Source organism: Brassica napus, chromosome C5 (genome assembly GCF_020379485.1).
Source record: "Brassica napus cultivar Da-Ae chromosome C5, Da-Ae, whole genome shotgun sequence".
NCBI lineage: Eukaryota > Viridiplantae > Streptophyta > Magnoliopsida > Brassicales > Brassicaceae > Brassica > Brassica napus.
In genome coordinates, this window is record NC_063448.1 from 55,740,693 (window position 1) to 55,866,063 (window position 125,371).

The 125,371-nt window shown below is 33.7% G+C and overlaps 28 protein-coding genes and 1 long non-coding RNA gene across 32 annotated transcripts; 17 read left to right on the forward strand and 12 right to left on the reverse strand.

Annotated features, from left to right (window-relative positions):
- Positions 1 to 13,599: 13,599 nt before the first annotated feature.
- LOC106435946 (expansin-A13) lies at positions 13,600 to 15,393 on the forward strand. The gene is made up of 2 exons (XM_013876887.3): positions 13,600 to 14,157; positions 14,929 to 15,393. The coding sequence occupies exons 1-2, from the start codon at positions 13,682 to 13,684 to the stop codon at positions 15,239 to 15,241; spliced, it is 789 nt and encodes a 262-aa protein (XP_013732341.2). The 5' UTR covers positions 13,600 to 13,681; the 3' UTR covers positions 15,242 to 15,393.
- LOC106435945 (protein ALTERED XYLOGLUCAN 9) lies at positions 15,384 to 16,917 on the reverse strand. Its single transcript, XM_013876886.3, has one exon. It carries the CDS (start codon positions 16,653 to 16,655, stop codon positions 15,561 to 15,563), a length of 1,095 nt encoding a protein of 364 aa, XP_013732340.2. The 5' UTR covers positions 16,656 to 16,917; the 3' UTR covers positions 15,384 to 15,560.
- A 2,391-nt stretch (positions 16,918 to 19,308) lies between these two features.
- Positions 19,309 to 22,407, forward strand: LOC106435931 (NAC domain-containing protein 45-like). Its single transcript, XM_048758258.1, has 6 exons — positions 19,309 to 19,897; positions 20,501 to 20,781; positions 20,897 to 21,169; positions 21,276 to 21,530; positions 21,624 to 21,690; positions 21,780 to 22,407. The coding sequence occupies exons 1-6, from the start codon at positions 19,582 to 19,584 to the stop codon at positions 22,181 to 22,183; spliced, it is 1,596 nt and encodes a 531-aa protein (XP_048614215.1). The 5' UTR covers positions 19,309 to 19,581; the 3' UTR covers positions 22,184 to 22,407.
- A 206-nt stretch (positions 22,408 to 22,613) lies between these two features.
- On the reverse strand, positions 22,614 to 23,745 carry LOC106435928 (glutathione S-transferase F11). The gene is made up of 3 exons (XM_013876867.3): positions 23,452 to 23,745; positions 23,312 to 23,360; positions 22,614 to 23,201 (listed from the first exon to the last, which is right to left on the reverse strand). The coding sequence occupies exons 1-3, from the start codon at positions 23,596 to 23,598 to the stop codon at positions 22,765 to 22,767; spliced, it is 633 nt and encodes a 210-aa protein (XP_013732321.2). The 5' UTR covers positions 23,599 to 23,745; the 3' UTR covers positions 22,614 to 22,764.
- Positions 23,746 to 24,568: 823 nt separating this feature from the next.
- On the reverse strand, positions 24,569 to 26,331 carry LOC106435940. The gene is made up of 2 exons (XM_022706529.2): positions 25,297 to 26,331; positions 24,569 to 25,209 (listed from the first exon to the last, which is right to left on the reverse strand). Exons 1-2 carry the CDS (start codon positions 25,446 to 25,448, stop codon positions 24,906 to 24,908), a joined length of 456 nt encoding a protein of 151 aa, XP_022562250.2. The 5' UTR covers positions 25,449 to 26,331; the 3' UTR covers positions 24,569 to 24,905.
- Positions 26,332 to 26,469: 138 nt separating this feature from the next.
- LOC125587546 lies at positions 26,470 to 31,291 on the reverse strand. The gene is made up of 2 exons (XM_048758263.1): positions 30,652 to 31,291; positions 26,470 to 26,518 (listed from the first exon to the last, which is right to left on the reverse strand). Exon 1 carries the CDS (start codon positions 31,199 to 31,201, stop codon positions 30,809 to 30,811), a length of 393 nt encoding a protein of 130 aa, XP_048614220.1. The 5' UTR covers positions 31,202 to 31,291; the 3' UTR covers positions 26,470 to 26,518; positions 30,652 to 30,808.
- LOC111207177 lies at positions 26,525 to 27,970 on the forward strand. Its single transcript, XR_002659425.2, has 2 exons — positions 26,525 to 26,893; positions 27,741 to 27,970. It is a non-coding gene; the product is annotated as an uncharacterized LOC111207177 (long non-coding RNA).
- A 93-nt stretch (positions 31,292 to 31,384) lies between the features above and the next one.
- Positions 31,385 to 33,311, forward strand: LOC106435933 (late embryogenesis abundant protein At5g17165). The gene is made up of 2 exons (XM_048758264.1): positions 31,385 to 31,728; positions 32,889 to 33,311. Exons 1-2 carry the CDS (start codon positions 31,619 to 31,621, stop codon positions 33,139 to 33,141), a joined length of 363 nt encoding a protein of 120 aa, XP_048614221.1. The 5' UTR covers positions 31,385 to 31,618; the 3' UTR covers positions 33,142 to 33,311.
- Positions 33,312 to 33,398: 87 nt separating this feature from the next.
- Positions 33,399 to 36,757, reverse strand: LOC106435939 (uncharacterized protein At1g51745). 2 transcript variants are annotated; one of them, XM_048758261.1, is made up of 5 exons: positions 36,498 to 36,757; positions 36,199 to 36,418; positions 35,556 to 36,109; positions 35,200 to 35,472; positions 33,399 to 34,974 (listed from the first exon to the last, which is right to left on the reverse strand). In XM_048758261.1, exons 2-5 carry the CDS (start codon positions 36,366 to 36,368, stop codon positions 33,761 to 33,763), a joined length of 2,211 nt encoding a protein of 736 aa, XP_048614218.1. In that variant the 5' UTR covers positions 36,369 to 36,418; positions 36,498 to 36,757; the 3' UTR covers positions 33,399 to 33,760. The 2 variants fall into 2 exon arrangements, with proteins under 2 accessions (XP_048614218.1, XP_048614216.1); XM_048758259.1 differs by having other exon boundaries at positions 36,199 to 36,757.
- Positions 36,758 to 37,026: 269 nt separating this feature from the next.
- Positions 37,027 to 38,860, reverse strand: LOC125587545 (ADP-ribosylation factor 1-like 2). The gene is made up of 6 exons (XM_048758262.1): positions 38,613 to 38,860; positions 38,119 to 38,209; positions 37,893 to 38,008; positions 37,722 to 37,781; positions 37,566 to 37,631; positions 37,027 to 37,470 (listed from the first exon to the last, which is right to left on the reverse strand). Exons 1-6 carry the CDS (start codon positions 38,667 to 38,669, stop codon positions 37,282 to 37,284), a joined length of 579 nt encoding a protein of 192 aa, XP_048614219.1. The 5' UTR covers positions 38,670 to 38,860; the 3' UTR covers positions 37,027 to 37,281.
- A 237-nt stretch (positions 38,861 to 39,097) lies between these two features.
- On the reverse strand, positions 39,098 to 46,199 carry LOC106435952 (protein EXPORTIN 1B-like). The gene is made up of 29 exons (XM_048758265.1): positions 45,453 to 46,199; positions 45,121 to 45,237; positions 44,912 to 45,004; positions 44,737 to 44,808; positions 44,528 to 44,635; positions 44,358 to 44,440; positions 44,122 to 44,260; positions 43,964 to 44,032; positions 43,803 to 43,880; positions 43,663 to 43,725; positions 43,301 to 43,579; positions 43,114 to 43,215; positions 42,869 to 43,072; positions 42,707 to 42,766; positions 42,489 to 42,599; positions 42,166 to 42,263; positions 41,865 to 41,973; positions 41,604 to 41,669; positions 41,427 to 41,525; positions 41,261 to 41,341; positions 41,003 to 41,178; positions 40,836 to 40,916; positions 40,542 to 40,724; positions 40,390 to 40,456; positions 40,171 to 40,281; positions 39,952 to 40,059; positions 39,721 to 39,858; positions 39,381 to 39,623; positions 39,098 to 39,279 (listed from the first exon to the last, which is right to left on the reverse strand). The coding sequence occupies exons 1-29, from the start codon at positions 45,549 to 45,551 to the stop codon at positions 39,211 to 39,213; spliced, it is 3,306 nt and encodes a 1,101-aa protein (XP_048614222.1). The 5' UTR covers positions 45,552 to 46,199; the 3' UTR covers positions 39,098 to 39,210.
- Positions 46,200 to 46,882: 683 nt separating this feature from the next.
- Positions 46,883 to 48,244, forward strand: LOC125587547 (probable NADH dehydrogenase [ubiquinone] 1 alpha subcomplex subunit 12). Its single transcript, XM_048758266.1, has 5 exons — positions 46,883 to 47,117; positions 47,219 to 47,245; positions 47,365 to 47,456; positions 47,706 to 47,815; positions 47,901 to 48,244. The coding sequence occupies exons 1-5, from the start codon at positions 46,912 to 46,914 to the stop codon at positions 48,057 to 48,059; spliced, it is 594 nt and encodes a 197-aa protein (XP_048614223.1). The 5' UTR covers positions 46,883 to 46,911; the 3' UTR covers positions 48,060 to 48,244.
- Positions 48,245 to 51,272: 3,028 nt separating this feature from the next.
- LOC106435927 (D-xylose-proton symporter-like 1) lies at positions 51,273 to 54,866 on the forward strand. The gene is made up of 14 exons (XM_048758269.1): positions 51,273 to 51,512; positions 51,647 to 51,750; positions 51,972 to 52,050; positions 52,142 to 52,201; positions 52,320 to 52,386; positions 52,463 to 52,587; positions 52,657 to 52,758; positions 52,843 to 53,211; positions 53,297 to 53,344; positions 53,432 to 53,494; positions 53,674 to 53,754; positions 53,857 to 53,955; positions 54,045 to 54,182; positions 54,416 to 54,866. Exons 1-14 carry the CDS (start codon positions 51,468 to 51,470, stop codon positions 54,545 to 54,547), a joined length of 1,512 nt encoding a protein of 503 aa, XP_048614226.1. The 5' UTR covers positions 51,273 to 51,467; the 3' UTR covers positions 54,548 to 54,866.
- Positions 54,867 to 55,349: 483 nt separating this feature from the next.
- Positions 55,350 to 57,583, forward strand: LOC125587549 (NADPH-dependent oxidoreductase 2-alkenal reductase-like). Its single transcript, XM_048758270.1, has 5 exons — positions 55,350 to 55,665; positions 56,015 to 56,195; positions 56,642 to 56,808; positions 56,897 to 56,979; positions 57,060 to 57,583. The coding sequence occupies exons 1-5, from the start codon at positions 55,438 to 55,440 to the stop codon at positions 57,436 to 57,438; spliced, it is 1,038 nt and encodes a 345-aa protein (XP_048614227.1). The 5' UTR covers positions 55,350 to 55,437; the 3' UTR covers positions 57,439 to 57,583.
- A 1,003-nt stretch (positions 57,584 to 58,586) lies between these two features.
- Positions 58,587 to 59,614, forward strand: LOC111213985 (NADH dehydrogenase [ubiquinone] iron-sulfur protein 6, mitochondrial-like). Its single transcript, XM_048758271.1, has 3 exons — positions 58,587 to 58,828; positions 59,088 to 59,172; positions 59,259 to 59,614. Exons 1-3 carry the CDS (start codon positions 58,664 to 58,666, stop codon positions 59,366 to 59,368), a joined length of 360 nt encoding a protein of 119 aa, XP_048614228.1. The 5' UTR covers positions 58,587 to 58,663; the 3' UTR covers positions 59,369 to 59,614.
- Positions 59,615 to 59,702: 88 nt separating this feature from the next.
- On the reverse strand, positions 59,703 to 62,991 carry LOC125587548 (ATPase family AAA domain-containing protein 3-A-like). 2 transcript variants are annotated; one of them, XM_048758268.1, is made up of 8 exons: positions 62,572 to 62,990; positions 62,286 to 62,381; positions 61,928 to 62,038; positions 61,531 to 61,840; positions 61,217 to 61,307; positions 60,739 to 61,063; positions 60,404 to 60,552; positions 59,703 to 60,327 (listed from the first exon to the last, which is right to left on the reverse strand). In XM_048758268.1, exons 1-8 carry the CDS (start codon positions 62,824 to 62,826, stop codon positions 59,820 to 59,822), a joined length of 1,845 nt encoding a protein of 614 aa, XP_048614225.1. In that variant the 5' UTR covers positions 62,827 to 62,990; the 3' UTR covers positions 59,703 to 59,819. The 2 variants fall into 2 exon arrangements, with proteins under 2 accessions (XP_048614225.1, XP_048614224.1); XM_048758267.1 differs by having other exon boundaries at positions 61,531 to 62,038; positions 62,572 to 62,991.
- A 307-nt stretch (positions 62,992 to 63,298) lies between these two features.
- On the reverse strand, positions 63,299 to 68,378 carry LOC106435941 (cellulose synthase-like protein D3). Its single transcript, XM_013876883.3, has 4 exons — positions 67,915 to 68,378; positions 66,775 to 67,692; positions 65,714 to 66,521; positions 63,299 to 65,385 (listed from the first exon to the last, which is right to left on the reverse strand). Exons 2-4 carry the CDS (start codon positions 67,650 to 67,652, stop codon positions 63,637 to 63,639), a joined length of 3,435 nt encoding a protein of 1,144 aa, XP_013732337.2. The 5' UTR covers positions 67,653 to 67,692; positions 67,915 to 68,378; the 3' UTR covers positions 63,299 to 63,636.
- A 681-nt stretch (positions 68,379 to 69,059) lies between these two features.
- Positions 69,060 to 70,364, reverse strand: LOC125587367. Its single transcript, XM_048757634.1, has one exon. It carries the CDS (start codon positions 70,362 to 70,364, stop codon positions 69,060 to 69,062), a length of 1,305 nt encoding a protein of 434 aa, XP_048613591.1.
- A 3,786-nt stretch (positions 70,365 to 74,150) lies between these two features.
- LOC125587550 (heat stress transcription factor A-1e-like) lies at positions 74,151 to 76,809 on the reverse strand. Its single transcript, XM_048758272.1, has 3 exons — positions 76,509 to 76,809; positions 74,477 to 75,651; positions 74,151 to 74,383 (listed from the first exon to the last, which is right to left on the reverse strand). Exons 1-2 carry the CDS (start codon positions 76,734 to 76,736, stop codon positions 74,509 to 74,511), a joined length of 1,371 nt encoding a protein of 456 aa, XP_048614229.1. The 5' UTR covers positions 76,737 to 76,809; the 3' UTR covers positions 74,151 to 74,383; positions 74,477 to 74,508.
- Positions 76,810 to 76,983: 174 nt separating this feature from the next.
- Positions 76,984 to 78,900, forward strand: LOC106435930 (histone acetyltransferase MCC1). Its single transcript, XM_022715693.2, is given in 7 exon segments — positions 76,984 to 77,536; positions 77,631 to 77,775; positions 78,104 to 78,163; positions 78,166 to 78,205; positions 78,293 to 78,344; positions 78,346 to 78,495; positions 78,591 to 78,900. Coding segments are annotated over 7 exon segments (741 nt in total). The 5' UTR covers positions 76,984 to 77,423; the 3' UTR covers positions 78,772 to 78,900.
- A 118-nt stretch (positions 78,901 to 79,018) lies between these two features.
- LOC106435932 (protein EXORDIUM-like 6) lies at positions 79,019 to 80,264 on the forward strand (the record flags this gene model as incomplete). Its single annotated transcript, XM_022706479.2, has 2 exons — positions 79,019 to 79,610; positions 79,690 to 80,264. Coding segments are annotated over 2 exons (1,044 nt in total), but the record flags the coding sequence as incomplete, so codon positions are not given.
- Positions 80,265 to 80,455: 191 nt separating this feature from the next.
- Positions 80,456 to 82,918, forward strand: LOC125587552 (heavy metal-associated isoprenylated plant protein 8-like). The gene is made up of 4 exons (XM_048758274.1): positions 80,456 to 80,920; positions 81,260 to 81,438; positions 81,560 to 81,653; positions 81,954 to 82,918. The coding sequence occupies exons 1-4, from the start codon at positions 80,647 to 80,649 to the stop codon at positions 82,259 to 82,261; spliced, it is 855 nt and encodes a 284-aa protein (XP_048614231.1). The 5' UTR covers positions 80,456 to 80,646; the 3' UTR covers positions 82,262 to 82,918.
- Positions 82,919 to 82,962: 44 nt separating this feature from the next.
- LOC125587551 (heavy metal-associated isoprenylated plant protein 8-like) lies at positions 82,963 to 84,594 on the forward strand. The gene is made up of 5 exons (XM_048758273.1): positions 82,963 to 82,971; positions 83,046 to 83,247; positions 83,587 to 83,765; positions 83,887 to 83,980; positions 84,287 to 84,594. The coding sequence occupies exons 1-5, from the start codon at positions 82,963 to 82,965 to the stop codon at positions 84,592 to 84,594; spliced, it is 792 nt and encodes a 263-aa protein (XP_048614230.1).
- Positions 84,595 to 85,128: 534 nt separating this feature from the next.
- On the forward strand, positions 85,129 to 87,644 carry LOC125575551 (heavy metal-associated isoprenylated plant protein 8-like). Its single transcript, XM_048758277.1, has 4 exons — positions 85,129 to 85,465; positions 85,806 to 85,984; positions 86,106 to 86,199; positions 86,498 to 87,644. The coding sequence occupies exons 1-4, from the start codon at positions 85,411 to 85,413 to the stop codon at positions 86,803 to 86,805; spliced, it is 636 nt and encodes a 211-aa protein (XP_048614234.1). The 5' UTR covers positions 85,129 to 85,410; the 3' UTR covers positions 86,806 to 87,644.
- Positions 87,507 to 90,135, forward strand: LOC106435938 (heavy metal-associated isoprenylated plant protein 8). Its single transcript, XM_048758275.1, has 5 exons — positions 87,507 to 87,515; positions 87,590 to 87,791; positions 88,132 to 88,310; positions 88,432 to 88,525; positions 88,826 to 90,135. Exons 1-5 carry the CDS (start codon positions 87,507 to 87,509, stop codon positions 89,131 to 89,133), a joined length of 792 nt encoding a protein of 263 aa, XP_048614232.1. The 3' UTR covers positions 89,134 to 90,135.
- On the forward strand, positions 89,835 to 91,457 carry LOC125587368 (heavy metal-associated isoprenylated plant protein 8-like). Its single transcript, XM_048757635.1, has 5 exons — positions 89,835 to 89,843; positions 89,918 to 90,119; positions 90,458 to 90,636; positions 90,758 to 90,851; positions 91,150 to 91,457. Exons 1-5 carry the CDS (start codon positions 89,835 to 89,837, stop codon positions 91,455 to 91,457), a joined length of 792 nt encoding a protein of 263 aa, XP_048613592.1.
- A 912-nt stretch (positions 91,458 to 92,369) lies between these two features.
- Positions 92,370 to 93,781, forward strand: LOC111213861 (heavy metal-associated isoprenylated plant protein 8-like). The gene is made up of 4 exons (XM_048758278.1): positions 92,370 to 92,439; positions 92,778 to 92,956; positions 93,078 to 93,171; positions 93,474 to 93,781. The coding sequence occupies exons 1-4, from the start codon at positions 92,385 to 92,387 to the stop codon at positions 93,779 to 93,781; spliced, it is 636 nt and encodes a 211-aa protein (XP_048614235.1). The 5' UTR covers positions 92,370 to 92,384.
- A 1,104-nt stretch (positions 93,782 to 94,885) lies between these two features.
- On the forward strand, positions 94,886 to 96,155 carry LOC106435949 (THO complex subunit 7B). Its single transcript, XM_048758276.1, has 3 exons — positions 94,886 to 94,959; positions 95,138 to 95,737; positions 95,831 to 96,155. Exons 2-3 carry the CDS (start codon positions 95,138 to 95,140, stop codon positions 95,939 to 95,941), a joined length of 711 nt encoding a protein of 236 aa, XP_048614233.1. The 5' UTR covers positions 94,886 to 94,959; the 3' UTR covers positions 95,942 to 96,155.
- Positions 96,156 to 96,691: 536 nt separating this feature from the next.
- LOC106435937 (transcription factor MYB93-like) lies at positions 96,692 to 99,232 on the reverse strand. Of its 2 annotated transcripts, none has more exons than XM_013876876.3 (4): positions 98,857 to 99,232; positions 98,317 to 98,605; positions 96,959 to 97,627; positions 96,692 to 96,859 (listed from the first exon to the last, which is right to left on the reverse strand). In XM_013876876.3, the coding sequence occupies exons 2-4, from the start codon at positions 98,577 to 98,579 to the stop codon at positions 96,823 to 96,825; spliced, it is 969 nt and encodes a 322-aa protein (XP_013732330.2). In that variant the 5' UTR covers positions 98,580 to 98,605; positions 98,857 to 99,232; the 3' UTR covers positions 96,692 to 96,822. The 2 variants fall into 2 exon arrangements, with proteins under 2 accessions (XP_013732330.2, XP_022562188.2); XM_022706467.2 differs by having other exon boundaries at positions 98,317 to 98,612.
- Positions 99,233 to 125,371: the final 26,139 nt, after the last annotated feature.

Sequence of the window (125,371 nt, forward strand, 5' to 3'; positions counted from 1 at the left end):
TAGAAATTTTAAAACAACACTAAAGATTATAGGATTCATTTTATAAAACATTTAACAAAAACTCAATATTTTCGTAGGGGTTAACTCATAGATTTTGAGAAAATTTCAAAAAAATACGATAATATTGTTTTAATGCATAGTTTCATCCTCCACTAACGTATGATGATGTTAAAAGAGGTTTGGAGTCTTTGTTGTCTCCGTTTTTCAAGCAAATAGTGATTTTATAGTGCTTATTCCATCGATTTAGTGAGTATTAGGAAGTTTTACAAAATTAATTGATAAAAAAATTATAATGATTTCCTTATACCATGAAAAAAATCTTAAAATGCATTAATAAAAATGTAGAATGTGGTTAGAATTTTAAAACAACACTAAAGATTATAAGCTTCAGTATATAAAACATTTACCAAAAACTTAATATTTTCGTAGGGGTGTTAACACATAGATTTTGAGAAAATTTCAAAAAATACAAAAATATTATTTTAATGCATAGCTGCATCCTCGACTAAATTATGATAATGTTCAAAGAGGTTTGGAGTCTTTGTTGTCTCCGTTTTTCAAGCAAATGGTGATTTTATAGTGGTTATTCCATCGATTTAGGGAGTATTATGAAGTTTTACTAAATTAATTGATAAAAAAATTATAATGATTCGCTTATACCCTTAAAAAGAGCTTACAATACATTAATACAAATGCAGAATGTGGCTGAAATTTTAAAACAACACTAAAGATTTTAGGCTTCAGTATATAAAACATTTACTAAAAACTCAATATTTTGGTGGGGGTGGTTAACACATAGATTTTGATAAAATTTCAAAAAAATATGACAATATTGTTTTAATGCATAGTTGCATCCTCCACTAACGTATGATGATAATCAAAGAGGTTTGGAGCCTTTGTTGTCTCCGTTTTTCGAGCAAATAGTGATTTTATAGTGGTTATTCCATCGATTTATGGAATATTATGAAGTTTTACTAAATAAATTGATAAAAAAATTATATTGATTCCCTTATATCATTAAAAAGAGCTTACAATACATTAATACAAATGTAGAATGTGGTTAGAAATTTTAAAACAACACTAAAGATTATAGGCTTCAGTATATAACACATTTACTAAAAACTCTATATTTTGGTAGGGGGTGGTTAAAACATAGATTTTGAGAAAATTTCAAAAAATACGAAAATATTGTTTTAATGCATAGTTGCATCCTCCACTAACGTATGATGAAGTTCAAAGAGGTTTGGAGACTTTGTTGTCTTCGTTTTTCAAGCAAATAGTGATTTTATAGTGGTTATTCCATCGATTTAGGGAGTATTACGTAGTTTTACAAAATTAATTGATAAAAAAATTATAATGATTCCCTTATTCCATGAAAAATGTCTTAAAATACATTAATACAAATGTAGAATGTGGTTAAAAATTCAAAAACAACGCTAAAGATTATAGGCTTCAGTATATAAAACATTTACCAAACACTCAATATTTTCGTAGGGGTTAGTTAACACATAGATTTTAAGAAAATTTCAAAAAATACGACTATATTGTTTTAATTCATAGTTTCATCCTCCACTAACATATAATGATGTTCAAAGAGGTTTGGAGGCTTCGTTGTCTCTGTTTTTCAAGCATATAGTGATTTATAGTGGTTATTCCATCGGTTTAGGGAGTATTATGAAGTTTACTAAATTAATTGATATAAAATTATAACGATTCCCTTATACCATGAAAAGAGCTTATAATACATTAATACAAATTTAGAATGTGGTCAGAAATTTTAAAACAACACTAAAGATTATAGGCTTCAGTATATAAAACATTTACCAAAAACACAATATTTTCGTAGGGGTTAACACATAGATTTTGAGAAAATTTCAAAAAATACGAAAAATATTGTTTTAAAGCATAGCTACATCCTCGACTAACTTATGATGATGCTCAAAGAGGTTGGAGCCTATGTTGTCTCCATTTTTCAACAAACTAGTAATTTTACTATATTAATTGATAAAAAAATATAACGATTCCATTATACTATTAAAGAGAGCTTGAAATACATCAATACAAATGTATAATGTGGTTAGAAATTTTAAGACAACACTAAAGATTATAGGCTTAGTATATAAAACATTTACCAAAAACATATTGATTTTAAGAAAGTTTCAAAAAATACGACAATATTTTTTTAATGCATAGTTGCATCCTCCACTAACATATGATGATGTTCTAAGAGGTTTGGATAATTTGTTGTCTCCGTTTTTCAACAAACTAGTGATTTTATAGTGGTTATTCCATCGTTTTAGGGAGTATTATGAAGTTTTACTAAATTAATTGATAAACAAATTATAACGATTCCCGTATACAATTAAAAAGAGCTTAAAATATATTAATACAAATGTAGAATATGGTTAGAAATTTTAAAACAACAATAAAGATTATAGGATTTAGTATATAAAACATTTACTAAAAACTCAATATTTTCGTAGGGGTTAACACATAGATTTTGAGAAAATTTCAAAAAATATGATAATATTGTTTTAATGCATAGTTTCATCCTCCACTAACGTATGATGATGTTCAAAGAGGTTTGGAGTCTCTGTTGTCTCCGTTTTTCAAGCAAATAGTGATTTTATAGTGGTTATTACATCGATTTAGGGAGTATTATAAAGTTTTACTAAATTCATTGATAAAAAAATTATAACGATTCCCTTATATCATGAAAATGAGCTTAAAATATATTAATACAAATGTAGAATGTGGTTAGAAATTTTAAAACAACCCTAAAGATTATAGGATTCACTATATAAAACATTTAACAAAAACTCAATATTTTCGTAGGTAGGGGTTAACACATAGATTTTGATAAAATTTCAAAAAATACGACAATATTGTTTTAATGCATAGTTACATCCTCCACTAACACAAATGTAGAATGTGGTTAGAAATACTAAAACAACAGTAAAGATTATAGGCCTGAATATATATAGCATGTACCGAAAAACTCAATATTTTCTTAAGGGGTTAACACATAGATTTTGAGAAAATTCAAAAAATATAACAACATTGCTTTAATGCATAGTTGTCTTCTGTACTAATATATGATGATGGTGAAAGAGGTTTGGAACATTTTGTTGTCTCCATTTCTCTATAGAATAAATTTTATAATGGTTAGTCGACTAATTTAGGGAGTATATGAATTTTTACTAAATTAATTTCTTAAACAAAATTGAACCATGCTCATGTACCATGAAAGAGAGTTTAGTATACATTAATACAAATTTAAAATGTGGTTAGAAATTTTAAAACAACACTAAAGATTATAGTTTTCAGTATATAAAGCATTTAACAAAAACTCAATATATTCGTAGGGGTAAACACATAGATTTTGAGAAAATTTCGAAAAATATGAAAATATTGGTTTAATCCATAGTTTCATCCTTCACTAACATATGATGATTTTCAAAGAGTCTTGGAACCTTTGTTGTCTATGTTTCTCTAGAAAATAACAATTTTGTAATGCTTAGTCCACTGATTTAGAGGTTATATGAAGTTTTAATAAATTAATTGATAAAAAATTAGAAAGATGCCCATGTACCATAAATGAGAGTTTAAAATAGTATAACACAAATGTAGAATGTGGTTAGAAATTTTAAAACAACAGTAAAGATTATAGGCTTGAATATGTATAGCATTTACCGAAAAACTCAATATTTTCGTAGGTGGGTTAACACACAGATTTTGAGAAAATTCAAAAAAATATAACAATATTGCTTTAATGCATATTTGTCACTTGTACTAATATATGATGATGGTTAAAGTGGTTTGGAACCTTTTGTTGTCTCAATTTCTCTAAAGAATAACGATTTTATAATCGTTAGTCCACTAATTTATGGAGTATATGAAGTTTTACTAAATTAATTTCTAAACAAAATTGAACCATGCTCATGTACCTTGAAATAGAGTTTAGCAAACATTAATACAAATGTAGAATGTAGAAAGAAATTTTAAAACAACACTAAAGATTATAGGTTTCAGTATATAAAACATTTACCAAAAACGCAATATATGCGTAGGACACACAGATTTTGAGAAAATTCAAAAAATATAACAATATTGCTTTAATGCATAGTTATCTCCTGTAATAATATATGATGATGGTCAAAGAGGTTTGGAACCTTTTGTTGTCTCTATTTCTCTAGAGAATAGCGATTTTAAAATGGTTAGTCCACTAATTTAGGGAGTATATGAAGTTTTGCTAAATTAATTTCTAAACAAAATTGAACCATGCTCATGTACCATGAAAGAGAGTTTAGCATACATTAATACAAATGTATAATGTGGTTAAAAATTTTAAAACAACACTAAAGATTATAGGTTTCCGTATATAAAGCATTTACCAAAAACTCAATATATTCGTAGGGACACATAGATTTTGAGAAAATTTGGAAAAATATGACAATATTGGTTTAATGCATAGTTGCATCCTTCACTAACATATGATGATGTTCAAAGAGGTTTGGAGCCTTTTTTGTTTCTGTTTCTAAAGAAAATAGTGATTTTATAGTGGTTATTCCACCGATTTAGGAAGTATTACGAAGTGTTAGTAAATTAATTGATAAACAAATTATAACAATTTTCATATACCACGAAAGAGAGTTTAACATACATTAATACAAATGTATAATGTGTTTGAAATTTTAAACCAAAACTAAAAATTTTAGGCTTCAGTATATAGAGCGTTTGACGTAAAACTCAATATTTCGTATGGGTTTATACATAGATTTTGAAAAAAAAATCTAAAATCTAAAATTATTGTTTTAATGCATAGTTGCATCCTATACTAACATATAATGATGGTCAAAGAGGCTTGGAACCTTTGTTGTCTATGTTTCTCTAGAAAATAACAATTTTGTAATGTTTAGTCCACTGATTTAGAGGTTATATGAAGTTTTAATAAATTAATTGATAAAAAATTAGAAAGATGCCCATGTACCATAAAATAGAGTTTAAAATAGTATAACACAAATGTAGAATGTGGTTAGAAATTTTAAAACAACAGTAAAGATTATATGCTTGAATATATATAGCATTTACCGAAAAACTCAATACTTTCGTAGGACACACAGATTTTGAGAAAATTTAAAAAATATAACAATATAACTTTAATGTATAGTTTCCTCCTGTACTAATATATGATGAGGGTCTAAGAGGTTTGGAACCTTTTGTTATCTCCATTTCTCTAGAGAATAGCGATTTTATAACGGTTAATACACTAATTTAGTGAGTATATGAAGTTTTACTAAATTAATTTCTAGCAAAAATTTGAACCATGCTCATATACCATGAAAGAGAGCTTAGCATATATTAATACAAATGTAGAATGTTTTTAGAAATTTTAAAACAACACTAAAGATTATAGGTTTCAGTATATAAAGCATTTACCAAAAACTCAATATATTCGTAGGGGTTAGTTAACACATAGATTTTGAGAAAATTTGGAAAAATATGACAATATTGTTTTAAAGCATATGTGCTTCCTTCACTAACATATGATGATGTACAAAGAGGTTTGGAGCCTTTCTTGTTTCTATTTTTACAGAAAATGGCAATTTTATAGTGGTAATTCCACCGATTTAGAGAGTATTATGAAGTTTTACTAAATTAATTGATAAAAAAAATTATAATGATTCCTATATACCACAAAATAGAGTTTAACATACATTAATACATATGTATAATGTGTTATAAATTTTAAAACAACACTAAAAAGTTTAGGCTTCAGTATATAGAGCGTTTGACGTAAAACTCAATATTTTGTATGGATTTATACATAGATTTTAAAAAGAAATTCAAAAATATAGCAATATTATTTTAATGCATAGTTGAATCCTAAACTAACATATAATGATGGTCAAAGAGGCTTGAAACCGTTGTTGTCCCAGTTTCTCAAGAGAATAGCGATTTTATAGTGGTTTTTCACTGATTTAGATAATATTATGAAGTTTTACTTATTAATTGATAAAAATTAGAACGATTCCCACATATCATGAAAGAGAGTTTAACATACATTAATAAAAATTTAAAATATCGTTAGAAAATTTAGAACAACAATAAAAAAAGTATAAGCTTCAGTATATAGAGCGTTTAACGTAAAACTCAATATTTTAGTAGGGGTTAACACATAGCTTTTGAGAAAAATTCAAAAAATATAACAATATTGCTTTAATGCATAGTTGCCTCATGTACTAATATATGATGATAGTCAAAGAGGTTTGGAACCTTTTGTTGTCTCCATTTCTCTAGAGAATAGTGATTTTATAATGGTTAGTCCACTCATTTAGGTAGTATATGAAGTTTTGCTAAATTAATTTCTAAAAACAATTGAACCATGTTCATGTGCCATGAAATAGAGATTAACATACATTAATAAAAATGTACAATGTGGTTAGAAATTTTACAACAACACTAAAGATTATAGGTTTCAGTATATAAAGCATTTACCAAAAACTCAATATATTTGTAGGTTAACACATAGATTTTGATAAAATTTCAAAAATATGACAATATTGTTTTAATGCATAGTTGCATTCTGCACTAACATATGATGATTTTCAAAGAGGTTTGGAGCCTTTGGTGTTTCTGTTTTCAAGAAAATATTGATTTTATAGTAGTTATTCCACCGATTTAGGGAGTATTATGAAGTTTTACTAAATTAATTGATAAAAAAATTATAATGATTCTCATATACCTTGAAAGAGAGTTTAACATACATTAATACAAATGTATAGTATGTTAGAAATTTTAAAATAACACTAAAAAGTTTAGGCTTTAGTATATAGAGCTTTTAAAGTAAAACTCAATATTTCGTATGAGCTTATACATAGATTTTGAAAAAAATCAAAAATATAGCAATATTATTTTAATGCATAGTTGCATCCTAAACCAACATATAATGATGGTCAAAGAGACTTGTAACCTTTGTTGTCTATGTTTCTTTAGAAAATAACGATTTTGTAAGGGTTTGTCCACTGATTTAGGGCTTATATAAAATTTTACTAAATTAATTGATAAAAAATTAGAAAGATGTTCATGTACCAAAAAAGAGAATTTAAAATATTATAATAAAAATTTAGAATGTGGTTAGAAATTTTAAAACAATAGTAAATATTATAGGCTTGAATATATATAACATTTACCGAAAAAATCAATATATTCGTAAGGGTTAACACATAGATTTTGAGATATTCAAAAAATATAACAATATTGCTTTAATGCATAGTTGACTCATGTACTAATATATGATGATGGTCAAAGAGGCTTAAAACCTTTTGTTGTCCCAATTCTCTAGAGAATAGCGATTTTATAATGGTTAGTTCATTAATTTAGGGAGTATATGAAGTTTTACTAAATTAATTTCTAAAAAAAATTGAACCATGCTCATGTACCATGAAAGAGAGTTTATCATACATTGATACAAATGTAAAATATGGTTAAAAATTTTAAAACAACACTAAAGATTATAGGTTTCAATGCATCATGAAAGAGAGTTTAACATTATGAAGTTTACTAAATTAATTGATAAAAAATTAGGACGATTTCAATGCATTATGAAAGAGAGTTTAACATACATTAAAAAATCTAGAATGTGGTTAAAATTTTTAAAACAACACTAAAAAGTATAGGCTTTAGTATATAGTGCGTTTAACGTAAAACTCAATATATTCGTAGCAATTTATACATAGATTTGGAGAAAAATTCAAAAAATATGACAATTTTTTAATGGATAGTTGCATCTTGTACTAACATATGATGATATTCAAAGAGGCTTGGAGCCTTTGTTTTCTATGTTTCTCAAGAGAATAGCGATTTTATAGTGGTTATTCCACTGATTTAGATAGTATTATGAAGTTTTACTTATTAATTGATAAAAATTAGAACGATTCCCACATACCATGAAAGAGAGTTTAACATACATTAATAAAAAATTAGAATGTCGCTAGAAAATTTAGAACAACACTAAAAAGTATAAGCTTCAGTATATAGAGCGTTTAACGTAAAACTCAATATTTTCGTAGAGGTTAACACATAGGTTTTGAAAAAAAAAATCAAAAAATATAACAATATTGCTTTAATGTATAGGTTTTTATGTACTAATATATGATGATGGTCAAAGAGGTTTGGAACCTTTTGTTGTGTCCATTTCTCTAGAGAATAACAATTTTATAATGGTTAGTCAACTAATTTAAGGAGTATATGAAGTTTTACTAAATTAATTTCTATACAAAATTGAACCATGCTCATGTACCATCAAAATAGAGATTAGAATACATTAATACAAATGTAAAAATTGGTACAAATTTTACTACAACACTAAAGATTATAGGTTTCAGTATATAAAGCATTTACCAAAAACTCAATATATTCGTAGGGGCTAACACATAGATTTTGAGAAAAATTTAAAAAATATGACAATGTTGTTTTAATGCATAGTTGCATCATGCATTAACATAAGATGATTTCAAATAGGTCTGGAGCCTTTGTTGTTTCTGTTTTCAAGAAAATTGCGATTTTATAGTGGTTATTCCACCGATTTAGGGAATATTATGAAGTTTTACTAAATTAATTGATAAAAAAAGTTATAACGATTCCCATATACCACGAAATAGAGTTTAACAGACATTAATACAAATGTCTAATGTGTTAGAATTTTAAAACAACACTAAAAAGTTTAGGCTTCAGTATATAAAGCGTTTAACGTAAAACTCGATATTTCGTATGGGTTTATTCATAGATTTTGAAAAATTCGAAAATATAGCAATATTATTTTAATGCATTGCATCATAAACTAACATATAATGATGGTCAAAGAGGCTTGGAACCTTTGTTGTCTATGTTTCTTTAGAAAATTACGATTTTGTAAGGGTTAGTCCACTGATTTAGAGGTTATATGAAGTTTTACTAAATTAATTGATAAAAAATTAGAAAGATGCTCATGTACCATAAAAGAGAGTTTAAAATACATTAATGCATATTTAGAATGTGGTTGGAAATTTTTAAAACAGCAGTAAAGATTATAGGCTTGAATATATTTATATAGCATTTACCGAAAACCCAGTATTTTCGTAGGGGTTAACACATAGATTTTGAGAAAATTTTAAAAATATAACAATATAACTTTAATGTATAGTTTCCTCCTGTACTAATATATGATGAGGGTCTAAGAGGTTTGGAACCTTTTGTTATCTCCATTTCTCTAGAGAATAGCGATTTTATAACGGTTAGTCCACTAATTTAGAGAGTATATGAAGTTTTACTAAATTAATTTCAAACGAAAATTGAACCATACTCATGTACCATGAAAGAAAGTTTAGCATACATTAATATAAATGTAGAATGTGGTTAGAAATTTTAAAACAACACTAAATATTGTAGGTTTCAGTATATAAAGCATTTACCAAAAACTCAATATATTCGTAGGGGGTTATTAACTCATAGATTTTGAGAAATTTCGAAAAATATGACAATATTGTTTTATTGCATAGTTGCATCCTTCACTAACATATGATGATGTTCAAAGAGGTTTGGGCCCTTTTTAATTTCAGTTTTTCAAGAAAATAGCGATTTTATAGTGGTTATTCCACCGATTTAGGGAGTATTATGAAGTTTTATTAAATTAATTGATAAAAAATTATAATGATTCTCATATACCACGAAAGAGAGTTTAACTTACATTAATAAAAATTTAGAATGTGGTTAAAAAGTTAAAACCAACACTAAAAAGAATAGGCTTTATTTAGTATATAGTGCGTTTAAAACTCAATATATTCGTAGCAATTTATACATAGAATTGGAAAAAAATTCAAAAATATAACAATATTTTTTTATGCATAATTGCATCCTAACCTAACATATAATGATGGTCAAAGAGGCTTGGAGTCTTTGTTGTCTATGTTTCTCTAGAAAATAACGATTTTGTAATGGTTAGTCCACTGATTTAAGGGTTATATGAATTTTTACTAAGTTAATTGATAAAAAATTAGAAAGATGCTCATGTACCATAAAAGAGAGTTTATAATACTATAATACAAATGTAGAATGTGGTTAGAAATTTTAAAACAACAGTAAAGATTATAGGCTTGAATATATATAGCATTTATCGAAAAAATCAATATTTTCGTAGAGATTAACACATAGATTTAGAGAAAATTCAAAAAATATAACAATTTTTCTTTAATGTGTAGTTTCCTCCTGTACTAATATACGATGATGGTCAAAGAGGTTTGAAACCTTTTGTTGTTTCCATTTCTCTAGAGAATAACGATTTTATAATGGTTAGTACACTAATTTATGGAGTATATGAAGTTTTACTAAATTAATTTCAAAACAAAATTGAACCATGCTCATGTACCATGAAAGAGGTTTAGCATACATTAATATAAATGTAGAATGTGGTTAGAAAATTTAAAACAACACTAAAGATTATAGGTTTCAGTATATAAAGCATTTACCAAAAACTCAATATATTCGTAGGGTTTATTTAACACATAGATTTTGAGAAATTTTTGAAAAATATGACAATATTGTTTTAATGCATAGTTGCATCATGCACTAACATATGATGATGTTCAAAGAGGTTTGGAGCCTTTGTTGTTTATGTTTTTCAAGAAAATAGTGATTTTATAGTGGTTATTCTACCGATTTAAGGAGTATTATGAAGTTTTACTACATTAATTGATAAAAAAATTATAACGATTCTCATATACCAAGAAAGAGAGTTTAACATATATTAATACAAATGTAGACTGTGTTAAAAAATTTAAAACAAAACTAAAAAATTTAGGCTTCAAAACTTTTAAGGTAAAACTCAATATTTCGTATGAGTTTATATATAGATTTTGAAAAAATTCAAAAATATAACAATATTGTTTTAATGCATAGTGCATCCTAAACTAACAATATTGTCAGAGAGGCTTGAAACCTTTGTTGTCTATGTTTCTCTAGAAAATAACGATTTTGTAAATAATTTCACTTTTTGTATGACAAAAAAAAGTTTTGTTTATTTTAAATATTATTAGTTAAATAGTGTAATGTATAAAAACATAATATATTTTAGTTATTTCTTATATGTGTGAAAAATGGCAAAATAATATTCTTTGTAGAGGGATTAGCTATTTTATTAGTAATAAATACAAACCAATGATGAATTTATGTTTTTCATCTTCTAAAGCAAAATTTATGAAGGATAATTTTAAATCTTTATAGTAGCTATCAATTCACTCTTTTATTAATCCAAAATCCGTAATAACAAATTCAAAACTGAAAATGTGGATACGCGACATACATGTGTAACAAAGGAGAAAAGAGTGAAATACATGTGTAACAAAAGAGGTCAGCTTGCCAGCAAAAGAAAAAGAACTATAATATTATTTTAGTTGTTTGGGCAAGAGATTATATTACTTCACGTTAGCTTACCACATTAACTTGCCATCTCCTAAGGCATCACGTCGGTTTTAGTTTCCTCTCGGGCCACATTAACTTTCAGTGACCATTGTCACTCGCTGATCTTCAAGGGCACCGAAAGTTGTATGTATGAATGTTTTTTTTGGATTCAAAATGAATAAACGATTAAAATATAAGTTAATAGATTTCTTGTTTCTTGATTCTGAAGTTCGTACAAATATATACATTCAAGATATAAAAAAAAACCTATTCTTCTAAACAATAGATTTCTATGATATGTCAGATTCAATGTTATCAAAGCAATGTATTGTCTACAGGCCAAATAATGTTGATTCTACATGGGATTGGTAAGCTATTATATCTACAAGTCCATAATACCACCGCCGCCGATTCCATTGCCGGAAAATGTTTCCGAGATATCTCCAAGAATCAAGCTCAATGATGGCAGATATTTAGCGTACAAAGAATTAGGATTTACGAAGGACAAAGCCAAAAACAAAATCATAATCATCCACGGAAATGGAAATTCCAAGGACGTTGATTTATACACCACACAGCTATAAACGTTAGAATTAAATGGTTCTATACATTTAAAAATTTAATGGTTGTTTTTATATAAGATATACTTTTTACTCTTCGATAGAGCTGGTTATGGAGAAAGTGATCCTAATCCATTACGAACTCTTCGAAAACACTTCCAACGCCTTATCAAACTTTTTTAAGTTTGTGTAACTATCTTTATGTTGCTTTGTTTGGTTTGCTCTTCAAATTTCCGAACGGATTGCACATCATATGTCAGATGCTGCATTTACATTTGTAGTCGGTTAAGATTATCAATGAAAATCATGTTGTGAACAAAAATAAAATCCATTACGAACGCTTAAAACGGATACATACGATATCGAAGAACTTACTGATAAATTGTAAATCAGTCCAAAGTTCGCTGTTGTGGGGATGTCACTTGGAGCTTACCCTGTTTACGGTTGCATGCCTCAAACACATTTCACATAGGTAATATATATATGAAGAGATTGATTTATTATTGGTGAATCAATATTTATTAAAACTAACGCTTATATATTACACATTTACATAAAGACACATGTTGATAAAAAAATACTTTTAAGTGAATGCTTCTAATAATACTTCCAGGTTAAGTGGAGCTTGGTTCCGTTAATAAAATTTTGGTGGAGACGTGTGCCTCGAAACCTTTTGAATGCAGCGATGAGGAGACTGCCAGTTGGGTTTCAACTGACTCTAGGAGTCGCACACTACTGTCCATGGTTGTTATATTGGTGGATGGCTCAAAAATGGTTTCCAAATAGCCGGAATCCAAAAGATACTATGACCAAACGTGATTTAGAACTCGCGGAAATGCATACTAAACACTCATATATCATGGTATACATATATATAGATGGATTAAAATATCTTTTAAGCTGATTTCAAAGTTATGATCAACTCATTTTTGAAAGAAAAAAAGGCACTCATGAAAGCTATATTTATACAGGAGACTGCTTTACGACAAGGTGAACATGTGAGAACACAATTAACGAGAGACATCATCGTGGGTTATGGTAATTGGGAGTTTGATCCAACCGAGCTGAGCAATCCGTTCTCGGATAGTAACAAAGGGTCGGTTCATATATGGTGTGGACTCGAAGACAGACAAATTTCACGATATGTTTTACTCTATATACAGACAAATTTTAAGCTGCCATGGGTAAAGTTCCATGAAGTTCCTGATGGTGGACATTATATTATCCATGAGACACTTCGAAGCCATTATCAAAGCCGCTTGTACTGAATGAAGATTATGAAAAGAAAAGGATAAAACTGCACAATGTTGGTATGTTATGAATATATACATATATAGTAAAAATGTTAATCCTAAAGTTCATGTACTGCGATTCGAAGTGAAACAAAAATGGCTCATATATTAATAATATTTAATTAGTACATAGAAAAATAAATAAATAAAAGTTTTGTTCTGACAACAACTTGAAAGATGTAGTTGACCGATAAACTGTTAACTTCAAACATGTCCACATCTGGATGTGATTTGAGCTTAATTTTCTTTAGATTGAGGGTAATATAGTCATTTCATTAAACCGACAAACCAATAAAACGAAAATGTTTTCCACTAAAAGAGTAAAGACAACACACAAAAAGAGAACAAAACTAATCACACTTCGCACTTCCTCCTCTAACACTCTCGCCGGAGATGCAACTGTTTCTCCTCCTTCTCCTCCTCGCCGCACTATCTCCTCCGGCGACTTCCCACTACTCATCCTCAACCTCATCTCCATCTTCCTCCTCCGTCTCCGAATGGCGTCCAGCTCGAGCCACCTACTACGCCGCCACGAATCCTAGAGACTTGGTGGGCGGTGCGTGTGGATACGGAGATCTCGTCAAATCTGGATACGGTATGTCCACGGTTGGTCTGAGCGAGACTCTGTTTGAGCGTGGTCAGATCTGTGGCGCTTGTTTCGAGCTCAGATGTGTCGATGATCTCCGTTGGTGTATCCCTGGGACTTCGATCATCGTCACCGCCACGAACTTCTGCGCTCCTAATTACGGGTTTGATCCCGACGGTGGTGGTCACTGTAACCCTCCGAACAAGCATTTCGTGTTGCCGATCGAAGCGTTTGAGAAGATCGCTATTTGGAAAGCGGGGAACATGCCCGTGCAGTATCGAAGGTGCGTTTTCTCAAAAATCCCCAAACTTTTGTTCGCGTTTCTTTAGTGATGCGTTTTGCGGTTGTCGGAACGCGCAGTTCTGTCTTTTTGGCCTCTTTTATTAATTTGAATTTTTTTAAACAATTCATTCAAGCTATGATGAGATGGTTTTGATTTTGTTTTTTATGTTCGGATTTGAAATTTTAGGGGTTATAAACATTTAATAAGAATTTTAATAAAAAAAATATTCATAATTAAAAAGCATTAGCCCACCTATAAAAAAATTCAAAAAAATTTGGAGGCCAATGCTAATGCTTCATGAGTCTGTGTCCCAGCTCCGTTTATTTAGTCGACAGCTCTGTGCTTTATATGAGCTGAGTTTGCCCTACATGGTCTCCTAAATTAGAAAATTACTGTATTACCCCTGACCGATCGTTTCTACTTAACAGAGGAGACAAGTGTGTAACAAGATTCAACTATGGTATAGAAATGTGGTTTGGATTAATTGCGTATTGTTGTATTTGCTGATCATGTGTTGTGTATAGGAAGATTAGTTTATAAAGTGCAAGAGTATATTAACCATTAGTGAAAATAGAATAAGAATCAATGGTAGAATTTGACCAAAAAAGAAGAAAAAAAAGAATCAATGATAGGACTGAAACTGATTGCTTCTAGGAACCAAGCCATCACTGATTTTCCCGGTTTATGCTACTATGATTCATTGGTTTTGTGGAGTGTTTTGTGACTGTAAGAGTTTTACAGATCATATAACCATTGGTTTTGCCGAAACAGGATAAACTGTAGAAAGGAAGGGAGCATTAGGTTTACAGTAGACGGTGGCGGCATTTTCATTTCTGTTCTGATCACCAATGTTGCCGGATCCGGTGATATATCTGCTGTGAAGATCAAAGGTTCAAGAACCGGGTGGCTACCAATGGGTCGTAACTGGGGACAGAACTGGCACATCAACGCCGATCTCAAGAACCAAGCTCTCTCGTTTGAAGTAACTTCTAGTGACAAATCAACCGTGACAGCTTACAACGTCGCTCCTAGAAACTGGGATTACGGACAAACCTTCGAGGGCAAACAATACGAGACTCCGTAACACACACACCGAGATATCTCGTGATTCTTTTTGTTACTAGTGAGAATTTTTTTATGGCAAGTCTATGTATTTTGGTGATTACACAAACATCACTATTGTATCTATTCGTTGTTTACATTACTAATGAAAAGAATGCATAATATAACTTCAAAGTCGAAATCAATAACCAAGAATGTAAGTTCACTTAGATCATTTAGACCAAAAGGATCACCGTGTCGTAAAAAAAACTCCTATGAACATCCCACTTCTCTTTAAAACTCTACAAATAAAACTCCAAACATAAAAAAGAAAATAAAAAAAAAAACCTGTAATCAATCTCTCATAAAGTTTGATGAGATTCGATAAGCAACGCGTTGAGCATGACATGAACCGCAGCATCATACACCGCAGAGTCATAATGCATCCCATCGAGCGTACACTGCGGTCCACAGTTCCAAGTAAAAGACTGAACATCAAGTAGTACAAGCGGCCCGCCCATCTGACGCAAGATCTTACTCTCCCCTAACGACCTATCATACTCATGCCACACCGTATCACTCATCCTCTCCTTCTTCTCATCAGTATTCAACATCCCGTTGATCAAAACCGGCATCCCTATCCAAAACATATGCATAGACCTCCCCGAAACCGATCCTCCTCCTCCTTCTTCCCCCTTGGTCCTCACGGGGACTAACAACTCAACATGACTCCTCAGCTCCTTCAGCTGGAAACCAAAATCTGACGCGTTGTTGACGTGGAGCATATGCCATAACCCACTCCCCATGATCACAACGTCGGGATACTTGTTCTTCTTCTTATACGACACGACCAGATCATCAAGATCTTTCTCGTAAGGCGCCCATACGAAGTCAACCTTCATCCCAATCTCCTTAACCACAATACTATAATCGCTATGCCTCTTGAAAAGCTCCTCTCTAACCGAGCCCATAGATTCGGACCCCGAGCCCAACACCAGGCCCAATAACGACAACGCCACGAACCTCGCCTGGGAATCACCAGCGACAACGATCCAAGATCCGTTCAACAGCTCGGAGACATCCAACTTATCCAACTTCTGAAACTCGCAGCTCAGAACTTTCCTCGATCTCACCCAATCCCAATTCTTCTCGAAGTAATCGAGCTTCGAAGAACCGTTGTTGTTCCTAGGTCGAGGCCTAACGTCCCAGACGATCTGGTTCACCTCGTTGATGCAGGAGACGCGGTGATCGTAGACGACGACGGAGGAGACGGAGGCGACGATGTCGGAGACGGAAGGGAAGTAAGGGGTGAGGTGGACGCAGACGGCGAGGGAGATGAAGAGAGCGCCGCTGAAGAAGAGCATCTTGTGCCTGCTGAGGTGCCAGCCTGCCATAGCCATGGGGACGAAGAGGACGAAACACGCTGCTAATACTCCGAAGTGGATCGCTCCTAGCATCTGTCTTCTTCGATCGAAGGTTTCAGACACATCTAAAGATATTATTAGATCTTTAGATTAACAAACGAATTTCATAAAGATTATTTTTTCTTCTTGTAATTAAAAAAAGATAGGGAGGGGGGCTACGACGAGTTAGGTTTGGTGAAGAGATTCAATCGAAAATTGAAAATAGAATTGAAGGCAAAGATGAAAGCTTGGTGAAATTGAAAGGAACAGAACAACCGTAGGTTTCTTTCTTTCTTTCTATTTCTTTTTATTTCTTTTTTAGTTTCCATTTTTTTGTAAGATCTCGGACATTGTTCAGCTCATCTTAGCCTTGAGAGTAAAGATGACTCTAACGTGCGCACTGCGGTTGATATCACGTGATTGCTTTTATAATTTAGTAGATTTATTAAATTGCAATAGTTGGGCCTTATTTTGTAAGCGTAATAAGAGTCCTAAAGTTTAAACAAAATTGTTGAAAATAATGCTAGCCCATGTGTTTAAGTGCAGTTGTATTGTGAGCATGGCCCATATAAACTGACCAGATTATCAATATATTTTGAACAGTTTATATATGTAAAAAATCTACGACGTTAGGAATTGGGATGGATGTAACATACATGCAAACCAGGAGAATGAGACACATTCCGATTTAGAATATAGTGTTTTGTATTGGTATATGAACTTTGGATCTTGAAACTACACCATGCATGAATTGAGGCACTTACGCTGGGTGTATGTTTCTTTCTTTAGCTTACACATATACACAATTGATATCTTTCTGTAATACCTTTCACCGCTTCTCGTTCTATAAGTCTGAGAGATCTCGTATATCTCATAATATTTTCAATCCATGTTACGTTGTTTCATTTTAGATGATTTCTTAGTTTCTGTTGTGTTACGATCTATTATGTATCATTAGTATATACACCCTATCTCAATAGAAGGCTAATCAGAGAACTAGTCTTTTAACTAACCAATATAAGATAATATAGTTTTATAGAGATGTGTGTGAACGCCATGAAGAAAGAAGTAAAGAACCTAAAGATGGATTAATGTGAGGGAAATGTGTCAAGCTGGGGTATGTACACATTTTATTTGTATATATGTAGATAGGTTTAAGATACATGTATATATGACGATACATAGAAAGAGAATATGGAATTGGAATAAGGAAAGAAAAAGGTTATGACGATGATGAGAAAGGCTGAGAAGTGATTCTCCAGGGTTGGCCCATCAATAGCTTCCAAGGATTTTTTCACATGTTCACAACTGATGGACCCACATGATCATATATTTCATACATGTTTTTTGGTCTTTTTTTTGTTATATGAGTCGGGTCTCATCCGTCGAATCTAGTTAGATTATAATGGTGGATCGACCTATAAATTTGACTTCTTCTTTTTAGTTCGAGCCATGTATATGATGTATATTAGTATATACTCCATCTGGATTTAAATATAAGATGTTTAAGGTTTTACATATTAAAAAACAATAAATACATTATTTTAATTGTTATTTTTTTTATTTTATCAATAAAATTTCATCACTCATAATTTTACTTTTCAATTTATATTTAAATTTTAAAAATAAATACATTAATTATATCTCAAAACATCATACATTTGTATACAAGATAAAAAAATAAAACATCTTACATTCGTATTCGGAAAGAGTACGAAACTGATGAGCTAATTATATAGAAAATGAAACTGATATATACTTATAAATGGGAAAATGTAAAAATAAGAACTCAAATAAATTGGAACATCTATATAATTTTAAAAGAAGGTCTGAACGTAGATCGGTGGCAATGAGAAGGAAAAAAGACAGTTATTTCAGTTAGAAGTGCCGCCAAAGACCAAAGGAAAAAGAGAGATTGGAACAGTTTGATCAAAAAAAAAAACAAAGAGAGATTGGAACAGTTTTGGGGTAACCCAATATTCGATCTCCATGCAACCAATAGAATTCTTACACGTGTAAATACCTATTCCAGACCGACAACACTTGGTGAAGAATGGGATAATCGAGAAGGCAACTTGATGAAAGAAACACGGTTTTGTATTTAGGGAGACAATTTTCGATTGACTATTCCGGTTTACTACATAATCACCTCGTGGTCATGTTAATTACCTATTCGGTTGATGATATGTTCTTTGTAGCATACTTTATGCCTCATTTTACAACGTGTTGTTTAAAAACAGCAAATCCAAAAACTTCCAAAATATATTAACAGAGTTTCTCTACCACTCTTAAGAAAAATACAACAAATACACGTTATAAAAATGTTCTTATTAAATATTAATGTATATATGCGAACAAAAACCTCAGAAGTGAGAACCTCTTGTTGTGTGTATATATAAATCTATAATGATTATTGGGGAGTTCTTAGGATGAGATTCTTACCGGAATATAAGAACCCGTCTCTTAACTTTTAACTAAAAAAGTTGAGAACCGGTTCTTAAAACTCTTATTTAAGAACCGATTCTTAACTTTTTTAGTTAAAAGTTAAGAGACGGATTCTTAGAGCATGATTACTGGGGGTTCTTAAGATGAAGTTCTTAGCGGAATATAAGAACCTGTCTCTTAACTTTTAACTAAAAAAGCTAAGAACCGGTTCTTAAATAAGAGTTTTAAGAGCCGGTTCTTAACATTTTTAGTTAAAAGTTAAGAGACGGGTTCTTATATTCCGCTAAGAACCCCATTCGAGGAACTCCCCAATAATCATGCTCTTATATTCTACTAAAAACCCCACTTTAAGAACCCCACTTTAAGAACCCCCAATAATCATGCTATTAGAATTATTACATTATGTATGTGTCAGACAAAATAATAAAAAAATATTCCATACAATTTAAATATTCAAATAATTCTTAATAATATTTGTTGCTTTGGGATAGGGACCTTCCCTTTTATTCACTTTTGCTCCCCTTTTTTATTTCTTATGTCTTTTCTCCTCTATATATATAACCTCCATCTCCAAACCCTCAACGAATACAAAACATTCAGTTCTTTAATAACTTCTTCTTTGTGTCTAGTCTTGATTGTCCCTCTCTTTCTTGAAGCTGATCCAAGCAAAATAATCCCTGAGAATAACTTGTATATGGCTCCTGTCTCGTTACCTCCAGGTTTTAGATTTCATCCAACCGATGAGGAGCTGATTACCTACTATCTGAAAAGAAAAATTAACGGTCTAGAAATCGAACTTGAGGTTATCGCTGAAGTTGATCTCTACAAGTGCGAGCCATGGGACTTGCCAGGTAATATTTGTATTTTCTCTGTGCATGTATGCATGAGTATAATTTATTACATTACCACTATAAGATCTAAATCTCTTTTACAAACTAGGATATTTTAAGTTAAAGAAAAAACGTACTAGATTACACTATTATTTTTTAAATTCAACACAACTTATTTGGATTAAGTTCACAACCTTTGTAATTAAGAATCATTATTTGTCAGTCTATAACCAATAGAAGCAAGAGAGGCTGAAGAAAAGAATAAGAATATAACAATGATGAAGAAACCCTATATATACTTTATTTTCGGCCGGAGAATAGTACATGTTTGTTCTTTGCATAATTACAATATTCATTTATTCAAATTTCAGGTAAATGTTTAAAACTGAATCATAATTTTGGGTTTCAACGGAAAATAGTGCTCGTAAACATTGTTTTAAGAGAATTATTTTATTCATTTAAACTAAGCTTTTAATAAGACAAGTTATAATTGTAAACACGCCAATGATTTAACTGAGATACTCTTGAATTTTGGATTTATTATGTATTGGCAAATTCTTATTAGATATAGTCATATAAATACACGATGTATAAAATAATGATGAATAATAAATTCAATGATAGGAAAGTCCTTGCTTCCGAGCAAAGACCAAGAATGGTACTTCTTCAGCCCACGAGACCGGAAGTATCCTAACGGTTCCAGGACAAACCGAGCAACTAAAGGCGGGTACTGGAAGGCAACGGGTAAAGACCGCCGTGTTAGTTGGAGAGACCGATCCATTGGAACCAAAAAGACATTAGTTTACTACCGTGGACGCGCGCCACATGGTATTAGAACCGGTTGGGTTATGCATGAATATCGACTCGATGAAAATGAATGCGAGCCTTCTGCATACGGCATGCAGGTTTGTCGCGTCGGCTAGCTAATTGATTCGACTGATCAATCTTTTATCGTATACTGTATACGGTATACATACACTATTAGAGGATATAGTCTAATACATTTATCATTTTCTTCAGGACGCATATGCACTCTGTCGTGTGTTTAAAAAGATTGTGATTGAAGCTAAGCCAAGAGATCAGCATCGTTCTTACATCCATGCTATGTCAAATGTGAGTGGAAATTCGAGTTTTGACCCTTGTTCAGATCTAGAGATCTGTTCAACTACTCATCAAGTTCAAAACGCATTCCAACCTCAAATTGGAAACGGACGTTTTAATTCAAACGCCAGTAACGAAAACTGGTCACAATATTATGGTTCTTCTTATCCACCGTTCCCTACTCCGTATAAGGTAATATATCACACTTTTATAAATCCATCAACATATTAAAATATAATGATCAAAGATATATAACTATTTTAATGATGGAAATACCATTTTGTATATGTTCACGTAGGTTAATAATGAGATCGAATGCTCAATGTTACAACACAATATATCTCTACCACCGTTGCGTATAGAGAACTCTGCGGTCAGCAATTACGATTTCTATAATACGAGTACGACTCACAACAACGATCATGGCGTTTTGGAGGACTTTACTTTCGCTGCAAGTAACTCCAACCATTATAATAATACCGTTGGTGATCACGTGATCCATGTAGGCAACTATGATGAACCATTAATAATGTCAAATAATTATACGAACCAGGTATTTTATAAAACCAAGTTTTTAAAGATAGTCTTCTTTCACGTTATTTATATTTCAGCCTTACATAAACTTTTTTGCATGAAAACTTAAAAGGGTTATATCGAAGAGCAGAAGATCATATTGACTTTGGATGATAATGACCAAGATCTTGGATTTCATGGTGAGTATGATATAAAATTTTGTTTCGCATTCAAGATTGTTTAGGTATTTTTCTTATCTAACGATAACTACAACTCGCTTAATTTACAGGAGACAATACCAATATCAACATAGATATTGATGACTTCTTCTCGTTTGATATGTATAACGAGGAAAACGTAATTCGAGTAAAAGGTAACGAAGAAGACGTGAATATAAATGAAGCCGTAGATTCATCGGGATTTGAGGTGGTTGAAGAAGAAATTAGGGTTAACAACCAAATGCTCATCTCGACATATCAAACGACGAAGATTCTATATCACCAAGTCGTACCATCTCACACGTTGAAAGTTCAGATTAATCTCATTAACCACAATGTGGAAGAGAGAATATTGTTCATTGAAGAAGATAACGATTCTTGGGTACAAAGAGCTGAGAAGATCACGAAGATAAAACTAAATCTTGTTAGTTTAATAGCTCAGCAATATTACAAATATCTTACGATTTTTTTCTGATTTCTTACAATTACTGATTTTTATATACGCCCTGAAAAGAGTGGTTATATATACTGTACACCAACATATACATGTATACATCTCATTCTTGTTATTTTTTATTGGAATTACGTTGTAGTATAGTTATAAAATTGGAACATTCAACCAACTTAAGTGTATACATGTAAATGCCCAGCAGACGATCATACATCTAATCCAGCACTATGGATATGAGCTTACAATTTCCACAAAGTTTCTTCAGTTATTATTTTTCTTCAAAAGTTGGTCATATTAATATGCGTAGAGATCACTCAAGAAGTGTCCTCGTGGTTGTGCTCCTTTTTTCTATGATTATCAAAAATGTCCAAATTATCAAGGCGTCTTTTTAAATAACATTATGTGATAACACATGAGATTAAACTTTATTCTATGATTATCAAAAATGTCCAAATTATCAAGCCGTCTTTTTAAATAACATTATGTGATAACACATGAGATTAAACTTTATTTAGGGGAAAAGACAGAAACTGTTAAAAAAAACTTATTTGGTCCGAATACCACATCATCATCATAAACCAACAATGATACACACTAGAACTTATTTAATAAGCAGCCATTTCCATAAGTTGCTTCCAAGCCGGTCTAGCCGAAATCTCATTCCACCAACGGTTAACATTTTCCCGAGACGTAACCATGCTCCCCAAACCGGCTTCATTCATTATATACCTCATACCGGGCATATGAGTCAAATCAGCCAATGAGAACTCAGCACCAGCCAAGTACCGGTTCGTAGCTAACTGGTTCTCATATACATCCAGGACCTTATCGAGCTTGACCTTTAGCTCTTCCACCAAAGCAACGTCGAACTTGGGTGTAAAGACGATGTTTATAACTAAAGGTAGGACCACAACGTTGAAGTAGTTAGCCTCAACTTCCATCCACTCTTCCACGATGGCTCGTTGCTCCAAGGTCTTGCCCAATAGGTCCGTTCCTTGGTCCGCATACTTGGTCGCATAATACCTCGATATGGCTCGTGATTCTTGAAACCAAATATCGGATATATTCAAGTATTTATCTTTTCAGTAATTTCTGACTTAGTAAAGAAATAAATTAACATTAAGTTTAATAAATTTGGGGAGATTATCTTACCAAAAAGCTTCAGATCTTCATCTTCTATAGCTGGAACTTGACCAAACGGCTAACACAAGTATACAACATAAGAACGACATAAGAACCCTAAACTATATAATCAAACTTGTTTTCTCTGAATAATTAAAAGAATTTATTACCTGACGAAGAAGATATTCTGGTTTTTTCTGCTCAAATGTATTGAGATCGACATGGATAACTTCAAACTCGATGCCCTTTTCCAGAAAACAGAGCAATACTCTTTGTGGATTACCTGCTTTTATCTGCCCAAATAGTTTGACCACCATGTTCTGATTATACAGAAAGTCTATATGTAATTGTTGATATGATTTGTAGAACCAATATGGTTTCTATAAATACAAATATTTTAGAAGTAAGGATAAGAGTATATTTCAAACTTCAAAGACTCGATGGCTTGGGTGGTGGAAAGTAAAATAGTGGTTAGTCTTTTATCTATATGTTTTTTTTTTCAAAATTGGCTGGACCGGTGAGTAGGTGAGAAATGCAACGTGCTGTTTTCTTATAATTCTTGCTTTTTTGTTGTTTACTAAAATATGAATAAAATCTCTTATATATTAAAAAGAATCATTTGCAATGAAAAAAAGTTTGTCAACTGCCCCAAATTTACTCTAACATGAAAACCATGAAAACTCTGATGCATGAGAATATGTCAATCACTACACGATGTTTATGTTAATACATGTCACATATACAAAATAAATGATTATATGGTGGCAATATCATAATCGGGTTTAATTAATTTTAAGCTAAGTCGCTTACAAAAAACTTTTCAGACTAAAATCGGGTTCACACCTATATGAAAATATTTAGTATTAGTTTCTAAGTATCCATCTAACATGTCATTATCTTGTGATTGAAACTCTAATATCTCTATAAAACATCATCGAAAGAGAATTAAGCTTAAACATGAATTCGATGAAACATGATCCTCAAAATATTCACAACGAAAGAGTTCCATAAAACTTCATCTTCGAAAGAAACTAACTATTTCATTGATTTCATATGTTCGTTTTTTATAATGTATTTATAATTTGTATATCTTTATATACTAATAATAACATAAATTATTTTTGTTAAAATAGTATAAACTAAATTACACTGGTTTTCTATAAACTGAGAACTGATAATATAAAATATTGTCAAAAAATAAGAAAATTGATAATATATAAGCTAAATAAAAAATAGATAGAATTTTAATATAGTAACTAATTTGTATTAACAGAAAAACACAAAAACTAAACTGAAATCCGAATTACAAATTTAACATTCTTACAATGATCTCTTAGACTCCTAGTATAATAAAAAAACATTTAATCTATTTCATCCTGCACACATCGCTAGCGAGTTACCACGTGGTCTACATAATAATTTGAGAATCTCTTGTTTATCTTGTACGGTGCAAGTGTAGGCTTGAGTTAATTTAATTAACTGTAATTTACAAAACGATTAAAGGAGTTACATACTTTATAACTTTTTACATTCACACGATTAAGAAGACGGAAGCTAGGAAAACATCGTCCCAGACGAAACCCGGTTCCGGTTCAGAGAAAGGAAAAGCTAAAAACTTTCCGGTTTAGGTGCGAGTGAGCAATGCCGATATATGAGCAGCCGAGAGCGTCTGGGCTCTCAGAGGCGCTCTGTTACCGGAAAGTCGCGGCGGTCTACCGTTTCCGGAGTGGAAGGCGTCGTGCACGCCTAAGTTTTGCTCCGATGCACCTCCACATCCGGAGAGCCGTCGACAGTGAATGTTCCCCCGTCGCTGCTTCAGTTTCACGTTGAAAGGATTCTCGGGTTTTGCGAGATCCTCAACTGTCAGAGCTTCCGACAAGGACGTGAATGACTGAGATTTACCTTTGTAATGTTTTGACAACCCTCTCCTGTTGTGAAAACAAACAAGTTTGTTTTAACAAGATCTAAACTAACGAGCTGAAAAGAAAAACGAAAAGATTCTTGATTCTTCTTACCTTAAAGAAGATGAACTGCGACGGTCCGAATCGTCAGGAGAGTTAGGAAAAGAAGACGGAGAGTTAAAACCTTCATCTGCGTCCCTAACGCAGTTTCCACGTCTGCGTTCTTCACCCAACACAAGAGACTCCATCTGTTCTTGATAGTGCATATTTTTTTTCTTCTTGAAAGCCGCTTCTAATTGATCAAGACTTGAGAGCAGAAACAGTGGCTTTTTATACAAAACAATCTTTACTATTATGGTGATGATGATGAACGTGTGTATATATGTCTAGTAAGCCAGTAATTAAAATTAATTGACAATTATAAGCATACTTTATTGGTAGATTTCATGTCTAAAATATTTTTAAAACGCATATTGTTATCTAGTTGGAGAAGATACGAAGTGAATCTTCGAATTTAAAACATTATCTTGTGAGTTCACGCCCATGAACATGGGTTCTGGTTCTGTGATTACATAAATAAAGTTTTCTGGTCGGTGTAAGATATTTTGGGACTGGTTGTGCCCGAAACGTGACACGTGAAAAGAAGTGAGAATTGGACGGAGGTTGGATACATGGTACGTGGTGGGTGCATGATTGATAAGCAAACTTTATTTCAAGCATTTATGTACGACGGCCTCCTTAGCACATGAACGATTTTTTCAACCAAAAAAAGGATATAGCGAATTTATGAGCTACGCAAATCGAATCAACTAAAGTGTCAATTAACATAGGCAGTAGTACTAAAACACTCGGGGTCATGTATATAAATTACATGCGAAAATATTATGTTAGTGGTACACAAATCACTATCACTACAACCTTTACATATTTAGTCAATCATCATCTCAAATTATAAAAACATTAACACAAACATATAAGTTCGCTATACTTGTCAGTAAACGAAGAACTAGGTTATGCCTTCCCCACTCAGGCCCTAGTATGGTTTTGTTGTGTCACTAACGAGAAAAAAATTGGATATGAGTCTGGCGTCTCTATCATACTACTTAAGATTCCAGATACATCATGAACACATAAGAAGCAGTCTTAGTTTCACAATGAAATCAGAAACCAAATATCGAGCTCAACTAAAACAAACAATGTACTTACCTGATTATCAAAACTGCATCCTAAGCGCTAACTAATAGACATCAATAGCATAATAAAAAAATCAGAATGTGTGACATAGGATCAACCAATGCTAATCTCAATTAATTAAAATATTATGAGCCAATCAAAAGGACTTTATTCTATATTGCCCTATTAACTCCTATGTCTATTCTAATATGCCCCATCCTAATAACTTATTTCTTTTTTATTTACTTTTAATTACAAAACGTGGCTAACTACCCAAATACCCTTAATGAATTAACAAAACTACAACCCAACCTAAGTTAAACCCACCCAAACCATACCCAGTCGGATCTAACCCGAATCTCTCCTTAACCCTAACACGTGTTCCATTGTCATTAAGCTGTTAAAAAAAACCTTTCTCTCTGCCGAAATCAAAACCGACGAAAAAAAGAGACTGAAATCCCTCTTCTCTCTTCCTTCTCAACCTCCGCAGAAGCATTCAAAATCGACATCTTTCTTCTTCTTCTTTCCCGAAACCCAGGTTCGTTTTCGAATTTGTTTGATCGTTTTTGATGTGGATTCTTGAGAAATTAGGGGGGAACTTGTTTGTTCATGAAAAGTGTTCATGTTTGGGTTGTTTATTAGATATATCCTAAGGTTGTTTGTTAGATTGGTTTGGTAATGTCAGTTGAAAGCGCAATGATGATTCAATTTTCGATTGGGGTATCACAATTTCTTTCTACCTGGTTTGATGTTTCAAGTAAACACAGTTCACCAACCCTGTTACTTGTTGAGCTTAAATACATCAAATTAATCATTGGATGCTTTGTGGGGATTGGTCATGGGCCATTATTGACTTCGTCACGTTGAATTTCCAGTGTTGGGTTCACTTTCTAATCAGTGGTGACTATGTTTCCTTGCATTTTACCTAGAAATTAGTTATAGGCTAATGAACATGTAGCTATTTTGAGATCCAATATTGGTTCCACTAGACTGTCAAGTTTGATAATTTGGTTGAGAGGTCAATTCGTTTTCTAATAATATGCATAGCTTAATACTTTGTCAAGTTGATTTACTTGATTAAGTAATATATGTGGACATCTTGTTCTTGTTTTATGATTATTTTGCTGAGTTTTTTTCCACTCCTTCTAGTATTACGTACTCTAGTATTTGTTTTAATACTCATGGACTTTGCATAGATTCTTGTTCAGTGTTACTTACAACGAAGAGTTCATTTTGGCTGAGTAACTAAATGTCTTTGCTTTTATGGTTTGAGTTTGTATTTCTCGTGTCTGTTAGATTTGATTTACTAATAGATTTGGAAAGGATCAACTAAAAGATTTGAAAAGGATCAACTAAATATGTTTGCATAGTTTCCAATGGAATAGGAACAAAGTTGATGAAGAAGCTGAGAAAGAATCTAAAGATGCAGAGATAGAGAAAGAAGGATGGAACATAAGGAACAAAGGCTTGTAATATAATGGCCGAGTGTTAATTAAGAATTTAAATATGTAATTTAAGAATATTGTGTAGGAAATTTTGTTATGTTTGTTGCAATGCCAGTTTGGATATTGTGTATAAAATTGGTATTATATTGTTTTGAAATAGGTTTAGATAACTAGAATGTTAAATATTACTATGTGCCAAAAGAAATAAGTTGGACTACTGGATTTATTAGAGATTACTAGAACATACAAAATATTATAGAGATTTCGTTGGCAAAAACATGTCTTAACATAAAATACATGGCTTACACATGTTTAAATTTATTGAACTACTAAGCTTATTAGGTATTACTAAAACAAATAAAACCTTCAAAACGTGTAAAACATATTTAGCACATAAGCATGTAAAACATATTTAACACATGCCTGAAAGGGATAAACATTTTAGTTTTAAAAAAAATATTTTTAAAATTAATTGATGATTAAATATTATTTAAATAATATCAAATAATCCTTAAACATATTTTCATATTTGTTTTATATCGATATACCTAATTTTTTTATTTTTAGTAATTTCAGTCTTTTTACAACGAAAAAACTTGTCTAAAACATTTTCAAAACTAAAAAAAAACATGTCTGAAACGTGAAAAAAAAATATCAGATGTAAAAAACATATTTAAAACGTGACAAATTAACCATATATATTTTATGTCTAACAAATGCTTGAATATTTGCACTTAGTAGTTTTCAAGGTTGTAGTAATATTTTCTTCTTCATAGTAATATTTTTACGAAATTCAACATTTATTAGTAATACCATGTCAAAAATTCAAATTTATAAGTAATACCAATGTATTTAGACATTTTTAGGTTGTATATAACACAATGACAGGAAACAATTTCAAAAAATATGTATTTTATGTTATTCATCTCATTATGGCCTTCCCAAAAGACATTAGTATGAAAGTATAAGGATGTTTTGAATAGAAATGAGAAGTTTTATATCAGTTTAAGTAACTAAAAATATTTTATGTCTAATTTGACAAATAACACATATATGGATATATAATCACGTAATATATGAGATACACCTTCTAAAAATAAACAATAAGACGAATATTAAGGTTTTTTAGAAACATGCATAAACATAGTAATTCAAAGTATTTTAAGGTTGTTCAAGGTAGTTCAAAGTAGTACGTAGTAGTTCATATTACACATAATAGTTCAAGTAATACCTAGTAGTTCATATTACCCATAGTAGTTTATTAAAATAATACTGAAATATAAGTTTTATTAAATTTGTATTTTTGGAATATTTTTATGCAACCAAAATTTATATAACTTTTTATTTAATATTATTGAAATAAATTATATAAATATTATTGAAATAATTTATATAAATAATTTTGAAATAATTTACATAAATATTTTTGAAATTAAATTTTGATTTAAATCTGGAATATATTATTTTAAATTTGATTGCTTTTATATAAAAGAAATAAAATTTTAGTTAAATAAAATTAATTTATATAAATATTTTATTAAATTAATTGTTGATTAAAATATTATTTTAATTTTTAAGTCTTTTATATAAAAGAGATAAAAAATTATTTTAGGAAAATTAATATATATATAAATATTTACTAAACTTATTTTTGAAATTAATTTTTGAAATTAGTTTTTGATTAAAATATAATTGAAATACATATTTTATTAAATTTGTATTTTAAATTTTTTATATAACCAAAATTGATATAAATATTTGTTAATTTAATTTTGAATTAAATTGTTGATTAAAATATTATGAAATACATATTTTATTAAATTTTTATTTTTGAAATATTACTGAAATAATTTATAAATATTTATGAAATTATTTCTTGTTTAAAATATGAAATAACTTATTTTAAATTTGAATAATTTTATATAAAAGATAAAAAAAATAGTTTAGAAAATTTGTATTTTTGAAATATTATCTCAAGTTTTTCCTATCTCCTCGTCACATGTTGATTTACTCTCTTATATTGGAGCTTCATGTTTTAAATGCATTCATGCTCTTAATAAATACATTTATTAAATTTATTCTTGTTAATACTTTTTGATTAAAATATTATTGAAATATTTATTTTATTGAATATTTATTTTTTGAAATAATTTTATATAACCGAAATTTTTATAAATATTTTATAAAATTATTTTTAAAATTAATTGTTCATTGAAATATTTTTGAAATACATAATATAAAGGAAATAAGAGAAAGTGGGATTTGTGAGCTATTTTAACAATATTATGAGGAAATAATATTTTCAGAATCAGATGTAATATTATTTTATAAATTATTAATTCAGTTATAAATATAGAATATCAAAATAAATTAATACAATATTTTAAATTTGAAATCATTTATATGAACGAGATAATTGAGAAATTGGAAGCCAAAATAATTATTTTCATTTTTGTAGTAATTTAATTAATAATGATTAAAATGGGAACTCATTACAAAAAAAAAAGAATAGATAAGAAAGGGGAGGTAGAACCCAGATTATTGCAAAGAAAAAAGGAAAACAAAGAACTAATGAAGAAAAAAGAGGAAATGAGAAATTTTAATTATTGCAAAAAAAAAAAGGGCTGATCGCACGGACAAAAAACGAGGAGCGGGACCCAGATTTTAAATAAATAAACAAATATTAAAAAAACGTGGGATCCATTCGCAGATTTATTTAAATCAAAAGAAAAGATATAATGAAAGGGTAATGGTGGAAGGGAAAGAGAAGGGGGATAGTGAGAAAATAGGTGGGGTAGTTAGAATATATTTTTTGGGAGTGGGGCAAATAAGAGTACTTTCCCAATCAAAACTCAAAATCTCAATCTGTTTAAGCAAACAAGCATATAAAAGTAGCAACGATTAGGTCCTTCAATGTCCAGAAGATAAACGCACAAACAAAACACACAAGATACTACAAAATCAAAACGGCATCGCACTAAATTGGACCTGAGACGAAAGACGATGGATCAATCCTTGTTCTTGAGCCTCTCAACCCTCTGGCTAAGCTGCTCGATCTTGACCACCAGATGAGTGACCGAGAAGAGGATCCAGTAGAACACGAGCGCGGCCGCGATGAGGATCGCGTTCCTCTGGGATTTCATCATCGATTTCTGGTGGCGGAGGTGCTCGGAAGGCGTGCAGGAGTCTCCGTCGCACGAAGGCATCGTCTCGTACTTCCAGTAGATGTCCATCAGCAGGAAGAGGCAGAACGGGACGATGGATAGAAACGGTTTCAGGAGGTTGCGCGTGACGGCGACGAGCCCCTTGCGGAGTCCGTCGAGCCCCGGCATCGTCAGGAGCACGATCATGATCGCTTCGGCCGCCGCGGCGTAGCCTAGTACAACCCATTCGAGAGCCATTCGTCGCGGATCTAGATCGGTGGATCTGAATCTGTTTCTTCGTAGTTTGAATTTTCCAAAGTGAAATGACGATGTTGAGGAACGTGTCGCACGTTGTTGAAGATGTAGATGACTTTAAATGGGCCGGGCTTATATTACAGCCCATATAATCGCAAAATCTTTAACGGGCCGTTTCTTAAAAGCCTCGAATCACACACCGTCCATCCGTTAAGTAACAGCGTTAGATGAAAGCGAAACGGCAGCGTTCGGTAGGTGAGAGACGTGGATCAAGATTGGGCCTTTGTCTCCTAAAGCATATATAGCACATAATAAACGGTGTTAAATCACCAAACTCACTATTACAACAAACAAAAGAAGTAAAGAAAGAAAGAAAATCTCTCTCTTCTCTGCTAATCTCTGACGAAGAAACTGAGTTGTATGGCAACCAGATCGAAGAGCTTTCAACTGATCACCGGCCTAAGGAAGCTCGCTGTCAACCCACGCGCTTCCTCACGCGCCACCGCCACTGCCCTATTTACTACTTCTCGGTATCAAACACACAACACTCTCTCTTTCTCTGCATATTTTTTTTCTTGAAACTAAGTCAAAATATATAAATTGCTGACAATAAAATGAGAAAGAAACTACGTATCCACAACGGTGTAGCGTGTAACATAACATTTTGATTATGGTGAAACTGATAATTTTTTTTCTACGTCAGAAAACAGAATATAGTAGAGATTTGGTGTTTGATTCGGTCTGTGTATCATCATTGTCTTGTTAGTCCAAACACTTTAAATTTGAAGGTACTGTTCGAGTATCCTAGATCCAAAAAGTTCATATATCTATGTTTTTTAGGAGGTAAGGATTCAGATCAATTAAAATATTAATTTTCAGTGTCATAGATTTGCCCTTTTCTTCTTTTTCAATCATAGTTGCTTAATTAAAATGAAGTAGATAAGAAAAAACTCTGTGGTTTTGGTACAAGTGTACTAAAAAAATCTTCAAACTCTTTATTAAAGGTGAAACCTTTTTTTATTTTACAAATATTCGTACAGAAAGCACAAGTGATGTACAGTGGACGATAAATGGCATATGCCATTTGGCTTTAATGGATAATACCAAATCTAATCCGATTCAAAGGCTGACACGTGCCATTCAATGAATTGACATCTAAATAACCTTTTGTAGTTTACTCGCAGTTGTTGAAACGCTCACTTAATCACTCGACTTTAAAACTCTAACCAGCAGCTAATGGTTTTCAATTTCCATTCTAAAAATCAGAACATTTTTTTAGTTATTTGCTATAGTACATAATAAAAAAAAACCCATAGTATTTATGTGAGTAGTAGGCGTTACGTGGTTGATTATTTAATATCTTGAGATTACGATAAGAATCGGACCGACAGCTTTGTAGATATGTAAAAATGATAGCAAGCTGACCATGACATATTTGACATTACTTGATTTATATTTTATTTACAAGACTTGTTAGGTTCACCTTTCCAGAAAACAAAACTTTATATCTTTAATAAATATACAAAGACCAGAGAATTTATAAGAATTCATTTCTTGTTGTGGGTATTCTGTGGTGGCAATGTCTCACCTACCTATCAACTACCTCCCACCCATCAGGAAAATAGTTTTTATTTATTTTCCTTGAAAATTTTAATCAGGGTCATTCATATATTAAATTTTATTTTAACAGGAGCGGTCATTCCTCGGGGTATGACAAGAACGTGGAGGATGAATTGCAGGCAACTGCAGTTCCTGACGACGTCATAAAGCCAGATTCTGATAAATACTGGTCTCCTCATCCTCAAACCGGAGTCTTTGGCCCTTCGACGACTGACCAGACTGCAGCAGCGGAGGCTGCTCGCCAAGACTCGGCGGTGCTGGAAGAGACTGCTTGGTTTCGTCCCATAAGTCTCGAGGACTCGGACAAGACTCACCATGTTTAAGTCTCTCTTTCTCCTACCGTTTTATTCTGATGTTTAATGTTGTAATAAGTTTCCAAGTAGACAAACCGTATGTCAAGTAGTAGTATCCTGAAAAACCTTCCAAGGTCTGTTATGTCTGAAGGGTCCTTTTGCTTTCCCCGTCTAATATAATGTCTAAAGGTTTTATATTATAGTTCAAACCGAACCAAATCGATGATATTGATTGAGTAAAATAATTAGCCAGCAGAAGATTCAGCAAATGAAAACACAGAAATAACTTTTAACACTAAGAAATCTAAAGCTGGAACTAGATCAGAGAAACAAAGCTTACTCAAGAGAGTGATTAATATACAAAACGAACCAGTGGTATCATTGTTCTAACTCTTCACCTGATCTGTACCAGTAAGTAACCAGAGTTTCTCTACGTAAATTGCTCTCCCTACGACTAACTTTCCCTCAGAGTACATAATGAAAGCCTGATGGTTACTCAAAAAGACCCATCACCCCCAGAATTTCGATGCCCTAAACGTGACTCCCATTCTACGAAAACCAGACACAAGACATGGTTATATGTTTTGTACCTGTAAATCTCGTTTAGGCTTTGAGTACAGAGCTCTTATCGATGATCTCTTCTAAGCTTTCACAGCGGCTTTGATGGTGGTCTGTTTATTTTCTCCAGTAATCTGCTAAATACTAGTTTGACCGGTATGCAAGCCACGGTTGGTGGTCCCTGTAGTACCCGTCTGTTAGATAGCTCGTGAGTCCCATCACCGAAGGTCTTTATCCCGCTGTGTGCTTGTTCACTGCCGAATGATGACAGTGCCCTGGTCTTTTGACTAGGGCTTGCGTTTGTGTTCTTCATCACCTTCTTTTGCTGCTGCTTTCTCTCACCAGGTGGTCGTGGAATGTGCATTAGATTGCTTCTCCTCAACGAGTTATCATCAGTACTTAAGTTTCCCGAACCAAGTTTCTTAAAAAACGGTTTTCTTCCCTGACCTGACGGAGAATGAACATCAGCATCGGCTTCAAGAGATGGTGATAATGGTTGCAGCCGTGGAACGCGTGAGCTACTCCTTCTTGCGGTCTTCCAAGCATGGGGAAGTAGAAAGGGTTTGTCATGGTATGTTGTTTCATTGCCGAAGTACTCAGAGGAACCATCTGCCAAGACTTCAACTTCAACTGGATGTCCAATTATCGCTCTGCTGTTTAACTTACTCATCAGGGAGACAATTGGGACAGGCCCTTTCTGATAGCTTCCTCGTACTTCTAGTTCCACATCCATCAACGGAGAATACATATTTCTTCTAGAATGTCGATGAGAAGACGCATGGAACTCCTGACCTGAACCTTCGAGTCTTTCCTCCCATCGCTTCTTCTTACCAATCTGGCCTTCCCAAGGATCATCATCCCAGTCCAGCATGTCATGGCTGTAGATGTTCTTGAATCCGGATGCAACCATAGTTGAGAGCCGATACTCATCATCACCTGGTCCAGTCATTCTGTCCCGGAACTGTCTCTCGTTGGGATCAGTGTCATCAGTTCCATCGCTCATATCATTTGTCCCACTAGAATCTAATCCATAGCCCATATGCTTTTGACCAAATGCCCTTCTCTTATATTCAGAATATCTTCCGTTACGTGCAGACCTTCTTGGAAGATTGCGCATGTTTCTCTTTCCCTTGAGCTGCCACTTGGAAACCGTACCAGCTTCATTATCTGGATCTTGGGAATAAAGGTGAGAAGAGTCGCCAGACATGGATGATTCATAACAGTCTTCCTCACTGCTGGTGCTTTCACCTTCTGCTGACATATGTCTACTGAAAGGATTGTGTTGCTCTGAATGACGCCCAGCTCCTGGAAGAGAAGATTTCAAACTCTAGTTAGGGAATAGCTATAAAATACGCACATATAGATAACTTTGGTCCAAGAAACCAAAACGGTAAACTGGTTTCTAAAGTTCAGAGGCTTGACACCAATGCCAGACAAAGAAGAATCAGAAATGAGTATCGTTTAACACAACAGAATAGAAAATATATATGTGATAAGAAACTAGCTTTTAGCTGTTCAGAAAAGCTTCACCTGACAGCAAGGGAATGTCATCATCAGTATCCTCCTCCATATCAGAAGAGTCAGTTTCGGATTCAGAAGAAACAGATTCAACATCTTCCAAAAACTCAGGAGGGTCATATTCTGAAAGGGAATAACGAGAATGGTCACCGGCAAAGGAGGAATGCATAGCCGCCCTGTGGCTTAGCAAACTCTCATGCAGATCTAAAACATCATTAGATTCATTTGGTGCAAACATGTATTTAGTCCTTTTAGCCTCCATCAAGTTCCTAGTCTTCTCCTTTCCTGCAACAGAGTCAAAATTGCACAAGAAGTCTTTTAGTGTCCAACCATCTACACACTCAGGAAGTTTCCAAAAATAATCTTACCGAGGGTAAAACTGGGCCTCTCCATGCTATGATCTCCACTAGAAGAAGCTGAAGAGTTGCTTCTCGCCAGAGACTGGAAGGAAGTATCAGCAGGACCATTGGAAGATGAAAACTTTCGCTTCGAAGAGAAGGTTCTTAGCCCAAAGTCCTGCAACCCTCTCATTCGAGGCTGTGCCTCTTCCTCAAATCTCGTTTGTTCTACCTCTTTATCTTTCTGCAAATGCCTAACATCACCAACATGGTTACGCCTTAGACCACCATTAGAGATATCATGAACCCTAGACACAACCATTCTCTCCTTGGCTGCTGCATCAGGAGAGTCCCCCCTAGCCCTAGCCCTAGCCCTAGGCCTACCAGTCTCAACTTTCACTTCCTTCTTCAGAATCTCCTTCTCAAGCTCAAGCGCATGGAGAATCGCGTCTTCTCTACGAGCATACTTCTCCCTCTTCCTTATCGTCAGCCCTTGCGAATTCTCCACCTTCTCAATGCAGTCATCAAAATCGCCGCACCGGAACGGCTTCACCCGCTTGGACTTCTCTAAGTTGTACCAATCCCTAAACACACATGAAACAAAAAAATAATCAAATCCAAAAAACCAAGGAAAGTTTGTTATTAACAAAGATAAAAGAAAGAGACTACTTACACACTCGCATCCTCTCTTCCAAGAAGCTTCACAGGAGTTCCAGATCGTGGAGAGGTGATATGAGTAGAGTCGAGATCATCCTGTCCCAGTATCTTCCCTGGCCACCACGAGCCGTTCCTCCTCCTCACCCACACAATCGAACCCACCGTGCAATCAGCCGCACCTTCCATCAAGATCACACTCTCTCTCTCTCTCTCTCTACGAGTTTCTTCCTAAGTAACTACGAGGAAACAGGTCTCAAAAAGTCTACCATTCTCTAGAGATAACAAGTTCCTTCTACGGTGATGTTAATGATCTACCTGAAAAAGCAGCTCAGCCGCCGGTGATACGGATCGAAGAACGGCTGAAACGGAGCCAAGTGAATCCGGCGAGGACTAAGGTTTCCATTCAGATTTGGAAAACTCCCATAACAACCCTACGCTCTCTCTCTCTCTCTTCCGTAGGTTAGGTTTAAAAACCTTCTTCTCTGCTTTCCACCGTCTCTCAGTCGTCTTTCGTCTCTCTCTCCTCTCCGTTACTCCGTTTCTCTCTCTCTCTCCTCCGGATGGTTATTGCGAGGCGCGCCGTTCCTATTATTAACACGCGCTCCCGAAAAGCGCGTGCTTACGTTACCGAATTAAAGGCCCATTAACGTAAGCTTTAAGGCTTCTTATTTTTAGGCCCACCACATTCCTCCTTTTTTTTAATTCGTTATTTTTCTTTACTTTACTAAATCTTGACTGAGCTTTTGTTCATTAATTTATCAAAGGTTCCATCATCACCATCATATAAGCTTCAAAGTGACAATTAAAGATAATTTTGCATATTACATTTTTTCATCAGTGTATATAATGAAGCTCAAGTGTCATATCATGCAAACAGTGAGTATAGTTGATACTAATTAACATTGGCTTTCAAGACACAAAAGAAAAGGCACTTCCATTACAAAAGGTCTTCCAAGAGGGTTTGATTTGGTGATATTACTACAATGTCAGAGGCCAAGAAGAAGACTTTGGTTTATGGATCAAAAGTACATATAATGGTGGAGAGAGACTTGAGACACCACGAGCTTGATTTGGTTGTATGACGAGTTTTTTTTTGTTGTTAAAACAAGGGGCCAGCGGATGAGAAACCAGCTGCTCTAACCTCTTTGAGCGTAGAGGATAACCAGTCTAAGCCTTCATAGAGGCCATCTCCTTGGAGAGCACATGTGCCTTGTATATGCCATTTCCTGTTCTTGAGATCTAATAAGCCGAGCCCTTCACACACTTCTCGGGGAGACATGGCTCCTCTCTGAGGTTCACACAGACTCAGGATGAATATTGGTAAAGGGCAAAGAACTAACAAAAAAATTCAAATAATGAAAACTACAGCTTTGAATTTTTTACCATGTCTTGTTTGTTTGCAAACACTAGAATGACACTGTTAAGCATGAATGGGTCTTTTATGATCTCCTGAACCAAAATCATTTACCAGAGGTTAGAAGAAACTGTGCAGAGACTAATTTTACCAAAAGCATTATGCAGAGTTATATCTCAAGGTACCTGAAATTCTTGCTTAGCTTTGCCGATTCTCTCACGGTCCAAGGAGTCTACCACATATATCTGCAAGCGCGTAGAACAATTAAAAAAAAATCAGAGAATATTCCAAAACAACATGAGAAAAGACTCTGTGAAATAAGAATCTGACTACACAGAGAGGTAGTAGACATATACAAGTCCATCGGTATTGTTGAAGTAATGCCTCCACAAGGGCCTGAGCTTTTCTTGGCCACCAACATCCCAAACTGTGAACATCACATTCTTGTACTGAACTTTCTCCACATTGAAACCTGTGTTAAGAAAAAAAGTGCAAAACCCTCAGCAAGGCAGTAACATATCCGGGGCATCATAAGATAAAAGAGACCAAATCAAAATGCTGCTTCAAGAAAATCGAACTCACCGATTGTGGGAACAGTTGAGAGAACTTCTCCTATGTGCAGCTTGTAGAGTATCGTTGTTTTGCCAGCCGCATCCAGACCCAGCATAACGACCTGGAGTAGCTCCAAACAAAATGCACAACAACAAAATCAAGAAAGAGAACACTTTAGTTAAAACTATCGCACTAATGACTAACAAGCTGAGTGTATAAGATTTTGAGCACAAGATCATCAATACAAGAAAACAAACACTCAATTGAAGAAAAAAACAAAACTAGAGAAATTGCTATTGAATAAGTCTTTAGCTAATAGCAGCACTGAACTAGATTCAATCACTCGTTTTACTTCTATACCAAAGCAAAGCAAAAACGAATTAAAACTAAGAATGATCGTTACAATAGGTTAACGAACGCGATTCAATCAAAAAAAAAAAAAAAAGGAAGAACCCTAGCAAACAATCGTAAGACGAGAATAAAAAAAATCAAGAGAAGATTTAGAGAAGGAAGGAGAGAGTTACCCTCATTTCCTGATTGCCGAAGAACGTATCGAAAAGCTTGCGGAAAGTTTGACCCATGTCAACCACCAAAAGCTACGATCAATTTTTCTCGATACCGAAGAGAAAGCGAAGCTGAATGAATCAGAGATAATCAAACGAAGATGATCGATTTCCACGAGAATTCACTAATGAAGGAGAAGGAAGAAGAACTTTCCGAGAAAGAAAGGGAAGAGGGGAAGGTAGCGTTCTCGTTACGAGGGATTCCACTTGTCTTTTAGATTCTTGCTTGGTTTGATCTCTCCAATTCAATTGTAACTCGGTTTACAAAAAATTAAACCGACTAAAACCGGTTTTCAATCCGAGTAAGAGAACATTTTAGGAAATGTTGAGCTGACCTTACACTATTAACCTAAAGACTTTCTAATGTAACATATTTGCATGTAAGTACTTAATCTATACAGCGTTACCTATAACAAATAAGGTAGATAACTTTTATTTATTAAGGAATTTGATTATGGCATAAAATCCTCCAAAGGTTTCAATTATACTAGAAAACCAAATCATCCAAGATAATATAAAAAGACATTGTTTGAAGACTTTGCTATGAAAATAAATATTTTTATGAATCACTCATCTCATCTGGATTCTCGTCGGGAGCAATAGGTCCAGCATCTAAATCTTTGTTATCCTGGAGAAGAAGAAGAAGAAAAAAACATTCAGTTGAGTTTGAATGAAAAGTGGTTTAATAAAAGAAAGAGAAACCAATCTTTTGTAGTTAAACTATGTTACCTGAGCAGAAAATTCTTTGGACCGTATAAGGAAGTCTCGTACGTTATTCTTAAATGGAACAGGGTGATCTCTCAACTCATAAAGTCCTTTCACAAATTCTGTCACCTCTGGTACACTTATGTTGGGGAATGACGAGCTTAGAAGCTTGGTGGTGTGATCACAAACAAAGGCGGCGTTATCTGGATACTGTTGAGGCACCGTTGAAGCATCCCACAAAGGTTCGGTCAAAGCACCGCTCTCCACCTGAAAATGTTTTATATTAATGGACCTCCCTCAAGATCCACTGAAACTAGCAAATGGTAGATTTTTAAGTGTGTGTATATATATATAGATTTTTTACCAGTTGAAATAGGCGCTGTAGCACGAACACATGCCAATGGAACTCTGGCTTGTGAAAGGTATCGGTCAACACGGCAATAATTTCTTGCTCAATTTGCATTAAGTATGTCCGGTAGAATTGGTTAGAGAAAGCAGATTTCTGTCACAATCAGAGAGAAAACATGTTATTGATCAGACATATATATAATGTGCCATAATGAGGGCTAAAAATGAAACGCTTAGGTTTAAAAACCTGAAACTTTTTCAGCAACACAAGTAAGAGTTTAAGTCCTGTTTCAGCGATGTTTCTTTCGGTATGCCTAAACGCCCAGATAACCGAATCCATGACTAGCTTCAGTTGCTGATGAGAGGCATAAAAAAAACAAAGAAAAGCTCAAGGATTACTAGTGACCATTTGATGTAGAAAGATATGATAGCTCACTACGACCAGGTAAAGACCAGAATCACCAACCTCACTTGACAACTGTAGCAAAGCACGGAAACAAAATGTAGCAATGGCACGAAGTAACAAGAAAAACTTGAGCCGGTGTTCTGGATAATCTTCAAAATTCTTAGTGATCATCTGCTTAAAAGATGAAAAGATAATTGACCCACTTTATATATTTTACTCCATCTCTACTTCCATAAATAGTAGTAAAAAAATACTCCCATGGACCATAGAGTCTGTTACCTCCAAAGTGCAATGGAAAACAGATTCAAAGATGCGAGGCACATCATCTTGCATTGCAACCTTGTACCTACACAAACACATTTTCATGTTACATTTTGTCTTACAACTTTTCTTTTGATAAATCATGCATAGGCTGAGACAAGAAGACTTACTGGTTTATTATTGTCGCAAAGAGTGATAAAACTTCTGATTCCCTTGCATCAGGAACATTTCTTGCATAGTCAGCAAGTATTTCATTCATAATTGGTGGAACAAAATGTTTGCCAATGTGTGGGTTTTTTTCATCTTTGTCTAGAAACGTTTTTATCAGGTTCAGGATTTCTCTCTTAACAGACCTGTCACAAGAAGCATAAAATAATAATAGTATTATTCAAGTTTGTAATATACTATTAGGGTATCAAGACCTGTGATTTTTTTTATATATTTGGTATAAAAAGCCGTCCTACCTTAGAAGCTTAATCAAAGATATCCTCGAAGCACACGGGCCACTATCACCAATGCTGCTTGACACGAGTTCACTGTACATCCTGGTGCATAAGAGGAAGAGTAAAGCCAATTATTCCTAAGTTATAAGAAGAATGTAAATGTTTTGTATAAGTATAGAAAAACTTACTTGTAAATATTCAGAATAGCCAAGAAGATCGATGAAATTTGAAATAAGAAGTATTTTCCCAGTGAAGCTGCAACTCTTGTATTTGTTTGGAGGATAGTAAGCACATTATGTATCACATCAGGGTCTTTGAGGAAATCAACATTCTGACGTGCTTCTCCTATAATCTCTGCCCATCTCTACATTGTTGGGGGCAACTATACTTTTAGCGAGCTATGGAAAACAAGAGCTGAGCAGTGACTTAATTGCTTATTAACAAACCTGATTAGGGAGAGCCATCAACCACTTGATGTATTCACGTCTCTTCTGAGGATCTGATTCAGCCTCGATTATACAAGCAACCTGAAGATAGACAGACAGAGAGTGAGATCACGGCAATAAATAGATTCATATCACCATTGCCGAGAAAGGACTGAAAAATACATACAGATTCATAAAAAGTTTGAATCTGATGAGGCCCAAGATGTTTAGTAGTTGTACTAAGGCTTGCTAGAACTTCAGATACAAATGGCTCCTCTTTTCCAACCTAAATGAACACACATCACATCAATGTAGATGATAAAGTCAAGAGTTAACCATGTGCATTAAACTAACAAGTACATACCTGAACAACAAGGAATATGCGTTTGCATTGCTGAGCAATCTTTAAGAATGTATCACAAGCCATGTCCTAAAAGAAAAAAAAGGTAGGATATTAGTTTGAGCAGATTAATGTTAGAAAGATCAGACAAGAAGGAAATAAAGAATAGCTTCTTATCAATATTAACATGTAATCATTGTTGGTACATGGATGGTATTGAAATCAAAGTTCTCAATCATGAAAAAGGGAAGAATTATATTCAAAAAAAAAAAAGGGAAGAATTACCTTAACACCCGGTTGAGTCGAATGCATGAAGTCAAACAACTTCTTAACAACCACCATCATATACTGCCAATTGCCCTTTAAGAATCTTGGATACTGTCCAAAAACATACCTGAAACGAATGTACAAGAAGACAAAGATCAAATACTCAAACGAATCATGCATGAAACAAGTTCAAGTTTATCATGGTACGTAGCAGGGAACAAGTGATCCATTTATAGTAAGAAAATCTCATACTAAGTTAGTGCTAGTAGTCATTTGATAGGTTTCAATATTAGCATTTATAATGTAGAGACAAACTCACATGATGTTGCTCGCGATAACATCTTTATCGTCATTTCCCTTCATGATTCCACTGAAACTTAATAAAGCACGAATAACCTTCACTAGAAATCTGTCTTCCTGTAATAAAGACATGGAGTTCAAATGTTTCAATAAATGTGATAAAACTAGCAAAAATTTGGTTGAAACATAATAACAAGACCATAAATGAATGGAAGGTCAATAAAGAAGACTAGGGACGTTAGGAAGATGCTACCAAATACCTAGAGTCCAAAAAGGTATTTGCTATTGCATTACAAACAAAATCTTCAACTGTTGTTCATTGAAGATGCAAGGAGATCTTACATTTGCTACATCCATGGAACCAGAAATAGACCCAATAGCCCAGCACAAAGTGTTCAGATCATTCCGTGTCCATTCTTTTTTGTTTATCTGTTTGCTTAGCTTACTCAACATCTTTGCATGAACAACAAAAAGTTGGCATCAATACAACAAGGTCAGATAAGCCTTCAAATCATTAATCCAAACCATAAGTACAATCTTACATCCCTCATAGTAAGTACCTGTCTTTCAGTGTCATCATTATCGAAGTGTGTGAGGAAGATCAATGTCTCCCGCATTATCTGACACAGTGTTAAATGTGAAACAAGTCAACTGTTAGATCGAGTTATTATTCTTTGTTACATCTTATATAACAGAAGATAGCAGATATATAAAGTTGGTACCTTATACTGGAGAAAAACATCACAATCCTTCATAGTTTCGCGGACAATGTTCCCATTTTCATCTTCAACAATTAGCACTTCTTCAGGCTTAGCCATGCTATTAATCATGAGCCCCCTTAATTTTGATAGTTGATCAGAGTAAAGTATTTTTGGTGTTGTGATTTCAGGTTCGATGCTCCCAACCGTAGGAGGATGAAAAACCATCTGACAATAGGCAAATCAAGACAAAAAACGTAAGTAGCCACATTTGGAATCCTAAGAGGCTTGGAGTTAGTGCAGGGGTGACTTACTCGTTGACCTGATGTAAACAACTCCGAAACTAGTAAATGCCAGTAGTCACAACAAACCTGTTCACTCATAAGCAAGCAAAAGCTGAGACCTAAAAATGCATCAACGGCAAGAAGTATATTAGCAAGGGTAAGTCCCACATACCTTGAACACTTCAGTGTCATCAACATATGATATTTTAATGAGATATTCCAGACCAGCAAGTAGGAAGGGAATAGTTTCGGATGTAGTTTCTAGGATATTTATATGTAGCTGCAACAAGAAGAACATTAAACACCGTATTATGTTTGAAATGCATAAAAAGCAAAAGAAAAAAAAGGCTACAAAAATCAAATGCAAAACCCTCCCCCTTTTGGCTTCAAAAAGAAAGAAAATTACCTTGAAAAACGAAGTGAAAAAGAGTGCCAAGTTCTGGATAAAAGCCTAGAGGTAAAAAAGATATACAGTCATGCATTACCTCGAAATGTTACCGTAAAATATAAAATATTTGCACGTAAAAGACTTGCCTGTTCTTCATTACTTCCAGCTGAATATGCCTCTGGGATATTAATATTAAAAGGAAGCATTCCCTGCATGAAAACAAAGAGTAATTAGTTGAAACATCAATGTAACAAAACTGTCAAAACACAAAGACAAGCAGCATTACCTCCAAATGTTTCATGAAAATCATGTACATTTGGACAACTTGGTTTCTGTAGTGCTTTTCATATTTAAGTGCTGCAACCTGCCACAAGAACATAACTCGTTACATATAACAGCAAAATAAAGACACCAACAAAACATGGACCGGGCTATAAACCGGCATACCTTTGACAGACATTGAAGAGTGAGATTCCTGTATGCCGGCACAGAGAAGAACGTAAGGAGGGTTTCCAGCTGCAAGTAACGAGTTCAGTTATCAAGTCTATCTTCATTGTTAGACTTGTTAAACCTTTCTTATTCCACTTATATTCCAAATATATTACCAAAGGTGACTGGAAAATATACGGAAGCGGAATCCAAGAAAGATAGGCATGCAATGCAGATAGCGTTGCACGTATAAGTGCTGGTCTTTTGGAAGCTGAGAGAACATATAGACATAACTCGTGAATGAATTTAAACTCGCTGCACACAAGAAAGTAGGATAACTCAGTAAAGTATGGCCAATATCATCATTTGCAAATTATGGAAAGATATTTGAACATGGTTCAAATAAACTTGCCTGTTTAGAGACTCTTTCAGATCGTTTATCTTTCTCTGAATCATCTCTCCTTTTGAGAAATTAAAGATCTCTTCACTTAGGAGCTAAAGAAAAAAAAAGGAATGTTATTAAGTACATCACACACGTAACTAATGCAAAATGCACTAACTAGACAATATGCATGCACTTACTTTCAAAATAGCCATGCCATTCTCACAGATAGATTCGCTGGTTTTAGCAGCATTAACTAGATCAGGTATAAAGCTTCTCCAGTTCGCCGGCCATTCATGTTTCAAGATCTGTATATAAGCATCAGAAATAATCAGATAGTAAGTGCATCATAGGGAGTAAGGAAAATAAACCAAGTAACACAACTATTAGCCAAAAAACCTGAAGATACCTGAACCAAGATGAGATTTAACTTGTTGATATAAAACCTTTCCGATCTGAAAGATTCTTCGTTCTTTGAAAGCTACACGGTAAATTAGTTATCAAAACAGCTCAGTTTACTTAACCTAGCATCTTGCTTCTAACAAAACAAAAAAAGTAATGCGCTCTTAAATATATATATGTACCTGCACAATGACGTCAGAGATGTACATTTTCATTCCATCACGTTGTACAACTGGTAATGCCTTCCACCTATATTTGATAACACCTTCTAGCACCTGAAAGATGGAATCCATGAGAACTTTTCCTTGTAGCAACTAGAGCAAGCAAGCCCCTCAAAAAAGTAACCATTATTCGTACGTTGGATATATATAAGCAAATTTACTAAACTTACCTGAAGGGCAAAATACTTGGTATGCGTACTCCTGGTGTTCTGCAGGATGTGAGCCACTTGAAGCCAAGTATCCGGATTAGCTTTCAAATCCCGTAAGATATTATCCGCAGCAGCTCTCTGAAAGATGTTTTGATCATTAACTTGTGTTAGATTTTAAACTAAGCAACGAAAACATACGCAATGCACTACACCAAAGCATCAAATGATTGTCAGAAGCATTGTTGTAAATTTATTTAACACAAGTTACAATCAGTTGTAACAAGAACAAGAAAAGCAACGACAACACGCATAACAGTTTCGATGGAGAGCCATAAACATTATTTTCGACTTACTTCTTCCTTAGATCCTGTAGCATAAAAGAAATCAACGGTGGCATCGAGTAAAGCGACGTCCATAGGCTTACTCAAGTCCCTTAACCTCTCAGCAGCCATGGTTGGGAATATGCGCAAAACAAAACAAAAGAGAGACTCCACACGAGACTGAATATATGGAGGCCAAGAAACGTACAGAAAATGCTCAAGTGAGGGAAAATGTGAAGGAAAACATATTTGTATAGATTTTTTTTTCTTATTATTTTATATATTTATATATATGGTATTTGCTGAATATATATATATATGTTTATATATATATATGGAATTCAAAGATTTACATGAAATTATAAGGAATGTTTATGATAAAATACAATGCATTCATATAAAATAACTAAATAAGTCAATATATGGTACCATATATGTATACATTATTTCTAGATTATTTTTTTGTTTTCTTGTTATTTTTTGTAATATTTGATTTTTATATTTATATATGTGGCATTCAAAAGATAAACATGGATTACATGGAAGTTTATAATAAAATACAATGCATTCATGTAAAATAACTAAATAAGTCAATAAATAGTATTGCATATTGACACATTATTTCTACATCTTTGCTGGCACAATAAGCAAAAATATATTTCTTTATATTGTTTAATTGATAAAAGGTAATAAATTATTTAGACTATTTAAACCTTATATGGTATTCATTCATAATTTTTGTATGTGATAAACAATGTTATTAGTTATAGTTTTTTTCTCTTTATATTAAACTACTATTTAAAAATGCGTATACTATGATATTTGTTGTCATTTTTGTGAGTTTTTAGTGAAAAGCTATAAAAACATAAGTAAATTTAGACAAAAATATAAGTAAATTGGCTATTATTTTTTAATTTGTTATATATTTAACTTTTCCATCTTTTACATTTTGTTTATCTATTTTAAATTAATTGATTGAATCACCTAAGATATTGAGGGCACAATCACAAAATGTAATGGATCCATAAAAAAGATTAGTGCTTAAAATTAACTAAAATTGACAAAGTTTTTTTAAGAAAAGTAGGTGGATATGCATATTCTCACCCTTGAAATTGAATACATACATCCCTCTTTGGTATGGTTTTATTTGTTTGACATCCCTCCTTGGTATGATTTTATTTGTTTGACATCCCTCTTTGGTATGATTTTATTTATTTTGACATCCCTCTTTTGGTATGATTTAAAAACATTGTAGTGTTCAAATTATATGTTTCTCAGAATAAAATTTCCATAAAATTTGGATTCTAATACCATTTATATTAGATTTGAATATTGTATTACTAAATTAGCAAAAAAAAAAACAATTGTATTACTAAATGATTGTTACAAAATGCTTATTTTATTGGATTCTATTTAGTTTGGGCCCAATAATAAAATGTTGATTCAGGAAACAGCGAGCAAGTATTAGTGTGGCCCATGAAACGTAGGATCCATGCGAATAATGCAACACAGAGAACAAAACGGTGCGTTTTTGGCAAATGTCTATCGTATCTGTTCCTTGTTGTTTCGAGTTTCCGACATCGATCCAGATAGAGAGAGGACAGCGATGGCATTGACGGTGGCGAAGAGTGCGTTGGAGGCGATCAGAGAGAAAGGTCTCGGAGGTTTCCTCAGGATGATCCGAGAAGAAGGCTTTCTGTTAGTATTTCTTATCTCTCGTCCTCTTCGATTCGATTTTGTTAGATCCCTTATAACATAGCCATTCTCTCTAATTGGTTCTTTCAATTTTCTCATTACAGGAGATGTCTGCCAGATGGGAACCTCTTGTAAGTATCTAATGTATACATGATTCAACTGGTTTAAATCGTTGTAGTTTTATTTGTTGTTGAGTCACAGTTTCTGATCAATGTATATTTTTTTTTTTAATGTCTCCGTATTATTTAAGGCAAACCAAAATACACAACATAGGAGCAACGCTTATTGGTGTGGACAAGTTCGGTAACAAATACTACCAGAAGCTCGGCGATACTCAGTGTGGTACGCTGTTTCCTTTACAATAACAGTTACTATCTATTCTCGTCCAGTGAATTTTATAGAATATACTTCAAATGTCTCTTGTCTACTCTGAAATGTAGCATTTTGGTTTAACCCTGGAACTATTTTATCGAACCAATATCTTTTATCTGCTAGATTGCATAATTTTATTTGGTAAAAACATAGTGGTGTGACTGTATACTCTATCCAATTCGCTTTATTACATTGAAACATTGAGTCACTTGCTAACAGGTCGACACAGGTGGGTAGAATATGCATCCAAGGATCGTTACAACGCATCTCAAGTGCCAGCAGAATGGCACGGATGGCTTCATTTCATCACCGATCACACTGGAGATGAGGTATATAAATATAAAACCGATTTTAAATATGCTATAGTTATAATAAGTTGAAGAAAATCCAATGTGTCTCTCTTTTTGTTTGAAGCTGTTGAGTCAGAAACCAAAAAGGTATGGGATTGAGCATAGAGAGAACTTCTCTGGACATGGTGATGCGTACATTTACCATTCTAAAGGACATACCTTGAACCCGGGGCAAAAGAACTGGACTCGGTACCAACCATGGGTTCCCACCAAGACCAAGTAAGAATGTGAGAGCTCTGGTTTATGCTCTGAGTGAGTGATTTGTTGTTTTGTCTCAGTCTCTTTTGAGTAAAAATAAAAGCTGATTTGGATCTTAAGCTGAACAATTTGGGTTTATGGAATTGTGTAATTGATGCTGTTTTGCTTAATCAAGCTTCCTTCACCTCTGGAGAGGAGATTATTACATTACATGATTATAAATATTTTTTTTTTTAAAAAGCAGTTACATCTAAATATAATTAAATTAAACGACCATGAAGCTCTAGTGAAAGAAAAAAAAACTATGTTAAATGCTGTAAATTACAAAAAAAAAAATGCTAAAACTTAAAACAACATGAGTAAATAACAATTATCCCTAGCAGAATGAAGAGTTTTGTAATAAAATTGTGATAAACCCCAGATATAGAATTTCTGACTCGGATCAAAACAAAGAAAAATATCTTTCATCAAGATATTCTATCATAAAATAAAGGAAAAATTCTATAAAAATACTTCAAATAAATTTCATTAAATTTTTTAATACCTAAATTTTTTCGCTATCCAGTTTAATATTTAAATTAATTATCTTTTTCAATTTAATACACAAACTTTTAAAATGTACCCATTTTAATATCCAAACTTTTAAATTTTGTTTGAAATATATTGGTAGTTTAATTAAAATAAACAAAAATTAGATATTAAAATGGGCATAGTTTCAAAAGTTTGTATATTAAAATGAACAAAATATCTAATTGGGGTATTAAACTGGGTAACGAAAAAAATTGGCTATTAAAAATGTTAATAAAATTTAGTTGAAATATTTTTATGGAATTTTCCATAAAATAAATAGTAGAGCAATTGAACGCTATAGACACATTTCAAACATTATTTAGCTAAATGGTCATAGTAAAAACATAATGTACAGCTTTTGTTTTAAACCAAAATCGCCCTTGTATTATAGATGCAACGTGTGGTTTTGTGGCGTGAACACCACGCGCAACTCCTTCCTCTCTCCTTGTTTTATATCGTTTCTGTTTGGAGAGGATCTCTCCGACGCCATTCATGACAATTCAGTAGATCAATCCTTCTCCTCCCCTTGAGAATCGGAACCTGCGCATCACTGACGGGAGTTAGCGATCCGGTGGTCGTCTAGAGGCACTGCTCTCTCTCTCTCTTCCGAAGTGGTGAGATCTCTGAAGCGTTGGATCTCCAAGGCGTCGCTGATGCTCTATTGGCTCGTCGGAAAACGGCTTGCTCTTTCTGCTAGAGGACGGTGCAGAGGTTCGCTCGACTTTGCAAGTCAGTGATTGGGGCGCAGAGGTGTGCACTATTAGGGATAAATGTCTCACATCGGATATTGAAAGGGATTCTTATTAATATATAAGATGGATGGACCACTCCACTTATCACCAATTGGTTTTAGGTTGGAAGCTCGTCTAGCTTAACAACCTAAAACCAATTGGTGATAAGTGGAGTGGCTCATCCATCTTATATATTACTAAGGATCTCTTTCAATATCCGATGTGGGACATTTATCCCTAATACGCCCCCTCGAGATGATGGCTCTTTGAGCGTCAATCTCGGAATGTTCGGGCAAGGATCGATGGGCCGAATTTGGACTGGATCGATAATGGATCGGATTGGACTGCATGGATCAGGCTCTGATACCATGTTAAGCTAGACGAGCTTCCAACCTAAAACCAATTGGTGATAAGTGGAGTGGCCCATCCATCTTATATATTACTAAGGATCTCTTTCAATATCCGATGTAGGACATTTATCCCTAATATTCACAGCGGTTGTGATGGTGGCTGTTGGCGACAGAGCTTTGTGAGGAGATGGCGGTTCTCCTCGCTGTGAGCGGTTCCCTCTTGACCGATGGATTTAGGGTTATGTGCGCATAGATCTAGTATTTCTGGCTGCAGCTCTAAGGTTTGAGGGTCGAAAAACGGACGCCGGGGCCGCATGACTACCTCTGAAGGTGGGTTGTGGTATGAAGACCAACTGTTTGACAGATCTACGATCAGTCTCGGACACGCCGGTTTTGGAGATGTCGTGGGAACACCAGAATGCTCTCCTCCACATGTGTCTTGTCGGAGATGGAAGCTTTGCGCTTCATCTATCTTCTTTCCCTCGCTTGATTCTCTTGTTTTATATTTAGTTCTCGTTTCTGGACTTGTTGTCGTTGTACTTTCAGATACCCGTTATAATCTTCCGGATCTCCACGACGTGGGATTGAATTATTTAATATAATATATATAAAAAAAAAATATATATATATATAATGATAACTCACCCGCCTAACATAGACTCACGCAAATGCAAGAAAAGTACTTCTAGGGAGATTTTTTCAGAACTCGTTAAGAGTCTCTCTCTTTCTTCCGTTCTCTCTCCAAAATCTTTCACGGAGGAGAGGATGAGAGTACTCAAATCTTTTCGTTGTTTATACTGATCAGATGTTTGCCTCTGGGAAGCGGTGGTTTTCTTAACACCGTCTTCGGCGGCTTTTGTCTCCGGAAGTGGTGAACCTCTTCACTGTCTTCGCCGGCTCTCCACCGGGGTTCTCCCGGTTCCGTTCGATCAGCGTTCCAGTATTTCTATGTTCAATCGACTCTCCTTCTCAATCTTTGATTCTCGATTCCTTCCTTTGATAAAGGTGTTTCTCATCTTCGAGCTTTTCCTCTATCTTTAAAGATGATCGGTGTGCTTGTAGGAATCTTGATGATTGGGTTCAATTGAAGACGATACGGCGGAGCTTTACCGTCGGCGAGACCTAATCGAAGAAGACTCCGTTCAAAACGAACGGTTCTCAACCCAAATGCATGCCTACTACTATTTTACACGGATGTTACTAAGGGACAGAAGAGTAACTTTGCTTTGGTGCCTTCATCCAAGTACCTAATTAACTTGTTTTTTGCATGACTTCGTAAAATATATTTCTATTGATGGTTTTCTACCCATAGTAACCATTGCCGACTTTACAGAACAATTTGATTTCTTATTATTTAACTGATTATGGAAAATAATTTGGTTGAAACAAGTAGCAAACTATAAGTCGACAGAAAAAAAGTAACAAACAATAATATATTTTTTCTTTATTATTAGCACATAAAACATGTTTTTTTTAATCAATCACATAAAACATGTTTTATATGAAATTGGTTGAGAAAAAGAAAAAATAAGAACGTTAAAAAACAGTAAAAGAATAATATGTCAACCAAAAGAACAGTAATTTGAAAAGTCCGTTGACAGTTATTATCAGCCAGTCATAAATAGTCGTCTCCCTTCCTCTCATTTTATCTCCTCTGCCAATTCAAAACAAGTCAAATCGTCAAAGCCCCCCCAAGAGAGCGAGATAGAGAGATCTTCTATCTCCTTCTCTCCCTGAACAATCTTCACTCAACGAATCTCGGGATCCCCTCGAACCGTAGCCATGGGGTTTGATGCCGAGAAACAATCGATCGTTTCTCTTGGACAGGTTTTGCACATCATCTTTTCTCCGTTTAAAAAAAAAATGTTCTGAGTTTTGTTTGTTTGGTTCTTGTCCAGTCAAAATAAGCGGCTTGGACATTTGTATTTTTTTATTATTATTATTATTGTATTCCTGTGTAGATTGGTGATTCATCTTCAGGTGAGATTAGCTCAGAGAAACAACCTCTGATCAAAGAGAACCACCACAGCCCAGAAAACTACTCTGTTCTTGCAGCCATCCCCCCGTGAGTTGTTTTTTTTTTTTCTATCTGTCGTTTTCCCTTTTTTTTTCTTTGTTTGGTTGTCATTAATACAAACTATGGGTCCCATAAAGATTTTGATTGCTACTCACATTTTGTTTGCCAATGTTTCTGCTAAAAAAATGCAAGTGGGGGAACCTGTTTTGGTTTGCACACATGATAGAGACTTGTCTTAAAAAGCATACTAAGAAGTCATTTATTGTCAGGTTTCTCTTTCCAGCTCTTGGAGCGTTGCTTTTTGGTTACGAGATTGGTGCCACTTCTTGTGCTACCATTTCTATTAAGGTAAATTGCCTTTAAACTGTGCTTAAGCAGTGCCATTGCGTTGTTCTCTTCAATTTTGACTAGTCTAAGCTGCTTTTAACTTCCTGTACAGTCGCCTAAGCTAAGTGGAATCTCATGGTACAACTTGTCTTCAGTGGATGTTGGTATCATTGTGAGTCTATCTTCCACTTTTCTTGCTCCTTGTTAGTTATTGCATTAGTTTTTTTTTTTTATTGTTTCCTCTTCTTGTGGAAAGACAATTTAAATTTGCTTACAATATTTTTGTGCAGACTAGTGGCTCACTGTACGGTGCCTTAATTGGATCCATTGTGGCATTTAGTGTTGCTGACATTATAGGTTAGTTTCATCTTGTTTACATAGCAATGTCTCCATATGAAAGAAACTGAATTGGTTTGGATTTAATTTTTTCAAGGAAGAAGAAAGGAGCTGATTTTGGCTGCGCTCTTATATCTTGTTGGAGCCATTGTGACTGCAGTGGCACCTGTCTTCTATGTCCTGATTATTGGACGGCTTATGTATGGCATCGGTGTTGGACTGGTAAAGATCGATTACTCTCTTTAGCATTCTTCTTTAACTTCAAAGCTGATTTGTTCCCATATATTGTAGACAATGCACGCGGCTCCGATGTACATTGCAGAGACTGCTCCTAGTCAGATACGTGGACGGATGATCTCACTGAAAGAGTTCTTTACCGTCCTTGGGATGGTTGTAAGTTCTCAAATCTCTGTGGATTTCATAATTTTATTGCTCGCTTCTCTCTGTTTTGAAACTGACACATAGAAATTTGTGAAGGGAGGTTATGGAATAGGTAGCCTTTGGGTTACGGTTACCTCTGGTTGGCGTTACATGTACGCAACGATCATCCCTTTGGCGGTTATCATGGGAATTGGAATGTGCTGGCTACCAGCATCCCCTAGGTGGCTGTTACTGCGCTCTCTCCAAGGTAAAGGGAATGTGGAGAGACTTCAACAGGCGGCAATCAAGTCTCTTCGCCGTCTTAGAGGGTCTGTGGTAGTTGACTCAGCCGCTGAGCAAGTGAACGAGATCTTGGCTGAACTTTCCTCTGTGGGCGAGGATAAAGAAGCTACACTTGGTGAGTTGTTTCAAGGGAAATGCTTGAAGGCTCTCACTATAGCAGGAGGTTTAGTCTTGTTGCAACAGGTTGGTGCATTTAGATTCATCAAATGTCCTTTAGGAGAAAGAATGATAGCTAAATATATGTATATGTCTATTTTTGAAATGGCAGATAACTGGGCAACCAAGTGTACTTTATTATGCACCATCAATACTTCAGGTTTTTCTTCTCATCTCTAATTAAGTTGGCTTTTGTTTCACTATGAGAAAATCTTAACCTCTTTCTTTGGACCGCTATAACTCCTAGACTGCTGGCTTTTCTGCTGCAACTGATGCAACTCGGATCTCAATTCTGCTCGGTCTATTGAAGGTATTCATTTTCTTCCATCTAGTTTGGCATATCAGATCTTTTTAGGTATGAAAAAATGGAGGAGTAATAAGTGTACGAGTGGTTAGCAAATTTTAAACTGTCTTATCCTTGTGAACAAGTTTTTATGCAGCAGTATGTTTCCTTTTGAATGACTTAAACGTGGTACTTTACTGTTGCAGTTGGTTATGACTGGAGTTGCTGTTATAGTGATTGATAGACTTGGAAGGAGGCCTTTACTTCTTGGTGGTGTTAGTGGCATGGTCAGTATTGTTTTGCTTTGTGTCTTTTCAATTTCATGAAACAGAAAACATAAATGATTCAGAATTGTTTTTCCTTTTGTCTGGTTTTAAATTGTGTAACAGATGATCTCACTGTTCCTCCTGGGGTCATACTACATCTTTTACACTACTGTACCAGCTGTTGCTGTAGTTGCATTGCTACTGTATGTGGGCTGCTATCAGGTAAAACTTTTTCACAGATTTTTTTTCTAATTAAGGTTCCACTCTTCGCAATAATATCTTATAATTTTTTTTGATACGATCTTGCACAGTTGTCCTTTGGTCCTATTGGTTGGCTGATGATTTCAGAGATATTCCCCTTAAAACTAAGAGGCAGAGGAATCAGCATAGCAGTGCTTGTGAATTTCGGCACAAACGCGCTTGTGACATTCGCTTTCTCACCTCTAAAGGTAAAAGATTCAAGAACCAAGAAACTCCTAAATTTCTTTTCCTTACAGAGAATGTAGCTATAACTTTGGAAGAACATGTTTTACTAGAGGTTCCCCATTTAGCTCTCAGCTTACCAACTGAAAGACTGTTTCTCACCGAGCTACAATCCGTTATGATAATTACAGTGATCATATATCCTGTTGGCTACATATCTTCCTGTGGTTTTAACTCACTTGGTATTTTTTTTCTGCAGGAGCTGTTAGGAGCTGGAGTATTGTTCTGTGGATTTGGAGTGATATGTGTAGTGTCTCTCTTCTTCATATACTTCATTGTGCCTGAGACAAAGGGTCTTACTCTTGAAGAGATTGAAGCCAAATGTCTCTAAACAAGGGGAACTAATCTTAGCTCCACCTTCACTGCTACCTCATTGCTTGAGGCTATGGATGGCAAACGCAGTAACCAGAGGTGGTGTCGCCATTTACCAGGGAATTTCACTGGTCGGTCACAAAGAAGCTCGCGGCAAAAACTTGGTTCAACTTGTAAATTTCGAATGTTTTCTTAATATGTTTTCTAAAATGTAAAAAATTACTCTTTCAGAAAAATATTTCTATTTCAATTTCGAGATTTTTCTATATTATTTGCAATAAGTATTTTTTTCTGTTGTGTAATACTTCCTCTGATTCATAATAAGTTTCATTCTAACATTTTTTCTTGTTACACAAAAGTGTCATTTTACAATTTTAATGCAAATTATACTTAGTTTCAGCTGAAAATTAATGGTAAACTGCATTAGTTTTATGAATAATTCTATTTATCTCAAATACTATTGGTTAGAAGTGTAATTAATAACAATTTACGTATATTTCAGCAAATTTTTTAATTTATGTGAAAAATTTCATTGTGACACTTACTAGGGATGAAGTATTGATTTTCAAATAAATACCTGCCGACAAAAAAAATTATGAAATGTGAAACGAAACTTAATTATCGCAAAATAACAACAAAAAAAGTAGCTCAAAACAATGTGAAAGTAGTGTGAAAATGAAAAAAAAAAAAAAACACTGTGACGTCACTGATTATCACACAGAACATAATATAACGTCATAAACTGGAAAATAAATAAGACGAGAATTCTCTTTTATCTTCAGAGATCGTGGCTATGATCACACGTTACATAAAATCCCCTATAAAAGGCAGACGCGCGTCCTCAACGTTCCTACAGACATAAACGAGAAAAATCACAATACTTACCAAAAACTAAATCAGAAGATAACAATGGCGAGCAATAACAAGCAAGTCATATTGCGAGATTACGTCGCCGGTTTCCCCAAGGAATCAGACCTCGTCTTCAACGATGCCACCGTGGATCTAAGTGTTCCGGCGGGATCTAACAAGGTTCTGGTGAAGAATCTCTTCTTGTCCTGCGATCCTTACATGCGCATTCGCATGAGCAAGCCTAATCCCTCCACTGCTGCTCTCGCTCTACCTTACAAGCCTGGCCAGGTACAAATTTATGAAAGAATCTGTGGTAGATTAATCGGATTAGTGAATACGTGTAACCAGTCATGCATCACTGTTGTTAGCAGTAATAGATTTGAATAAATATTTTAAAATTCCAAATATTATTATTTTATTAACCCCATGTTAGACCATGATTAACCCCGGTCTTAGTTAAAAGTTAAGAACCGTCTCTTTAATAAAAGATATAAGAAACGTTTTTTAACCGAAAAGCGTAGAAAAAAGTGTTAAATCATGAATTAATAACCCAAATAAGAGATCGGGTTAATGATGCTCTTAATTTTATTGTCTTACGTACCTATTGGTAAATGGTTCAACCGTGTTGTGTTTGCAGCCAATATATGGGTATGGAGTGTCAAAAGTGATAGAATCAGGGCACCCTGATTACACAAAGGGAGACTTACTTTGGGGTATTGTTGGATGGGAGGAGTACAGTGTTATTACTCTAACTCCTTACTCACATTTTAAGATCCTACACACTGATGTTCCCTTGTCCTACTACACTGGCCTTCTTGGTATGTCTTTCTGTTTTGACCATCCATGCAGTTTTTTTTTTTGATAAAAAAAAAATGGTTTCAGCTTTTTGCCGGGAACCCAAACATTGTAAATAGCTTCTCCCAGTGCAAATCGAATCTAGGTGACGGTAGTGGCGGTAGTTCCAGCCGGAACCCATTTACCATTTGGACCAACGCGTCCTGATTGCATGCAGTTTTTCACTTGGTAATTTCAGAGAAGAATGTGAGCTTGATAGTGAGAACTGAGAAAGCTTGTGATATATAATGCTTTATGTGCTTCTATCTCTATGATATTTAGCATGAATGCATGATACATTTGTCATTGTGGTCTAGTCTTGGCTTATTTTGACACTATCTCCCAATTATGTTGAATAATTCAAAGCTCTACAAGTGTCAATAGTTTAGTTTGCTAGTGGTCTTAGAAAGCATTACTCTGTTTCTGACAGGTATGGCCGGGATGACTGCCTATTCCGGGTTTTATGAAATCTGCTCTCCTAAGAAAGGAGAGACTGTCTTCGTCTCAGCTGCATCTGGTGCTGTTGGTCAGCTGGTGGGACAGCTTGCAAAGATTATGGGATGTTATGTCGTTGGAAGTGCCGGCAGTAATGAAAAGGTAACCACACTTTACTTTTTTACTCTTCCTGTTGATCCAATGCTAACACATAGAGTGACTTGTCCCCTTTTTGTTTCTTTTGTTGTAGGTTGATCTTCTCAAGAATAAGTTTGGGTTTGATGAAGCTTTCAATTACAAAGAAGAGCAAGACCTTAACGCTGCCCTGAAAAGGTCAGTAGCAAATACTTGTTTTCATATCTAATAGCTTCATGGGACATCATAGTGATTTGACAAATTTTTCTAACCTCCAGGTGTTTCCCGGAAGGCATAGACATATACTTTGAGAACGTAGGAGGCAAGATGCTAGACGCAGTGCTCCTAAACATGAAGCTAAACGGCCGTATCGCGGTGTGTGGAATGATCTCACAGTACAACCTGGAGGAGCAGGAAGGTGTACGCAACCTAGCAACTGTTATTTACAAGCGGGTTCGGCTTCAAGGTTTCGTGGTCTTTGATTACTATGACAAATACTCAAAGTTTCTGGAGTTTGTGCTTCCTTATATTAGAGAAGGGAAGATCACGTACGTTGAGGATGTAGCCGAAGGGCTGGAGAACGGGCCTTCTGCTTTGATTGGACTCTTCCATGGTAAGAACGTCGGCAAACAGCTCATAGTGGTGGCTCGTGAGTGATGACTGAGAGACGTTTTAGAGTTGGTTATCAGCTGGAGATGAGTTAATTACGTTTTGTTGTAGTTGTTTTTATAAGTTTAAGTTTGGCCTTTAAGGGCTGTACTTCACTTTCGTTCTAATAATAAAAGCCTTCTGTGTTGTAGTATTACTACTGTATTAGTATATGATTGCATTTGAATTTTTGTTATTTTGATTTGACTGGTAATTAGCCAAATAAATAACCCGATAACCCATTATAAATCCGTAAACGTTAGGGTCAAGGCCCAATAGCCTAAGAGTAAGCAGACACAGGAGCATAAACTCTAGTTTAGGCCTGGCCATTTTAGGAAGATCCGAAAACTCGAACCGGAACCGATCGGAAAATATCCGACCCCGAACCGAACCAAAAATTTACAATAGGTATACCTATTAGGTTCAAAATTCTCTATCCAAAAGAACCGGAAATGAAAAAAACCGACCCAAATAGATCTGAATCCGAAAAGAACCAACCCGAATAGACCCGACCTGATAAGAGTCAATTCATACCCGACTTAAAAATATGAATATCCAAAACTATGATTTTTTGTGTTCTATTGTATATATTTTATTTTATGATTTAGTTGAAATATCTTTTTGTTAACAATCTTTGTTATTATCTTTGTAACATTTTCAAGTAATATGAATCTTTAAATATAAAATTTAGAGTTTAAAAATGTTTTATTTTAATTATTAAATTTATTTTAATTTATTTTGTAAAATTTGAGATATATATGACATATTACGACTAAATTTGATGGGATTTTGGTATTTCGTGTTATTTTCAGAACTTAAATACTCGAACCCGATCCGAATCCGTTACGGAGCCGAAAATTACGGATATTTTACAAGTATTTTAATTATATATTTGAACCGACCTAGACCCGAAAAAAACGATTCGAATCCTAACAAAAAATTTATATACCGGGTCTAAATGTTTAGTACCCGAAAGATCTGGATCCGAAAGGAACCGAACCCGTACCCGATCGAATAACAGAACTTCCAGGCATATTCTATTTAAGGCCAATTTAACCATAAAACTTACCATTTTCCCATTATTATCAATGTTACATTATTTTATGGGCCTAGTGGAATTATAAAATAATGGGCTATCGTCTATAACTAAAGCCCAAGTTAGAAGCTGGTTTCGCCTTGCAAACAACTGTCTCTCTCTCGCTCGCTATTTTTTTCTTCAGGACATTATTTTTTGATGGGTGTTGAAGGAGCAAAAATGGCGTCGAATCTCCTGAAAGCTCTGATCCGATCGCAGATTCTCCCATCTCCGAGGAGGAACTTTAGCGTGGCGGCGGCTAGCATTCAGCTCGGCATTCCAACAGACGATTTAGTCGGAAACCACACGGCCAAATGGATGCAGGTAACTTTAGATTTTTCTTTCTCATCCTAAATGATATGTCGATGATGAGCTCCCTTATTGTTAGATCTCTATTTTACATGTTTACGATTTTCTTATCTGGTATGGTATTTTATTTGAATCAACGGTCAGATGTCGTTTTGAGTTTAGAGGACATTGGGCAGTTGAGATAAGCTTTTGTTGATATGAGTAAGAGGAATGTGTTCATGCTTCCTTGTTAGTCTTTGTCACATCCGCTGGTGGTTTTTGCATAACGTGACAGGATAGGAGCAAGAAGTCACCAATGGAACTGATCAATGAGGTTCCACCTATCAAGGTTGTTGGAAGGACTGCTGCTTGTGAAGGAGGTTTGTCCCCACTTCTCATCAGTGGGTTTAAGATACTCTTGACTTTGTGATTTTTGCCTAACTGAAGATTTATATATAACGTGCAGACACCAATCCAGCACTGGGTCATCCAATTGAGTTCATTTGCCTCGACCTACACGAGCCTGCCGTCTGCAAGTACTGTGGCCTTCGTTATGTTCAAGATCATCATCACTAAAGGCAACATTCCGCAAGTGAAAACATAACTAGTCTCTCTCCGTTTTTTTTAATTGCATTGTCTCAAGTTTGTGTATCGCTTCTATGATGATGCTCCGACATCTTCAGATATCATATATCTAATAAAGGATTCGATCAAATACAGGCAAGTGTGACTTTGTTTGATCGCACTTGTCAGGTTGTTAACATCCAATATTTTATATTTTCCATGCCACTGATCTCAAATAAGGCTTGGGGATTTGCTACATAACCATGGTGTATTGATCTTTTTGCCGTCAAGATTCTCATTTTTATTTGAACTATAGTTTTGGGCTTTTGCTTTTGCTAAAAGCAAATAATCTAAAGCTGTAAAACAGTACAAAACCTCTCAACCAAAAACGAGTAACAATTAGGATTCAAATCTTTCCCTAAACAATGTTGTGATAGTGAGACCACTTGATCAGCTTAAAATCTCACTTTGAGTCGGTTCCAGCCAGTTTTCTTCTCTGCTGATGCTCCGCAACTTTGTAATCCACAACCTCTCTGAACAGCACAGAGTCCAACACACAGTCTTCACTTCCATAAACAGCTGCTTGAACACTCGCCATCAGCTTCGCAATCTCTCTCCCTGAGAACCCTTCGGTTTTGGCAGCTGCTTCCTCTAAGAGCTCTTCAGTGACACCCTTTATCTCGATCTTCTGCTGCTCTTTCTTGAAGAGGCGGTCGAATAAACCCGGCTTTGTTGGACCAGCTTGAGCTATATACTTTTCTAGATATAGGCTTAGAAGCTTTGACCGCTCTCCTTCTCCGGGTAAAGGGAATTCGAGAACCTCATCCACACGGTCAGCCACAGCTGAGTCTAGATCACCAGGTCGATTTGTAGCAAGTGCTAAGACTATGTCTTTGGACTGATCACCCGTGCGGAAGAGAAGGGCGTTTAGTGCACTCCTTTGGGCTTCACTCATGTATGTTTTGTTCCTCCTGTTAAATTGTGATAAAACACATCAAAACCATGAACTAAGTGTTGAAATGATCAGTGTGAGTAAAAAACACTTACTCGCACAAAAATGCATCGGCTTCATCGATGAAGAGCAATAAGCCTCTCTTAGACTTCTTCCCCCAATCAAACAGTTGGTGAATCTTTGTAACAGCCTGAGATCCCAGGGGAGCAACATCTCCACCAGTCATCAGTGCATAATCCAAACCCTACACCAATTATACACGTTAAAATAACAAAAAAAAAAAAAATAGATGAAGTAACAAACCCAGGGAATAGCATGAACAACATAGAACTAAGAGCTAAGCTTCAATTTTCATATGCAATCATGGAAACTAGCAACCACCACCCTCTGCTCTACTATCCTTAAAACAGATATAAAAGAGAATACATACAGATTTACGAGCCAGTTCTCTGGCGACCATTGTTTTTCCTGTTCCCGGAGGACCATAGAAAAGCATGTTCCGGAATGGCGCTTGGTGCGATTTTGTGTTGGCGGTTGCCTTAGCTAGGTGTTCAATTCTCTTCTGTAGGGAAGGATGCAAGATAACATCACCAAACCCTTTTCCATTTTTGATAGCTGACCCCTTTCCACGCAATGTGGACAATGCACGAGAAACCGAACCAGACCAAGGGTACTTGCCCCTTGATGATTCTCGGATTAAGGATGGTTGTCCTAATATTCTGTCCACATAGCTCCAGATGACCCTTGCACCTTCTCTGCAACAAGCAATTTAGCAGTTGGCAAAGATTAAAATTCAATATTGCAGAATAACTGTCTGACAACAAACAAAGAAACAATAATCAAGTAATGTAAAACGAGAAATTTCATAGCTACTTCCTCAACCTAGGGACAAAATATCTTGTCTTTACCTAGTTGTGTAGATTCCAGCTGCGAGAGCGGTGGCTCCACCAACAGCAACAATCAGTTTGTTTTGATCCGTAAGAATTGCACGCAACCCGCCTAGGAAAAAAAAGAGAGTAAAATGTCAAACACCTGTTAATACAATTAGAACTTTATATATGTTAATGCAGTGTATATATAAGGCCACACATCTATTCTAACCACTAACTCAAGTCACACCAGCGTTATGACTTTGATTGAAAATGGGTTGCATCAAGCTACGCAGAGGAATTTAATGTCTAAGAAAACAGAGACACCATGTAAATGGAATCGAATCTCACACCTCCAATATGTTCGAATGTAGTGTTAATGGTAGCAACCCATTTCTCTCTCTCTGCATTTGCACGATCAACAAGCATTCTCCTGTTTACATCTTCAGCAAGCCTTGCTTCATGGGCTCTTCCTTCCGCTTCCGCTATGGATTTGACCTTGATCGTCTCGCGCTCAATCTCAGCCTTCTCCCTCTCGGTCTGTCGCCTTTGTGCCTGAATCTGCTCCTCGGTAGCTCGCCGAGATTGTTCCTGCCTGATTGCGGAATCTTCTTGCATTCTCACAAGTTCTTGATTTCTTGTTCTATGATACTCATTCTCAGCCTGTAAAACCACATACACAGCAAAATCTGTCAGAATGAAGAAAACAAAAGCTCTAGATGTTGTGAAACAGTGTTGAAAGTTGCATGCCTGCATCCTCTTTCTAGCCAAATCATCTTCGTAACGAGCCATCTGAGATTTAGTCTGTGCTTGGTGCTGAGCAAGCTTTTTCTGTTCATCATATATCACCTTTTGCCTCTCCTGTAAAATTAGAAAATGTCAGACACACAACACTCCTGCCAACTTTACTAAGATACTATTTCGACAGCATTGGTGAAAGCATGTTTTCACAGGATACTATTTCGACTTTACTAAGATAACATTATAATCATTAACACCTGCATTTGCTAACTCGTTCCCATTAGGTAGCCAATAGTTGTAACACCACAAATTCATATAAACATACAAAACATTGGATAATAAGCATTAAAGTCAGTAGAGCTCTCACAGTTTCAGCTTGGGCTTGCATAGCTTTATACTCTTGCCCCTTGGCTGCAAACTCAGTTTGCTTAGTCTCTTCTTTCTGCTTAATACCTTCAAAAACCTGAAACATTCAAACAATGTGAGACCAACCACAACTGATAAAGAAACAGAGATCTGACAGAGACATCTCTTCTTTATAAAAAAAATCATCAGAGCTCAAACCCCAAACTCTATCAGATTATAATCCACTGTAATGTTCCCCTAAACCTAAAGCATGATTCTAAGAGACAATCAAAAACACAAAAGAGGACCTGTTTGGCGTAAGAGGAGCTGTTAATCTCCTTCAAGGCCTTAGCTCCTCGCTCCAGCGCCTCCGGATCGAAACCACCGGAGCTCGTCCTCGGATTATCATTCCTAGCTCGCGGAGGAGCAGAAGATTCAGGATCAGAAGCAGCCTGATGCTGTGGAGGAGGAGGACCATCTGCAGCAGCGACTTTCGATTTCGAAAAGGAAGACGAAGCGGCTGCTATAGCTGAGAACAAACCAATCGCACATTTCTGAGCCATGATTCTTCCTTCCTGGGTATGGATGAGACTTAGGGTTCTTCCGGATTCGAGAATGCTATAAACGAATTATGTAGAAGAGATTGGCTTGGAGAAGAAGAAATTCGCAGCTGCTGCCATAGAGAGAAGAAGCTTCTCTAAATCTCAAAGGTTTTGGTAGGGTTTAGATTTTCGGGTTAATTTTATGGATATTTGACCCGCTAATCAGACCCGTTTAAGCCCATTAATTTTTAACCACATTTAAAAAAAAGTTATGGTGAATTTTTGTTTGTTCTTAAAATTGACCATTTAAATTGATTTTTTTGGGTAAAATTTTGGATACATGGATGCCATTATATTCCTCACGAATCAAAGAAGTTGTGAATAATTTTTTCTCTTCAATTTTTGTGAATACAAAATAAATAAAAATTCTTATTTTTTTTTATTTATTCAATTCTTCATTTTTGTGTTATCAAACAATGAATCAAGATATCTCTTAAGAAAAAAACTGAATATAATAGATTAACAGTAGACAGCATAAATAACTCCAAACACAGATCAAATATTACAAAATATAGAAAGACAAATTGTCCTTTCCAGCAAAAATCAAAGAGAGAGAACAAATGTGTCAAAAGACAATGAGAGAAGCTGTTGACTTGCTCTATGTTTGTTTGGCTCAAACTATACTGTGTGCTCTTTGCCAATCTATTGCCTCCAGCTTTTAAAACCTACTAGTCTCTTGCAAGACTCTCATCTTTGGACAGAAGAAATGTAAAGAGACTTTTGAGTTTTGATGTAGAAAGAACTGAATAGAGAAACCAAACCTATAATTACTCATGGAAAAGTGAAAGATCCTCCAATTTGAGTAGAACCAGCAGGTGGATTAACAGCCACCCAAAGAAGAGATATGGTGATAGCAATAAGTCCCGACCAAACATAAACAATGGTCGGAGTCCTTCCTCTTCTTCCCATAAGCCCTTTAGCAAACGGATAAAGATGAGCCAACACCCAGAAACTGAAAAACACTCCTCCTATCAACTTACTCCACTGCGGAATCACACTGTATATCGTCCTGCTAAACCCAACCGCGATAGCTATTAGATTCACCATCATGATCGTGATCGGTGGGAGCATAAGAGAAGTCCATTTCACTATGTAGAGATCAGCAAACTCGTCGTCCACGTCATCTCCTCCCGACTTAGACGTCAACGTGAAAGAGATTTCGATTCCAGCCACCACTTTGAGCAGCCCTTGGATGACCGCGGCTAAATGAGCGCTCGTTCCACCGATGAGCCAGAACTGCTCGTTCCTCCACCACTCCTCGAGCGAGATCCCTGACCATTTGATCTCGAGGAGAGCGAGCAAGCAGAGAGTAATCGAGATTATCAGAAGGTAGATGAGGAACGTGACGTTGAGCGTTTGGACTATGAACTGCCCTGAGAAGAGCGAGAGCGCGGGGAGGAAGCAGTAGACGATGAGGAAGATCGAAGTAAAAGGATAGATTCCAACGTTAAGGTAAGCGATTCTCTGGAGGATCTTCATCCTCGGGGAAGCCAAGAAGGCGTTGTTCCTCGAGAAAAAGATCTCCACCGAGCCAGTAGCCCAGCGGAGAACCTGGTGGAGCCTATCCGTCAAGTTGATAGGAGCCGTGCCGCGGAAAGCATCACGCTTCGTCACGCAGTAAACTGACTTCCAGCCACGGTTATGCATTCTATAACCAGTGACAACGTCCTCAGTGACGGATCCGTAAATCCAACCGATCCTAGTTCCCCACTCGGTTTTATCTTCGTACCAACAAGAAATGACTGCAATAGCTTCTGCGACCGTCGACGCATCGAGGAGCTCACGAGGGATGGTGAGAGCTCCAGGAGGTCTACCGTTCTGCACTGCTGGATGATCAGCGAGAGGACGGCCTTGGAACTCAGCTACAGGGATCGAATCTATAAGGAACGTCGAGTTTCCAAACTTCTTGGGGACCAAAGAAAGATTCATCTCTTCATCATCATCCGAGTCGCCACCCATTCTCAAAGACCTGTTCTCTTCAGGGACACGGCTCTTCTTCTTCTTGCGAGGGAAGCAGCAGCTACAGCATCCAGGATGGTGTTCTTTAGACCGAGGGGGATCGAATCCGTACAAGGCGATTCTTCTGAAGAGACAACCCGTTCCGACGTAGACAGGACCCATCAAACCATCGAGAGCTCTCATGTTGACGTCGAAGAAGACAGTGTTGTGATTCGCGTAACGATCAGACGGATCGATGCCTTCAAACCGCTGCGGGAACTGAACGTAGCAAAGCCGGTCGCCGCCTCGGTCCATCATGAAACACATTCCTTCTCTCAAGGCCTGGGAGTTGTATATGTAATGATCACAGTCGAGGTTCAATATGAAGGGGCCGTTGGACATGATTGCTGATGCTCGGACGAGAGCGTTCATTGCTCCTGCTTTCTTGTTGTGGTCATAACCTGGTCGTTTCTCACGCGAGACGTAGACTAGAAGAGGAAGGCGAATGTCCACATCTGTAAGATCTAGGAACCCTTCTGATAATCCATGTAATGGCTCATCACTAGGAGGCTTCAACATCACCTGTATTTATAAAAAAAAATTGAAAAAATTGATTTAAGAACCCTTGTATATATATTACATTTATATAAGGTATTTTATTTGTGGATTTTAATTATAAAATATTTTGATGAATTATCAAAATTAGATATGAAAAACAAAAGATATTAAACAAATTTGTAACTTTGTAGTAACATTGTTACTTAATTTAATAGATTCAAACTATTTAAATCGATTTAAAATGATTTAGAATTTGAGTTGTATAAATCAGATTTTATGATAATCGTTTGGTTAGGATCGAACTGCCGCCTAGAACCATGGTTACAAATGAACTACATGATCCAAAATGTACCTGAATGATACCAGCATGGTCACTACGGGAATGATCAGGAGCAGAGTTTAACCAAGTTCCAGGCCAGTGAGTACCATCAGCCATCCATGTAGCTTTAGGAATCTTGACTGGCTCTACAATCTCATCCTCTTTGTTCTGTCTCTGCTGTTTCATGGCCTTAATCTCTTCCCTGGCGTGATAAGCATCAGAGCGTCGCCTGATAGAGTCAGGCAAGCCGTTGATCCGAACCTTATACTCATCATACTCGCGCTTCACCTTCCTCCTATCCTTAACGAAGTCAGCCTTCACCTTGTTCTTGTAAGGATCTCTCTTCAGACTAAAATACGAATCCGGATTCCTCGGCTCGATATCGTGTTTACGACAGAAAGGAACCCATATGTTTGCGAAACTCGCTGCTTCAGCCATGGCTTCGAACGTCAGAAGTGCTCCTCCATCGTCTGAGACATAGCAGGCAAGCTTTTCCACAGGGTAGTCAGCTGCGAGGATTGATAAAATGGTGTTGGAAGTGACAAGAGGTGGCTCTTTGTCCGGATCTGCTGTTGACACAAACATATCTAGTCCAGGGAGATCAGACTTCCCGGTCGGGTTGCTCGGTGTAGGTGTTTCGAATTTCTCTTTAAGAACATTGAGATCTGTAGCTCGGTTGATGGGACAGAGCTTTGGAAGCTGATCAAGAAGCCAAGAAAAGGCGAACCAAAGCTCACAAACCACAGACATTCCCCATAGCCATACTGCATCTGGGTTTTGGTGCTTAATCCTCCACATCAAGAACAGTGCAAGAACAACTATTCTTATAAATATCAAAAGCCTACACAAGAAAAATTAAATGTATCGGTGAAAGTTTGAAATGTTCGAGAAATAACTAAGCGGTAGCAAGGCGTCTTATATGGAATTATTGATTAAGCCGATTTTTTGAATGCCTAAACCATTCTACAAAAAATGAATTGTTTAGGTCCTATTTGCCGACTAGGTGAATGCCTTGGTGCCGGCTAGACCGATTTTTAGATAATTTTGAACTAAATTATGATATTTTGGATTCATAACAAACAAACAGTATTCACCTGTAAGGACTAATAACAGCTGCAGGAATCTGGAGCTTCCGAGTAAGCGGTCTCCACGGTCTGCTCATCAGATCCTGTGGCCCCATACCGTGACCATCCTTCTCACTACCTAAGTTCCCATCTTTTGTCCAGAAAGCATTACCGTAACCATAAGTCCCACTAGTCTCAAACAACCACCTGTTATGATCAAAATCCCCAGTTTGACTCCTCATCAAACCGGACTTAGTCGACTTCATCAACGACAGTCTCCTCTCCATCTTCGACCCACCAGATGGCGGCGGAAGCATAGGCCTCTGCTGCTTCTGCTGCCCATCCTCGGCCAAATCCGTAAGATCAGTGTTCCTGTACGGCTCCTTACACCCTGGACACATCCCGCCGCCCGCTTTCACAGCGTCCACAAAGCAGTCTCTACAGATTTTGAAATCACACTCGCAAGGGAGAAGATCTTGACCTCTCCCATCGCTCATCACCTTCACATCACAACCGGGGATAGCGCAGGAGGAGCCTTTAGCGCCCGCCATCTGCGGATGGCTGGTCTCTGACTCGATCACTTTATCCATGAGATGAGCACGAGTGACGCTGTTGAAACCTCCAGTGAAGAGGGAGCTGGACACGTACTGCTCCTCGACCTTCTGAGAGATGGAGGGGTCCATGGGCTGGTTGTCCGGAGTCGGGGGGATGTGGACCGTGTAGTTTGTGAAATCAACGCTTCCGAGCTCGCTGTCGAGGTCATCTCTCGAGTAGTTGACGTAGCGTCCAGAGGATGTTCTTCGAGCGAATGTCACGCCAGGTTGCTGGTGGTTCCTCACGGCTTCGGCAGCGTCAGAGTTTGTTGATAGATTGGATCTAGTGTTAGTGAAGTGATTATTAGACGCCATTGTCTGATAAATCCACCTGGCTTTTGTAGCCGGCAGATCCCTGAGAGAGATTAAAAAAAAAAAAGCAAAAAGGTATATAAATAGAGGTCAAAATCTTCAAGTCATAATCAAGAAAGAAAACAGATCTAAGAGTTGAACAAGAACAAGATCTTATCATAATAATATTATCCAATAAAGACATCAAAAAAAGACAATGATCATCTGTTTCATAACCCCACCAATAAAAGAGAAGCAAGTAAATCTCTAACTCACTAAATGTTACCTGAGAGTTTGTGGCAGAGGAAGGTTTGAGGTTCAGATCTTCCGGGGATTAAAGAAGAAGCAAAACGGTTTCTCAAATTAACAAATATTTGCTGACGAGATCAAATGTGGTGGTCGTGTTGCCCAAACTTTGTTATGAACATTTGAGAGAGAAGGAGGAGGAGGAGAATAAGAAGAGACGAGGAAGGAAGAAGGGGTACTTAGTCGTGACCAAATACATCTGCACTACTACTGATACACGTTACGCTGGCAACCATTGCCTCGATTTTTTTATTCACAGATCGATATTATATAAATAATGGATTGAACATCCAAAGATCTGTGCTCTTTGATTTTTAACTGTGATACAGTAAGGTTTCGAGGCTGTAACAGCGACGACGACTGTCTAAACGCCGGTGAGAGAAGAAATCGGCGGAGGTCAATTTTTTTCTTTTTCACCTTTTGGTATTCTTTTTGACTTGAGGTTTTCGGACAAGGTAACAGAGAGTTAAGATTATCCATTATTTATTTATTTGTTACAAAAAAAAATTCCATTATTTATTAATTTATTTTTTGTTATAAGTAACGCGTTCGATCGAAATGTAAATATTATTTTTGGATATTTCCGCGTAAATAAATATTATAATTTTGGTCGCAAAGCAACACTAGTCATTAGGTATATTTTAGGTTGGATTCAACGTGTGTGTTTGCACACACAACCCGTCAAAAACGTCAATCACGCATTTGGTGCAGGGATCAAAGTCATAATTCTTCATTTTAAAAGCATAGATCAAAATAATATAATAAATTTTAAAAGATAAAATGTACAAACTACTAAACTGTAAAATCACATAAATATCAATTTATCCTTTCTTTTTTTTTTTTTTCACTGAATATTTACCATTTCATATATCATAAGAGTGATTCTACAACCGAAAGAACAACATAACATACCAACAAAGGACCAGATCTAGATCAATCATAAGAGTGCCCAAAAAGAAACTCCACTAGACATAAACCGAGCAAAAAAACCCAGATAACCAAGAGGGAAAGCTAGTGGCCACGTACGATTGAAATAGATCCCACAACACAACACTCTGCGCTATACAATAAGCCCCCCAAAATCATCATTCTATCAACCTTCTCCAATTTCCAATCAGGAATGTACTAGAGATAAGATAGAATTTTTCTAGAAATCCACCTGAAAGAAGGCCAAGCTGGTGGTCTAGTTACTGCTCCAACCAACTCCTTGGATTCTGCTGCAAAGACAATTTTTGAAAAATGGAGGCTACTCATGCTTTCTATTGCCCACAACCAAACTCTTTCCTGAGCCTCCATCACAGATAGAACATTAGTAAAGGAGTTACGGCTATGCATAAGAACAACCCCTTTATCATCTCTAAGCAACCACGCTGCTCCACAGATATGATTCTTTTTGTCCCATTCAACTCCTATATCACATTTCTTCCAATCTATCGGAGGAGGAATCCATTCCGATCGATTTATTGTGGTATCATCAACTAAATTCTTGACAGAAAGGTCTCCTCTCTGCTGAACTTGAGACCATTCATTCATATCATTAAAAGCTTTATTCACCACTGATATAGCATCAAACTCCAAACCCTCAAAAATAAAAGCATTCCTATTTTTCCATATTCTCCAAAGCAACCAAGGGAAAACTTTTCTTACCAAAATGGGAATATTGAGGTTTGCCTGCAGTTCCAGAAGATAGTTAAAATTCTGATAGATCGAAGAAGAGCTAAAGCCCGATCTTGGAACTGGAATTTCAGCCACTGCCCAAATAAGCCTAGCCAGAGGACAGGTGAAGAACAGATGGACCTCTGATTCACCAACATGACCACAAAATTGGCATCTATCATCAACCAATATGCCTCTAGACATTAAACCATTAGCCACCGGGAGAGCCGCAGACAAAATTTTCCATAAGAAAATTCTAAGCTTTGGAGGAATACAAAGATCCCAAATGATTTTTTTTAACGGATTAAGAGAAGGAAGTAATGCAGCCTGACTTCTAACCTCAGATTTTGCTAGATTCGCTGCCAACCAATAACCCGATTTAGTAGTATAAGCACCACTCACATTGAACTTCCAAACTTTGAAATCTTTTGAATCTTGAGTAATCTTCATTTTCAAAATGAGCTCCACATCTTGAGGGTAAAATAGTTGATTCAGCAACAATAAATTCCACGCACCTGAATGTTGCTCAATCAAAGCTGAAACCTTCAAGTCCAGGTCTACAAATATGTTTTTCATAAGAGGACTTTTCATTCTGATACCATCATCCAACCAAGGAGACACCCACACTAAAGTATCTTCACCATTACCTATCATCCATTTAAGCCCCTTATCCAAGAGTTCTTTGCCAAATAAGAGACTTCTCCAGCCAAAGGAAGGTATAGTACCAAGAGTAGCACTATTAAAATCCCTTTCCTCAAAGTATCTGCTTCTCATGAATCTTGCATATAGGCTATCAGGCTCATTAAGAAGGCGTCAGGCTTGTTTTGCGAGTAAGGCTTGATTAAACAAATGCAAGTCTTTAAACCCCATACCTCCAAGATTTTTGGGAAGGCAAAGTTTTTCCCAACTTATCCAATGAATCTTCTTTTTATCTTCTACTGAACTCCACCAGAAAGAAGCCATAGCACTGGACAGGTTCTCACAAGTAGATTTGGGAAGTTTAAAACAGCTCATCGCAAAAACTGGAGCAGCCATTGCAACAGACTTAATCATTACTTCTTTTCCTCCCTGAGATAGAGTTCTTGCATACCATCCGGAAAATTTAATCTTGGTCTTATCTTTGATGAAGTTTAACAAGTCTATCTTGGATCCACTGAAACACTCAGGTAATCCCAAATAGGAGCTAGCACCTCCCTCTTTAAAGATCCCCAAGCTGTCCCAGATTCTGCCTTTAACTTCCTCTGCAACATTCTTACCAAAGGTGATCGAAGACTTTTCCAGGTTGATTACTTGTCCTGTCAACCTGCCGTACTGGTTCAAAATTAATTGCAACTGCTCGCCTTGAACATCTGTAGCTTTAAACATGAACAGGCTATCATCTGCGAACAACAGGTGATGAATAGCAGGGCCATTGACCGAAAAGCGAATACCTTCAATAAGATTTCTTTCCTCAGCTTTATTCATCAAATGAGTGAGACCTTCAGCACACAACACAAACAGAAAGGGCGAAAGAGGGTCGCCCTGCCTTAGACCTCTCTCCGGAGTGACCACACCAAACGGCTGACCATTGATAAGAACCGAGTATGTGACGGAAGAAATACAAAACATAACCCATCCTATCCATTTGGAGTCAAAACCCAAAGCCTTCAATAAAGCTTCAACATAACCCCACTCAACCCTGTCATATGCCTTAGACATATCAGTTTTAACAACCAAGAAATCTTTGGACACAGAAGGGTGCGTTCTGAGAGCATGAACCGCCTCATGAGCGATCAAAATATTATCTGAAATGAGTCTATTCTCTACAAACGCAGACTGATTGGGGGCCACTAAAACAGTTAGAAAGGGCTGAAGTCTCAATACCAGAATCTTGGAAACCACTTTGTACAGCACCAAACATAAACTAATGGGCCGAAGATCAGTCATAAAAGGAGAATTCAACTTCTTAGGCAGCAAACAAATCTGGGTGAAGTTCCACTGCTTCGGAAATGACCCCTTAATGAAAAAACTCTGTACTTCCAGAACAACTCTTGGACCCACAATATCCCAATACCGCTGGAAGAACAACCCCGTCATCCCATCATTACCTGGAGCACTAGAAGCTTTGATTGAGAAAACAGCCCTGCGTACTTCCTCTTTAGAAACAGCTCGTGTTAGATCTTCATTCATTCTTGATGTAACTCTTGGGGTGAACCCCGAAAACAGAGAGTCTAGGTCTTGCGGGTACGAAGATCTAAATAAATCTGAGAAATATTTGATAGCTACCTCAGCTTTTGACGCTTCTGATCTAACCAAGTTGCCAGAAGAGTCTTGAAGTTTCTCAAGGAAGTTTCTATTCCTTTCAGTCTTAACAGAGGCATGAAAAAATTTGGTATTCCTGTCCCCAAGCTCATTCCATTGATCTCTACTTTTTTTGTTTCCAAAAGCTTGCTTCATCATGGTACGCATTTATAAGCTGAAACTTAATGGTCTTTAACAAAACCGGATCAGGATTGAGACTAGACATCGCTGCATCAAATTGATACTGAATACGGGATATTCTAAGCTTTGAATTTGCCTCCGAAGATCTTTTCCATTTACTCAATTCTTTTCTGCAATCTCTGATCCTATCTGCCACAGAAGCTCCAAGACCATTTTTACTAATAGTCCATGCTTGCAAAATAGCATTCCTAACTTCAGGTTTATTCAGCATTCGACTATCAAATCGAAACAAGCCTCTGTACTTCTCACGAGAATCCATAAGAGTAAGCAACACCGGCCTGTGATCAGATCCTCTCATCTCCAAGAAGAGTTGAGAACCCGCAGGAAACAACACCGACCATGCTTTGTTAACAAAAGCTCTGTCCAATCTACTTTGAATCCATAGATTACTTCTTCTTCATGCCCAAGTGAAACCATTACCTGAGCCAAACAGTTCCGACACTCCACAAGCCTCCAACATTTCAACAAAGGGTTTAAAAGAATTATCGCTTCTCCTCGGGCCTCCAATTTTTTCTTCATTACTCAAAATCTCATTAAAATCTCCAATCATTGCCCAAGGTTGCTTCCTCTGAACTCCTATACGCGATAACCTCTCCCAAACCACATGCCTTCTACTATACATTGGATCACCATATACACACGAGAGGAAAAATCCAAAATTTCCATATTGAACATGGAAGTCCATCAAGTTTTTATCCACATAGTTAAACACCAACTCAGAACTTCTCTTCCAAAAGACTGCCAGCCCGCCTCTATATCCCACAGGATCAACTGTAAAAACAAAGTCATATCCTAACCACACCTGGATATCTACAAGAACGTTCCTACTATGCATCGTCTCCATAAGAAAAAGAATCTCAGGGAAATACTTCTGGCGTATCTCCATGAGTCTAGGAACTGTCAAGTCTTCAAAATCTCCCAAACCTTGACAGTTCCAACTGAGGATGCTCTTCAGGAAGAAGACGGTCCCTCAGAAGGGACCGTCTCAAAAGTCTTCTGTCTTGCCACCTTTCCTCCATTTGTAGTAACCTCAAATTCTTTTCTTTTCCCTGAATCCTCAACTGCTCTTAGATTTCTTTTCGTAACATAAGGTCTTCTCCTCGGCTTCCCACTTTTCTTAACAGTTCCGGAAGGACCACCCTCAAAGAGACCAGTCACATTAGCCGTTGAACTATTACCGGAAAAAGAGAATCCAGAAGAGGAAGAAGTGGAAGCCGCTCCATAATTGATTAAGCGAGGATTAGTTAAAGAACTACCACCTCCAGCAGCAGCAATTGCAGCTCCCATGAGTTTCTCACCACCATGAATTGAATGAGATAGACTAGAGTTGACATCAATTTATCCTTTCTAATCTGATAATATAACTGAAGATATAGGGATTGACCGGTATTTACAAGACAGTTTTTGGGTTGTAACATTTTTTTTATGTTTTCAGATATAGGAATATGCGTGCAAAGTGCAAACTCTCTTGCCAAATATCTTCAAATAGATATAGACAAGAAAATGATATTCCCTCCGTTTCAATATAGATGATGTTTTAGAAAAACTATTTCGTTTCAATTTACATGAAGTTTTGAGATTTTAAGGTTAATTTTGACTTTATTAGAAACTGTTCAACCAATTATATTTTATTGTATTTTTTATAATTGGTTAACTGATTTTAAAATTATATCTTTAGAATAATTTTTTAGAAAAATATAATTTTCTTAATCTTTGTGCACTACTACAGAACATCAGGTATTATGAAACAGAGGAAATATATTTTTTTCCATGTAAATCAGATGTAACGTTTCTTCTAAACAACTTAATATCGACTATCACTTGATCTCGTAAACTAGGTTGTTGACAAAAAAAAAAAAATTGAAGATCTATGGATTTGTGATCAGCCCAGTTAATACTGTATCAATTTACTTACTTAACTTTGATATAAATAATTTGTAGATTTTTTAGCAAAAAAAATAATCTGTAGATAGTGACAACTCAGGTTGTAATGTCTAAAATAGAAGTGCCAAGTTTGGCGCTAATTTAACAAAAAAACACACAAACAATGATCCGTAAAAGGAGCATGTGTCCATTAAGAAAAACACGAGAACACAATAATTTTCTTTCAGTGTAAATCAATAACAAGTAGAGATTTCTTTCCAAGTTCAATGTAGAAATCTTAAGGCTATTATTATTATCTCTCTTATTTTATCACACATTGACAAGAATGAGAGTAACACAAGTTTGATACATACATACATAACACCTCCTTTAGCCATTATCCTTTTGTTGCTGCGAGACTCCACAAAACCTTAACCCATCTTCTACATCTGCAAGAACAAATCGTTTTTCTTTTTGCACAAATATTCTGGAAAAGTGTGATAAATATTATAAACTCGTCAATAAAAAAAAAGATGCATTACCTCTTGAGTGATTAAGGAACTTGTGGCTATTTTCACTTCCTGAGCGCATCTGATGTGAGAAATCCCATCTGTTCAGTAAGATGGTTCATTTGTTGGTTGCTGCTCAACACATTCCTCAGGTTGGATTGTAACTCTAGCTGCTCCATTATCAACCCGTTGTCCACTGACCCTGAGACCAGCTCCTCTGTGTCGCCAATCACTGGCCTCTCACCAAAGAACTGTTCCCACAGTGGATCTTGAACTCCAGGAAGCAACTCATTTACTGCATTGGCTTCTAGTCCCATTGAGCCAGCCAGAACAGCCATTATCGGATCCAAACACTCTTCATTATCCGTCTCGCATCCAACTACATCAGAATTTGAGCTCCCATAAGCTGCTCCTTGGTTCGGAGCTAGGAGATCAACTTGAGCATACGGCAAACTGCCCTCCAGGATCTGGTTTGCTTCACAAGGGACATGATAGTTAATTGCGGGATTGGATGAAACATCAGCCAATGTAACACCAGATGCTCCATTTGTGGAGCTGCCATTGTCTGAAATGTTTGGAACATCTCCCAAAAGAAAGCTACCGTGATTGTTGGAGAGGGGCTCCTGGCGGCTATGTGGGTTACTCATATTGTGTATCTGTTCGAGCATAGTGTCTGCTGCCTCGTTCATCGACGACTGGTATCTAACAATCTGGCAGCTAAGACCATTCGCCCCGTAACCGCCGGCGTACTTCTGCTCCTCAACAGGTAGCCTCCTCTTTTTGTTACCTTCGGAAACGTGTTGGTTGTTCCCCTCGTTATTCTGCTGTGAGAACTGGTTTAAGAAGCCTGGACTCTGAACAGCCTTTGCTAAGAAAGACATCATCTGCTGCTGCCTCTGCTCCATCACATGAACCTTCTGCCCCACGTTTTGGAGATGATGCTCGGTGACTTGCTGCTGCTGCCTTAACCCCACAAGCTCTTGGGTGAGGACGTTCTTGTCCCGCTGGAGTCTTTCGACTTCTTCTTCGACTCCAAACTTGCCCACATCGACGCAGGCGCCAACGGATGAGTGCTGGGCTTGAGGCTGCTGTGGAGGCTGCACCTGAGAAGGTTTTCGCCGGACGATGCTCTTTAGCAATTGTTTTTGGCCTCTTATGAATCCCTCGTTTGCAAATTCCCAGCGATCTGGATCAACTTTTCTGAAACCCTGAAAAAATGATGCATGAAGAATGGAACCATCATCAACCACAAGAAGTAAATTGAATTCCATTGAAATAGAGGAAGCCACCATAGAACCAACTGTGTTAACCATAAAGACCAATAACAAGTATTCCAATAAAGTCTATCCACTGTGTCTAACTAAGCACCAAACTACTATGGCTCAATGAAACTAAATAGTTCTTAGTGTATCGGCATGTACCTGGACGGACAATTACAAAGGAAGGAAAGCTAACGTGAGACAAGTGATAGAAATTTTTGGTTTTGTGCTTAGAGCAGAAATGGGAACTTCTGAGGCAACCAAATCTTGAGACACATATGAGAGCACATAGTCCAAATAACCCTGCAAAGTTCGTGGAACCCATCTGGTAAGTAAGAAAAGTAAAGAAGAAAAAGAGAAGAAAGCTATGTAAAGAGTATTCACTTCATGGTTTTGTTTGACCTAAATAAAACTCATTTGTTGAAAAATGGGATGACAACATTTCATTACAGCCTCAGAGACACAGATGCAGAACAAAATGAAGTAACATGTCTGATATAACCTGTAAAACAAGGACAAACCATGTATGCAATTGCAAAGTATGGATCCACTGTTTAACAAATAAGCAACTAATGAAACTAAATGAAACATCACAAAATCAACATCAATCCATGAAACTCTAATTGTTTTTTATTTCTCAACTCAAGAAAAATGATGAATGAAGCACATAGTAACTCACTCGTTCATATCAAAACAAGTGACAATACAGAAAAAAAGATTTCTCCAAATCGATTTATGAAAACAATAATAAAACTGATCAACGAGATAATTAAATTAAGATAAGAGGATCGATGGATGATGCTCACATAAGTATTGAGCTGCCTGACAAAGCTGGAGAAATTGTTATGCTTGAAGTACTTCGGCAGAAACAGTATAGAGAACTCAGGCACGTACCAGACAACAAAGCTCTTGTTCCCGCTGCTCCAAGACACCACCTCGTCGGTCAATGGATCGTCAACCATATCGTATGTCTTGCTCAGAAAGGGAGGAATTGAGCTCACCACCGTGGTAGAAGATTCGCAGTTCGATCTCATAACTCTTTTAAGTTTCTAATCTTATCGATGAAGAGAAAGCAGTTCTTCTTCTTCTTCTAACACTTTTATCTTTTAACTCTCTGCTTCTTGTATTTATAGTGAAAGTATCTTAGTCCAAAAAAAAGCAGTTGAGTTAAATCGTGTCTCACTCTCTACCGTCGATCTGATCTCCTCCTCTTTACCGTCCGATTTTTATTTTTTAATTAGTTTTAATTACTTTTAGATAAGAAATACAACGTGGGCCACTGACGAGACGTACTTGGGCTTTTTTTTTTATTCATTAACGTACGTACCTGGTCTTTTCCCCCCTAATCACGTATCTGGCCCTAAGCTTTTGCTTACGTGGCATCTCTACACTCTCGATTGAATTGTCGGAATCTGATCGCACTTATTATTAACGTTTCGCGTTTGTCGAACGTTTCCTTACAGAACATGACTGCCTTGTAGAAGAAGCACATGTTGGTCTACTTGTCTGTGGCAAATCACGTGAGCCCCAGGATGCTTTTGTTTTCAATCGAGAAGGAACCCCAAGAGGCAAGAGGAGAGGGCAAAATGCAAGGACCTTTTCGTCTTCCCTTTGCTTCCTTACTCGAAGCTCGCTCCTTGTGAGTTTAAGATCTACCCGGATCCGATTGGGTTAACGGGTCGGATCCAGTGATCTGGCATTTTCATAATTGAAGTGTGTTCATGGAGGATTCAGAACCTGGAATCTCTCGTCGTCCGAGTATCTACTACAGACCGATAAGCCCTAATGATCTGGATCGTCTGGAGCAGATACATCGCGACATCTTCCCCATCAAGTATGCAGTTATTTCCATTTTGGATTCAAAGTTTCTATTTTTGGTGTCTTGTGAAAAGAATAAAAGGTTTGATTGTTATTTTTGTTTGTTTCAGGTATGAGTCTGAGTTTTTTCAGAGTGTTGTGAACGGAGTTGGTATCGTCTCGTGGGCTGCTGTTGATCGAAGCCGGCCTGATGGTTATTCCGATGAGCTTATCGGTTTCGTTACTGCCAAGTTCGTGCTTGCCAAAGAAAGCGAGGTGACATTTTGTTCTATTAATGAACCACTGTTTATGTTTTTGGCTTAGTTTCTGATTCTATTCACGAGATGTTGCGATTACAAGCAGTGATTGTTTACAATGCTAATGGTTACAAGTTCTTGTATTGTGTAGATTTTTAACCGTTGAATCGTTAGGTTTATGGTTTTAGCTTGGTCCGTTACATTATTCAGTAAATGGACCTATTAGCCAAGTGGTTACATTGTGAAGATCTTTTGGAATTGAATCAGCTTGAAGTATTGTTTGATTCATGGGTTTTTTGGGTGCTATTTTTTTTTTATCTTCTCATTATATATCATCATCAGCACAGATAGATGATCTAATAGGTTACGATTCCTCACAAGGAGAGGAGACTTTGATCTACATCTTGACACACTAGGCGTTGTAGAAACATACAGAAACCATGGAATAGGTATATAATCAAATCTGAAACTGTCTTTTTTATTAATCCCTTGGTTTAATAATACATTCTGACGTTTTTTTTTTTGGTTTTGGTCAGCAATGTCACTTATTAGTGGGGTGATTAGATATGCGTCTGGTTTATCTTTATGCATACAACAATCCTGCCATCCGTTTGTATAACAGATTGATGTTCAGATGCGTCCGGAGATTAAACGGATTCTATCTTATCAAACGACAGCATTTTGATGCCTTCTTGTTTGTCTACTTCGTCAACGGTTCTCGGTCTCCTTGCTCACCCTTGTAAGTTACACACACACACACACACACACACAAACACAAGTCGAATAATAGAAGAAACTGTTTAGGTCTAAAACATTTGCTGCATTTTTTTGCAGAGAGGTTGCAATGTTTGTTGTGAATTATATGAAGAATGGAATCAAGTCAGTGGCGTCTAAGCTGACGAGGAAAGAAGAGCAAGGCATGAAATGGCTGGTTTGCAAAGACACAGATTGCGTCTTACCCACGCAAACCAAACCTAACCTCGGATCATCATCATCCGGGTACGGATTCATTTAATTCAAAATTAAACTGTTATGTTCGATTCATTTGTTACTCTGTGTGATAAAATGTACAACGTCCTAAACATGTACAACATTAGTCGTCATCATTACATGTTAATAGAGTGTTGGAAGTTCTTAAAATTTTCACCACCCATTTTAAAAATAGTCAGCTTTGTTAGAAAATAGCTCTTTTGCTTCATTGGCGATTATTCAGAAGAAGAAAAAAACCATCTTTCAATGTTAAAAAATAGCTTAAGCAATAAAAACTTAAGACCCATCAAAGGCCAAACGAAAAGAAAAAAAAAAATCTTCACGCTATAGCAATGGCGTCTTCTTCTTCTTCCTCCTCCTTATCCTTCATTACCTTCCTCCTCTTGGCGCCTCTCTGCTTTTGTAGTGAGCCACCTTTGCAAATACCAAACGGAACCTTGGATCTCTCGTTACTCTGGTACGGACAATTCACGCCGGTCCAGAAAGAGAGGGTTCAAGATTTCATAGAATCGCTTAACTTTGACAGCAAGGAAGGTCTTGACCCCAAGGTATCAGCGTGGTGGAAAGTGGTGGAGAGTTATCAAGAGAGGTATGAGGTCAAGGAGATTTACCAACAGAAGAGTAACAGAACCGTAGCTCCGAGGATTAAAGTGAAGATTGTCCGGAGCTTTGTGGATGAGAAGATGAAGTATGGAACGGAACTAACAATCGAAAATGGTGAGAAACTGGTTGAGACGGCCACAGAAAACATGTCCAAAGTGGTTCCTGTGGTTTTACTTTCGGCACAAGTTAGGTCTCAAGGCCTAGGGTTCTGTAACAAAACTTGCCAACGCTACGCCCTTACCCTCAATGGTATTATTAAAGGTTTTATTTTCTCCTCGTTAATTGCGTTATGTTGGAAAATTATATAAGGATAAAAATAATTTGTTACGTGGATGCCAAGGTAAAGAAAAACCACAACCATACGTAATGGTGAGCGACCCGGAGGTGCAGTGTCCCGGAGAGTGCGCTTGGCCTTTCCACATTGCTAATGAAGGTCCACATGGCATGACCTATCAACCACCAAGTGGTGAAATAGGAGCTGATGCGTTGGTTATTCAGCTAGCCACCGGTTTAGCCGACGTTGCCACCAATCCAGCTTTAAGCGAATCCTTATTCAAATCTGAGCCACCCTACATCACCGAGGGAAACCACATCTCTTCGGATTATATTGTGGACCCTGCAACCAAGTGCACACGCGTATTTGGATCCGGAGCTTTTCCTGGTTTCACTGGAAGAATCCGGGTTGACCCGGTAACTGGTGGAGCCTTTAACTCACATGGAATCAACCACTTGAAGTTCTTGATTCCTTCTGTTTGGGACCCTAAGACCAAATCCTGCTGGACTCCGATGTAATCATTGTTATTATTACATGTATTAATCAGTTGCTACCCTTTTTGGTAAAATTGAATTTTGTAAGGTTGGTTTTTATGAAGGTTATATATTTAATATTGGAGTATACAATGGGAGTTTGAACGATCTTTTGGTAAATAGATAAATTTATTAGGCATATCTAAAACGCTAACATGTAAGAGAAAGTCAAGTTCCAAGATCTGTAACCATTCGTGATTTTAGAATATCCAACTAATGAATAATATATGCCTTTAATTGGATAATAAAGAAGATCGTTACAAACTAGTTGTTTCTTTGTCATCATATAATTATATCATATTAGTGGCTAGAATTATATATGATTCATTGTAACTGAGCAGGATCATCCAAACAAAGAAACAAATTATTTTTGTATGTTACAAAAATTATCTAAGTAATATTTCTCTGTTATATATATAGCCTCACACTGTTCAGCTTCTTCATTGCACTTGTGATATTACAAAGGAATAAACATTGATATGGGAAAGGTATGTGTCCTTTCTTTGTGATTTTTGCATATATCTATTACGCAAACTTACTTATAATTTTTTCGGGATTAAAGAACAAGCAAAATGGAGAAGCAGACAACAAGTCCAAGAATCAGAAAAATGGAGACTCCAATAAGTCAGATACGAAGAATCAAAAAAATGGAGATGCCGATAAGTCTAATAAGAAGAATCAGTGTAAAGAAATTGTTCTGAAGGTTTACATGCACTGTGAAGGTTGCGCTTCACAAGTTTCCCATTGTTTGAGGGGATATGATGGTAAGTTTACAATATATCTTAAACTATCCATAATGTTTATCAAGTTTCAATGTTGCTATATATCAAAAAAAAAACTTTCAATTTTTCTACCTTTGATTTACAGTTTGTTCTACCAAAATATATTTTTAGTTTATTTAACTTCTGTTTCATTGTCTAATTTCAGGTTTTATGTATGTAGAAAATTGAAATATTGAGAGATTATCATCTCTTTACCTTTCATAATGACATAATCAAATAGTCTTTCCTAAATCTAGTTCTAAAAATATCATTAAAAATAATATTTTACCGTTTTGTTTTACTCAGAAGTGATTCTAACTGGTGATCATATTGTTTTTTAAGGGGTTGAGCAAATTAAGACAGAGGTTGGAGAAAATAAAGTCGTTGTGTCTGGGAAATTTGATGATCCGGTGAAGATATTACGAAGGGTGCAAAAGAAATTCAGTAAAAATGCTGAGTTAATTTCCCCAAAGCCTAACCTTAATCAAGATCAGAAGAAGGAGCAACAACAAAAGAAAGAAGTAGCTTTCTATATCTTTTTCATAATTTAAACATTGATCTCATTTATACACATTAAACTTAGATATGTCATAAAATATTGAACTACCATCATTGATCATTTGCTTTTGTGTTTGATTTCAGAGTACTCCGCAGATCAAAACTGCAATTTTAAAAATGAACATTCACTGTGAAGGATGTGTTAATGAAATCAAAAGAGGCATTGAGAAAATAAAAGGTAACCAATATATATATATATGTAATATATATAAATAGATATAAGAGAAATATAGATATAAGTTAAGATGTAGTGCTTCTTGTAACTAGATATCAGTGTGTTTAATTCAAACAATTTGTTATACAATATATCATTGGTGGAATGTTCAAAGCATAATTGTTCTTAGTAAAAAATATTTGGGATTTTCAACCGGTTAGACTAATTCAAATCAACCAATATGCGTGACTTGCTATATTCAGATCCAATATGTAGTTGAAAACCAACTTATAAGTGTGTGTTTGTTATTTGACAAATTAAAAGGTATTCAAACGGCGGAACCAGACCGGTCAAAGTCAATGGTGGTGGTACGAGGAGTCATGGATCCTCCAAAACTCGTGGAGGAAATCAAGAAAAAACTTAAGAGACATGCAGAGCTTGTAAGTCAGAACACAGAGAAAGGCAAAGGTAATAACGACAAAGAGAGTAATAACAATAACAAGGGCAACAAGAAGAACGAAGACAGTGATGGAAACACAATCTTTAGTTACCCTCCTCAATATTCAGCCCAGCATAACTATCCCTCTCAGATTTTTAGCGAGGAGAATGTGCATTCTTGTTCGATCATGTGATTTTTGTTTCGTAAACTGGGTGTAATAAGCTATGTTACACATTTTATATCTCAGAAGATTTTACTTATTCAATTCTAAGTGACACTTTCTGAACGTACTCCACAATTAAGGGGTGGGCCTTTAACTCACATGGAATCAACCACTTGAAGTTCTTGATTCCTTCTGTTTGGGACCCTAAGACCAAATCCTGCTGGACTCCGATGTAACCATTGTTATTATTACATGTATTAATCAGTTGCTACCCTTTTTGGTAAAATTAAATTTTGTAAGGTTGGTTGTTATGAAGGTTATATATTTGATATTGGAGTATACAATGGGAGTTTGAATGATCTTTTGGTAAATAGATAAATTTATTAGGCATATCTAAAACGCTAACATGTAAGAGAAAGTCAAGTTCCAAGATCTGTAACCATTAGTGATTTTAGAATATCCAACTAATGAATAATATATGCCTTTAATCGGACAATGAAAAAGATCGTTACAAACTAATTGTCTCTTTGTCATCATATAATTATATCATATTAGTGGCTACAATTATATATGATTCATTGTAACTGAGCAGGATCATCCAAACAAAGAAACAAATTATTTTTTGTATGTTACAAAAATTATCTAAGTAATATTTCTCTCTTATATATATAGCCTCACGCTGTTCAGATTCTTCATTGCACTTGTGATATTACAAAGGAATAAACATTGATATGGGAAAGGTATGTGTCCTTTCTTTGTGATTTTTGCATATATCTATTACGCAAACTTACTTATAATTTTTTCGGGATTAAAGAACAAGCAAAATGGAGAAGCAGACAACAAGTCCAAGAATCAGAAAAATGGAGACTCCAATAAGTCAGATACGAAGAATCAAAAAAATGGAGATGCCGATAAGTCTAATAAGAAGAATCAGTGTAAAGAAATTGTTCTGAAGGTTTACATGCACTGTGAAGGTTGCGCTTCACAAGTTTCCCATTGTTTGAGGGGATATGATGGTAAGTTTACAATATATCTTAAACTATCCATAATGTTTATCAAGTTTCAATGTTGCTATATATCAAAAAAAAAACTTTCAATTTTTCTACCTTTGATTTATAGGTTGTTCTACCAAAATATATTTTTAGTTTATTTAACTTCTGTTTCATTGTCTAATTTCAGGTTTTATGTATGTAGAAAATTGAAATATTGAGAGATTATCATCTCTTTACCTTTCATAATGGCATAATCAAATAGTCTTTCCTAAATCTAGTTCTAAAAATATCATTAAAGATAAGATTTTACCGTTTTGTTTTACTCAGAAGTGATTCTAACTGGTGATCATATTGTTTTTGAAGGGGTTGAGCAAATTAAGACAGAGGTTGGAGAAAATAAAGTCGTTGTGTCTGGGAAATTTGATGATCCGGTGAAGATATTACGAAGGGTGCAAAAGAAATTCAGTAAAAATGCTGAGTTAATTTCCCCAAAGCCTAACCTTAATCAAGATCAGAAGAAGGAGCAACAACAAAAGAAAGAAGTAGCTTTCTAAATCTTTTTCATAATTTAAACATGGATCTCATTTATACACATTAAACTTAGATATGTCATAAAATATTGAACTACCATCATTGATCATTTGCTTTTGTGTTTGATTTCAGAGTACTCCGCAGATCAAAACTACAATTTTAAAAATGAACATTCACTATGAAGGATGTGTTAATGAAATCAAAAGAGGCATTGAGAAAATAAAAGGTAACCAATATATATATATGTAATATATATATATATATATATACATATAAGAGAGATATAGATATAAGTTAAGATGTAGTGCTTCTTGTAACTAGATATCAGTGTGTTTAATTCAAACGATTTGTTATACAATATGTCATTGGTGGAATGTTCAAAGCATAATTGTTCTTAGTAAAAAATATTTGGGATTTTCAACCGGTTAGACTAATTCAAATCAACCAAGATGTGTGACTTGCTATATTCAGATCCAATATGTAGTTGAAAACCAACTTATAAGTGTGTGTTTGTTATTTGACAAATGAAAAGGTATTCAAACGGCGGAACCAGACCGGTCAAAATCAATGGTGGTGGTACGAGGAGTCATGGATCCTCCAAAACTCGTGGAGGAAATCAAGAAAAAACTTAAGAGACATGCAGAGCTTGTAATTCAGAACACAGAAAAAGGCAAAGGTAATAACGACAAAGAGAGTAATAACAATAACAAGGGCAACAAGAAGAACGAAGACAGTGATGGAAACACAATCTTTAGTTACCCTCCTCAATATTCAGCCCAGAATAACTATCCCTCTCAGATTTTTAGCGACGAGAATGTGCATTCTTGTTCGATCATGTGATTTTTGATTCGTAAACTGGGTGTAATAAGCTATGTTACACATTTTATATCTTAGAAGATTTTACTTATTCAATTCTAAGTGACACTTTCTGAACGTACTCCACAATTAAGGGGTGGCCTTTAACTCACATGGAATCAACCACTTGAAGTTCTTGATTCCTTCTGTTTGGGACCCTAAGACCAAATCCTGCTGGATTCCGATGTAACCATTGTTATTATTACATGTATTAATCAGTTGCTACCCTTTTTGGTAAAATTGAATTTTGTAAGGTTGGGTTTTATGAAGGTTATATATTTGATATTGGAGCATACAATGGGAGTTTGAACGATATTTTGGTAAATAGATAAATTTATTAGGCATATCTAAAACGCTAACATGTAAGAAAAAGTCAAGTTTCAAGATCTGTAACCATTCGTGATTTTATAATATCCAACTAATGAATAATATATGCCTTTAATCGGACAATGAAAAAGATCGTTACAAACTAGTTGTCTCTTTGTCATCATATAATTATATCATATTAGTGGCTACAATTATATATGATTCATTGTAACTGAGCAGGATCATCCAAACAAATAAACAAATTATTTTTTGTACGTTACAAAAATTATCTAAGTAATATTTCTCTCTTATATATATAGCCTCACGCTGTTCAGATTCTTCATTGCACTTGTGATATTACAAAGGAATAAACATAAGTCCAAGAATCAGAAAAATGGAGACTCCAATAAGTCAGATACGAAGAATCAAAAAAATGGAGATGCCGATAAGTCTAATAAGAAGAATCAGTGTAAAGAAATTGTTCTGAAGGTTTAAATGCACTGTGATGGTTGCGCTTCACAAGTTTCCCATTGTTTGAGGGGATATGATGGTAAGTTTACAATATATCTTTAACCATCCATAATGTTTATCAAGTTTCAATGTTGCTATATATCAAAAAAAAAAGACTTTCAATGTTTCTACCTTTGATTTACAGTTTGTTCTACCAAAATATATTTTTAGTTTATTTAACTTCTGTTTCATTGTCTAATTTCAGGTTTTATGTATGTAGAAAATTGAAATATTGAGAGATTATCATCTCTTTACCTTTCATAATGGCATAATCAAATATTATTTCCTAAATCTAGTTCTAAAAATATCATTAAAATAAGATTTTACCGTTTTGTTTTACTCAGAAGTGATTCTAACTGGTGATCTTATTGTTTTTGAAGGGGTTGAGAAAATTAAGACAGAGGTTGGAGAAAATAAAGTCGTTGTGTCTGGGAAATTTGATGATCCGGTGAAGATATTACGAAGGGTGCAAAAGAAATTCAGTAAAAATGCTGAGTTAATTTACCCAAAGCCTAACCTTAATCAAGATCAGAAGAAGGAGCAACAACAAAAGAAAGAAGTAGCTTTCTATATCTTTTTCATAATTTAAACATGGATCTCATTTATACACATTAAACTTAGATATGTCATAAAATATTGAACTACCATCATTGATCATTTGCTTTTGTGTTTGATTTCAGAGTACTCCGCAGATCAAAACTGCAATTTTAAAAATGAACATTCACTGTGAAGGATGTGTTAATGAAATCAAAAGAGGCATTGAGAAAATAAAAGGTAACCAATATATATATATGTAATATATATAAATAGATATAAGAGAAATATAGATATAAGTTAAGATGTAGTGCTTCTTGTAACTAGATATCAGTGTGTTTAATTCAAACGATTTGTTATACAATATGTCATTGGTGGAATGTTCAAAGCATAATTGTTCTTAGTAAAAAATATTTGGGATTTTCAACCGGTTAGACTAATTCAAATCAACCAATATGTGTGACTTGCTATATTCAGATCCAATATGTAGTTGAAAACCAACTTATATGTGTGTGTTTGTTATTTGACAAATTAAAAGGTATTCAAACGGCGGAACCAGACCGGTCAAAGTCAATGGTGGTGGTACGAGGAGTCATGGATCCTCCAAAACTCGTGGATGAAATCAAGAAAAAACTTAAGAGGCATGCAGAGCTTGTAAGTCAGAACACAGAGAAAGGCAAAGGTAATAACGACAACGAGAGTAATAACAATAACAAGGGCAACAAGAAGAACGAAGACAGTGATGGAAACACAATCTTTAGTTACCCTCCTCAATATTCAGCCCAGCATAACTATCCCTCTCAGATTTTTAGCGAGGAGAATGTGCATTCTTGTTCGATCATGTGATTTTTGATTCGTAAACTAGGTGTAATAAGCTATGTTACACATTTTATATCTCAGAAGATTTTACTTATTCAATTCTAAGTGACACTTTCTGAATGTACTCCATAATTAAGGGGTGGGCCTTTAACTCACATGGAGTCAACCACTTGAAGTTCTTGATTCCTTCTGTTTGGGACCCTAAGACCAAATCCTGCTGGACTCCAATGTAACCATTGTTATTATTACATGTATTAATCAGTTGCTACCCTTTTTGGTAAAATTGAATTTTGTAAGGTTGGTTTTTATGAAGGTTTTATATTTGATATTGGAGTATACAATGGGAGTTTGAACGATCTTTTGGTAAATAGATAAATTTATTAGGCATATCTAAAACGCTAACATGTAAGAAAAAGTCAAGTTCCAAGATCTGTAACCATTTGTGATTTTAGAATATCCAACTAATGAATAATATATGCCTTTAATCGGACAATGAAAAAGATCGTTTCAAACTAGTTGTCTCTTTGTCATCATATAATTATATCATATTAGTGGCTACAATTATATATGATTCATTGTAACTGAGCAGGATCATCCAAACAAAGAAACAAATTATTTTTTGTATGTTACAAAAATTATCTAAGTAATATTTCTCTCTTATATATATAGCCTCACGCTGTTCAGATTCTTAATTGCACTTGTGATATTACAAAGGAATAAATATTGATATGGGAAAGGTATGTGTCCTTTCTTTGTGATTTTTGCATATATCTATTACGTAAACTTACTTATAATTTTTTCGGGATTAAAGAACAAGCAAAATGGAGAAGCAGACAACAAGTCCAAGAATCAGAAAAATGGAGACTCCAATAAGTCAGATACGAAGAATCAAAAAAATGGAGATGCCGATAAGTCTAATAAGAAGAATCAGTGTAAAGAAATTTTTCTGAAGGTTTACATGCACTGTGAAGGTTGCGCTACACAAGTTTCCCATTGTTTGAGGGGATATGATGGTAAGTTTACAATATATCTTTAACCATCCATAATGTTTATCAAGTTTCAATGTTGCTATATATAAAAAAAAAAAGACTTTCAATGTTTCTACCTTTGATTTACAGTTTGTTCTACCAAAATATATTTTTAGTTTATTTAACTTCTGTTTCATTGTCTAATTTCAGGTTTTATGTATGTAGAAAATTGAAATATTGAGAGATTATCATCTCTTTACCTTTCATAATGGCATAATCAAATAGTCTTTCCTAAATCTAGTTCTAAAAATATCATTAAAATAAGATTTTACCGTTTTGTTTTACTCAGAAGTGATTCTAACTGGTGATCTTATTGTTTTTGAAGGGGTTGAGCAAATTAAGACAGAGGTTGGAGAAAATAAAGTCGTTGTGTCTGGGAAATTTGATGATCCGGTGAAGATATTACGAAGGGTGCAAAAGAAATTCAGTAAAAATGCCGAGTTAATTTCCCCAAAGCCTAACCTTAATCAAGATCAGAAGAAGGAGCAACAACAAAAGAAAGAAGTAGCTTTCTATATCTTTTTCATAATTTAAACATGGATCTCATTTATACACATTAAACTTAGACATGTCATAAAATATTGAACTACCATCATTGATCATTTGCTTTTGTGTTTGATTTCAGAGTACTCCGCAGATCAAAACTGCAATTTTAAAAATGAACATTCACTGTGAAGGATGTGTTAATGAAATCAAAAGAGGCATTGAGAAAATAAAAAGTAACCAATATATATATGTATGTAATATATATAAATAGATATAAGAGAAATATAGATATAAGTTAAGATGTAGTGCTTCTTGTAACTAGATATCAGTGTGTTTAATTCAAACGATTTGTTATACAATATGTCATTGGTGGAATGTTCAAAGCATAATTGTTCTTAGTAAAAAATATTTGGGATTTTCAACCGGTTAGACTAATTCAAATCAATCAATATGTGTGACTTGCTATATTCAAATCCAATATGTAGTTGAAAACCAACTTATAAGTGTGTGTTTGTTATTTGACAAATTAAAAGGTATTCAAACGGCGGAACCAGACCGGTCAAAGTCAATGGTGGTGGTACGAGGAGTCATGGATCCTCCAAAACTCGTGGATGAAATCAAGAAAAAACTTAAGAGGCATGCAGAGCTTGCAAGTCAGAACACAGAGAAAGGCAAAGGTAATAACGACAAAGAGAGTAATAACAATAACAAGGGCAACAAGAAGAACGAAGACAGTGATGGAAACACAATCTTTAGTTGCCCTCCTCAATATTCAGCCCAGCATAACTATCCCTCTCAGATTTTTAGCGAGGAGAATGTGCATTCTTGTTCGATCATGTGATTTTTGATTCGTAAACTAGGTGTAATAAGCTATGTTACACATTTTATATCTCAGAAGATTTTACTTATTCAATTCTAAGTGACACTTTCTGAATGTACTCCACAATTAAGGGGTGGGCCTTTAACTCACATGGAATCAACCACTTGAAGTTCTTGATTCCTTCTGTTTGGGACCCTAAGACCAAATCCTGCTGGACTCCGATGTAACCATTGTTATTATTACATGTATTAATCAGTTGCTACCCTTTTTGGTAAAATTGAATTTTGTAAGGTTGGTTTTTAAGAAGGTTATATATTTGATATTGGAGTATACAATGGGAGTTTGAACGATCTTTTGGTAAATAGATAAATTTATTAGGCATATCTAAAACGCTAACATGTAAGAAAAAGTCAAGTTCCAAGATCTGTAACCATTAGTGATTTTAGAATATCCAACTAATGAATAATATATGCCTTTAATCGGACAATGAAAAAGATCGTTACAAACTAGTTGTCTCTTTGTCATCATATAATTATATCATATTAGTGGCTACAATTATATATGATTCATTGTAACTGAGCAGGATCATCCAAACAAAGAAACAAATTATTTTTTGTATGTTACAAAAATTATCTAAGTAATATTTCTCTCTTATATATATAGCCTCACGCTGTTCAGATTCTTCATTGCACTTGTCATATTACAAAGGAATAAATATTGATATGGGAAAGGTATGTGTCCTTTCTTTGTGATTTTTGCATATATCTATTACGCAAACTTACTTATAATTTTTTCGGGATTAAAGAACAAGCAAAATGGAGAAGCAGACAACAAGTCCAAGAATCAGAAAAATGGAGACTCCAATAAGTCAGATATGAAGAATCAAAAAAATGGAGATGCCGATAAGTCTAATAAGAAGAATCAGTGTAAAGAAATTGTTCTGAAGGTTTACATGCACTGTGAAGGTTGCGCTTCACAAGTTTCCCATTGTTTGAGGGGATATGATGGTAAGTTTACAATATATCTTTAACCATCCATAATGTTTATCAAGTTTCAATGTTGCTATATATAAAAAAAAAGACTTTCAATGTTTCTACCTTTGATTTACAGTTTGTTCTACCAAAATATATTTTTAGTTTATTTAACTTCTGTTTCATTGTCTAATTTCAGGTTTTATGTATGTAGAAAATTGAAATATTGAGAGATTATCATCTCTTTACCTTTCATAATGGCATAATCAAATAGTCTTTCCTAAATCTAGTTCTAAAAATATCATTAAAATAAGATTTTACCATTTTGTTTTACTCAAAAGTGATTCTAACTGGTGATCTTATTGCTTATGAAGGGGTTGAGCAAATTAAGGCAGAGGTTGGAGAAAATAAAGTCGTTGTGTCTGGGAAATTTGATGATCCGGTGAAGATATTACGAAGGGTGCAAAAGAAATTCAGTAAAAATGCTGAGTTAATTTCCCCAAAGCCTAACCTTAATCAAGATCAGAAGAAGGAGCAACAACAAAAGAAAGAAGTAGCTTTCTATATCTTTTTCATAATTTAAACATTGATCTCATTTATACACATTAAACTTAGATATGTCATAAAATATTGAACTACCATCATTGATCATTTTCTTTTCTGTTTGATTTCAGAGTACTCCGCAGATCAAAACTGCAATTTTAAAAATGAACATTCACTGTGAAGGATGTGTTAATGAAATCAAAAGAGGCATTGAGAAAATAAAAGGTAACCAATATATATATATGTAATATATATAAATAGATATAAGAGAAATATAGATATAAGTTAAGATGTAGTGCTTCTTGTAACTAGATATCAGTGTGTTTAATTCAAACGATTTGTTATACAATATGTCATTGGTGGAATGTTCAAAGCATAATTGTTCTTAGTAAAAAATATTTGGGATTTTCAACCGGTTAGACTAATTCAAATCAACCAATATGTGTGACTTGCTATATTCAGATCCAATATGTAGTTGAAAACCAACTTATAAGTGTGTGTTTGTTATTTGACAAATTAAAAGGTATTCAAACGGCGGAACCAGACCAGTCAAAGTCAATGGTGGTGGTACGAGGAGTCATGGATCCTCCAAAACTCGTGGATGAAATCAAGAAAAAACTTAAGAGGCATGCAGAGCTTGTAAGTCAGAACACAGAGAAAGGCAAAAGTAATAACGACAAAGAGAGTAATAACAATAACAAGGGCAACAAGAAGAACGAAGACAATGATGGAAACACAATCTTTAGTTACCCTCCTCAATATTCAGCCCAGCATAACTATCCCTCTCAGATTTTTAGCGACGAGAATGTGCATTCTTGTTCGATCATGTGATTTTTGATTCGTAAAATAGGTGTAATAAGCTATGTTACACATTTTATATCTCAGAAGATTTTACTTATTCAATTCTAAGTGACACTTTCTGAATGTACTCCACAATTAAGGGGTGGGCCTTTAACTCACATGGAATCAACCACTTGAAGTTCTTGATTCCTTCTGTTTGGGACCCTAAGATCAAATCCTGCTGGACTCCGATGTAACCATTGTTATTATTACATGTATTAATCAGTTGCTACCCTTTTTGGTAAAATTGAATTTTGTAAGGTTGGTTTTTATGAAGGTTATATATTTGATATTAGAGTATACAATGGGAGTTTGAACGATCTTTTGGTAAATAGATAAATTTATTAGGCATATCTAAAACGCTAACATGTAAGAGAAAGTCAAGTTCCAAGATCTGTAACCATTCGTGATTTTAGAATATCCAACTAATGAATAATATATGAATTTAATCGGACAATGGAGAAGATCGTTACAAACTAGTTGTCTCTTTGTCATCATATAATTATATCATATTAGTGGCTACAATTATATATGATTCATTGTAACTGAGCAGGATCATCCAAACAAAGAAACAAATTATTTTTTGTATGTTACAAAAATTATCTAAGTAATATTTCTCTCTTATATATATAGCCTCACGCTGTTCAGATTCTTCATTGCACTTGTGATATTACAAAGGAATAAACATTGATATGGGAAAGGTATGTGTCCTTTCTTTGTGATTTTTGCATATATCTATTACGCAAACTTATAATTTTTTCGGGATTAAAGAACAAGTAAAATGGAGAAGCAGACAACAAGTCCAAGAATCAGAAAAATGGAGACTCCAATAAGTCAGATACGAAGAATCAAAAAAATGGAGATGCCGATAAGTCTAATAAGAAGAATCAGTGTAAAGAAATTGTTCTGAAGGTTTACATGCACTGTGAAGGTTGCGCTTCACAAGTTTCCCATTGTTTGAGGGGATATGATGGTAAGTTTACAATATATCTTAAACCATCCATAATGTTTATCAAGTTTCAATGTTGCTATATATCAAAAAAAAAACTTTCAATTTTTCTACCTTTGATTTACAGTTTGTTCTACCAAAATATATTTTTAGTTTATTTAACTTCTGCTTCATTGTCTAATTTCAGGTTTTATGTATGTAGAAAATTGAAATATTGAGAGATTATCATCTCTTTACCTTTCATAATGGCATAATCAAATAGTCTTTCCTAAATCTAGTTCTAAAAATATCATTAAAATAAGATTTTACCGTTTTGTTTTACTCAGAAGTGATTCTAACTGGTGATCTTATTGTTTTTGAAGGGGTTGAGCAAATTAAGACAGAGGTTGGAGAAAATAAAGTCGTTGTGTCTGGGAAATTTGATGATCCGGTGAAGATATTACGAAGGGTGCAAAAGAAATTCAGTAAAAATGCTGAGTTAATTTCCCCAAAGCCTAACCTTAATCAAGATCAGAAGAAGGAGCAACAACAAAAGAAAGAAGTAGCTTTCTATATCTTTTTCATAATTTAAACATGGATCTCATTTATACACATTAAACTTAGATATATCATAAAATATTGAACTACCATCATTGATCATTTTCTTTTCTGTTTGATTTCAGAGTACTCCGCAGATCAAAACTGCAATTTTAAAAATGAACATTCACTGTGAAGGATGTGTTAATGAAATCAAAAGAGGCATTGAGAAAATAAAAGGTAACCAATATATATATATATATGTAATATATATAAATAGATATAAGAGAAATATAGATATAAGTTAAGATGTAGTGCTTCTTGTAACTAGATATCAGTGTGTTTAATTCAAACGATTTGTTATACAATATGTCATTGGTGGAATGTTCAAAGCATAATTGTTCTTAGTAAAAAATATTTGGGATTTTCAACCGGTTAGACTAATTCAAATCAACCAATATGTGTGACTTGCTATATTCAGATCCAATATGTAGTTGAAAACCAACTTATAAGTGTGTGTTTGTTATTTGACAAATTAAAAGGTATTCAAACGGTGGAACCAGACCTGTCAAAGTCAATGGTGGTGGTACGAGGAGTTATGGATCCTCCAAAACTCGTGGAGGAAATCAAGAAAAAACTTAAGAGACATGCAAAGCTTGTAAGTCAGAACACAGAGAAAGGCAAAGGTAATAACGACAAAGAGAGTAATAACAATAACAAGGGCAACAAGAAGAACGAAGACAGTGATGGAAACACAATCTTTAGTTACCCTCCTCAATATTCAGCCCAGCATAACTATCCCTCTCAGATTTTTAGCGACGAGAATGTGCATTCTCGTTCGATCATGTGATTTTTGATTCGTAAACTGGGTGTAATAAGCTATGTTACACATTTTATATCTCAGAAGATTTTATTTATTCAATTCTAAGTGACACTTTCTGAACGTACTCCACAATTAAGGGGTGGGCATGAATCAGATATCTGGATTTTTGGAGGTATCTGTATTCCAATCCGTTTCATCCAAAATAACCAATTATCCAATTTAATTTGATCCGTATCTATCCAGATGTTCGGTTCGATCCACAAAAATAAATAAAAAATCCAAAATAAATAAAAAATTCAAAATTAATATACAAATAATATTTTATTACAAAAAAAAGAGAAAAAGTACTTTTAAAATTCTAATAACCAATTTAATAATTATAGTAAATAAAAATGGAAAACTTTTATATAATTTATATATATAATTATTCAAATATATATATATGCATATAACAGATCAGATATCTATTCCTAAAAAATATTAGTATTTGTAATTTACTTTGATTCATGCGGATATTGCATATCAAAATTTACTTTGCTTCGTAGAGTTAAGGATATCCAGATTTTTCTGTTCGAATCGAAACAGACAACAGATCAAATAAAAACTTACAGATATTTTGTCCAACACTACTCAACAGATGACTAAGAACATCAACAGTTGACTAAGAACATTTCCATTGGAAAGAATCTAAATGGACATCTCAACAAATAATTAATGTAAAATAATATTTAAATATTGTTGAATATGGGTTTTAATCTCATGCAAAGATTTTGAGTAATTTGTGACACAATTCGATACAAATGTGCATTGTAATGATCAGGCCAGTCGCCAAACGTTTTTAAATTGGGCAAACTACTATTACATCCTTTTTTTTTAATTTTTGTTTTTTGAAACACACTATTACATCCCCTTAAGCGACAATTTTGTAAAGGAACTTCTCTTTTGAGTTAAATGGGTCAGCAAATGGGCAACTCTGCTCCACTCTACTCACTTGGGCCAGGCCTGAATTTTGGCGTTATAGTATTAAAAAGGGTTTATTTTGCAATAAAATATAAGTTGAGAGTATTTTTTTTTGTTTTTGCATTTATCCCCCAAAAAGAGAGAGAGAGAGAGAGAGAGAGAGCCAATTGCTCAAACAACACTCCTGGGGAGAAGAAGATTACCTTCGATTTAGGGTTCATCAGCAGAAGACAGCTCACTTCAAGTAAGTAAAGAGATTACCTTCTTCAATTCGATTGCTTAGATCGTAATAGTGTTCCTCTTCTTCGGATTCTGAGATTTCATCTTCTTCTCTCTGAGTAAATCTCGAATTATAAAATGCAATTTGGCGAATTTGATTTTGATTGAATGTTGTGTGTTCATCTCTCTCTCTCTCTCTCGCAGATGTCAGTGAAAGCAAGGAGGATCTCCGGGAGATTAGAGACTGTAGTAGCCAAACCTACTTACGCCTTCGACCCCGTCGACGATGACAAGATCATAAGAAACCGTCTCCTCACCCGAACCACCACCACACGAGGCGAGCCTCCGTTAAAGAAGCTCCAGAAGAAGTTCACTTCCTTCGTCCTCGAAGTCGACAAAGAGGAAGACAACTACGCCGAGTGCAACCGCCTCGCGAAGGCCTTCTTGCAGGAGCTAACCACCTTCGAGATCCCTCTTCTCAAGAGCCGGGCGGTCGTGGAAGCTAACGTTAGGGAGAAAGAGAGCTTCGACGAGGTGAAGGTTGAGACCGAGAGGCAGATCATGCAGGCGAAAGGTGAGATCGAGGAGCTGAAGAGGCAGCTTGAGGAGAGTAAGATTGAGAGGCAGCATAAGGAAGAGTGCGAGACGATTAGGAAGTTGATCTCCGCGCAGCCGCCGAGGGCGGAGACGGAGAAGGTGATTGCTGAGTTGAAGAGGGAGATTGCTGAGCTTGAAGCGGAGAGCACTGCGAGCTGGAGGTTGCTTGAGTTGAGGAAGAAGCAGTTTGCTCTCTTGTTGCATGTGGTAATGTCTAAAAGTCAAAAGAGTTTTTTTTTTTTTTTGTTTGTTTGTGGTTTGATGAGTTTGTGATTGTGAACGGTTTGGTTTGGGTGGCAGGTGGATGAGTTGCAGAACACAATGGAAGATGAGCAGAAGAGTCTAGTGGATGAGATTCGGACAGCCGTGGAAGATCAGAGGAACACAACCGAACCCATGTCTGTGGATTAACTCCCAAAGTTTGGATAATAACCTTCAAGTGTCTGCTTTGTCAGATGTAGTGTACTTTCGTTTCGTTTGGTGCGGTTTCTATTTTTGTTGTCGAGAATTTTTCTTAAAAAAGTGTGATTGCATTTTTCATGTTTCCTGCTATCCACAAGCAAAACTTTAGTGTTAAATTTTGGAAATAATTAATTATGAATAAAAAGAATAATGCGACTGACTAGCCGATTATGCTTTTCTATTTTCTTGAGAATATTTTAGATTAGTGTTCGTACACGCTTCTCCGTTATTTACTTATGTCTCTCCTGTCACAATCTTTAACACTAGAAATGAACTTTTGAGTGATTAATTTGAACTATGTTCTTCTAATGTCATCTTTTTGCTTTGACTATAAAGTTTTAACTTAAATTAAACATGTGGTCTTACAAATATACGATCGACTGTGGCCAAGAGATAAGATGTGCAATGATGTTTAAATGCTACCATCTGCTGATTATACTTATTCATCTCTTTTGTCTCCTCCTAGAGTCAAATAGAAATATAATTGTGTCACTTTCTCGAGACTCCATTTGTGCACTTCTTCTTAACCATACTCAACTAAATTTGAACATTTAAGAGAAAAGAAAATCTCTATAATTTAACCGAAGAAATATTATCTTAATAACCATTAGAGTTGTAATATAGTTTAGAGTTGTAAGCTCTTATGCGTGAAAAACTACTATTGAAAACATACATGTCCAAGAAAATTACAGAAAATAATACAAATGTATGATAATCAGTTGAAAAATGCTACATGGTTGAAAAATTAAGAAAATTTAAAACACAAATTGTATGAAAGTTAATTATCAATATCCACAGAAAAAAATGCTAATATTGTGTTGCTTTCGTCTCTATTCATGAAATGGCCAAGGCTCCGAACAAGTTTGCCTGCAAAAAGGAAAAACAAACTAATGTTAAGAACTCGTCCACATTCAGCAATAAAAATATCAACAATATCTGTGAAAATATCTAGGTCCTCTAACTTACTCTATGAGATCTTTCCAATAAGAATCACTTGCTTCATCGTCAATTATGTCACACCATGGCTGATGGTCTTGCGTGAACGTTAAGGTCGAGGAAGGGTTTGAAGTGTGCTCATTATGCTTCAAAATCTCTTTGTTCTTGATCATCATTTGGGTTTGTTTAGACCCATCAGAAGAGGCGGATATCAATGGAGGAATCATATCTTCATTATCTTGATGAGAAAATACTCCAAGCGGGCTAGAAAACGAATCTAGAGGCTGGTGATCAATGCGAGAGATGCTTTGGGTTGGATCATAGAGATTTTCACTAATATTTGGTCGGTTCTCTAAGAAAGAAGATTGGCCAAAGATATTATAGTTGGTGTGATGAATGTCAACGGAAGAAGATGTGTTGTTGCTGTTGAGGACTTGCATCATACTATGTAACCATTGAGCTTTAGCAACACTTGTTGCATCCGGTTGTATATTTTGATTTAGAGTCAAGAGGTTGTTGAAACTTGCGGCAGCTAGAAGCTGCGGTAAAGCGGCTAGAACGTTTAGATGGTCGGTCCTCGGCCTGTGGGTCACCGGATCAATTCCCATCTGTATAAGTTTCTTTCTGATATGCGTGTTCCAGTAATTTTTTATTTCGTTGTCCGTTCTTCCAGGAAGATGACCAGCTATTGACGACCACCTTTAAAACATATGAAAAATAAATTAGTTAAAATATTGATAGAAGTATATAGTGGATTAGTTAAGCCTTCTACGTATTATATCAAACTTTCAAGCTATAACAAGTAATTAACTATTCGATCCAAATGACAAGTAATTAATTATAATCTTCATTGACGAGTACGTATGCATGCACCTACTAAAGTCCAGTGTGGTAGGTTTACATATGTATGATTTTATACATCAACTTACTAGCATATATACATACATACATAAAAATTACGATTTTAGAATAGACTGGTGACAATTAGCTAGATTATAGTTTTAGAATCATTGAGATATTAAATTTAATTAATTAAGTAGCAAAAATGTTAAATTCAACTAGTATAGTCATATATAACAAAATAGATGTTACAAAAACATATCACACACTACCATGCATATTGTAGTTTTTCTCAATTAATCTATTTTCATCTGAAGTGTTTCTAAAAACAAATAGTTTTACCAAAAGAAAAAAAAAGTCATTAATCGTTTAAAAACAACTAGAACGGATAATCATTAACCACACATTTTTCTCAAACAAAAACATAACACAATAATGATTAATTTTTAAAAATTCGTAGTAGTTTTCTTTTATCGCTCTTGATCTCAAATATGATAATTAGCAATTAAAATAATCATTCTGGAAAAAAAGTTATATAAAATAATTACTTGTTTCCAAGAAGAGAATGAAGGTTGATGATGGTTTGTTCTTCCTCGGCAGCGAAGTTTCCTCTTTTGATGTCTGGCCTCAAGTAATTAGTCCATCTCAGTCTGCAACTCTTCCCACACCGATTTAGACCGGCTTGCTTTGGAAGAGCTCTCCAGCTTCCATGACCGTGTTTTCGTATGTGATTTATCAGTTTCTCATCTTCTTCAGGCGTCCATGGCCCTTTCTTTAGCCCGCTCTCATCGCAACATGGTGATCTTCCCATTTTGAAATAGCATCTATTATATGAATCTGTAATCTGAAAAACATTTTGACATAAATTAGAAACCACTGAATAGACTTGTGACAAACTGAAATGTTGTGAATGAACAATACTGCCTTAAAAATAATAGTTACAGAAAAACAAAAATAATATCCTTAATATTAATATAGCAAATTAGTAAATGCACTTTTGAAAAGAAAATCGGATTTGTGATTACACAGGAAATTCTTAAGTATTTTATGTTTTTATGCATGTGTATGTGAGGGTAAGTGATATATACCTGTGAGGAAGAGTAAAAAATTATGGAGAAGAATTGTGAAGCCAAAATCTTAGTTAATGAGGGTAAGTGCTGTGTTCTTTGGTTTATATATAGAAATATGGAAGAGGCTTTCGTTTGTGTTGTGACTTGTCGGAACAAGGAGATCTTAGTTAGCTTTTGTGACGTCTCCTTTTGACGTTAATCCTATCAAATAATAATATGTCAAAAATGGCCTTGGTAAGTGGTGGAAGAAAAAACGAGGAGGAGAAGATGTTCAAGTTTGTGAAGCAATGTCTAGAATAAAAGTTGCTGCAACTAATTCATGTTGACAATGTAATACTTCTCAAACTTTAAAAAAAAAAATCAGAGTAAAAGTTACGTACTTACTTATAAGAGCTAGATATCCAAAGAATGAATGGAACTATAGTATATATTTTTACCAAAAAAAAAACTATAATATATATTGTTTAAATTATAACAGCTTTTTTTTGTTGGTAAAATGTTAATATATTATCACAGATTTATTAAAGAAAATATAAAATTTTAATTGATCTAAATGTGTAACCTTTTTTTTTGGAACGTTAGGGTTTTTGGTGACACATTTTTTTCTTTCTCATATATATTTTTCTCATGTTGATGATTCCACTCTTATCATATATATTCATTCTATTATTGTCTTACTACAAGAATTTATAACAATACACTTTGAATTCCCGTGGAACTCAAGAACCAATATCTCGATCCAGTAAAGATTTCCATGAGAATATGTTAAAAAAAAAAAGATTTCCATGAGAAAACATTTCCTAAATCATTTATATTCTTTTTGTCATCGATAACTTATGTTTTTTTTTAAAAAGAATAACTTATGCTGAGAAACACATTATATAGGACCTGAGCTATGAATCGTGTATGTCTATGGACTAGCAAAAATTACTTCAATTTTCAAAATATATTTATTTACGACCCAACTCTTAAAACATATTGCATAAAATAGATGGACAGTGTCTCTATAATAGTATATATGGATTACTGATCGCTGGTACGCATCTCAACCATACACACATCAAATCAACATAAAATCAAATATATATAAATCTATATCAGTTAAAAAGGTTTTCATAAAATTTGTTTGTAAAGATATCGTTTTTTTGTTTGTTTCTTAAACATCTCATATTGTATATATTATTTTGGTAATTTGAAATAAATTTAATTGATTGGCAAGAAAATGAGAAACAAACTTAAGCAAAAAAAAAAAACAATGAGAAACAAATTCTCTATAATTCAGAAGAACGACAAGAGACTAGAAGGGGGCTTAGGGTTCTGGTTTTCAACTATACAAAGCTAGGATGAAGATGGAAATTGATTGAAGAAAGAATTTCTATTTGGTTCTATCAAAAACAAATTTGTATAGAAAATCATAAGAAAGGACATAGTTGTAATCAAGCTTTTTTTTGAATTAAATTTAACATTCAATTAAAGAAAAAACAATTGTGTCGATATGGTTGTTCATTATTGGTGTAAATCTGGTTTTAAGCAAATTAAGACACGCCAACTATTTGTCTGAGACCATACAAGCCCATGGGACCCCAAAACCCTAACCTTTTCCATCTACTAAAATTTTTCTTGATCCTTGTAACTTGTAAGTAAATCTTTGTACGTGTCATATATATATATATATATATATATATATATGTTGCTGACATCAATTTTGAATATATATTTTTTGAAAGAATCAATTTTGAATATTAAGATGCCTAATACATACATTATACATATATGCACCGCATTCTAAATTTTAATCAAACGCTTAGACATCCAAAAAGCAAATAACTAAAATATATATTTTTAATTTTAATTACAAGAGAAAAATCTAGCACTTTATTGATGGTTCAAAACTATCTTATTATATTTTCATGATTTAATTTTCAAAAAATGTATATTAATATGACATATACGTGACAGGGTATCTATAATTAATTGTAACAATTCATGATTGATAACAGTTTTAGATTAAAAGAAGAAAATGTATTTTTCGTGCATCAGAAGATTCCAACTAATCCGAATGTGACACATTCTCACAGTTGATTTTCTTATAACCACTAACATACTTTATAGTTCGTCTACGGACCTACGGTCTTACCTTAGGACATGATCTTAATTTTTATATTTGGTTTTAAGTGCATTTATGGTGTTTTGAAAATTTTAAGTTTCTTGCTTGATTAAATGCGTTTAAGTTTCTTGCTTGATTAAATGTGAATATTAAATTGTCATCTGTTATTTAAAATGTATCTAACTGTAAAAATACTATTTACTTCTAAAAAAATTAAATCTCATTGAAGAAGTATTGATAAATGATTAATCGACGGACGACTAATCAATATTATGGAAATTAATCTTCCTCGTATATCCACATGCTCAACTAGTCTATTAATAGGCTAATATATCTGATTTATTTGAAATTGTTGGAATAGTGTTTGTACGCTGACAAAAAAAGTGTTTGTTTACATAATTTATGGAAACAAAATGATCAAACAAGCTGCTCATGATCAAACAAGCTGCTCATTTTGAGTTTTGAATACCGGTTTGTAATAAATGGAGGTTAGACTAGTTTTTAACACAAGAGCCCGTTACAGTTCAACTATTTGCATGCGTTGAAACTAGTAAAGCTTTGAGGCTACATATATTATATATCATATATCTTTTTTTTTTTGAAAAGATATACGATATATCTTTCATGACAAGAATTCTCTTTGTAACTCTCATAGATAAGGTTTCCAAAGAGATAATGCTAAAATTCAAATCTCCTGAAAATAGTAAATGGACAAGCCTAAACTATCTTAATCCATATAGTAATTTTCTCCGTAATGCACAAACCAACGCCGTAAAATTATAAATACGGACGTTAATCCTTTTATGTGCTTTAAAATACGTAAATGTACACGGCACATACATAGAATCAAGAGTAATTTGTGTATTATAATATACGTACACATATGATTAAACCTTCAATGTTTGCTAAAAGACAGATTAAAATAAATTCTACACTCACGCAAGATAAACCTGATTTATTTTGCTACATTACTCGTAGTTACCAAAGCCTAACACAACATAACTTAAATAGTAATTAATTAACTTAATTAATCATACAACTTAAGATTAAGAGAACTTTTTGTTTTTTTCATGCACTGTCAGCTCACTAGTTGACGAAACCAGACTGATAGTATGACGCCTATATATCATTGATTCAAACATGAGTTCATTTAACGCACAATTATAAATTTAAATCAATATTAATTTGGCTCAAAATCCCTAAAGTTAACTCTAATCTCCATAAGAAAAGAATGTAATAGGTTAAAATTTATATAGATGTAACACATGAATGCAATACAGTTAATTAGTATTCATGTAAGTATAATTAAGACTTTGTCTGGCTCATTATCTGAAGAAGTTTGATAGATAATAACAAGTTTAAGTATAATTCACCTACTTTTGAATAAGCATACATGCACTTCTGGTTTTTCGTTCAAATACCTGAGTATCTATATAACACAAAAATAAGTTGGCATATAAAGCTACTTTTTCTATACGACTATACGTAGATTCAAGATGATTAATTATATCTCTTTTACCTTCTATGTATACTTTTACTTTAGTTAGTTAAAAAAGGTTTCGTTAAACTAGAGACTTGCCCCATTTGAAACAACGATTTTACCATTCTCGACTTTGTTATCCGTTCATAAGTCAAAGACTACGAAACCAGGACAAGTTTGACTTCTCCTTTGCAATGACTAACAGTTGATAACCTTTTTTTTACCGTGAGAAACTGGTAAGTTACTTAGCGTGAGGAACTTGCGTTGCAAGTCAAAAACCAGTTTTTGAAGAATCAAAGAAACATGGATTCTTGATATCTAACGAGGAAGAATAAATCACAAACCTTTACATAAACAGAGATCTTGTTCTGAGTTTGTTGATGACAATAAGAACGAAGAACACAACAGGTTAAAAAAAAACAAAGAAGAAAAGAATCAGAACCAAACAACTGAATACGCTATTTCAGAATCCATAAACCCAAAAGAAAAATAAGAACACATAGGAAGAAGTCAAAATGATATGAAGAGAGATGATAGAAAGAACACAAAGCGCTAATAAGGCAGATTCAGCAATACCACAAAAAAAAAACTCGATAGACCAACTACTTTTATCAAACGTTTGATTCAACATTGATCATATAATATATGAAATGTTGTAACCTCAGCGCAGAAGATTAAAAACATAATATAACTGATCCAAAAGCCAACAGATGTATTATATTGTAACCACAACGCAGAAGATTAAACATAGTATAAGTGATCCAAAAGCCAACACACATGTATTTTTATTATAACGAAAAAAAAAAATCTCTTTTCCTGAACAGAAAACCTTGAGATATTGGGTTAAAAAGGAGAAATGTGCAGAGTTGTAGGCAACATACAACGGTTAGACTTCTGCAAGAATAGGTAACTACTAACATGTATCCTTTGAATGAAGCTACCACAAACATCCGAACACCAAACTACAATAATAGCAAAACAAAACAGCTACGAAGAACTTTGGTTGTGTTAGGTAACCCAATCAAGCAGCAGCAGCCTCAAGAGTAACGTTATCACAACCCCATTCTCCATTCCTATGTTCCCAATAATAAGATAAACCTTCCTACATCTCTCGGATTATACACAACCTGAAACAATATAGAAAATGTCAGGTTATACATCACCAAAACTGAAATGGAGGGAATTAGATTTCTATATCTCATCAATCTGATTTTACAATAGCCTTTCATGATCTTCTATCTGTTCCCCCATTTTATATTCGTCACATGCTGCAAACACAACAGGCAAAATCAGGGATTCTAAGAGCATTATTATGAAACCCGTTTTGGGTTTCTAAATTTTTTTTTTTTTTTGTTTTATCTGATTTAAAAAAAAAAATTAAAAACGGAACCAATCGCGGGCCACCACGTGTCGTGGGGCCCGCAAAATAGTGTAAGAAACGGACCGAAACCGTTTCAAACAACAACAAAAGAAAGAAGTAGCTTTCTATATCTTTTTCATAATTTAAACATGGATCTCATTTATACACATTAAACTTAGATATATCATAAAATATTGAACTAAAGATCATTGTCTTTAGTATATAGAGCATTTACCGAAAAATTCAATAATTTTATAGGGGTTACCACATAGATTTTGAGAAAAATTCAAAAATATGAAAATACTGTTAATGCATAGTTGCATCCTTCACTAACATATTATGAAGGTCAAAGAGGTTTGGAACTTTTGTTGTCTCTGTTTTTCTAAAGAATAATGATTTTATAGTGGTTACTCCACCAATTTAGGGAGTATTATGAAGTTTTACTAAATTAATTGACAAAAAATTAAAACGATGCTCATGTACCATGAAAGAGATTTTAATGTACATTAATAAAAATGTAGAATGTGTTTAAAAATTTTAAAATAACACTAAAGATCATAGGTTTCAGTATATAGAGCATTTACCGAAAAATTCAATATTTTCGTAGGGAACACATAGATTTTGAGAAAATTTTAAAAGTATAAAAATACCGATTTAATGCATAGTTGCATCCTTCACTAACATATGATGAAGGCCAAAGGGGTTTGGAACCTTTGTTGTCTCTGTTTTTTAGAGAATAATGATTTTATAGTGGTTACTCCACCAATTTATAGAGTATTATGAAGGTTTACTAAATTAATTGACAAAAAAATAAAACGATGCTCATGTACCATGAAAGAGATTTTAATATTCATTAATACAAATATATAATGTTTTTAGGAATTTTAAAACAACACTAAAGATCATAGGCTTCAGTATATAGAACATTTATCGAAAAATTCAATATTTTCGTAGGTGTTGTTAACTCATAGATTTTGAAAAAAATTCAAAAATATGAAAGTACTATTTTCATGCATAGTTGCATCCTTCACTAACATATTATGAAGGTCAAAGATGTTTGGAAACTTTATTGTCTCTGTTTTTCTAGAGAATAACGATTTTATAGTGGTTAGTCCACCAATTTAGGGAGTATTATGAAGTTTTACCAAATTAATTGACAAAAAATTAAAACGAAGCACATGTACCATGAAAGAGAGTTTAATATACATTAATACAAATTTAGAATGAGTTTAGAAATTTTAAAGCAATACTAAAGATCATTGGCTTAAGTATATAGATCATTTACCGAAAAATTCAATATTTTCGTAGGGGGTGTTAACACATAAATTTTGAGAAAATTTAAAAATACGAAAATACTGTTTTAATGCATAGTTGCATCCTTCACTAACATATGGTGAAGGTCAAAGAGGTTTGAAACTTTTGTTGTCTCCGTTTTTCTAAAGAATAGCGATTTTATAGTGGTTACTCCACCAATTTATGGAGTATTATGAAGTTCTACTAAATTAATTGACAAAAAATTAAAACGATGCTCATGTACCATGAAAAAGAGTTTAATATACATTAATACAAATGTAAAATGTGTTTAGAAATTTTAAAACAACAATAAAGATCATTGGCTTTAGTATATAGAGCATTTACCGAAAAAATCAATATTTTCGTAGGGGTTAACTCATAGATTTTGAGAAAAAATAAAAAATATGAAAATACTATTTTAATGCATAGTTGCATCCTTCACTAACATATTATGAATGTCAAAGAGGTTTGGAACTTTTGTTGTCTCCGTTTTTCTAAAGAAAAACGATTTTACAGTGGTTACTCTACCAATTTAGGGAGTATTATGAAGTTTTACTTAATTAATTGACAAAAAACTAAAATGATGCACACGTACAATGAAAGATAGTTTAATATACATTAACACAAATTTAGAATGTATTTTAAAATTTTAAAACAACACTAAAGATCATTGGCTTTAGTATATAGAGCATTTATCGAAAAATTCAATATTTTCGTAGGGGTTAACTCATAGATTTTGAGAAAAATTTAAAAATATGAAAATACTTTTTAATGCATATTTGCATCCTGCACAAACATATAATGAATGTCAAAGAGGTTTGGAACCTTTGTTGTCTCCGGTTTTCAAGAGAATAACGATTTTATAGTGGTTAGTCCACCAATTTAGGGAGTATTACGAAGTTATACTCAATTAATTGACAAAAAATTAACCAAGGCACATGTACCCTAGAAGAGAGTTTAATATACATTAATACAAATTTAGAATGTGTTTAGAAATTTTAAAACAATATTAAAGATCATTGGCTTTAGTATATAGAGCATTTACCGAAAAGTTCAATATTTTCGTAGGGGGTTAACTCATAGATTTTGAGAAAAAATTAAAAATATGAAAATACTGTTTTAATGCATAGTTGGATCCTTCACTAACATATGATGAAGTTCAAAGAGGTTTGGAACCATTTTTGTCTCCGTTTTACTAGAGAATAACGATTTTATAGTGGTTAGTCCACTAATTTAGGGAGTATTAAGAAGTTTTGCTAAATTAATTGACAAAAAAATTAAAGAGATGCACATGTACAATGAAAGAGAGTTTAATGTACATTAACACAAATTGAGAATGTGTTTTGAAATTTTAAAACAACACTAAAGATTATTGGCTTTAGTATATAGAGCATTTACTGAAAAATTCAATATTGTCGTAGGGCTTAACTCATATATTTTGAGAAAAATTTAAAAATATGAAAATACTGTTTTAGTGTATAGTTGGATCCTTCACTAACATATGATGAAGGTCAAACAGGTCTGGAACCTTTGTTGTCTCCGTTTTTCTAAAGAATAGTGATTTTATAGTGGTTACTCCACCAAATTATGGAGTATTTTGAAGTTTTACTAAATTAATTGACAAAAAATTAAAATGATGCTCATGTACCATGATAGAGAGTTTAAAATAAATTAATACTAATGTAGAATGTGTTTAGAAATTTTAAAACAACACTAAAGATCATAGGCTTCAGTATATAGAGCATTTACCGGAAAATTCAATATTTTCGTAGGCGTTAACACATAGATTTTGAGAAAAATTCAAAAATATGAAAATACTGTTTTAATGCATAGTTGCATCATTCACTAACATATTATGAAGGTCAAAGAGGTTTGGAATCTTTGTTGTCTCCGGTTTTCTAGAAGATAACAATTTTATAGTGGTTAGTCCACCAATTTACGGGGTATTATGAAGTTTTATAAATTAATTGACAAAAAATTAAAACGAAGCACATGTACCTTGAAAGAGAGTTTAATATACGTTAATACAAATTTAGAGTGTGTTTACAAATTTTAAAACAACACTAAAGATCATTGGCTTTAGTATATAGAGCATTTACCGAAAAGTTCAATAGTTCTATGAGCATTTACTCATAGATTTTGAGAAAAATTCAAAAATATGAAAATACTGTTTTAATGCATAGTTGCATCCTTCACTAACATATGATGAAGGTCAAAGAGGTTTGAAACCTTTTTTGTCTCCGCTTTACTAGAGAATAACGATTTTATAGTTGTTAGTCTACCAATTTAGGGAGTATTGTGAAGTTTTACTAAATTAATTGACAAAAAATTAAAGAGATGCACATGTACAATGAAAGAGAGTTTAATATACATTAACACAAATTTAGAATGTGTTTTGAAATTTTAAAGCAACACTAAAGATTATTGTCTTTAGTATATAGAGCATTTACCGAAAAGTTCAATATTGTCGTAGGGGTTAACTCATAGATTTTGAGAAAAATTTAAAAATATGAAAATACAGTTTTAATGAATAGTTGCATCCTTCACTAACATATGATGAAGGTCAAAGAGGTCTGGAACATTTGTTGTCTCTGTTTTTCTAGAGAATAACGATTTTATAGTGGTTAGTCCACCAATTTAGGGAGTATTATGAAGTTTTACTAAATTAATTGACAAAAAATTAAAATGATGCTCATGTATCATGAAAGAGAGTTTAATGTAAATTAATACCAATGTAGAATGTGTTTAGAAATTATAAGACAACACCAAAGATCATACGCTTCAGTATATAGAGCATTTACCGAAAAATTCAATATTTTCGTAGGGTTAACACATAGATTTTGAGAAAAAATAAAAAATATGAAAATACTGTTTTAATTCATAGTTTCATCCTTCACTAACTTATGATGAAGGTCAAAGAAGTTTGAAACCTTTGTTGTCTGCATTTTTCTAAAGAATATCGATTTTATAGGGGTTAGTCCACCAATTTAGGGAGTATTATGAAGTTTTACTAAATTAATTGACAAAAAAACAAAACGATCCCCATGTGCAATGAAAGAGAGTTTAATATAACTTAATACAAATGTAGAATGTGTTTAGAAATTTTAAAACAACACTAAAGATCATACGCTTCAGTATATAGAGCATTACCTGAAAAATTCAATATTTTCGTAGGGGGTTGACAAATAGAATTTGAGAAAAATTCAAAAAAATGAAAAGGATGTTTTAATGCGTAGTTGCATCCTTCGCTAACATATGATGAAGGTCAAAGAGGTTTGGAACCTTTTCTGTCTCCGCTTTACTAGAAAATAGCGATTTTATAGTGGTTAATCCTACCAATTTAGGGAGTATTATAAGTTTTACTAAATTAATTGACAAAAAATTAAATAGATGCACATGTACAATGAAAGAGAGTTTAATATACATTAACACAAATTTAGAATGTGTTTTGAAATTTTAAAACAACACTAAAGATTATTGTCTTTAGTATATAGAGCATTTACCGAAAAGTTCAATATTGTCGTAGGGGGTTAACTCATAGATTTTGAGAAAAATTTAAAAATATGAAAATACAGTTTTAATGCATAGTTGCATCCTTCACTAACATATGATGAAGGTCAAAGAGGTCTGAAACATTTGTTGTCTCTGTTTTTCTAGAGATTAACGATTTTATAGTGGTTAGTCCACCAATTTAGGGAGTATTATGAAGTTTTACTAAATTAATTGACAAAAAATTAAAATGATGTCCATGTATCATGAAAGAGAGTTTAATTTAAATTAATACCAATGTAGAATGTGTTTAGAAATTATAAGACAACACCAAAGATCATACACTTCAGTATATAGAGCATTTACCGAAAAATTCAATATTTTCGTAGGGTTAACACATAGATTTTGAGAAAAAATAAAAAATATGAAAATACTGTTTTAATTCATAGTTGCATCCTTCACTAACTTATGATGAAGGTCAAAGAAGTTTGGAACCTTTGTTGTCTGCATTTTTCTAAAGAATATCGATTTTATAGGGGTTAGTCCACCAATTTAGGGAGTATTATGAAGTTTTACTAAATTAATTGACAAAAAAACAAAACGATCCCCATATACAATGAAAGAGAGTTTAATATACCTTAATAAAAATGTTGAATGTGTTTAGAAATTTTAAAACAACACTAAAGATCATACGCTTCAGTATATAGAGCATTACCTGAAAAATTCAATATTTTCGTAGGGGGTTGACAAATAGAATTTGAGAAAAATTCAAAAAAATGAAAAGAATGTTTTAATGCGTAGTTGCATCCTTCGCTAACATATGATGAAGGTCAAAGAGGTTTGGAACTTTTGTTGTCTCGTTTCTCTAGAAAATAGCGATTTTATAGTGGTTAATCCACCAATTTAGGGAGTATTATAAGTTTTACTAAATTAATTGACAAAAAATTAAAACGATGCCCATGTACCACGAAATAGAGTTTAATATACATTCATACAAATGTAGATTGTGTTTAGAAATTTTAAAACAACACTAAAGATCATAGGCTTCTCTATATAGAGCATTTACTGAAAAATTCAATATTTTCGTAGGGGTTAACACATTGATATTGAGAAAAATTCAAAAATATAAAAATACCTTTTTAATGCATAGGTGCATCCTTCACAAACATATGATGAATGTAAAATAGGTTTGAAACTTTTGTTGTCTCCGTTTCTCTAGAAAATAGCGATTTTATAGTGGTTATTCACGAATTTAGGGAGGAATATTATGATGTTTTACTAAATTAATTGACAAAAATTAAAACGATGTTCATGTACCATAAAAGAGATTTTAATATATATTAATACAAATGTGGAATGTGTTTAGAAATTTTAAGACAACATTAAAGATCATAGGCTTCAGTATATAGAACACTTACCGAAAAACTCAATATTTTCGTAAGGGTTATTAACACATAGATATTGAAAAAAATTGAAAAATATAAATATACTGTTTTAATGCATAGTTCCATCCTTCACTAACATATGATGAAGGTCGAAGAGGTTTAGAACTTTTTTGTCTCTATTTCTCTAGAAAATAGTGATTTTATAGTGGTTAGTCCACCAATTTAGGGAGTATTATGAAGTTTTACTAAATTAATTGACAAAAACTTAGAACGATGCCCATGTACCATGAAAGAGAGTTTAATATACATTAATACAAATGTAGAATATGTTTATAAATTTTAAACAACACTAAAGATCATAGGATTCAATATATAGAGCGTTTACCGAAAAACTCAATATTTTCGTAGGGGTTATTAACACATAGATTTTGAGAAAAATTTAAAAATATGAAAATGCTGTTTTAATGCATAGTTGCATCCTTCACTAACATATGATGAAGGTCGAAGAGGTTTGGCCTTTTTTGTCTCCGTTTTTTTAGAAAATTGCGATTTCATAGTGGCTAGTCCACCAATTTAGGGAGTATTATGAAGTTGTACTAAATTAATTGACAAAAAATTAAAACGATGTCAATGTACCATAAAAGAGAGTTTAATATACATTAATACAAATGTAGAATGTATTTAGAAATTTTAAAACAACACTAAAGATCATAGACTTCAGTATATAGAACACCTACCGAAAAACTAAACACATAGATTTTGAGAAAAATTCAAAAATACTGTTTTCTGGAACCTTTGTTGTCTCCGTTTTTCTAAAAAATACCGATTTTATAATGGTTAGTCCACCAATTTAGGGAGTATTATGAAGTTTTACTAAATTAATTGACAAAAAATTAATATAAATGTAGAATGTGTTTAGAAATTTTAATACAACACTAAAGATCATACGCTTCAGTATATAGAGCATTTACCTAAAAATTCAATATTTTCGTAGGGGTTGTTAACACATAGATTTTGAGAAAAATTTAAAAATATGAAAATACTGTTTTAATGCATAGTTGCATCCTTCACTAACATATGATGAAGGTCAAAGACGTTTGGAACCTTTGTTGTCTCCGTTTTACTAGAGAATAACGATTTTATAGTGGTTAGTCCACCAATTTAAGGAGTATTAAGAAGTTTTACTAAATTAATTGACAAAAAAATTAAAACAAGGCACATTTACCCTGTAAGAGGGTTTAATATACATTAATAAAAATTTAGAATGTGTTTCGAAATTTTAAAACAAAACTAAAGATCACTGACTTTAGTATATAGAGCACTTACCGAAAAGTTCAATATTTTCATAGGGGTTAACTCATAGATTTTGAAAAAAATTTAAAAATATGAAAATACTGTTTTAATGCATAGTTGCATCGTTCACTAACATATGATGAAGGTCAAAGAGGTTTGGGACCTTTGTTGTCTCCGTTTTTCCTAGAGAATAGTGATTTTATAATGGTTAGTCCACCAATTTATGGACTATTATGAAGTTTTACCAAATTAATTGACAAAAAATTAAAAAGATGCCCATGTACCATGAAAGAGAGTTTAATATACATTAATACACATGTAGAATGTGTTTAGAAATTTTAAAACAACACTAAAGATCATAGGCTTCAGTATATGGAGCATTTACCGAAAAATTCAATATTTTCGTAGGGGTTAACTCATAGATTTTGAGAAAAAATCAAAAATATGAAAATAATTTTTTAATGCATAGTTGCATCCTTCACTAACATATTATGAAGGTCAAAGAGGTTTGGAACTTATGTTGTCTCCGTTTTTCTAGAGAATAACGATTTGATAGTGGTTTGTCTACCAATTTAGAGAATATTATGAAGTTTTACTAAATTAATTGACAAAAATATAAAACGAAGCACATGTACCATAAAAGAGAGTTTAATATACATTAACACAAATTTAGAATGTGTTTAGAAATTTTAATACAACACTAAAGATCATTGGCTTTAGTATATAGAGCATTTATCAAAAAATTCAATATTTTCGTAGGGGTTAACTCATAGATTTTGAGAAAAATTAAAAAAATGAAAATACTGTTTTAATGCATAGTTGCATCCTTCACTAACATATGATGAAGGTCGAAGAGGTTTGGAACATTTGATGTCTCCGTTTTTCTAGAGAATAACGATTTTATAGTGGTTAGTCCACCAATTTAGGGAGAATTATGAAGATTCACTAAATTAATTGACAAAAAATTGAAACAAGGCACATGTACTCTGGAAGATAATTTAATATACATTAATAAAAATTTAGAAAGTGTTTAGAAATTTTAAAACAACACTAAAGATCATTGGCTTTATTATATAGAGCATTTACCGAAAAGTTCAATATTGTCGTAGGGGTTAACTCATAGATTTTGAGAAAAATTAAAAAAATGAAAATACTGTTTTAATGCATAGTTGCATCCTTCACTAACATATGATGAAGGTCGAAGAGGTTTGGAACATTTGATGTCTCCGTTTTTCTAGAGAATAACGATTTTATAGTGGTTAGTCCACCAATTTAGGGAGTATTATGAAGATTTACTAAATTAATTGACAAAAAATTAAAACAAGGCACATGTACTCTGGAAGAGAGTTTAATATACATTAATAAAAATTTAGAAAGTGTTTAGAAATTTTAAAACAACACTAAAGATCATTGGCTTTAGTATATAGAGCATTTACCGAAAAGTTCAATATTGTCGTAGGGGTTTAACTCATAGATTTTGAGAAAATCTTAAAAATATGAAAATACTGTTTTAATGCATAGTTGCATCCTTCACTAACATATGATGAAGGTCAAAGAGGTTTGGAACCTTTGTTGTCTCCGTTTTTCTAGAGAATAGTGATTTTATAGTGGTTACTCCACCAAATTATGGAGTATTATGAAGTTTTACTAAATTAATTGACAAAAAATTAAAATGATGCTCATGTACCATGATAGATAGTTTAATATACATTAATACTAATGTAGAATGTGTTTAGAAATTTTAAAATAACACTAAAGATCATATGCTTCAGTATATAGAGCATTTACCGAAAAATTCAATATTTTCGTAGGGGTTAACACATAGATTTTGAGAAAAATTCAAAAATATAAAAATACTGTTTTAATGCATAGTTAAATCCTTCAATAATATATTATGAAGGTCAAAGAAGTTTGGAATAACGATTTTATAGTGGTTAGTCCACCAATTTAGAGAGTATTATGAAGTTTTACTAAATTAATTGACAGACAAATAAAACGAAGCACATGTACCATGAAAGAGAGTTTAATATACATTAATAAAAATTTAGAACGTGGTTAGAAATTTTAAAACAACACTAAAGATCATTGGCTTTAGTATATAGAGCATTTACCGAAAAATTCAATATTTTTATAGGGGTTAACACATAGATTTTGAGAAAATTTTAAAATATGAAAATACTGTTTTAATGCATAGTTGCATCCTTCACTAACATATGATGAAGGTCGAAGAGGTTTGGAACCTTTGTTGTCTCCGTTTTTCTAGAGAATAACGATTTTATAGTGGTTAGTCCACCAATTTAGGGAGTATTATGAAGATTTACTAAATTAATTGACAAAAAATTAAAACAAGGCACATGTACCCTGGAAGAAAGTTTAATATACGTTAATACAAATTTAGAATGTGTTTAGAAATTTTAAAACAACACTAAAGATCATTGGCTTTAGTATATAGAGCATTTACCGAAAAGTTCAATATTGTCGTAGGGGTTAACTCATAGATTTTGAGAAAAGTTTAAAAATATGAAAATACTGTTTTAATGCATAGTTGCATCCTTCACTAACATATGATGAAGGTCAAAGAGGTTTGGAACCTTTGTTGTCTCCGTTTTTCTAGAGAATAGTGATTTTATAGTGGTTACTCCACCAAATTATGGAGTATTATGAAGTTTTACTAAATTAATTGACAAAAAATTAAAATGATGCTCATGTACCATGATAGAGAGTTTAATATACATTAATACTAATGTAGAATGTGTTTAGAAATTTTAAAACAACACTAAAGATCGTAAGCTTCAGTATATAGAGCATTTACCGAAAAATTCAATATTTTCGTAGGGGTTAACTCATAGATTTTGAGAAAAATTAAGAAAATATGAAAATAATTTTTAATGCATAGTTGCATCCTTCACTAACGTATTATGAAGGTCAAAGAGGTTCGGAACATTTATGTCTCTATTTTTCCTGCGAATAACAATTTTATAGCGGTTAGTCCACCAATTTAGGGAGTATTATGAAGATTTACTAAATTAATTGACAAAAAATTAAAACAAGGCACATGTACTCTGGAAGAGAGTTTAATATACGTTAATAAAAATTTAGAATGTGTTTAGAAATTTTAAAACAACACTAAAGATCATTGGCTTTGGTATGTAGAGCATTTACCGAGAAGTTAAATCATAGATTTTGAGAAAATGTTAAAAATATGAAAATACTGTTTTAATGCATAGTTGCATCCTTCACTAACATATGATGAAGGTCAAAGAGGTTTGGAACCTTTGTTGTCTCCGTTTTTCTAGAGAATAGTGATTTTATAGTGGTTACTCCACCAATTATGGAGTATTATGAAGTTTTACTAAATTAATTGACAAAAAATTAAAATGATGCTCATGTACCATGATAGAGAGTTTAATATACATTAATACTAATGTAGAATGTGTTTAGAAATTTTAAAACAACACTAAAGATCGTAGGCTTCAGTATATAGAGCATTTACCGAAAAATTCAATATTTTCGTAGGGGTTAACTCATAGATTTTGAGAAAAAATCAAAAATATGAAAATAATTTTTTAATGCATAGTTGCATCCTTCACTAACATATTATGAAGGTCAAAGAGGTTTGGAACTTATGTTGTCTCCGTTTTTCTAGAGAATAGTGATTTTATTGTGGTTAGTCCACCAATTTAGGGAGTATTATGAAGTTTTACTAAATTAATTGACAAAAAATAAAACGAAGCACATGTACCAGGAAAGAGAGTTTAATATACATTAATACAAATTTAGAATGTGGTTAGAAATTTTAAAACAACACTAAAGTTCATTGGCTTTAGTATATAGAGCATTTACCGAAAAATTCAATATTTTTATAGTTGCATAGATTTTGAGAAAAATTTAAAAATATGAAAATACTGTTTTAATGCATAGTTGCATCCTTCACTAACATATGATGAAGGTCGAAGAGGTTTGGAACCTTTGTTGTCTCCGTTTTTCTAGAGAATAACGATTTTATAGTGGTTACTCCACCAATTTATGGAGTATTATGAAGTTTTACTAAATTAATTGACAAAAAATTAAAATGATGCTCATGTACCATGATAGAGAGTTTAATATACATTAATACTAATGTTGAATGTGTTTAGAAATTTTAAAACAACACTAAAGATCGTAGGCTTCAGTATATAGAGCATTTACCGAAAAATTCAATATTTTCGTAGGGGTTAACTCATAGATTTTGAGAAAAAATCAAAAATATGAAAATAATTTTTTAATGCATAGTTGCATCCTTCACTAACATATGATGAAGGTCAAGAGGGTTGGAACTTTGTTGTCTCCGTTTTTCTAGAGAATAGTGATTTTATGTGGTTAGTCCACCAATTTAGGGAGTATTATGAAGTTTTACCAAATTAATTGACAAAAAATTAAAACGATGCCCATGTACCATGAAAGAATGTTTAATATACATTAATACAAATGTAGTATGTGTTTAGAAATTTTAAAACAACACTAAAGATCATAGGCTTCAGTATATAGAGCATTTACAAAAAAATTCAATATTTTCGTAGGGGTTAACTCATAGATTTTGAGAAAAATTAAAAAAATGAAAATACTGTTTTAATGCATAGTTGCATCCTTCACTAACATATGATGAAGGTCGAAGAGGTTTGGAACATTTGCTGTCTCCGTTTTTCTAGAGAATAACGATTTTATAGTGGTTAGTCCACCAATTTAGGGAGTATTATGAAGATTTACTAAATTAATTGACAAAAATTAAAACAAGGCACATGTACTCTGGAAGAGAGTTTAATATACGTTAATAAAAATTTAGAAAGTGTTTAGAAATTTTAAAACAACACTAAAGATCATTGGCTTTAGTATATAGAGCATTTACCGAAAAGTTCAATATTGTCGTAGGGGTTAACTCATAGATTTTGAGAAAATCTTAAAAATATGAAAATACTGTTTTAATGCATAGTTGCATCCTTCACTAACATATGATGAAGGTCAAAGAGGTTTGGAACCTTTGTTGTCTCCGTTTTTCTAGAGAATAGTGATTTTATAGTGGTTACTCCACCAAATTATGGAGTATTATGAAGTTTTACTAAATTAATTGACAAAAAATTAAAATGATGTTCATGTACCATGATAGAGAGTTTAATATACATTAATACTAATGTAGAATGTGTTTAGAAATTTTAAAACAACACTAAAGATCGTAGGCTTCAGTATATAGAGCATTTACCGAAAAATTCAATATTTTCGTAGGGGTTAACTCATAGATTTTGAGAAAAAATCAAAAATATGAAAATAATTTTTTAATGCATAGTTGCATCCTTCACTAACATATTATGAAGGTCAAAGAGGTTTGGAACTTATGTTGTCTCCATTTTTCTAGAGAATAGTGATTTTATTGTGGTTAGTCCACCAATTTAGGGAGTATTATGAAGTTTTACCGAATTAATTGACAAAAAATTAAAACGATGCCCATGTACCATGGAATAATGTTTAATATACATTAATACAAATGTAGTATGTGTTTAGAAATTTTAAAACAACACTAAAGATCATAGGCTTCAGTATATAGAGCATTTACAAAAAAAATTCAATATTTTCGTAGAGGTTAACTCATAGATTTTGAGAAAAATTAAAAAAAATGAAAATACTGTTTTAATGCATAGTTGCATCCTTCACTAACATATGATGAAGGTCAAAGTGGTTTGGAACCTTTGTTGTCTCCGTTTTTCTAGAGAATAACGATTTTATAGTGGTTTGTCTACCAATTTAGGGAGTATTATGAAGTTTTACTAAATTAATTGACAAAAAATTAAAACGAAGCACATGTACCATGAAAGAGAGTTTAATATACATTAATACAAATTTAGAATGTGGTTAGAAATTTTAAAACAACACTAAAGATCATTGGCTTTAGTATATAGAGCATTTACCGAAAAATTCAATATTTTTATAGGGGTTAACACATAGATTTTGAGAAAATTTTAAAAATATGAAAATACTGTTTTAATGCATAGTTGCATCCTTCACTAACATATGATGAAGGTCGAAGAGGTTTGGAACATTTGCTGTCTCCGTTTTTCTAGAGAATAACGATTTTATAGTGGTTAGTCCACCAATTAAGGGAGTATTATGAAGATTTACTAAATTAATTGACAAAAAATTAAAACAAGGCACATGTACTCTGGAAGAGAGTTTAATATACGTTAATAAAAATTTAGAAAGTGTTTAGAAATTTTAAAACAACACTAAAGATCATTGGCTTTAGTATATAGAGCATTTACCGAAAAGTTCAATATTGTCGTAGGGGTTTAACTCATAGATTTTGAGAAAATCTTAAAAATATGAAAATACTGTTTTAATGCATAGTTGCATCCTTCACTAACATATGATGAAGGTCAAAGAGGTTTGGAACCTTTGTTGTCTCCGTTTTTCTAGAGAATAGTGATTTTATAGTGGTTACTCCACCAAATTATGGAGTATTATGAAGTTTTACTAAATTAATTGACAAAAAATTAAAATGATGCTCATGTACCATGATAGAGAGTTTAATATACATTAATACTAATGTAGAATGTGTTTAGAAATTTTAAAACAACACTAAAGATCGTAGGCTTCAGTATATAGAGCATTTACAAAAATTCAATATTTTCGTAGAGGTTAACTCATAGATTTTGAGAAAAATTAAAAAAATGAAAATACTGTTTTAATGCATAGTTGCATCCTTCACTAACATATGATGAAGGTCAAAGTGGTTTGGAACCTTTGTTGTCTCCGTTTTTCTAGAGAATAACGATTTTATAGTGGTTCCACCAATTTAGGGAGTATTATGAAGTTTTACTAAATTAATTGACAAAAAATTAAAACGATGCACATGTACCATGAAAGAGAGTTTAATATACATTAATACAAATTTAGAATGTGTTTAGAAATTTTAAAACAACACTAAAGATCATTGGCTTTAGTATATAGAGCATTTACCGAAAAATTCAATATTTTCGTAGGGGTTAACTCATAGATTTTGAGAAAATTTAAAAATATGAAAATACTGTTTTAATGCATAGTTGCATCCTTCACTAACATATGATGAAGGTCAAAGAGGTTTGGAACTTTGTTGTCTCCGTTTTTCTAGAGAATAACGATTTTATAGTGGTTAGTCCACCAATTAAGGGAGTATTATGAAGTTTTACTAATTAATTGACAAAAAATTAAAATGATGCCATGTACCATGATAGAGAGTTTAATATACATTAATACAAATGTAGAATGTGTTTAGAAATTTTAAAACAACACTAAAGATCATAGGCTTCAGTATATAGAGCATTTACCGAAAATTCAATATTTTCGTAGGGGTGTTAACTCATAGATTTTGAGAAAAAATCAAAAATATGAAAATAATGTTTTAATGCATAGTTGCATCCTTCACTAACATATGATGAAGGTCAAAGAGGTTTGGAACTTTGTTGTCTCCGTTTTTCTAGAGAATAGTGATTTTATAGTGGTTAGTCCACCAATTTAGGGAGTATTATGAAGTTTTACTAAATTAATTGACAAAAATTAAAACGATGCCCATGTACCATGGAAGAGAGTTTAATATACATTAATACAAATGTAGAATGTGTTTAGAAATTTTAAAACAAACTAAAGATCATAGGCTTCAGTATATAGAGCATTTACCGAAAAAAAATCAATATTTCGTAGAGGTTAACTCATAGATTTTGAGAAAAATTAAAAAAAATGAAAATACTGTTTTAATGCATAGTTGCATCCTTCACTAACATATGATGAAGGTCAAAGAGGTTTGGAACATTTGCTGTCTCCGTTTTTCTAGAGAATAACGATTTTATAGTGGTTAGTCCACCAATTAAGGAGTATTATGAAGATTTACTAAATTAATTGACAAAAAATTAAAACAAGGCACATGTACTCTGGAAGAGAGTTTAATATACGTTAATAAAAATTTAGAAAGTGTTTAGAAATTTTAAAACAACACTAAAGATCATTGGCTTTAGTATATAGAGCATTTACCGAAAAGTTCAATATTGTCGTAGGGGTTTAACTCATAGATTTTGAGAAAATCTTAAAAATATGAAAATACTGTTTTAATGCATAGTTGCATCCTTCACTAACATATGATGAAGGTCAAAGAGGTTTGGAACATTTGCTGTCTCCGTTTTTCTAGAGAATAACGATTTTATAGTGGTTAGTCCACCAATTAAGGGAGTATTATGAAGATTTACTAAATTAATTGACAAAAAATTAAAACAAGGCACATGTACTCTGGAAGAGAGTTTAATATACGTTAATAAAAATTTAGAAAGTGTTTAGAAATTTTAAAACAACACTAAAGATCATTGGCTTTAGTATGTAGAGCATTTACCGAAAAGTTCAATATTGTCGTAGGGGTTAACTCATAGATTTTGAGAAAATCTTAAAAATATGAAAATACTGTTTTAATGCATAGTTGCATCCTTCACTAACATATGATGAAGGTCAAAGAGGTTTGGAACCTTTGTTGTCTCCGTTTTTCTAGAGAATAGTGATTTTATAGTGGTTAGTCCACCAAATTAGGGAGTATTATGAAGTTTTACTAAATTAATTGACAAAAAATTAAAATGATGCTCATGTACCATGAAAGAGAGTTTAATATACATTAATACAAATGTAGAATGTGTTTAGAAATTTTAAAACAACACTAAAGATCATAGGCTTCAGTATATAGAGCATTTACCAAAAAATTCAATATTTTCGTAGGGGTTACTCATAGATTTTGAGAAAAATTTAAAAAAATGAAAATACTGTTTTAATGCATAGTTGCATCCTTCACTAACATATGATGAAGGTCAAAGAGGTTTGGAACCTTTGTTGTCTCCGTTTTTCTAGAGAATAACGATTTTATAGTGGTTAGTCCACCAATTTAGGGAGTATTATGAAGTTTTACTAAATTAATTGACAAAAATTAAAACGAAGCACATGTACCATGAAAGAGAGTTTAATATACATTAATACAAATTTAGAATGTGGTTAGAAATTTTAAAACAACACTAAAGATCATTGGCTTTAGTATATAGAGCATTTACCGAAAAATTCAATATTTTTATAGGGGTTAACACATAGATTTTGAGAAAATTTTAAAAATATGAAAATACTGTTTTAATGCATAGTTGCATCCTTCACTAACATATGATGAAGGTCGAAGAGGTTTGGAACATTTGCTGTCTCCGTTTTTCTAGAGAATAACGATTTTATAGTGGTTAGTCCACCAATTAAGGGAGTATTATGAAGATTTACTAAATTAATTGACAAAAAATTAAAACAAGGCACATGTACTCTGGAAGAGAGTTTAATATACGTTAATAAAAATTTAGAAAGTGTTTAGAAATTTTAAAACAACACTAAAGATCATTGGCTTTAGTATATAGAGCATTTACCGAAAAGTTCAATATTGTCGTAGGGGTTTAACTCATAGATTTTGAGAAAATCATAAAAATATGAAAATACTGTTTTAATGCATAGTTGCATCCTTCACTAACATATGATGAAGGTCAAAGAGGTTTGGAACCTTTGTTGTCTCCGTTTTTCTAGAGAATAGTGATTTTATAGTGGTTAGTCCACCAATTATGGAGTATTATGAAGTTTTACTAAATTAATTGACAAAAAATTAAAATGATGCTCATGTACCATGATAGAGAGTTTAATATACATTAATACTAATGTAGAATGTGTTTAGAAATTTTAAAACAACACTAAAGATCGTAGGCTTCAGTATATAGAGCATTTACCGAAAAATCAATATTTTCGTAGGGGTTAACTCATAGATTTTGAGAAAAAATCAAAAATATGAAAATAATTTTTTAATGCATAGTTGCATCCTTCACTAACATATTATGAAGGTCAAAGAGGTTTGGAACTTATGTTGTCTCCGTTTTTCTAGAGAATAGTGATTTTATTGTGGTTAGTCCACCAATTTAGGGAGTATTATGAAGTTTTACTAAATTAATTGACAAAAAATTAAAACAAGATGCCATGTACCATGGAATAATGTTTAATATACATTAATACAAATGTAGAATGTGTTTAGAAATTTTAAAACAACACTAAAGATCATAGGCTTCAGTATATAGAGCATTTACCAAAAAATTCAATATTTTCGTAGGGGTTAACTCATAGATTTTGAGAAAATTTTAAAAAAATGAAAATACTGTTTTAATGCATAGTTGCATCCTTCACTAACATATGATGAAGGTCAAAGAGGTTTGGAACTTTGTTGTCTCCGTTTTTCTAGAGAATAACGATTTTATAGTGGTTAGTCCACCAATTTAGGGAGTATTATGAAGATTTACTAAATTAATTGACAAAAATTAAAAACAAGGCACATGTACTCTGGAAGAGAGTTTAATATACATAAAAATTTAGAATGTGTTTAGAAATTTTAAAACAACACTAAAGATCATTGGCTTTAGTATATAGAGCATTTACCGAAAAGTTCAATATTGTCGTAGGGGTTTAACTCATAGATTTTGAGAAAATCTTAAAATATGAAAATACTGTTTTAATGCATAGTTGCATCCTTCACTAACATATGATGAAGGTCAAAGAGGTTTGGAACCTTTGTTGTCTCCGTTTTTCTAGAGAATAGCGATTTTATAGTGGTTAGTCCACCAATTAGGGAGTATTATGAAGTTTTACTAAATTAATTGACAAAAAATTAAAATGATGCTCATGTACCATGAAGAGAGTTTAATATACATTAATACAAATGTAGAATGTGTTTAGAAATTTTAAAACAACACTAAAGATCATAGCTTCAGTATATAGAGCATTTACCGAAAAATTCAATATTTTCGTAGGGTTAACTCATAGATTTTGAGAAAAATCAAAAATATGAAAATACTGTTTTTAATGCATAGTTGCATCCTTCACTAACATATGATGAAGGTCAAAGAGGTTTGGAACTTATGTTGTCTCCGTTTTTCTAGAGAATAGTGATTTTATAGTGGTTAGTCCACCAATTTAGGGAGTATTATGAAGTTTTACTAAATTAATTGACAAAAATTAAAACGATGCCATGTACCATGAAAAAGAGTTTAATATACATTAATACAAATGTAGAATGTGTTTAGAAATTTTAAAACAACACTAAAGATCATAGGCTTCAGTATATAGAGCATTTACCGAAAAATTCAATATTTTCGTAGGGGTTAACTCATAGATTTTGAGAAAAATTTAAAAATATGAAAATACTGTTTTTCTGCATAGTTGCATCCTTCACTAACATATTATGAAGGTCAAAGAGGTTTGGAACCTTTGTTGTCTCCGTTTTTCTAGAGAATAACGATTTTATAGTGGTTAGTCCACCAATTTAGGGAGTATTATGAAGATTTACTAAATTAATTGACAAAAAATTAAAACAAGGCACATGTACTCTGGAAGAGAGTTTAATATACATTAATAAAAATTTAGAAAGTGTTTAGAAATTTTAAAACAACACTAAAGATCATTGGCTTTAGTATATAGAGCATTTACCGAAAAGTTCAATATTGTCGTAGGGGTTAACTCATAGATTTTGAGAAAAATTAAAAAATATGAAAATACTGTTTTAATGCATAGTTGCATCCTTCACTAACAAATTATTAAGGTCAAAGAGGTTTGGAACCTTTGTTGTCTCCGTTTTTCTAGAGAATATGATTTTATAGTGGTTACTCCACCAATTTATGGAGTTTATGAAGTTTTACTAAATTAATTGACAAAAAATTAAAAGATGCACATGTACCATGATAGAGAGTTTAATATACATTAATACAAATGTTAGAATGTGTTTAGAAATTTTAAAACAACACTAAAGATCATAGGCTTCAGTATATAGAGCATTTACCGAAAATTCAATATTTTCGTAGGGGTTAACTCATAGATTTTGAGAAAATCAAAATATGAAAATACTTTTTTAATGCATAGTTGCATCCTTCACTACATATATGAAGGTCAAAGAGGTTTGGAACTTTGTTGTCTCCGTTTTTCTAGAGAATAGTGATTTTATAGTGGTTAGTCCACCAATTTAGGGAGTATTATGAAGTTTTACTAAATAAATTAAATGACAAAAAATTAAAACGATGCCCATGTACCATGGAATAGAGTTTAATATACATTAATACAAATGTAGAATGTGTTTAGAAATTTTAAAACAACACTAAAGATCATAGGCTTCAGTATATAGAGCATTTACCGAAAAATTCAATATTTCGTAGGGGTTAACTCATAGATTTTGAGAAAATTTTAAAAAAATGAAAATACTGTTTTATGCATAGTTGCATCCTTCACTAACATATGATGAAGGTCAAAGAGGTTTGGAACCTTTGTTGTCTCCGTTTTCTAGAGAATAACGATTTTATAGTGGTTAGTCTACACCAATTTAGGGAGTATTATGAAGTTTTATTACTAAATTAATTGACAAAAAATTAAAACGAAGCACATGTACCATGAAAGAGTTTTATATACATTAATACAATTTAGAATGTGTTTAGAAATTTTAAAACAACACTAAAGATCATTGGCTTTAGTATATAGAGCATTTACCGAAAAATTCAATATTTTATAGGGGTTAACACATAGATTTGAGAAATTTTAAAATATGAAAATACTGTTTTAATGCATAGTTGCATCCTTCACTAACATATGATGAAGGTCAAAGAGGTTTGGAACTTTGTGTGTCCGTTTTTCTAGAGAATAACGATTTTTATAGTGGTTAGTCCACCAATTTAGGGAGTATTATGAAGTTTACTAAATTAATTGACAAAAAATTAAAACAAGGCACATGTACCTGGAAGAGAGTTAATATACATTAATAAAATTTAGAATGTGTTTAGAAATTTTAAACAACACTAAAGATCATTGGCTTTAGTATATAGAGAGCATTTACCGAAAAGTTCAATATTTTCGTAGGGGTTAACTCATAGATTTTGAGAAAATTTAAAAATATGAAAATACTGTTTTAATGCATAGTTGCATCCTTCACTAACATATGATGAAGGTCAAAGAGGTTTGGAACTTGTTGTCTTCTCCGTTTTTCTAGAGAATAGGATTTTATAGTGGTTAGTCCACCAATTATGGAGTATTATGAAGTTTTACTAAATTAATTGACAAAAAATTAAAACGATGCACATGTACCATGAAGAGAGTTTATATACATTAATACAAATTTAGAATGTGTTTAGAAATTTTAAAACAACACTAAAGATCATAGGCTTCAGTATATAGAGCATTTACCGAAAAATTCAATATTTTCGTAGGGGTTTAACTCATAGATTTTGAGAAAATTTAAAAAAATGAAAATACTGTTTTAATGCATAGTTGCATCCTTCACTAACATATGATGAAGGTCAAAGAGGTTTGGAACCTTTGTTGTCTCCGTTTTTCTAGAGAATAACGATTTTATAGTGGTTAGTCCACCAATTTAGGGAGTATTATGAAGTTTTACTAAATTAATTGACAAAAAATTAAAACGGCACATGTACCATGAAAGAGAGTTTAATATACATTAAATAAATTTAGAATGTGTTTAGAAATTTTAAAACAACACTAAAGATCATTGGCTTTAGTATATAGAGCATTTACCGAAAAATTCAATATTTTCGTAGGGGGTTAACACATAGATTTTGAGAAAATTTAAAAATATGAAAATACTGTTTTAATGCATAGTTGCATCCTTCACTAACATATGATGAAGGTCAAAGAGGTTTGGAACCTTTGCTGTCTCCTTGTTTTTCTAGAGAATAACGATTTATAGTGGTTAGTCCACCAATTAAGGAGTATTATGAAGATTTACTAAAATTAATTGACAAAAAATTAAAACGATGCACATGTACCATGAAGAGAGTTTAATATCAGTAATACTAATGTAGAATGTGTTTAGAAATTTTTAAAACAACACTAAAGATCATAGGCTTTAGTATATAGAGCATTTACCGAAAATTCATATTTTCGTAGGGGTTAACTCATAGATTTTGAGAAAAAACAAAAATATGAAAATACTTTTTTAATTGCATAGTTGCATCCTTCACTAACTATTATGAAGGTCAAAGAGGTTTGGAACTTTGTTGTTCCCCGTTTTTCTGAGAATAGTG

Bases quoted from the DNA above. Each gene is read 5' to 3' on its own strand.
- LOC106435945 (XM_013876886.3), bottom strand. From the start codon at position 16,655: ATGCTAGGAGCGATCCACTTCGGAGTATTAGCAGCGTGTTTCGTCCTC.
- LOC106435933 (XM_048758264.1), top strand. From the start codon at position 31,619: ATGGCAACCAGATCGAAGAGCTTTCAACTGATCACCGGCCTAAGGAAG. The intron at 31,729-32,888 runs GTATCAAACACA...TTATTTTAACAG, and splicing joins GCCCTATTTACTACTTCTCG to GAGCGGTCATTCCTCGGGGT.
- LOC125587548 (XM_048758267.1), bottom strand. From the start codon at position 62,826: ATGGCTCAGAAATGTGCGATTGGTTTGTTCTCAGCTATAGCAGCCGCT. The intron at 60,553-60,738 runs GTATGTATTCTC...TAATTGGTGTAG, and splicing joins GAGAACTGGCTCGTAAATCT to GGTTTGGATTATGCACTGAT. The intron at 60,328-60,403 runs GTAAGTGTTTTT...ACAATTTAACAG, and splicing joins GCCGATGCATTTTTGTGCGA to GAGGAACAAAACATACATGA.
- LOC106435949 (XM_048758276.1), top strand. From the start codon at position 95,138: ATGTCAGTGAAAGCAAGGAGGATCTCCGGGAGATTAGAGACTGTAGTA. The intron at 95,738-95,830 runs GTAATGTCTAAA...TTTGGGTGGCAG, and splicing joins TTGCTCTCTTGTTGCATGTG to GTGGATGAGTTGCAGAACAC.
- LOC106435937 (XM_013876876.3), bottom strand. From the start codon at position 98,579: ATGGGAAGATCACCATGTTGCGATGAGAGCGGGCTAAAGAAAGGGCCA. The intron at 97,628-98,316 runs GTAATTATTTTA...TATGTTTTAAAG, and splicing joins CATTCTCTTCTTGGAAACAA to GTGGTCGTCAATAGCTGGTC. The intron at 96,860-96,958 runs GTAAGTTAGAGG...TCCTTTTTGCAG, and splicing joins TATTGGAAAGATCTCATAGA to GCAAACTTGTTCGGAGCCTT.
- LOC125587549 (XM_048758270.1), top strand. From the start codon at position 55,438: ATGGCGAGCAATAACAAGCAAGTCATATTGCGAGATTACGTCGCCGGT. The intron at 55,666-56,014 runs GTACAAATTTAT...TTGTGTTTGCAG, and splicing joins TACCTTACAAGCCTGGCCAG to CCAATATATGGGTATGGAGT. The intron at 56,196-56,641 runs GTATGTCTTTCT...TGTTTCTGACAG, and splicing joins CTACTACACTGGCCTTCTTG to GTATGGCCGGGATGACTGCC.
- LOC111213985 (XM_048758271.1), top strand. From the start codon at position 58,664: ATGGGTGTTGAAGGAGCAAAAATGGCGTCGAATCTCCTGAAAGCTCTG. The intron at 58,829-59,087 runs GTAACTTTAGAT...ATAACGTGACAG, and splicing joins ACACGGCCAAATGGATGCAG to GATAGGAGCAAGAAGTCACC. The intron at 59,173-59,258 runs GTTTGTCCCCAC...TATAACGTGCAG, and splicing joins GACTGCTGCTTGTGAAGGAG to ACACCAATCCAGCACTGGGT.
- LOC111213861 (XM_048758278.1), top strand. From the start codon at position 92,385: ATGCACTGTGAAGGTTGCGCTTCACAAGTTTCCCATTGTTTGAGGGGA. The intron at 92,957-93,077 runs GTAGCTTTCTAT...GTTTGATTTCAG, and splicing joins AGCAACAACAAAAGAAAGAA to AGTACTCCGCAGATCAAAAC. The intron at 93,172-93,473 runs GTAACCAATATA...ACAAATTAAAAG, and splicing joins AGGCATTGAGAAAATAAAAG to GTATTCAAACGGTGGAACCA.
- LOC106435931 (XM_048758258.1), top strand. From the start codon at position 19,582: ATGTCTTTTCTCCTCTATATATATAACCTCCATCTCCAAACCCTCAAC. The intron at 20,782-20,896 runs GTTTGTCGCGTC...CATTTTCTTCAG, and splicing joins CTTCTGCATACGGCATGCAG to GACGCATATGCACTCTGTCG. The intron at 21,170-21,275 runs GTAATATATCAC...ATGTTCACGTAG, and splicing joins CGTTCCCTACTCCGTATAAG to GTTAATAATGAGATCGAATG.
- LOC125587551 (XM_048758273.1), top strand. The intron at 83,248-83,586 runs GTAAGTTTACAA...TTGTTTTTGAAG, and splicing joins TTGTTTGAGGGGATATGATG to GGGTTGAGCAAATTAAGACA. The intron at 83,766-83,886 runs GTAGCTTTCTAA...GTTTGATTTCAG, and splicing joins AGCAACAACAAAAGAAAGAA to AGTACTCCGCAGATCAAAAC.
- LOC125587550 (XM_048758272.1), bottom strand. From the start codon at position 76,736: ATGAGATCGAACTGCGAATCTTCTACCACGGTGGTGAGCTCAATTCCT. The intron at 75,652-76,508 runs GTGAGCATCATC...TCATTTTTTCAG, and splicing joins TCAGGCAGCTCAATACTTAT to GGTTTCAGAAAAGTTGATCC.
- LOC125587546 (XM_048758263.1), bottom strand. From the start codon at position 31,201: ATGGCTCTCGAATGGGTTGTACTAGGCTACGCCGCGGCGGCCGAAGCG.
- LOC125587552 (XM_048758274.1), top strand. From the start codon at position 80,647: ATGTGTCCTTTCTTTGTGATTTTTGCATATATCTATTACGCAAACTTA. The intron at 80,921-81,259 runs GTAAGTTTACAA...TTGTTTTTTAAG, and splicing joins TTGTTTGAGGGGATATGATG to GGGTTGAGCAAATTAAGACA. The intron at 81,654-81,953 runs GTAACCAATATA...ACAAATTAAAAG, and splicing joins AGGCATTGAGAAAATAAAAG to GTATTCAAACGGCGGAACCA.
- LOC106435941 (XM_013876883.3), bottom strand. From the start codon at position 67,652: ATGGCGTCTAATAATCACTTCACTAACACTAGATCCAATCTATCAACA. The intron at 66,522-66,774 runs GTGAATACTGTT...TTTCTTGTGTAG, and splicing joins GCTGTTATTAGTCCTTACAG to GCTTTTGATATTTATAAGAA. The intron at 65,386-65,713 runs GTACATTTTGGA...TTATAAATACAG, and splicing joins ACCATGCTGGTATCATTCAG to GTGATGTTGAAGCCTCCTAG.
- LOC106435946 (XM_013876887.3), top strand. From the start codon at position 13,682: ATGCAACTGTTTCTCCTCCTTCTCCTCCTCGCCGCACTATCTCCTCCG. The intron at 14,158-14,928 runs GTGCGTTTTCTC...TTGCCGAAACAG, and splicing joins ATGCCCGTGCAGTATCGAAG to GATAAACTGTAGAAAGGAAG.
- LOC106435939 (XM_048758261.1), bottom strand. From the start codon at position 36,368: ATGGAAGGTGCGGCTGATTGCACGGTGGGTTCGATTGTGTGGGTGAGG. The intron at 36,110-36,198 runs GTAAGTAGTCTC...ATGTGTGTTTAG, and splicing joins GGAAGAGAGGATGCGAGTGT to GGATTGGTACAACTTAGAGA. The intron at 34,975-35,199 runs GTGAAGCTTTTC...CTTCTCTTCCAG, and splicing joins TGACATTCCCTTGCTGTCAG to GAGCTGGGCGTCATTCAGAG.
- LOC125587368 (XM_048757635.1), top strand. The intron at 90,120-90,457 runs GTAAGTTTACAA...TTGCTTATGAAG, and splicing joins TTGTTTGAGGGGATATGATG to GGGTTGAGCAAATTAAGGCA. The intron at 90,852-91,149 runs GTAACCAATATA...ACAAATTAAAAG, and splicing joins AGGCATTGAGAAAATAAAAG to GTATTCAAACGGCGGAACCA.
- LOC106435928 (XM_013876867.3), bottom strand. From the start codon at position 23,598: ATGGTGGTCAAACTATTTGGGCAGATAAAAGCAGGTAATCCACAAAGA. The intron at 23,361-23,451 runs GTAATAAATTCT...TACTTGTGTTAG, and splicing joins CAGAATATCTTCTTCGTCAG to CCGTTTGGTCAAGTTCCAGC. The intron at 23,202-23,311 runs GTAAGATAATCT...TTTGGTTTCAAG, and splicing joins TGAAGATCTGAAGCTTTTTG to AATCACGAGCCATATCGAGG.
- LOC106435952 (XM_048758265.1), bottom strand. From the start codon at position 45,551: ATGGCTGCTGAGAGGTTAAGGGACTTGAGTAAGCCTATGGACGTCGCT. The intron at 44,033-44,121 runs GTAATATATTTG...CGTTACTTGCAG, and splicing joins ATATTTTCCAGTCACCTTTG to CTGGAAACCCTCCTTACGTT. The intron at 39,280-39,380 runs GTAACATAGTTT...CTTCTTCTCCAG, and splicing joins CCAAAGAATTTTCTGCTCAG to GATAACAAAGATTTAGATGC.
- LOC125587545 (XM_048758262.1), bottom strand. From the start codon at position 38,669: ATGGGTCAAACTTTCCGCAAGCTTTTCGATACGTTCTTCGGCAATCAG. The intron at 38,009-38,118 runs GTGAGTTCGATT...TTCTTAACACAG, and splicing joins CTCAACTGTTCCCACAATCG to GTTTCAATGTGGAGAAAGTT. The intron at 37,782-37,892 runs GTATATGTCTAC...ACGCGCTTGCAG, and splicing joins TCAACAATACCGATGGACTT to ATATATGTGGTAGACTCCTT.
- LOC125587367 (XM_048757634.1), bottom strand. From the start codon at position 70,364: ATGAGAAGCAGATACTTTGAGGAAAGGGATTTTAATAGTGCTACTCTT.
- LOC125587547 (XM_048758266.1), top strand. From the start codon at position 46,912: ATGCGAATAATGCAACACAGAGAACAAAACGGTGCGTTTTTGGCAAAT. The intron at 47,118-47,218 runs GTTAGTATTTCT...TTCTCATTACAG, and splicing joins ATCCGAGAAGAAGGCTTTCT to GAGATGTCTGCCAGATGGGA. The intron at 47,246-47,364 runs GTAAGTATCTAA...GTATTATTTAAG, and splicing joins CTGCCAGATGGGAACCTCTT to GCAAACCAAAATACACAACA.
- LOC106435938 (XM_048758275.1), top strand. The intron at 88,311-88,431 runs GTAGCTTTCTAT...GTTTGATTTCAG, and splicing joins AGCAACAACAAAAGAAAGAA to AGTACTCCGCAGATCAAAAC. The intron at 88,526-88,825 runs GTAACCAATATA...ACAAATTAAAAG, and splicing joins AGGCATTGAGAAAATAAAAA to GTATTCAAACGGCGGAACCA.
- LOC106435940 (XM_022706529.2), bottom strand. From the start codon at position 25,448: ATGCACTATCAAGAACAGATGGAGTCTCTTGTGTTGGGTGAAGAACGC. The intron at 25,210-25,296 runs GTAAGAAGAATC...TTTTCACAACAG, and splicing joins CGCAGTTCATCTTCTTTAAG to GAGAGGGTTGTCAAAACATT.
- LOC125575551 (XM_048758277.1), top strand. From the start codon at position 85,411: ATGCACTGTGATGGTTGCGCTTCACAAGTTTCCCATTGTTTGAGGGGA. The intron at 85,985-86,105 runs GTAGCTTTCTAT...GTTTGATTTCAG, and splicing joins AGCAACAACAAAAGAAAGAA to AGTACTCCGCAGATCAAAAC. The intron at 86,200-86,497 runs GTAACCAATATA...ACAAATTAAAAG, and splicing joins AGGCATTGAGAAAATAAAAG to GTATTCAAACGGCGGAACCA.
- LOC106435927 (XM_048758269.1), top strand. From the start codon at position 51,468: ATGGGGTTTGATGCCGAGAAACAATCGATCGTTTCTCTTGGACAG. The intron at 52,051-52,141 runs GTAAATTGCCTT...CTTCCTGTACAG, and splicing joins GTGCTACCATTTCTATTAAG to TCGCCTAAGCTAAGTGGAAT. The intron at 53,755-53,856 runs GTCAGTATTGTT...ATTGTGTAACAG, and splicing joins TTGGTGGTGTTAGTGGCATG to ATGATCTCACTGTTCCTCCT.